Here is a 142337-nt window from a genome sequence, read left to right on the forward strand (position 1 = left end):
GAAGAACCAGGGATAATTATGGAGATCAAGTTTAATGAAGATGTCTGAGAAGGTGATGCAGTACAGATGCCAGTGGAATAGAAGTCACGTCTGAAACCATGGCAAAGGAAGACAGATCAAGCAGCCAAAACAAAGTTCCTTAAAACGGAGAGCGAGATAGAGAGTCAAGTCAAGACCTGCTGTGTGTGTTGGTGTTGAGCAGGGGGTGCCTGGAACCAGAAGAGCAGCCTAGGGAAGGGGACAGATCGGGAGAATTTAGTTGGTGCGGCATTCAGGAAGGAGAGGATTTCAGGGAGAAGCAGGAATCAACCACGAGGACCACTACAGATATGAGGACAAGTAGCTGCTGGAGATTCCACCTCGGTGTGGTTTTTATTTGAGTGACAGGTATAGACGAAGGCTGACACTGAATTAATAAGAAAATAGCTATTAAACAAGTGAAAGATTGTAAAAGTAGGGTCATTTCCAAAGACGGAAATTTGGTGGTGGGAAAAAATTTCAGGACAATAAGTTGAACAGACAGCCAAAACAAGACGCTACATTGGTCAGTGAGAGGGGAACATACTGTAGCACAGTGGAAAGAACCGGAACTGAATAGACATGTGAGGAGAAGATGACTCGTGGGCTGAAGTACTTATGGAGGGAAAGACAGTAAGAGCCTGGCCTGCAACCCGACCGTTCCTCCCAAGCAGAAAATAGTGGAAGAAGTATAAGTTTGGTTCATCTTCTTACAAAAGGAAACAAACCATAAAACCACCCTCTCCCCCACCAGCATGCAGTCCTTCCTATCAGGTACTGTTAACAGACTCCAAAGGAACAAATTCGGGGTACGGTGCTTAAAAAAAAAAAAAAAGACACTGAATTCCCGTTCAGAAGAAAAATACCCGATAATACTCTAGATAAAAACATTTAATTAAGTTCCGATTAAAGTACGTTTTGCTGCGTAAGATTGAATCTTGTTGTGTTGTAAATGTAGTAATTAAATCAATGTAGCATAAAAAAGACAAGCCCTCGAAAACTTAGTTGAAATCCAACTACTGAAACCTTACTGGTGTAAGTTACAACAAACCCCCAGACAAAATCGGGTGCATTTGACTTACCCTCTAATTTTTGTAACAATACTTCTGGCCAGTGATTTAGGAAATTCTTACAGGCAAACAAAGTTCCAGGAGATATCCTTGTCTTTCTTCTTTCTTTCTCTGTCACTTAAGAACAATGAACCTTGATTTTAACACATTTGAGTATCACTTACAAAGTTTTTGTCCCTTTTCATTTGAAGTTGATATTGGTGATGATATGCGCACGTGATGTGTCTAAAGAAATAAGCTGGCTGTAACTGTTGTAAAGCTGCCCACAAACAGAGCAAATAGCATGTGCACGTGACACACGAAAGGGTGTATTTCCCACATTCCACACGAGATGGCAGCAGAGAGCGTGTCCCTACCCACCCTCCTTCAACTGAGAATCCAGGCCCCTGGGACTGAGCTCACTGTGAGATAAATCCTGCTTCAGGCCCTTCACAGGCCTCAACTCACCTAGTGCTCCCATTTTCCAGAAAAGGCAGAAACAATTATCTCCATTCACAGGCAGTTAAACGGGAGAGTGACTGTAACACAGCTCTGAGTCCAGAACCGGGACCGACATGGGCTCACATGGGCCAACAGCGCTTGCACACACTGGATACAAACAGTCCTGGCAGCGTTGGGGTGCATCGTGGTCATTCCATTTGAAGAAACTCTGCACATGACCTAATGGTCCAGCTTGCCTTGCACTCACCCAATCAGGTTTTGGGGTGGGACCAGGGCAGGCAGTGGGGAGTGAGGTGGTGGCCTGGCCCTTCACAGGAGCACCAGCCGCACCAGATCCTATGACAATGACTCCCCCAATTCACTCACCAGGTACCTGTTAGCATTAACCTGTCTGGTGTGGGCTTTAAAAGATAGAGGTGCCAGCACTGAGACTGAGCCTGAATGCAGGAATCTAAATAAAATACAGACTTTCGTGAATAATAATGCATCAACATGTGTACATTGATTGTAACAAATATGGAAAGAGAAGAGAAAGTAAAACTAAAGCAAGATACACCTATGGCGTCGAAATGGGTGATTTCCATTAACAAAATGGACCCTAAAATAAGGAAAATACTAACCAATGAGCCATCCAGGACCTCTTCCTCCCGCTTATTCTCGTCACATTGCTCTGGAGTTCCCTCTCCTGGGACAGGGAAAGAAAGGGGACAAAGCAGTTCGGAAGTTCCCCTGAGATCAGTCCCCACCCAGTGTCCTCATCTCCCGCACACAGGAAATCAGGATTCTGATATGTCAGGTAGGACCCGAAGCAACTGAGAGGGGTTCTCTGGAAGCTGAGGTACTGGACTGGGGCCAGAGAAAAGATGCTGGGTCAGGAAAGCAACAGATTCCACATCGCTGAGCCCTAACCCTAACCCCAAACCTAAAACCTAACGTTTAAATCTGAAACACTAAACCCTTAGCCCGAAGCCTAAATCTAAGCCTTAACATAAACTGTAAAACCTTACAACCATAAACCATAACCAACAGTATAAATCATAACCTAACCCCTCAACATAATACTAAACCATCACCAGAAACCACAAACTATGAACCATATCCATAAACCATAACAATAACCATAAACTATAAACAAAAACACATAGCCATAAACCATAAACGTAATCCATCATCAATCCCATAAACCATATAACACACATGTAGCCATAAACAATACACATAAACCATAACCAAACTGTAACCCATAATCTTCACCTTAACCCGTAACTCGGCACCGAACTCCACCTCAGTGCCAACCTCAGCCCTGTAGGGCACTAATAGCCCCTAACCAGTCAAATCAGAAGTAGGTCACAAAAACAGAATACACAGGTCTATATCCTTTATAAAGATGTAATAATGTTCCATAAAGCAGGACTATGAAACCAACTGCACATTAAAATAATCATGCACCATAAGCAACTGTGTTTACACCAGAAATTCAAAGGTTGTTCAACGAACTGAAATCAACCATGGAATACCCAGCAACAGTATGAAGGAAAAACACACGATCACAAAAAGCTTTTCACAAAACCCAATCCTATTTCACGATTGAAACACTCAAGAAAGTAGGAATAAAAGGAAGTTTCTTCAATGTGATCAAGAACATTAGGCAATACTAAGCAAGCTTCATGGCTCATGTTTTAAGATGACAGGTCTATTCCTGAAATCAGGAACAAGGCCAGGGTGCTGGCTTTCACCACTGTCATTCAATAATGTACCAGAAGCTCGATCCAGGGCATTTAGGAAACAAATGAGAGGCATCCCTGTGAAAGGAAAAACTGAAACTGTGTATTCACAGATGACACATCACATCTTATATACATACTTCCAAAAGAATCAACAAAAAATTATTATTACTAGTAAAGTAATTCAAAGTTAAATGAAAAATTATCACTACACAGAAATCTGTTTTATTTGTATACACTAGCAAGGAATGATTTTTAAAAGAATTTAAGAAAACAGTTCCATTTTAAGAAACATCAACGTTGATAAAATACTTAGGAAGTTTTAATAAAAGTGCAAGCCTTCTACACTGAAAATGACAAAACAGAATGTCTTTCTTTGCTGAAAGAAATTAAAGAAACCTACCTAAATAAACGTGAGGCCATCCCATGGTGATGGAAATTGTTAGGATGACAACAGAACAAACATGATGTAAGGATTCAGTGTCATGATCAATGGAATTGTATTGAGGGCCCAGAAATAAACCCGTCCGTCTAAGTCAGTAGATTTTTTTTTAACATACACATTTAACTTATTTATCATTGTCATTTACAGCTTTATTTTATAAAACACAGAAAGACACTTTTTTTTCTGTTTTTTCTTTTCCGTTTTTTTTTTTGTTGTTGTTGTTGTTTTGGTAAGGAGAGCGCAGCTCACAGTGGCCATGTGGGTATTGAACCCGCAACCTCGGTGTTAGCAGTACCACGCTCTAACCAAGTGATCTAACAGGCCACCCCGAGAAAGACATTTTTAAAAGTGCTCTATCACCGGAATTTAAACACTAGAAATATTAGTTTTGTAAGTGTAATTTGTATAAATTACAATTCAATAAATGGAGATTTCTTTTCAGTATGGTTACTATACAAATGAAATAAATGACAAAAGGACTTAATAGCAATATTTTGTTATCTATGTATTATCAGATACTTTAGGACCTAAACAAAGATTCTGAGTATTCAGACGTCTTTTGTTGTGTTTCATATTTAAATACCTCCCTACCTATATTCTGAGTCAAGTCATTTGATCAAAAGGTGTGATTTGGGATGGCATTTGTTTGATAACAAAAGTTTTCCTATCTACAGTTACCACCTTCAAGGAATTGACATTACAAGGCCGAAGTAATCTGCTGGGTCCCTTTTTCGAACACTGCAAAAAATTGTGGCAACACCCTGGAAAGGCAAACAGGTACCCCCAAAATGGGACAATCATGTACGGTCCTGTAAAGCATGTTAAGTTTTCCCCCATCTAAAAGTTAAGCAATAAAATATATGAACTACAGTTGACTTGGTTTCAGGAGAAGCACATCTGAGGATTTACGTTAGTGTTCTCATCTTCAGTCATTACCACGGATTCTGTAGGCCACCATGCTATTTACTCTGTGGTAGTGGTAGTGAGGCAGGAAGGCAGACTTGCTCACAATTGGTAATCAACTATAGTCCTGACTCTTCCCATTTTTCAGGCACAACCTAATATTTGTATAAATCAGTAGATCAAATGAACAAGAAACTTCCAACAGTGGCAGGAATGTCATTGTAGCTGTGATCTGTCTGAACACAGAACAAATTTCATTTTGGAGAGCTTTCTGAGCCTTTTCTCTGAGTGTACTGTCATTTTTGGCAGTCTTGTCACAATCAATATCAAATTATCATCTTTTAAGGACCTCACCCCTTTCAATATTTGAGAGGACTGTCACCAGTTTCTGAACTGAACTCTTCTATAATAGAAATTCCAGTTGTTCCACCACATTATGTAGGTATTTCATGAGTTCAGGATGAGTAGCTACAGGCAAGGGTGAGCCCACATTTCTGCATTGGAGTAAAGGTTTCAGGTGGATGTATTCCACGCATGTTATATCCTAACATGTTGTTGATGTCAAATAAGAACTCAGCCACAGTTTTACGGCTCCCTTGTACGGTGCTGGGTTACTGTGAGGAGAGCTGCAGGGCCATGTCCAGACCCACAGATGGGGCATGCCCACTCACAGAGGGTGACCGCAGGGCTCACAGCAGCTCCCCGCCATGTATGCACATTGATTTTTGATAAAGGGCAGACAACGTGACATTTGGGTAAAGAAGGGTTTTCCAACAAATGGTGCTGCGCAACTGGCCATCCAAATGAAGAGAAATGAAATTGGACCCCAACCTCACACCACACACAAAACACTTCCTCAAAATTAAAAACAAGCATGCATCAAAATAAGCAATCCCAAAAGTGAAAAGACACGCCATACAATGGAACCAAATAGGTACACATTATATATCTGATAATAGTCTGTTATCCAGGAGACAAAGAACTTTTACAACTCATGAACAAAAAAAGGACAAACGACTAAAATTGTAAAATAGACTTGAATAGAAACTTCTCCAGATGAGACTTGCAAATAGTCAACAGGCACAGTAAGATGTTAAACATCCTCAGTCCTGATGCAAATGCAAACCACAGTGTGATCCCCCCTCACATGTACCGGAATGGCTATAATCCAGAAACTAAAACTAACAAACGGCAGCAACAATGTAGAGAAATTAGAACCCATAAACATTGAACGTGAAAAATTACAATGGTGTGTGGCCTTTGCATACAACACTTGGAAATTTCCACCCCACAAAAAAATGCCCATGTGGCTCAACAGATCTACTTTAGAAATATACCCCCAAAATTGAAAACAAGTGTGAAAGGCTGTTACATGAATCCACAGAAGCACCGTTCATAATAGCAGAGACATAAACAATTCAAATGTCCATCTGAATCAGCAGTGAAAACTAAGTGACCAATCGTGCAGATACACCAGGATTCTTTAGCTTGATGCAATTATGAACATATTTCATAATTTCTAGAAATACGTTTCCTCTTAGCACAAAAATTTTAATGTGGCAGAAGATATGTTTACTAATACACCCATATATATTTAGTTCATCTACAATAAATAGCAAAAAGTTGATAAATCAATGTTTAGTAATTAGTGTTTCTTATTATCCTATTTGGAAATGCTCTAGACGTTCAATACCTATGCATCATTTAATTTATATAATAAAACTTTAAAAATTCCAATTACCAAAGACTTTTCAATATATACATACAAAATCTTTTCAATATATATATACAATGTAATTATCACTTAAAAGTTTACTTAAATATCTTTTATTTTAATTGTACCTATTTTTATATAGTAGTTAAAACTTTGAGATTTCAAAGTCAGTAATTACCAAAGCTATTTTCTTGACATATTTTTTTAACAGATAACTAATTTTTTATAAACCCAGTTAGAAAAAATTGTGCTTTATGCTCATAATTTTCAAATGCATGACTGTGTAATCAAACCAAACTAAAACCAGCTTTAATATCAAATATTTCACCAGATCATAAAGTATTTGGGTTAGTTTGTATTTTATTTATTACTTTATATAAGCATTTAACTTGTTCAAGCCAATCAAATATCACAAACTGGTAATACCATCCGAAGCTACAAAACATCTTACCACACACCAACACAAACTGGTTTCACCCAGAGATCACAAATTAACAGAATTAGTAATAACTATAGAGAACACACAAGACGTTTTACCAAAAAACAGCTGGTTGTCACAAGAACTCTATAACACAATGTAAATTTATAAGTTTTCCCCATTCCAAGGACCCATGGTCTGTATGTGGACAGTGAGGTCTAAATAGTGAGACACCAACCAGCCTCTTTACAACTCAGGCAAGGAAGCCAGAGGCCCCTCCACACAGAGTGCAGAGGAAGCAGCCCTCCCACAGCCAAAGGGTCACCCCCAAAGACAGTCAGAGAAAGCACAGACCTTCGTCACACAGGCAGTAGGGATGGTGGGGTGGACAGGGTGCCTCAGGTCTCCCACAAAATGGGAGGCACCTCCAGCCCCAAACCCACTAAATCGTGGTCCCCGGGAGGTGCTACTGGACCGGGATCTGTCCAGCACTAACGGGTAAGGAAGGCAGGGGGGACAGATGTCCTTTATGGGCAGAGCCCCCCTCAGCACACACTCCCCTGGGAGCTGGCACAGCCAGGCAGAGGCGCACTGGGAACCCCAGCTTATCTCATTGGCCACCAGGCCCAATGGAGTAAGTGCACCTGGACGATGGTGGGGACCAGAGAGGATTAGCTTCCTCGGTCACAAAGTGAAGCTCCCGGAACACAGAACAAGAAGGAAAGAAAAACCTAAAGAGATTTTTACAGAGGGACCCACAGCAAAGTTTGTCTCTGCAGATGCTGGTCTGGAGAGAACCGCTTAACTCCCAGCGTGTGAGGCTGGCTCCAAGGACAGGCTTATGGGAGCCTGTGCCTGTCTCCTGTCCCCACATGGTAGTTCCTTCTTAGGGCAAAAGACACTCAAAATACACACACAGGAAAAAAGGAACATCTCTGGGAGGAAAGAATAAAGAAAACTCTAGATTCTCTAGGTGCAAGAAGTTAGCTTCAAATATTTTTCTGTCAATGTAAATTCAGAAAGGCGACAAGGCCTCACACCCTAACTTCTACCCAACTGCAGAGACCAGGAATTGTAATACACGTGCACGTAGAATTCACATAAGCGTGACATTTCCAAAGACAGTGAGAAGAAATCAGGTAAATATGACATTTTAGACAAGGGTGGCAGTGGGCTCTTAGGCTTTAGATGAAGAATGGGAGATTTACAGGTAATTTAGGAAAAGCAGAACACACGTGGCAGGTAGTTGTGAGGCTCCTGCATGGAGTCTTCCTGTCTACAGCTAAGGGGATTGTGCTCAGGGTTTTATTTGTGCTTCACAGCCTTTAAGGAGGCAGGACAAGGGGAGCCTGGCTGGACTAGGGAGGCTCGCTTGGTTAAAACTGCCCCTTTTGAAATTTTTATGTTGTTTAGCTCAGCGGGCCTGGGGCAGTTGTGGGCTGTGTTTACGTTTCAGATCTACTCTGCAGAGGGCCCCGGGGTGAGGGTGAGACTTTCTCACTTCTATCTGACTGAAAAATCAGCTTCCATTTTTCTCAAGTTTCTGATAGGTTATTAAATCCTAAATTTAAAGCTGGTTTCAACATACCAATTCTCATAATCTTATATATCCAAAGTTTTTTAATGTTTGCACTTCTCTTGATTTTCCCTCCTGCCTTTTTCAAACCTAATATTGATATTAGCTTCTGTAAGACCCAGGAAGCTGAATAACTAAATCAAAAGCTTAAGAATAGTTAAATGTCCTTGTATCCCTTTGCATTAAACATGTGGTCTTTCTCTAGGGTCCAATAAAACAGCTGTTTCTCATGAACGTTCTTCAACACATTTTCAGAGTTTGAAGTTTTTCAAATTCTAAGGATCCATAGTCTGGCCACTGATGGTAGGATTTTAATAGCTACTCAAACCAAAAAGCTTTTTTACAGCTTAACCAAGGAAGCCAAAGGTTTTCTTTCTGTCTCTGTGGTATTTCCTTGTCAGGAAAAATGACACAAGAGACGTAGACACACAAAAAAATGATCACCTCGGGGCTGGCCCGGTGGCTCAGGCGGTTAGAGCTCCATGCTCCTAACTCCTAAGGCTGCCGGTTCGATTCCCACATGGGCCAGTGGGCTCTCAACCACAAAGTTGCCAGTTCAATTCCTCAAGTCCCGCAAGGGATGGTGGGCAGCGCCCCCTTCAACTAAAATTGAACACGGCACCTTGAGCTGAGCTGCCGCTGAGCTCCTGGATGGCTCAGTTGGTTGGAGCCTGTCCTCTCAACCACAAGGTTGCCGGTTCGACTCCCGCAAGGGATGGTGGGCTGCGCCCTCTGCAACTAAGACTTAAAGAACAACAACTTGAAGCTGAACAGAACCGTCCACAACTAAGATTGAAAGGACAACAACTTGACTTGGAGAAAAGTCCTGAAAGTGCACACTGTTCCCCAATAAAAAGTCCTGTTCCCCTTCCCCAATAAAATATTAAAAAAAAAAAAAAAAAATGATCACCTCTGGGAGGAAAGATTCAATAAGAAAACCTGTGAGTCGCTACTCCCGAGAAGCTAGCTTCACAAACATTTTTTCCTGACAGTCCACATGTAGAAGAGAGGAAAAGGACACACAGCACTTTTAAATTCTCCACAACCCTGCAGAAATAGACCAGGAAGGCTGGCAGGCTGAACAAAAACACTGCTTACCTCTACGTGCAGAGGTCCTTGAGTTCTCAGATACAGCAGTTTCCAGGAGCTAGCAGTGCTCCAGCCAGTAATTCTCGCTGACTCCCCAATCCTGTGGGGGCTTAAAACATTCATTATTTTGCTCTCACCTTTTAAGTGTGTTGTTGGAGAGTGGGTAGGCATTCCAGGATGTAGGAACAAAGCCTCCTGAACAAAGCCAAGCAGGCCAAGCATTTATTAAAAGAAAATATAGTCCCAAAATGCAGTACATAAGTGCAGGAAGAAAGGGACTGCACCTGAGCAAAGAAATTTTAGGATTATATTTGAATGTGGGCACCAAATATTCAAGGGTGGAGTCACAGGTCACATCTGGGCATTTCCAGGGCATTCCCAGGGTGTGTCTTTGTTGACGACTCCCTCCCATTGGAGGAGGGATTCCCTTGTGGGAACTGTCACCAGGACACAAGGGGTGGAGATTTTTCCCTGACTGCAATGCTAATAGGATTATAACCCATTACAATTAGCTGTATCTGTAGCGTTTCTTAGGAATTTTTCCCTGCCTATAATGCTAATAGTTTTGTAATCCATTACACTTAACTATGGCTGCACCTCTTCTTAGGAATGATCTCTCTTTTCTTTGTTGCATCTCACATTCCTTTCCTCCCCACTCTCCCAGTGGCCCTGTTCTCTCCGCCTAAGGTAACAACTTCTTACAACTGAAGTAATCATCAAATTAACAGAATCAGATTAATAGATAAAATTGAAGTTTAACATATGCACATGGGGAATTCACTTACACGTGAAAATTCCAAAGACAGTGAGGTAAGTAAGATTGGGTGCTTTGCAGGTAACTTAGGAAGAGTGGCACACTCATGGGTGGGGGGGAGGGTAAATTGTTAGGCAATCCAGAACATAAAGGGACATGGGGGAAGGGTCGTCAGCAAGCTCCACTGGGCGTCTTCCCGCCTCATGCTAAGGAGTTTATGCCAAGGCTGCCTTCCTAAAGTAGGTCTTTCTGTATGAATCTCTTTGGGAAGAAAGGGGAGGGTCAAAGGCTGTTTCTGAGTCTTTTGTTTCCTGACTAACAGCTCACAGTCAGTTTGCCCAAGGCAAAATTTTTGGTCCTATTCATTCCCGCCTTTGAAACTAATAAAATTTTCACATCCAGCAGTTACATTGGTAGATTGCTCCATATTTCATTGATCTAATCATTCAGTCCTGAGAATATATACTCCCAAATCTCACCTTTTATTAAATATCCAATTACTTGTTTATATGGGGGAGGAAGAATCATTCCTCTACCCTCCAGTTTCTTCTGGCTGCTCTAATAATCAAACAGACATGAGACAGATTAGAAGAGAATATAAGCAGATTTCATATATACATATGGGAACCCCACACACAGGAGAGAGTCAGAGACCCAAGATGGAGGAGAAGCAGAGAGATAGAAAGGGAACGTGGGTAGATAAGACACCCTGAGCTAGAGATGAAGGAAGGTCCCTAGTCAGACAAAGACTGGTGTTGACAGAGACTGGAGGTCAGACAAGGACAGAAATAGATGGAGAATGTGGGGTGTGAGGTGTGGGGTGCTGAGCTGCTGCCAGCTCATGGTTGCTGACTGTGTGCGTGGCCTATGGGTTTGGGATCTCTTGGGGTGTCCTTGGCTGACTCTGCACTGTGTTCCCAGGTCTTCCGTATAAGCCTTTAGGCCCCCCAGGACTGAAGTTCCCACACCAGGCCAGTCCTGTGGTCCTGAGTGGCCCCAGCCTTGGACAAGACACCTTATGTATGCCAGGGAAAAGCTGAGGGACTCTACCCCAAACCACCCGACAGGTCCAGCTACCACAACTGTGCTGGGGGGAGGCTCTTCCAGCAAAGCTGCCGGAGGAGCCTGGTGTTCAGTCCCCCTGCAAATGCTGCACCTGGAGTGGAAGCCCCAAGGCCCCTTCAGCCCCAGCGCCCAGGCCAGAGCCTGGGATCCCACCACAGCCTGCCTCCCCAGCTCTCCCTGGGGGCTATAGTCTTGTCCCTGCAGGCCTCCCTGTGGCCTTTCCATACCCAGGCTTTCGGGTCTCAGACCTGGGTTCCTTTGGAGTGGTCCTCCTGGGCTGCCTCTCTTACATGAAAATAAATCTTTGGTTTGCACCCCACTGCCCCCAGTTGTGGTGACTTACAGAGGCTCTCTAAGCACACTGGGAGTTAAAAAAACGGCTCTGGGGAAGGTCAGGAGCAGAGAGGAGGGTGGCATAAGGCAACATAGGTAAGAGCCAGGTAAGGGAAGGCAGTTAATTTAGGTATGCAAAGCCCAGTGCCAGGTTTCACCTCTAGGACTCTACATTCCTGCAAGCAGCTGCCAGGGCACAGATGACTGCACCTGGGGCACAGCCCTGGGTTTGACACCTTGGCTCAGAAGACTGAAATGTAGAGCCTTTCCTGACCTCCAGTCAGGTGTTATTCCATAGACGCACACAAGATGGCAGCAGACAATAACTTTTCCAGGTGACAAACAGGTATTCTTCTTAAAACTCACAGGAGATGGCAGCAGAAAAGAGTGTTTCCTTGCTCATTGTGAGAATACAGGCCCCTGGGACTAGCTCACTGAGAAATAGTTCCAGGCCCTTCACAGGCCTCATCTCACACACTGCTCCCATTTTCCAGATGTGGCAGAGACCATCACTAACTCCATTTCACAGATAGTTGACATGAAGACAGATCCTAACACAGTTCTGAGCCCAGAACCGAGGCCCAAATGGGCCAACATGGGCCAGTAAGCTTGCACACATGGGGTTCTGGACAAACAGAGTGATCCAAACAGTCCTTGCAGCGTTGGGTAGAATCTTGGTCATTTTATTGAGGAAAATCTGCAGCACCCAGGTGCGAAATAAGTCCCACCCAGCACCCAGGTGCGAAATAAGTCCCACTGGCCGCAATGGCTGGAAATATGTCCCACCCACCACACTGGCACAAAAAGTCACACCCACCATCGCCCATGTGCCAAGAAATGTGTCTTTGTTGTCCAATAACTACTGTCTCACCTTCCTTTTTGCTGAAAGGTCACTATGTGTTTACTTATTGCTTATCTGTAAATTTATGACACCTCGCCATGACATAGTCACTGGATGAATGTTGATTTCTTCATCGATTTCTTCGACACTTGAGAAATAGTTATCGAACACCAAGTATGAGCCAGCCACGATTATTAGGCACAGAGAATAATCGGTAACTGAGATTCCTTGTGATGAAGTCACTGAGGCAGGGGAACACATAATAAACGACATAGATACTGATTTTTATAAAGGTGACAAGTACTGATGGAAAAAATAAAAATAACAAGGTTAAGGGGATTGGCAGTGCCAGTGGAATAGCTCCCACTTTAAATAGAGCAGTGTTTTAGTTTCTTAAACTGGCTGTAACAACTACAGTGTGTTTACACTTTAAGTGTGGGCTTGAAAAACAAATGTATTGTCTCACAGTTGTAGAAGCTACACGCCCAAAATCAAGGTACTGGTACCATTGGTTCCTTCTGAGGGCTGTGAGCGAAGGATGTGTTATGGGCCTGTCTCCTGACTCGTATGCCTGTCTTCCATCTGTGTCTTCGCATCATCTTTATGTGTGTCTGTGTCCACATTCCCCCTGTAAAGAAAAAATAAGGACAACAGCGATATTGGATTGGTGATCTGTCTGATGACCTCACTTTAACTTGATGACCTCTGTAAAGACCCTTTCTCCAAAAAATTCCACATTCTGGTCCTGGGGGACATATCTTCAAAGATGAGTTTTGGGAGGGCACAGTTCAATACACAACAGGCAGTCAGGGTAGAATTCATTTATGTGTAAGGTGATACACCCTAAATCTAATCCTTTTCCATGGGGCTGTGTGATGAGGTAACTTTCTCACTACAACTATATAAAATGTAATTCCTAATGGATGGAGCCAAAAGCACTTGGCTTTTCAAACCGATTGAAGCCCCAAATCTGTGGAATTTCTATTCCCTTGCCATCCATCTCTTAAATTCATCTCATTCTTGGAGAAACCTGCCAACCACAACCAATAGCTACTTATACACACCATTGCTTTGTTTTTACCTGATTCCTGTACAGCTACTGAGACACTAGCAACATAGTCTACAACTTAGCTAAGAACAAAGTTAACTGAATCAGTGTCGGCTTAATGAATGGGTGAATGTTAAGAAGATACTTTGACTCCCCACGTGCCTCTAGCTTTGGAGACTGTGATGCTGGGGGCTTTAACTCCTCAGGGCTTTCCCATTCCTCTGAGGAAACTGCCAAGATCCTCAGCCAGATGTGGAGGAAGCAAGCAGTTTCAGAAAATAGTGCAGCCTCTGGATTCTGGAGCCAAAGTGATCTGGGTTTGAACCCTGGCTCCTCTACTTGTCATTGTACAACCTGGGACAGGTCACTCTGAGCTCATGAAGTGGAAGGAAGTTAATACATATGAACAGATTTACTGTGAAATGGAAACGAGATGGTGCATGTAACAGGCAAGCCACATGACTTTCTTAACATAATTACTGTCTTCCCTTGAAATTCTCATTTCAATTTAGCAGCTATGTCATTTTAAGTTATTACATCAACACAATGATGGAGGGAAATAGAAGACAATATTCAAAGGAGGTCTGAGTGTTTTTGTCTCTGGAGAGAATAACAATGTTCGGGCATATTTACTTTTTAGATTAGAAGAGCTAATTTTACAAGACATCTGCCGTGTGTCAGGCATTATCGTATAGAGATCAGCAACACACTTGCTAGTTATTTTATAATTGAAGCTCCACCATTACTAGCTATGTGAAATTGGGCGAATTACTTAATAATTCCAAACTCTAGTTCCCTTAACTACAGGGGGCAGAATACTACTTTCCTCATAGGGTCATAGATAGAAATAATCTAGCGCATTACAGGGCTCAGCAGATTGGGTCCCTCATAGTCAGCTGTCTGTAGTTGATATCAAATAGGAACTTGATCACAATTTTGCTGCTCCTGTGCAGGGTGGTGCCTCACTCCCGGGAGAGCTGCAGGGCCAGGGCCAGACGGGGCGCGCCCTTTCACAGAGGGCGCCCGCAGGGCTCACAGCAGCTCCCCACCATCTAAGTCCATTGATTTCTGATACATGACAGACAACATGACATTGAGTAAAGAAGGGTCTTTCCAACAAATGGTGCTGGACAACTGGCCATCCACATGAAGAGAAATACAATTGGACCCTAACCTCTCACCACATACAAAAATTAATTAAAAATAGATGAAGGGCTTCAATATAGGAGGTAAAAGTATAAAGTATCGAACAAAACATGGAGATACATTTTTATGACCTTGGATTAGCAATGGTTTCTTAGAATTCACATGATGTACAAGCAGCAACAAACACAGACCAATTGGCTGTCCTCAAAATTTAAAACATAAGTGCATCAAAAGGCGCTACCCAGAAAGTGAAAAATTAGCCCATAAAATGGAAGAAAATAGGTACACATTATATATCTGCTAAAAGTCTGTTATCCACAGTAGATAAAGAACTTGTACAACTCATGAATAAAAAGACAAGCGACTAAAATTGTAAAATAGACTTGAATAGAACTTCTCCAGATGAGACGTACAAGTGGTCAACAAGCACAGTAAGATGTTCCCCATCCTCAGTCCTGATGCAAATGAAAGGAAAACCACAGTGTGATCCCCCCTCACACACACTACTGTCGCTATAAATCCAGAAAACTAAAAATAACAAGGCGCAGCAACAATGTAGAGAGATTAGAACCCTAAAGCATTGCTTGTGAAAAATTAAAATGGTGTGGCCTCTGCATACAATACTTTGAAATTTCCACAGCGCCAAAAAAAAAGCACCCAATGTGGTGCAATAAATCCACTTCTAGGAATATATCCCCCAGACACAGATTGAAAACAGGGGTGAAAAGCTAATACCTGAATCCACAGCAGCGCTGTCCACAGCAGCAAAGACACGGAAACAATCCAAATGTCCATCTTAATCTGTAGTGAAAACTAAGCAAGCAATTGTGCGGTTTCACCAGGGTTCTTTACATTGATATAATTATGACCATATTTAATAATTTCTAGAAATATATTTCCCCATAACACAAAAAAATTGAAATGTGGCAGAAGACATGTTTACTAATACACCCAAATATATTTAGTTCCCCTACAATAGCAAAAAGTTGATAAATTTATGTTCAGCAATTAGTGTTTCATTATTCTCATATTTGAAAATGGTCTAGACATGCAATGAGTATCCATCACTGAATTTTGATAACAAAACTTTAAAGCTTCAAATTATCAAAGATACCTAGAAAATCTTTTCAATGTATACAATATAATTATCACTGAAAAGTTTACCTAAATATTTTTTTAATTGTATCTATTTTACATATTAGTTAAAATTTGGAAATTTCAAAGTCAATTATTACCGAAGCTATTTTCTTGACACAGTTTATAACATGGACAACAAATTTATTTGTATAAACCCAGTTAAAAATGTATTTTAGGTTAATAATTTTCAAAGACATGACTGTGTAATCAAACCACGCTAAAACCAGCTTTAATATCAAATATTTCACCAGATCATCTGATCCTGAAAAGCGTTTGGGTTAGTTTGTATTTTATTTCTTAGTTTATATAAGCATTTAATTTGTTAAAGCCAATCAAATATCACAAATTGGTAACACCATCCGGAGCTAGAAAACGTCTGACCGCAATCAAACACCATTTCAGACAGAGATCACAAATTAACAGAATTAGTAATAACTAATAACTATAGAGAACATAATAAGATGTTTTACCAAGAAAACAACTGGTTGTCACAAGAGCTCTATAACACATTTTAGAAGCTTTTCCCCATTCCAAGGACCCATCGTCTATACATGGACAGTGAGGTCTAAATAGTGACACACCACCAACCAGCCTCTTTACAGCTCAGGCCAGGAAGCCAGAGGCCTCTCTACACAGAGTGCAGAAGAAGCAGCCCTCCCACAGCCAAAGGGTCACCCCCAAAGACAGTCAGAGAAAGCACAGACCTTCATCACACAGGCAGTAGGGATAGTGGGGTGGACAGGGTGTCTCAGGTCTCCCACAAAATGGGAGGCACCTCCAGCCCCAAACCCAGTAATTTGTGGCCCCAAGCAGGTGCTAATGGACTGGGATCTGTCCAGCACTAACAGGTAAGGAAGGTTAGGGGGACAGAAGCCCTTTATGGGCAGAGGCCCCTCAGCACACACTCCCCTGGGAGCCGGCACAGCCAGGCAGAGGTGCACTGGGAACCCCAGCTTATCTCACTGGCCACCAGGCGCAATGGAGTAAGTGCACCTGGACGATGGTGGGGACCGGAGAGGATTACCTTCCTGGGTCACAAAGCGAAGCTCCCGGGACACAGAACAAGAAGGAAAGAAAAACCTGAAGAGATTTTTAGAGAGGGACCCACACCAAAGTTTTTCTCCTCAGACGCCGGTCTGGACAAAACCGCTTAACTCCCCAGCCTGTGGGGCTGGCTCCAAGGACAGGCTTATGGGAGCCTGTGCCTGTGTTCTGTCCCCGTGGGAGTTCCTTCTTAGGGCAAAAGACACGCAAGACACAGACACAGGAAACAAGGAACATCTCTGGGATGAAAGAATAAAGAAAACCCTAGAGTCTCTAGGTGCAAGAAGTTGCTGCACAGATATTTTTTTCTGCTGATCTAAATTCAGAAAGCAGACAAAGGGCTCGCACCCCTTCTAACTTCTGCCCAACTGCTGACAGAGACCAAGAATTGTAATACATGAGCACCTAGAATTCACACAAAAAATTAATTTCCAAAGACAGCAAGGAGAAATCAGGTAAATATAACATTTTAGACAAGGGTGGCAGTGGGCTCTTAGGCATTAGATTTAAAAATGGGAGATTTACAGGTAATTCAGGAAAAGCTAAACACATGTGGCAGGTAAAGTTTTGTGAGGCTCTTGCATGGAGTCTTCCTGTCTACTGCTAAGGGGATTGTACTCAGGGTTTTATTTATACTTCAGTATGGATCCTTTGAATTGGAAAAACTTCTAAATTGGAAAATGTGTTAGAGAACTCTCATAACAAAGCTGTTTTTTTGGAACCTAAAGAAAGACCACATGTTTAATACAAACAGATATAAGGAAATTTAACTATTCTTAAGCTTTTAATTAGTTCTTCAGCTTCTTAATTGATGCTAATATCAACATTTGATTTAAAAAAGGCAGAAGAGAAAATCAAGAGATGTGCAAATGTTAAAAATCTTTATGGAGATTTAAGATTTTGAGAACTGGTATTGTTGAGGTTTTTCCTGCAGGCCCCCCCCTAAGAGCTCAATCTCCCCCTTATTGGAGCTGGCTCCGGCAAGCTCCCCCTAAGAGCTCTGCCCCCTCCTCTTCCCATACCTTATCAGAGATGACTCCTGCAGGCACCATAGTTAGAGGCCTCCCTGTCAAAACAAAGTTGAGGGATCACAGCTGCTAGGGACGGATCTCCCTAGCACCCCGGCCAGACATCCCCCCCCCCCCACCCAACCTGGAGGCCTAAGCATATAAAAGTAAAGCCCCTGACCCCTGTCAGTGCTCAGTTCTTTGGGAAATATCCCACTGGGCCTGCTAGTGTAATAAAGCTGAGTTCTCCTTGCCCTCTGGGTGCCGCTTGTGTCTCTCCATCCATGTCGTTTTTGCAACAGTATGTTGAAACCAGTTCAACGGCTTTAAAGGATTTAATAACCAATCAGAAACTTGAGAAAAATGGAAGCTGATTTTTCTGTCTGATAGAAGTGAGAAAGTCTCACCCTCACCCAGGGGCCCTCTGCAGAGTAGATCTGAAATGTAAACACAGCCCACAACTGCCCTAGGCCCACTGAGGTAAACGAAATAAAAATTTCAAAAGGGGCAGTTTTAACAATACAAGCCTCCCTCATCCAGCCTGGCTCCCCTTTTCCTGCTTCTTTAAAGACTGTGCCAAAAACACTGCTACCCCCTTGTATACTTATCAATAAAAACCTCCAGTCGGCTCAAATCTGGGCTCCAGTCCTCTGAGACTGAGAGACCCCTGGCCTTCAGGGAGAGATTTAACTGCATTAAGTCTGTTTGTTTCTTTCTTAAAAACTTAACCCAAACGGCCCCTTCTCGCACCCTCACTGCCCGTGTTGCGCTGGACCCGACACCCCGGCCAGTAATTCTCCTCGCAGTCTCCCCCAATACTGTGAGGACTTAAAAAATTATTTCTTTTGCTCTAGTAAGTGTGTTATCGGAGAATAGTTCAGAGGTATCACAGGAAAGCATTCCAGGATGTAGGAACATCTCGTTGTGAACAAAGGCAAGCAGGCCGAGGATTTATTTTTAAAAAGAAAATATATTCCCAAAATGCAGGAGTGCACAGGCTCAGGAGGAGAGCGACTGTGCTGAAACAAAGAAAAATTTAGGTGGAGTCACAGGTGAGCCCAGGGCATTTCCGGGGCACTCCCAGTGTGGGTCTCTGCTGACAACTCCCTCCCATCAGGAAGAGGGATTTCCTTGTGGGAACTGTCCTGAGGACACAGGGGTGGAGATTTTTCCCAGCCTGCAATGCTAATAGTGTTATAACCCATTACAATTAGCTGTAGCTGTAGCATTTCTTAGGAGTGATCTCATCTCTTTTCTTTGTTTCACCTCGCATCTTCCTTCCTTTCCTCCCGTCTCTCCCTGAGGCACTGTTCTCTCTGCCTATAAGAACAACTTCTTCGGTAACCACAAGATGGTCATGGGGGTTTGAAAATTAATTTGGGGAACGTACAGAGGGATAGTGGATGGGGGGAGGGGGGTTCACACAGTGTGAGGGATATAAATGATAAACGTCTAAGTTTTGCTTTGTCTTGTGCACCTGAAACTAATTAAAAAAAATAAATTAAAAAAAAAACAACTTCTTCTAGCTGAGCTAATCATCAAATTAAGAACCAGATTAATAAGGTAAAATTGAATTTTAACCTACACGCATGGGGAATTCACGTATGTCAGTCGTCTAAAAGTACAACAGCCGCAATTATATAGAGTTTATAATACTTGACAGGAATAAATGATCGGGTTCATGGTTAATGTATTGATTTCAACTTTATCCTTATTTTTATACTAGATGGGCCTTTATGCACCTTACTTTAGTAAACGTGTACTTGCTTGAAAGGACCTATAAATTGAATGAACACCCACTAATGCGAGATATAAGTCATCCCACTCAGCAAGGTAATTTTTTTTTTTTAAGATTTTATTGGGGAAGGGGAACAGGAAGGACTTTATTGGGGAACAGTGTGTACTTCCAGGCCTTTTTTTCCAAGTCAAGTTGTTGTCCTTTCAATCTCAGTTGTGGAGGGTGCTGTTCAGCTTCAAGTTGTTCTTTCACTCTTAGCTGTGGAGGGTGCAGCTCAGCTCCAGGTCCAGTTGCCTTTGCTAGTTGCAGGGGGCACAGCCCACCATCCCTCAGCAAGGTAATTTTTTCAGGGGATATTGTTAGAGAAATCTTTTTCATCGCACTGTAGTTCCATGAATATCAGATGTAATGACACGTACAACCTAAATAAGACAGGAGAACTGAGAATGTACATGTTGTAAAAATACACATATTTCCAAAGTTAGCCATGTGGACAGATAGGTGTCGTGGTGTGGAATTTACAAATGGTGAAAGCATTCACAGACTCCACAAAGGAAGTTTTTATGATAGTTAGGGCAGAGAGAGAATGCCCAGGGCAGTGTCCAACAATGACAGTTGCCTCTGGTAGGAAGGAGAGAAATACAGGTGAGGAGTGGGGGTGGGTTGGGGGTGAGGGGGAGTCGCCGGGGCAGAGTCCAGTGTCTGAGGGTGGACAGCTGCACCTAACTTCAGGTTAGCTTTTTCTTACATAGAAAAAAGAAAGGAGGAGTCGGTCAGGCAGTTTTGAGGGCTGACATCCTTCCTGGGGTCTGGTCTGTTTGAAGACGATGTTATGTCCGGACTCCAAACTAGGACTTAGCCATAGCGGCCTGGGACTCGAATGCATCACCAGTAAAAAACTACAAGAAGTTGTAAATAGCATTCCAGTATCTGGGTGCCTGAGGATTAAGAAATTGCTCTTTCCCAGGTTAGGATGTTAGTTAATGAGGTATGGGTTTACTTGAGAAAGGAAACAAACAGTTAATCATTGAGGGGAGAAACAAAGAGAAAATAGCTGAGTATCAGGATGGATCAGTAACTGGGTTTAATTACAGGTGGCTAGATAGTGACCTGTGCTGTGAATCACACTGCAAAGTAGCTAAGTCTACCTGTGGTATTGATTCCCTGAGTCTCACCCTTACAATAGAGGCATGCAGTGGAAGGAGTGGGTGATGAGATGTTTGCAGACCCGGGCCCCATATGCAGTAACACTGTCCTTTCATTATAGTAAATAAGTTCCAGTCACTGCTGCCAGTATCTCACACACAACTCAGTGCACAGGGGGCAAATAGGACCCAATGCATGTGCATTGTAAAATGCTCTGTGGTCTTTCTGTGACTCCCATGGAAACTGTCACTGATGAACCCCATGCAGGGAGCAGGGAGCATGGGTCGTTTATTCTTTTTGGACTTGGAAAATGTTAAACTTTTAATGTTAATATCTGTGAACAGAATGTCTGCTTTTACTATGTTTTCTTGGCAACTGATGTGTACTTAGTGTGGCCATTGAAATGGTGGTTTCACCTCTCAGTGATAACTGAGATACTCTTAAGAAAGGGGAAAGTTTTTCATAACATTTTAGTTACACACTTAACATAAAACGTGGCTCATCTACAGCTTTAAGTCAACAGGTAGAGAAAGGGCATCTGAATTTTAATGCTTTTAGTTTCAGAATTCTGCAGTTTCGACCGCTGTCCAACAGCATAAAACTGACACAACCGCTTGTGTATTTCACAGAGCAGACACCAGTTTGAGCTCTCAGCTCAGAGACTATCCAGACCAGAAGAAACGTCACTCTTTTTCTCTGGGCCTTTGGAGAACCTAGACCAAAATGACAACTCATTCAAGGTTCCTGCTGAGCAGTGGGGTTTTTCGGTTACCGTCTAGAGAACAGCACTGTAAGAACTTCCAGACACTGTAACACACTGGGTTACACCAGCAGCAGCCTCGTTCATCTAACATCTACTCTGTCTCTTGATGGCATCCTTTTCTCTTCCTAAGCATTTGATTTCATGGTGTTTTTCATAGTAATAGTTCATGTTTAGGGATGTTAGATGTTTAAGGGTTCTGGGGTTTACAGCTGTAGGGTTGGAGACGGGGGTTAGAAGTCAGGGTCAGGGTTGGAGACTAGGGTCCAGGGTCCTGGTAAGGGGTCCTGCTCAGGCCCTGGTGTCTGGCTATGTGGGACAATGGTCCATTTAGAGGTCTGGATCTGGGGTCCATGGTCCAGCTCGGGTGTCGTCTCTCATCTGAACACAGGTGAGTACACATGTGAGGACTTTCTCCAAACCGGTTTCCCACGCACGTTACCTCTGGGCCCAACTGAAGTGATCACTTCCTGTGGTACCACTTTTTCAGAGAACTAAGTGAGCACGGGGTATGCCTCTGGCATGAGAGCCAGGGCCAGCCTCGTGAGACAGAGGGCAGCCAGTCTTCATGAGAGCCAGGGTACCGAGTCTCACGCGGGAGCTGGGGCGAGAGCCGCCGTGATGTCTCTCGCATCCTGTGGTGGCATCTGTTGTGAGGGAACTTGGTGTATCCTGGAGGAGCTGCTGCTTCGGGGACAACAAGGGCCGTCCTTCTGTGCATGCTTCACCTCAGTGTCTCCCCGGGAGGCGTGGACAAAGGAGGGGAGGTAGGGAGAATCTTCCCGTGGGAGAACTCTGCTGACGGGTGGGGGAGGGGAGGCGTGTCGGCCACAAGAGGACCCGCAGAGGAAGGACATAGTGGGGGAAATCGCTGGTTTTTCTCTGTGGTGTCAGACAGTGCTCAGTGCTGTTGTTTTGCGCACAGCTGTCCAATGTTCCCAGCGTCATTTATGTGGGTTCAACTTTAAGCTCCATTCTGCTCTGTCGATCTATGTGTTTGGTTTTATGCCAATACCACCCTGCTTTGGTCGCTATAGACTTTTGGGGTCGAGTGATGTGGAAAACCGAAATTAAAAAGCCCGCTGTGTCTTCCACGTCCCAGGTCACGTACCCAAGGCACAGTGGCTACTAATATAGTCTCCCTCGTTGCCTCTAGTTAACAAGGGCGATTAGCTTCACCACCTTGGGTGAACTGGGTCTGTGTAGGTCTCAGCGTCTGTAATGAGCTTGGATGAGTTCTGTTTCTCTGGTGTGGTCCTGACATGGTTGTTTCAAGTAGTTTACTTTCCAGTAATTTCAAAAGTCTGGAAAACTTTCAGTAGCACTATGGATACTCTTTCTCTGCACTCAGATTCTGCAGCTGTCATCGCTTTCCGACATTTCACACACAGTTCTCCAGTGAGTTTCATCCAAAACAGGTGTGCTTTCCCCGGGAATCACCACATGACCCACAAGTGTGGAAATGACTATGGCTTCCACATTACAATCCAATCCATGGCCCCACTTCGACTTTCACCACCCGTCCCAACTGTGTGAAAATGTCTCTTTCCATTCTGATGTGACTCTATTGTTCTGGAACCGTTACTGAGGCTTTCCCTGATTTTCATAAATTTGTATTTAAACTTCAGAAATGAATCCTATCTTGGATGCCTTTCATGCCCAGCTTCTTTCACTTAAGAAGTTTTCAATGTCCATCCGTGTTCTCACAGGTACCAGTACTTCACTTGTTTTTTATTGTGATTATATGCAGCACAACATTTACCGTTTAAACCATTTGAAGTACACGTTTCTATGGCATTAACTGCGTTTACGTCGTTGTACAAATACCACGAACACCATCCACCTTCAGAATTTCATTTTCCTCATTTAAAACTGTATCCATAAACTCCACATTCCCATTTCCCCACAACCCCTGGCAACCACATTCTACTTTCTGTCTCTGAATTAGATTTTGGTACATAGCTTATATGAGTGGAATCAAATAATGTTTGTCCATCTGTAGCTGTCTTTTCTCACTTAGCATAATGACTTCCACATTCAGCCATGTGGTAACCCACGCCAGAATTTCCTTAGATATTAAGACTGAATACTAGTCCCCTCGTATATAGCACATTTTGTCCATTCGTTCATCTATAAACACTTGGGTGGCTTCCACCTTTCGGCTAGTGTGAATCCACTACGAATACGGGTGTACACATAATCTGTTTGCGTCCCTAATTTCAAATATTTGGGGCATATACCCTGAAGTGGAATTGCTGGGTCATACATTAATTCTATCTTTAAGTTTTGAGGAACTGCCATACCATTTTCCACAGTGGTTGTACCATTTAATGTATTCTTTTATCTGGCAAAATAATATTGCAATTTATGGATTTACCACATTTTGTTTCTCCATTCATTGATGCACATTTGAATTGTTTCTACCTTTGGGCTATTGTGAAGATGCTGCTATGGATATTTGTGTACAAGTTTCCATTTGAATACCTATTTTCAGTTCCTTGGAATATGTATCTAGGAGTAGTTGTTGAGCCATGTGGTAATTTTTTTTTTCTTTTTGAAGAAATGCTGAACTGTTATATAGATAGGCTGCATCATTTGACATTTCCACAAGCGATGTTTAAGCATTCCGGTTTCTCTACATTGTTGCCGAGGTTTGTTATTTTTATTTATTTATTTTTTATTATAGCCTTTCTAGTGTGTGTGAAGGATTATTGCGTTGTGATGCCTCAGAGATATTGCAGTTTCGCTCCAGACCACTGCAATACACTGAATTAAGCGAGTCACATGAATTTTTTGGTTTCCCAGTGCATTAAGTTATATTTATACTATACTGTAGTCTTCTAATTGTGCGATAGCAGTATGTCAAAAAAACGCACAACCTTAATTAAAGAATACTTTATTGCTGAAAAATGAGAATCACCACCTGAGTCTGTTGGAAAAATGGCACAGGATTGCCACAAACCTTCAGTTTGTAAAGACATGATGTCTGTGCAGCTCAGCAAAACGAGGTGTGCCTGTATTGTACTTTCCAGGTCTCTGTAGCAGGAGGAGGTAGGGTAGGGGGACGCCTGGGGCTGCTTCAGTACAGCGGACAGCTCCCACTTGGGTGTCACACACCTAAGCCGCTGTGCTCTGCAGGCGGGATCCCCTTAGAGATCATGTCTGGGTTCAGATGCCGAGCTCTTCATTCCAGCTCCATGCCAGGGGCCCATCTGTGTGTGCTGAAAACACCCGCAGGTCATGGATGTGAGGCCAGCCCGGGGTCGATCACCACGTGGCAAGAGATGTGACACGAGCCATGGGAGGGGGATTTACAAGAGGGTCTCGGCTATAAGCCATCAGGCTTTGAGTAGCTGGTCCGTAGCTATGGCTCATTTTCTGAAAATCTATTTCTGGGGGCAGCCTTCAATGTCAACTCAGATTTTCAAAGATGCCTAATTTGATTTGATGTCATCTCATGTCATCTGATCAGATCTAATTTGATCTTATGAATGCTGATGAGGCTGAATTAGCCAACATCATGCCCTGTTTCCACTATGAACAAATGTTGCCCGTGAGGAGACACCGTTAGGTCAGGTAGGACCGTGTTAGAAGGCCTGGATGCCAGTGTCACCCCTTCGCAAACTGAGGAGCTGGTGTGTAGATTTCAAGGACTGCCTGTGCCTCGCTCCTGGGAGGGTGACAAGGGCACCAGCTGAGTCGTGGCTGCCAAGCCCATGGACAAGAGACCCGGGAAGTCCCTGGTCCCACAGGGGCCGTGGGCTGCATGTCCGTTTTCTGTGTTCCAGCCATCCTGCGGCAGAACTTTTCAGAACAGTGCAGAAGAGAACAGGTAGCAATGAACCCATGCCTGGTGGATGCACCGGTGTGCAAAGCTGTGCCCACACTCTGGTGGTCTGGACGTGGTCTGGCTCCTTAGGCTCACTGGGTGTCTGGCTGAGTTGCATGGGTGTCACCTGGTCATGAGCACATACCTGAGTGCCTGGATGTGCCTAACTCTTGTTAGCCAAAATGTTTGACTTCAGGGATGCCACAACCCTACACACCAGGTGACATTTAATCTCCCGAGATCGGTGCCCATGAGGGGCAGGTCCTGTCTGGGCCTGGCAGATCTTGTGTCTGAGTCAGAGGGAGGAAAATGCCTATTTGCTGGAGCCAGACGCCTCCATAATTACACATTCCCTGAAAGGCAGGCAGGAAGGCTCTCTTCCACGTCTGGAACGTGTGTATTTTCAGAATGAGAACAGCCCAACAACTGACCCTCTGTTTAGAAAAGAGAAACAAAATCAGGAGAAGGAATTTGATATCTGCTAGGATGTCATCTTCCTCCTGAACACTCCTGAGTGTGTTTTTAGGAATGTTACTGTTATTTGGAATAGCTTTACAGACTGAGTATCCAGCAGCATGGCACTGACCACAGAAATAATGGAACACCCTGTAACCTTTGCAAGCCACATGTCAGCACCCAAACATGGTTATGTGATGATGTTTACTGAAATGAGAATGAAAATCCACTGAGCACTTTCTTGTCAGTATACGATACTTCAGTGGAAAGTTTTCACGGCACTAAAAATGTTCTGTTCTCCTGCGTTCACCCCTCGCTCTCTCACCTTACAACCCCAGATCTTGTACTGTCCACGCAGTTTTGCCTTTTCCAGAACGTCATATACTTGGATTCACACAGTATGTAGCCTTCTCAGATGGGCTTCTTTCACTTAGTAATATGCATTTAAGTTTCCCCTGTGTCTTTTCACTGAATTTCTCTTTATCACTTATAATATTCCATTGTCTTGCTGGACCAGTTTGCTTATCCATCACCCATTGAAAACATCTGAGTAGTTTCCAAGTTTTGGCAGTTACGAAAAAAGCTGCTGTAAACATCTGTGAGCAGGTTTTGTGTGGACATGTGTTTTCAGCTCCTTTGGGCAAATTATGATTGAGAGTGACTGCTGGGTCGTATGATAAGAGTGTTTCAGTTTTGGAAGAAACCACCAGACTGTCACCCAAAGTGGCTGTGCCATTTGTGTCCCCACCAGCAGTGACTGAGAGTCCCTTCTGCCACACGTCCTGCCAGCACTTGGTGACGTCAGTGTGCTGGGGTGTGGCCGGGCCTGGGAGGCATGTGGAGGTGTCCTCCTTTCAGTTTGCATCTCCCTGGTGACATGCCCTGGGGCACCTTCTCGTGTGCTTACTACCACCTGTGTGTGTGTTCTTTGGTCTCTTTAGGTCTTTGCTCATTTGCTTGCGGGTGTACTGTCTGTCTCGACTGGAGTGCAAGCTCCTGAGGGCTGGGGTTTGTCCTTGGGCCACTGTGTCCCCAGGGCCTAGAACAGTGTCTGGCTTAGAGTAGGTGCTCATAGACAACCAGGAGACAAATGAGTGAGCTCAGCATTGCACAGCAGCCGTGTGGCTCTGCTGGGGGTCACCCAGCTCTGCAGCTACGTGTCCACTCACCTGAAGGATGTCGAGATCCACCGACACCACATGTTCAATCCCAGAGGAAAGTTCTGGAAGTCAGAATTAGGCCCTGGCTAGGACTCAGAATGGGACATCTCTCAGTTGCTTTGTCTGTCCTTGGTGAGACCGTGCACAGCTCGGCACTGGGTAAATGCCTGCTAGATGCATAAACAATTGGGTGAACCCTGGATGATCTCTGCTGGGGGGGAGGAAGCCCCACTCCCCAGGGATGGATGCCTCTGCCTCATAGTGGCCTCGGGGCAAATGTCTGCTAGATGAACAAACAATTGGGCAAACCTGGATGATCTCTGCTGGGGGGGGAGCCCCACTCCCCAGGGATGGATGCCTCTGCCTCATAGCAGCCTCGGGGACACTTCGTGACCTCACTTTCTTTGCTTCCTGTCTCACTTCCCTGCTCTCTCCTTCCTGCTTCCTGGGATCACCTCTTCAATGATTACTGCACAAAAACCCTTGAGTCCATATCTTTTTTTAGGGCAATTGAAAATGAGCATCACCCCTTAACATAAATGTGGGGAAACTGAGTCCTGCCCAAGACCACGGAGAGCATCAGCCAGACCCTTGGCTTTTCCAGGACGGCCCGACTCTGGAGCTGAGCCTTGGGCCACAGCCCACAAGCCGCTGTGTGACATGTGAGGCGTGGGGACAGATAGGGTGAGCCAGGCCTGGCACACGGCTGCACGGAGAAGCCCAGTGAAGCTGAAGCATGGCTCTTCTGTGAGGATCAGTGCCGGGTGCCATTCCCATGGTTCCTGGTCTTCCCAGCCCAGACACCGGCCAGCCCAGGGAGCCTGCAACCAGCCAGGGCCGGCCAGGCCCTGAGATGCTACTGGGGGTCAAGCCAGGTACCTACCCCCAGACCGTGCTGCTGGGCGAAGCCAGACATTTGGAGAGTCACGTACACTCTGGGAAAGGCCACAGGGGCTTTCCAGACATTTTCTCCTTTTTAAAATATTGTTCCTCCCTCCCGTCTCTGGAGGGGTGTGAAGTGGTGAAGTAGGGTTTTCTCTCCATAAGAGCTGCTGGTGAGACCTGCCTACTGGATTTTGGCAAAGCAACAACATAGTTTGTGGCAGTGAGTTGTGTTTTGAGCGCCTCCAGAAAGTACCTGTTCTGTGAGAGTGACCCGGCCGGATCACGTAAGCCCTCAGCTGTCCACAAGGGGGCAGTCTTGGCTTCCCAGTCTCCTCGGGCAGCTGGAGACACTGTGCTTGCTTGTCACCCCAGCACAGTGAGGGGAGGGCCTGCTGTGCAGGGGCAGGGCCTGCGAGCTGGTCAGGACAGGGCAGGTGGACACTGTGTGTCTGTCCCGGTGAGGTGACAGAGCTGCAGCACAGCAAGCGGTGCCTTCCTTGCCCCTCTGTCCCCGCCGACCCCCATGGTCCCTGATGGAGAGCCTGAGGCCTGCTTGGACCCTGTCTTCTGGGGGCAGTGAGCAGGGGAGCCCAGGGTCATCCCCGCTGGGGTCTGAAACAGGCAGTGTCCCAGGGTTCCGATAGTGAGGGCCTTGGCCTTAGATGGCCCACATAAAAGTGTGCCGGTGACTTTTCGTGCCTGTGTGACCCACGTGCACGCGCGTGTTTCTGAGGTCACAAGTGCAGAGCCGGCCCAGCTCCCGCAGTGTGTGCTGCAGCCCCTGAGGGGCAGGTCTGGGCCCCAGGCTCCTCGAGGCTCCAAGCCAGGCGTGCTGATGCTCCCCATGTGAAAAGCAGCAGATGGAGCCCCTTTAAAATGCAGCCAGGGGGCTGCCTGGCACGTCTGACACCTGGTGCCTTTGGGTGTTAAAACAGGACAAGGTGAGTGACCTTTGGACGGGGCCTGGGCAGCCTCGTGTCCCATGGAATGTTCAGCCATAAAGAGGAAGGAAACCCTGCCACTCACTGCAAGCTGGACGGACCCAGCGGTGCTGCTGGGTTCCGTGGCGTAAGTCAGACAGACAAGGGCAGATGCTGCTTGACGTCGCTTACGTGTGTCATCTTAAAACACTCGAATCCATAGAGGCAGAGAGATGGTGGCTGGGGGCGGGCTGAGGCCTTGTTGCATGAAGGCTACAACGTCGCAGTCTTGTGGGCCCAGAAGCCTCGCAGCTGATATGCAGCATCCTGACTGCAGTGAACGGCTCTGCTGTGTCCTGGGAAGTGCCTCAGAGTGAATGTCAGGTGTTCTCATCACAGAAAATGTTGTCAGCGTGTGAGGAGGTGATGTGTCGCTTAGCGGGACTGCCTCCTCCTCTCATGTGTGTGCATCCACCCTCCTGTGCACCCTAAACACATACAGCTTTCACTGAAAAGTGTATAAAGCCCAGTCCCAGAGGAGCTGGCGGAACACACAGACTCTCGGCCAAGCCCTGGAGACCGCGACTTGACGGGCAGTTTAAAGCTACCTTCCCACTGAGTCTTCCTATGACAACTCTGCGTGAAGAATCCAGACCCTCGTTAAGTCTGGCTGTTCAGGACAGCTGGCCAAGGTGCCTAACTTTTCAATAAGAAAAGTGCCCTCAGCCATGCGAGGGGCTGGGCTCATTCTGCATTTCCGTCACACATGGCACCCCTCCAGCTCCCTGCTGCCTGGTCGGGCAGTCGGCCTGTCCCTCAGGTGACTAGGTAAATGCCCCGGGACGGCTCCTTTGTGGCTCGTCATGTGTATCAGGGCAGAACTTCCAAGTGCCAACTCCCCGATTGCAGAGTGTCAAGCCTGTCCCAAAGTTGGGCAGTGAAGCGGCAGTCTCCCCGGCAGGAAGGGGCAACAAGCAGGGTCTTGGGCGACAGCTATAGAAAGCCTCTTGCTTCCTGACCCCTTGGGGTCAGGGCTGGGCTGCAGCCACACTGGCCACTGCGTAAATACACTCATGGAAAGGTCTGTCTCAAGAGTGGGAGCCAGTCTCTTTTGGGGACATCGGGAGAGGGGCTGCTGCAGGCTCTTTGACATTGGGCTCTTTTCCTCATTTCTAGGTTTCTAGGATCTCTTTATTTATAGGGGGTGTCAGGCCTAAGCCTGATATATGAGTAGCAAATATTTGCTCCGAGCTTATCATTTCTTCCTTTTTAAAATATGGTACCTTTTCCCCTGGTGTAGTGTTAAAATATCAGTTCTCTCCAATTTGATTTATAGATTCAATACAGTCCCCATAAAATGCTTCAACAGGTATCTCTTTGCGGAAATGGTGACCTAATTTCGAAATTTACATAGAAATACTTATAGAAGTACTTAATACCCCTGAATTGCACAATTTAAAATGATTAAAAGGTTACATTTTATTGAATCTAAATTTTAACACATAAAATATTTATCAAAAATTAAAAAAATATAAAAGAGAAAAATGAAAAACAAAACATGTTACCAGCAGTGGAGAGAAGGCCAGCTCTGGTGCTGGGTGGAGCTTAGGAGAGGGTGCTGAGGGAGGCGCCAGGTGCAGCCCCAGCTCCACAGGTGCCTCACCCGGCTCTAGCGCCCCTTCCAGCCCAGCAGAAGCCAGCTCTAGTGCCACAGTTGCTGCTAGAAGTGGTGTGCACGTGGCTGTGGCTCTGGCTATGCCCCCGGAGGTGGCATCAGATCTAATGACACAAATGCCTCCAGCTCTAGAGCGGCTTTGCTTCTGTAGCCATGCAGCTGGATCTGGTTTTTGAGATGGCGAAGGAGCCAGTGCTGGGGACAAGGCCATTGTGGACATCACCCACAGGCCTGCTTCCCCAGGGGCCAAACACGGAACACATCCCAGAGCTTTCCACAGAAGAACATCTTCCCAGGCTGAGTCCACCTGACGGGTGGTATGAGGACAGTGGCTCCCAACCCTGCTCTAGTTTCTGGCAGTTCCCCCCTGAGTAGCCCCAGCACTGACCCATTCCCATACGTTCACTCTAGGGTTCTGTCTCTGTGGATTACTGGTCAGCCAGCTGGGTCAAAAGAAGTGGGCACGGTGCTCCAGGTGTGGGCCGGGCATGCTGAACTGCGTGTAAGACACAAACTGCTTCAGGGTTACAAAGCCGCATCCTCCAGATGCTGGTCCCCGGCCTCAACCCCCAGAAATCTGCCACCACAGAGACAGGAGCACTCTCTCTTAACCCAAAGCCCACGCACTCTTAGTTGTTCCTGGAGTCTGTCACCCTGACAACGAGGGCAGAGGACTCCATATCCAGACGAGGTCAGGAGGGCATCACCTTGAATGTCCTGTGCCCTCCCTGCTGTGTTGTCTCATGGGACTGGCCAAGTCCCCGGCTGGAATGGAAGCCTGGGGCAGTAGGGACTTCAGTCTGCTCCATTCAGTGAGCTACACCAAGTGCCTAGAAAAGAGCCTGCACACAATAGGCACTTAATATTATCTTCTTGACTGAATGAACTTCGGATACCTCAGTCAGCCCTCCGGGTTTCCTGCTCTGGCTACACCCAGGATAGGGGACTGTCCCCGCCTCCCCCTCCAATAGAACATGAAGCCTTTACAGATGGAAAACAGCTCTTCCCAAAGCCACAGAATTAGTGAGGCTTGAGGCAGGACGCTCCTTCATGGGAGAGAGAAAATCATAAGTAGGAACAACCACAGCCCTTGGCAGCCCTTTCCACGGGACCAGGCACGGGGTCAGCACTCTCCATGGCTTATCTCATTTAATCCTGACAAGATTCCTACAAGGGTGTTTGGTCCCCATAGCTCCCCAGTTTTCACACAAGCAAACAGGCTCAGAGGTGAGATGACATTCCCAACACACACAGCTAGGAGGTGGCAGAGTAACCACTGTGCTGTACAGGGGAGAGGCACCCACCTTTTCCGCAGCAGGCGTGTGACTTGTTGGGTGCTGGAAAAGTTTCAGTGGATAGATGGGAAGGTGGGGACATGGAGTCTGCTCTGGGGGGCAGATACTACATATTCTAGCAGCTTCTCTGGCGTGCCTGCGTTCACGGTCCCCATCCAGGTCCAGGGACGATTACTTTTACACTGGGGTGGGACAGAAGAGGAACGGGTCAAACAATACGAATAGTATCAGACTGCAAAAATACTTATGGCCATAATGTGAATTAAAAGCAGTATTTAAAGAATTTTCTGATATCCCAGCAAAAGTAATTGTTTTCACAGTAGCTGAATGAGTCAATGAGAGTGTCTCGGAACCCCCTCCCGCCTCTGAGCAGCTCACACTGTGGAATTGGAGTCTAATAATAAACGGTGCAAGTTGAGTTGGAGGCAGGGGCACGCCCAGAATGACCCCTGGGTGTCCCCTTCCCTCTCCAGCGCTCCATTGAGCACAGTGGGCACGGCCCGCCCCCTGTTGGTCATCCTCAGCACTGCAGCCGCAGGCGGAAAACCAGGAGGAAAAAAAAATACACCTTTGGGGTCTTCAAAATGTAAGAGACTGTTAGCATAAGGGCTGCCGCTTCACGGTTAAGATAGGGTTAACAGCCCTGGCAGCCCTGGGCTCAAGAACTGTTACTTTAAAGTCAGAGTAAGATTAACAGCCTAACAGCCTTGAAGCATAGCACAATCTGCACTCCCTAAGACTTTTGAAAGTACAGAATGTCTTAGTTATGTGAGAATTGACGTCTAAACCTTAGTTATGTGAGAATTGACGTCCATACTGTACTCCCTAAGACTTTAGTGATTACTAAGCACCTTAGAACTGCTATAAAAACCCTTAGCTTTGTAGGCTAGGGGTCCTTGTTGAAACCCGCCGCGTCGGGCAGAGACGGGGACCCCAGCTAGCTGGAAATAAACCTCGCTGTGTGACTTGCATTGTCGTGTGTGTCTCTGTCTTTCTGAGGGGTGAAAGATTCCCGGATTTAACAAAAGCAGTGGAGCTGACTCCAGGAGAGATGAGAGGAACCTCGGATGTTCGATGTCCCCGGTTTATGCCCACTGTCCTGGGGTGCCCAGTTTCCCCCGGAGGCTCCAACATGGGTGTTCCGGCCCCTGATCCCCGAGAAGCCGTCTAGTAGCCTGCCCCTGGCTCCCAGGCCACCACGTCCCAGGGACCTCGGGGTAGAAAGCATTTACTGGGCTCAGCGCAGTGCGTCATCGATGGAGAACAGTGACAGCACACAGTCTCCTACGAGCCTGTGAGATCCTCGGGGTCCCCGCCCCAAGCATATTCCTGTTGCAGTGAAGGAATCAGGTCTTCCTTCTGTATCCTGGAGGACTCTCCCCATGGGGGCTTGTCCTGGTCGCAGGCGCCCAGAGCGGTGGACACAGCACTCCAAACCCCGTCCTCTCCAGGCTGACCGACTGGGACCCTCGGGACCCCAGCCCATCAGCCTGGAATAGCTCCCCTCGGGATGCGGTGAGCCGCGGGAGTTTTTCTGGGAAACGGGCGGGGCCTGGTTCCGCCTGGGCCTCAACGCGTGGCGCGTGCTCCCACTTTCCCAAAGTCCCACCTTCAGCGATGTGGGTGTGCCCGCTGGCCGCTGCGGCCGGGTCAGCTAACCGGCCTCCTCTGAGCCTCTAGCCAACCGGGGCCTCCCGACGCTGGCGCCACCAGCCAATCGAGGTGTCCACAGCCGGGGCCGCCCTCTGTGACGCCGCCAGCCAATCAGCGTCCACTGTGGCTTCCCTTGAGAGTAGCGCAGCAGCCGCGGACGTCCCCCTGAAGTGGAGAAGATGCCGATTACATTTGGGGGCTGGGCACCTGGAAGTGAGGCAGCATCGCAGGGGGCCGTCAGAGGCGGGAGGGTTGGGGGGTGGCGGGGGGAGGGGCGGGGAGGGGGGAAGGGCGGCGCCTCTCCTTCCCGGGAGTAGCCTGGATGTGGAGAGGCTACCGAGGGGACACGTGCAGCTGCATTGGCCTGCCCAGCCAGTCTCCTGTACCTCCCTGCGAGGCTTCCTGTGTTTGAGAAATGGATGGAATTTTAGAGCACAGATTTTCTGAAAATGGGGATTGTCCCTATGGTATTTCATATTGAGGCCAAATCATAATTATTCAGAAATAATGTTTGGGAAAGCCCAGAAGAAAATGTTGTGGAGCTTGGGTAAGGGCAAAAATAGTGGCAGTCACCTAACTAGATCAAACAGCAGCCAACTGTTACTGGAACACGTTATGTGTATCAAAAAGATAAGGAAACGGTGTTGTCGCCAACTTGGTTTTAAACTGAAGCTTCACGTTACCTGTGTAAAAACCTGATGGTGAAATTACATAGTCTATAAATCCCATTGTGTTTACTAACAATTGTCACCCCAATAAATTTAATAAAATAAAATTTAAAAAAAAAATTAAAAAAAAAAAAAAAGAAAAGAAAACCTGACGGTGGAAGCACTTTGAACTTTGGAACTTTCCCCTTGGACTTCTAATTAATTCTTATCAGTGCTTTGCAACAAGGCACTAACTAAAAAGCCTTTCTTCTTTTTAAACTTAGTCTTTGGTAAAAAGATGTTGCTTCCAGAAATCACATAGGAAGTTATTAGATGACTCGGAATTAGAAGGACAATCCCTTCTCATCCAAATATGTAGATTATTCTAAGACATATGAACTCTTAGAGGCCACGGGTGTTGTTCTCAGCATCTAGCCAAGGACAAGCATATTTGGCAGCCATTCAGTGGCTTTAACTGTCTTGACTTTATTGCCTGACTTCAATTCTGTCTTTTATGTCCTGTGTCTTCTGCACACAGCTGGGTGTAGGAGTCCAGACATTCCTGTACACAGCACAAGGAAAAGCTGTGAAAACCGTGCTTATGGGCCAACACATTCCCTTTTTATTGTTGTTGGACTTCAGGGTCATAGAGTTGGATTAATCACAATCGCCCTGACCCCATCCATGCAAAGGCTTGTTTTGATTTCGTTCTTTTTGATAGTGTAACACCACAGCCTGTTGCCCCAGAAATGCTGTGTAACAGCCAACCACAAAAGCTGGGTGGCTTACAAGCACGTGGCTTATTACTGCTGCGCGCAGGGTGGGCAGCTCTGGGGGTCATGGTCCTCACTCACTCATACATCCAGGGATTGGCGGGTCTCCCTTGGGACCATCAGGGCTACTCTGCTTGGCTCCACTTAACTCTCATCCTCAAGCAGGCAAGTCTGGGAGTATTCTCAGGATGATGGCAGAGGCGGAGACCTGCCAGGCGTCCTGAGCCCTTTGGTTGGAACTGGCATCTCTGTTGCATTTTGTTGCCCAAAGTAAAACACAGACAGCTCAGATGCAAGAGGAGGGGGCATTGGTCTGTCAGGGCCTGTGGAATCAGATGAAATCTATAGATCAATCTGGGCAGAATTGACATCTTTATCATATGAAATCTGGCTTTCAAATATGGCATATTTCTCTGTTAATATATTTCCTCTCTAAGTACCTCTTTATGCGGTTGTATGGTTCTCCCTGTAGAGAACACATACTTCGTTTGTTGGAATTATTCCTGGGTACTTGAGTGTCTGTGACACTCTTAGAAATGTTGCTTTGCTGAAATTGTGTTCTCAATTTGTTTGCTGTCAGTGCAGAGAAAAACGGTTATCGTTGGTAGGTTCATCACATTTCCAGACACTTTGCTGTACTGTATTATTATTTCCGTTAATTTGCCTGCAGACTGTTGGGTTTTCTACATAAACGATCTACCATTTGCAAATAATGATAGTTTCCTTTGCTTTTTTTCTAATCCTTGAGTCTCAGATTGCTATTTCTGAGTTGCCTGTTCTGGCCAGGACCTCCAGTCCAGTGGCCATTCAGTCTTGTCCCTGATTTTAAACGCAGTGCTTCCAGTATTTCCACGACTAGGGTGATGTTTGCCTAGGTTTTTTTGATTGGTGTGTTTTCATCCTTGATTTTTTTTGTTGTTATTTTAAATATGGATATTCTTTATCAGGTTAAATAATTTTCTTTTCTCCTAATTTACTAAGAGTTTAAACCATGAATAGGTGTTGAGTCTTCGATTGGGATGATTTTCTTGTTGTTTCTCTTTTAATCTGTGGGTTATTATGGATTTTCTATTGTCAAGCCATCCTTGGATGTCTAAGATAACCCCACTATGGGTGTGCTATATTATTTTTCCCTGTATCATTATATCCAATTTGCTATTATTTTACTGAGGATTTTTGCAACTATTTTCATAAGTGAGATAAATATGTAACTTTTGATATTTTTTGTGTGGTTTTGATTTCAGGGCTATGCTGGTTAGGTAGAATGAGTTGGGAGTGATTCCTTCTTTTTCCCTTGTCTGAAAGATTTTGTGTTAAATTGGGATGATTTCTTCTTTGAAACTTTTGTAGAATTCTGTGTGTGTATGTGTATTTTTTTAACTAATTGCTTTATTTTTTGAATAATCATAGGACAATTCAGACTTTATTTTTTGTTTTTATAGGAATTTTTTCATTTCATTTCATTTTTCCAAATTGTCAGCTTATAGTCATTGATAATATTTTCTTTTTTTAAATTTATTTTTTAAATTTATTGGGGTGACAATTGTTGGTAAAATTACATAGATTTCAGGTGTACAATTCTGTATTACATCATCTATAAATCCCATTGTGTGTTCACCACCCAGAGTCAGTTCTCCATCCATCACCATATATTTGATCCCCCTTACCCTCATCACCCACCCCCCACCCCCCTTACCCTCTGGTCTGTGTCTATGAGTTTCTGTTTCTCATTTGTTTGTCTTATTCTTTTGTTGTTTTTGGTTTATATACCACATATCAGTGAAATCACATGGTTCTCTGCTTTTTCTATCTGACTTATTTCGCTCAGCATTACACTCTCAAGATCCATCCATGTTGTCACAAATGTTCCTATATCATCTTTTCTTACCGCCAAATAGTATTCCATTGTGTATAATATACCACAACTTCTTTATCCATTCATCTATCGAAGGACATTTTGGTTGTTTCCATGTCTTGGCCACCGTAAACAAAGCTGCAATGAACATTGGAGCACACGTGTCTTTATGTATAAATGTTTTCAGATTTTTTGGGTAGATACCTAGGAGAGGGATTGCTGGGTCATATGGTAATTCTATTTGTGATTTTTTGAGGAACCTCCACACTGCCTTCCATAATGGCTGCACCAGTCTGCATTCCCACCAACAGTGTATGAGGGTTCCTTTTTCTCCACAGCCTCTCCAACACTTGTTACTATTTGACTTGTTGATGATAGCCATTCTGACTGGGGTGAGGTGATATCTCATTGTGGTTTTTGAGCATTTTTTCATGTCTATTTGCCCTTTGTGTGTCCTCTTTGGAGAAATGTCTCTTCAGGTCCTCTGCCCATTTTTCAATTGGGTTGTTTGGTTTTTGTTGTTGAGTTGTATGAGTTCCTTGTATATTTTGGATATTAGCCCCTTATCAAGGGGTGCTGTTTACAAAAATCTTCTCCCATTCAGTTGGCTGCCTCTTTATTTTGTCGATGGTTTCTTTTGCTGTGTAGAAGCTTTTAAGTTTGATGTACTCCCATTCATTTATTTTAGCTTTTACTTCCCTTGCCTTTGGAGTCAAACTCATAAAATGTTCTTTGAACCCAAGGTCCATAAGTTACTAAACCTGTGTTTTCTTCTATGCAGTTTATTGTTTCAGGTCTTATGTTTAAGTCTTTGATCCATTTTGAATTAATTTTGGTACCTGGTGACAGATAGCAGTCTAGTTTCATTCTTTTGCATGTGGCTTTCCAATTCCGCTAGCACCATTTATTGAAGAGGCTGTCTTTTCTCCATTGTATGCTTTTTGCTTCTTTGTCAAAAATTGTCTATCCATATTTATGTGGGTTTATTTCTGGATTCTGAATTCTATTCCATTGGTCTACGTGTCTGTTTTTCTGCCAATACCATGCTGTTTTGATTATTGTAGCCCTGTAGTACAAGCCAAAGTCAGGGAGTGTGACACCTCCAGCATTCTTCTTTTTTCTTAGGATTGATTTGGCTATTCGGGGTCTTTTTTTGGTTCCAAACAAATCTGACGATTTTTTTTGTTCTAGTTCTTTAAAAAATGCCGTTGGCATTTTGATGGGAATTGCATTAAATCTGTATATTGCTTTGGGTAGTACAGCCATTTTAACTATGTTGATTCTTCCAATCCATGATCATGGAATGTCTTTCCATTTCTTTCTGTCTTCTTCAATTTCTTTTAAAAATGTCTTATATTTTTCAGCATATAGGTCTTTCTCATCCTTGGTTAAGTTTATTCCTAGGTATTTTATTCTTTTTGCTGCAATTGCAAAAGGAATTGTTTTTTGTATTTCTTTTTCTGAGATTTCATTGTTAGTATATAGGAATGCAATGGACTTTTGTACGTTGATTTTGTAGCCAGCAACTTTACTGTATTCGTTTATGGTTTCTAAAAGCTATTTGGTGGAGTCTTTAGGGTTTTCTATATATAGCATCATGTCATCTGCAAAGAGTGACAATTTGACTTCTTCATTCCCAATTTGGATGCCTTTTATTTCTTTCTCTTGCCTGATTCTTCTGGCAAGGATTTCAACATTATGTTGAAAAGCAGAGGTGATAGGGGACAGCCCTGTTGTGTTCATGAATGTAGAGCAAAGGGCTTCAGTTTTTCACCGTTAATTATGAGATTAGCTAAGGGCTTGTCATATATGGCCTTTATTATGTTAAGGTATTTTCCTTCTGTACCTATTTTATTAAATGTTTTAATCATAAATGGATGTTGTATCTTGTCAAATGCTTTTTCTGCATCAATTGATACAATCATATGATTTTTGTCCTTTATTTTGTTTATGTGATGTATCATATTGATGGATTTGCGGATGTTGAACCATCCTTGTGCCCAGGGGATGAACCCCATTTGGTCGTGATGAATAATCTTTTTAATGCATTGTTGTATTCGATTTGCTAGGATTTTATTTAGGACTTTTGCATCTGTATTCATCAGAGATATTGGTCTGTAGTTTTCTTTTTTTGCGTTGCCCTTGCCAGGTTTTGGTATCAGGGTAATGTTGGCCTCATAAAATGAGTTAGGGAGTACTGTCTCTTCTTCATTTTTTTGGAAGAGTTTGAGCAGGACTGGTATTAGATCCTCTTTAAAGGTTTGGTAGAATTCACTAGTGAAGCCATCTGGTCCAGGACTTTTGCTTTAGGGAAGGTTTTGGATGACTGATTCAATTTCGTTACTGGTGATCGGTCTGTTAGATTTTCCAGTTCTTCATAGGTCAGCCTAGGAAGGCTATATGTTTCTAAGAACTTGTCCATTTCTTCTAGGTTATTGAATTTGGTGGCATATAGTCCTTCACAGTATTCTTGGATGATCCTTTGTATTACTGTGGTGTCTGTGATAACTTCCCCTTTTTCATTTCTGATTTTGTTAATTAGTGTCTTCTCTCTTTTTATCTTAGTGAGTCTAACCAAGGGTTTGTCAATTTTGTTAATCTTTTCAAAGAACCAGCTCTGTCATTAATTTTTTCTATTGTCTTTTTGTTCTCTATTTCATTGAGTTCTGCTCTGATTTTTGTCATTTTCTTTCTTCTGCTGACCTTGGGTTTCACTTGTTCTTCTTTTTCTAGTTCTTTAAGGTGTAACTTGAGGTTACTTATTTGGGAGTTTTCTTCTTTCTTGAGATAGGCCTGTAATGATATAAATTTCCCTCTTAAAACTGCTTTTGCTGCATCCCAAGAATTTTGGTAGGATGTATTTTCATTGTCATTTGTTTCTATGTATCTTTTGATCTCTCCTCTAATTTCTTCTTTGACCCAGTTGTTCTTTAAAAGTATGTTGTTTAATCTCCATGTATTTGTGTTTTTTCCCTCTTTCTTTTTGCAGTTGATATCCAATTTCAAAGCCTTGTGATCAGAGAATATGCTCGGTATGATTTCACTTTTCTTAAATTTGCTGAGGCTGATTTTATGTCCCAATATATGGTCTATCCTTGAGAATGTTCCATGTACACTAGAAAAGAATGTATAGTCTGATGTTGTAGGATGAAGTGCTCTATAAATGTCAATTATGTCCATTTCATCTAATGTGTCATTTAGGGCTACTATTTCGTTATTTATTTTCTGTTTGGATGATCTATCCATAGCTGTCAATGATGTATTTAAGTCCTGTAGTATAATTGTGTTTTGGTCAATTTCTCCCTTTAGTTCTGTTAGTAGTTCCTTGGTATATTTCGGTGCTCCCTGATTGGGGGCATAAATATTGATGACTGTTATGTCTTCTTGTTGTATAGTCCCCCTTACCATTACGAAATGTCCATCTTTGTCTCTTATTATCTTTTTCACCCGGAAGTCTGTTTCATCTGATATCATTATGGCTACACCTGAATTTCTCTGGGTACCATTTGCTTGGAGTGTCCATTTCCACCCTTTCACTTCGAGTCTATGCTTGGCCTTGTAGCTGAGATGTGTCTCTTGGAGACATCATATGGTTGGGTTTGGTTTTTTGATCCAATCTGCTACTCTGTGCCTTTTTATTGGTGAGTTCAGTGCATTTACATTTAGGGTATTTATTGATATGTGAGGATTTTCTGTCATTCTATCTTTAGTTTTCTGGTAAGGCTGTGTCTCCATTGTTTCTTTGCCTTTTTGTTGTTTTCTATTATTTCTGTGTGGTGGTATGCTATGATGTTTCCCTCTGTTTCTTTTATTACAGTATATGTTTCAGTTCTGGATTTTTTTGGAGTGGTTACCCTTAGCACTTTGTAAGCCGGCATTTTCCCGCCAAATCGCGTCGTAACGCGGGGCTTTTTTGACATTTTCTCGCCAAAATTAGACTTTCCGTAAAATATTCATATCTTTCGATCTATTTGATATTTTTCTATGAAACTTTCAGTGTTTTAGTTTAAAAAGAGGTCTCTATTTATTTACTTTGCAAAGTTTTTGCCGGTTCCAACTAGAGGCGATATGACAAGTTTACTCGTTTCCCGCAAAAAATGTGTTAAGTTTATGTAAAAGAAAGTTTGATATTTAGAGTATTCCATTTTCTTCAGCATGCTTACTTTCTCCATTCCCATATTCCGGTTCAGGCCTTTACTCTCCCCCTTTTTATGTTTCAGTTGCCACAAATTGTCCCTGTTGATGGTGGTCGAATAGTCTCTTTTAGTATTTCTTGTAGTGCAGTTCATGTATTAGAAAATTCCCTCAGCTTCTGTATGTCTGGAAAGGTCTTTATTCCTCCTTCATATCTAAAGGATATCTTTGCTGGATGTCGCGTCCAGTGCAACACGGGCAGTGAGGGTGCGAGAAGGGGCAGTTTGGGTTAAGTTTTTTAGAAAGAAACAAACAGAGACTTAATGCAGTTAAATCTCTCTGAAGGCCAAGGGTCTCTCAGTCTCAGAGGACTGGAGCCCAGAATATGGCCGACTGGGGTTTTTTATTGAATAGATATGCAAAAACAAGAGAAAGCAACATTGTTTCATACACGGTCTCTGAAACTCACACATCATAACAGAAAAATATTTATCTCAATCACCCTTTGTCAGTCAACAGCTGAAGCACAAGGTCCCACAATGTCCTAATTAAGGTATATACCTTCTCAGGGTCAGAGGGTCAAGTCTCTTATTTTGTAACAGTTCTGTTGAGCTAAATGGAGAGAACTCATCTTTATTGTTTTTGTAACTTCTCTCACAAACAGGTGCCAGGGAAAAGGCGGAGCTTGCAACAGCTTTTCCCAGGCAGGGGGAAGGGGAGGCAAGGCCCCTTCCCATATTTTTCTAAGGCAGCTCATTGGGGGTCCCCACTCAGTTCCGCCTGGCTTAGGTTGTATCTCCCGTGAGATATCTTACCCATCTTTGGATGCAAACCATCTTTTGGGTACCAGACAGAGAGAAATAAGGTGTAAACATAAGGATGGAACAAAGACCCAGAAAGGCACAGTCTCACAGACTCTTCTTTCCTTAAGGAAAGACACGGGGGGACAGTTGGCTAGGCTGTTGTGTGACTACAGCTGGATATATTATTCTTGGCTCATAATTTCTCTCTTTCAATAGTTTGAATATTTGGTTCCACTTCCTCCTGGCTTGTAGAGTTTCTGCTGAAAAATCTGATGAGAATCTAATGGGCTTTCCTTTGTAGGTTACCGTCTTCTTTTCCCTGGCTGCCTTGAGGATTCTTTCTTTGTCGTTGATTTTAGACAGCTTCAATACAATGTGCCTTGGAGAAGGCCTGTTGGGATTGAGGTAATTAGGTGTTGTATTTGTTTCTTTGATTCGAGGATCCAGTTCTGTCCACAAGTTTGGGAAGTTCTCATCAACAATTTGTTTGAATATATTCTCTGTTCCCTTCTCTCTTTCGTCTCCTTCTGGTATGCCCATTTTTCTTATATTGCTCTTTCTGATGGAGTCTGAACGTTCTTGTAGAGTTCTTTCATTTCTTTTAAGTCTCAAGTCTCTTTCTTCTTCCATCTTTGTAATTTCCAGGTTTCTATCTTCAATGTCACTGATTCTTTCCTCCATCTGGTCAACTCTACTACCTAAGCTGGCTGTTTCATTCTTCATTTCTTCTATTGAGTTCTTAATCTCCAGAAATTCTATTTGGTTGTTTTTTGAAATTTCAATCTCTTTTGTAAAATGCTCATGTTGTTCTTTGATTGTGTTTCTGAGTTCATTAAACTGCCTTTGTGTTTTTTCTTGCATCTTAAGTTTTTTCAGAACCACAATCTTGAATTCTCTGTCATTTAAGTCACACATTTCCATATCTTTAAGTTCCTTTTCTGGAGACTTTTCACTTTCTGTCTGAGCTATCTTGATGCCTTGGTTATTCATGGCAATTACTGATTTATTATTTCTCTTCATAGACATCTACAGGTGTGGCTTCTGCAACAGGTTGATAGGAAGAGGTCTTTCTTTTGTTTTCCAGTACTTGTTGGTAGAATGTTTCATTTTCTCTCCGACTGCAGCCTTTTTTTCCTCTCCCACACGGTAGTGCTGTTTTCTCTGCACTATTCCAGCTTCTCACACAATGGGGGGATTCCCTGGAAGACGGGCTTCTCCTCTGTTAATAGTTCGCCTGGGTCACAGGGCGCAGTGTCAGTGTGGGTATGTGGAGAGGTTTTGAAGTTCCAAAGCTCTTCCTGCACCAGATTCAGAGCCCATATGTTTCAGCTGTTCTGTTTACTCCTGCAGGGATCTGCCCAGATAGGTAGGGCCAGGGTGAGTTGTGAGAGGTGGCCCAGAGCAATGGTGGCGACCACCACCACAGCCGGTCCTGTTTCCACAGCTCCCTCCCCTTTGCCGGAACCAGTTGGGCTGCGAATTTGTGTCTGCGGTCCACCTCCCACCCTGAGGAGGGGTGGGAGGACATGATGGCTCTCTGGCCAGCGTGGAGAGGGACCTGCAGGCTCTGGCTGAGCGGTTGCCAGAGGAAGCAAAGGATACAGCCGGCCACATGAGCTGGATGTTCCTCACGGCTTTGAGTCTCAACACGGAAGATGCACTTAATGAAATAGCTCAGGTGCTGGATCAGGTGTCCCAGTTTGAGGCACTGGAAGCACAGGTCCGCCTGTTAGAAGCGGGGCCCCACAGTGTTGACTCTGAGACAGAGGCCAAGGAAGCGAGTGGAGGCAGTGTAGCTCCCAACCCCCAAACCCAGCCAATCTTGAAGCAAAAGGTAAAATGTGAGCAATCTTTGGGCATCAGGGGTGTTGCTGCAGGTAACCCAGCTGTGACTGAGTTCACAACCTACACCCCTTATACTCGCACTGAGTTGTAGGAGCTGGGGAGGCGGTACCGACAGTGCCCTGTAGAGCCAGTCTCGGCCTGGCTATTACATTTATGGGATGAGGGAGAAGACAGCATTCTCTGCTCCCCAGGCGAGGTGGAAAAGCTAGCCTCCGTGACAGTGCATCCGTCCCTGTGACAAAGGTTACAGAATTGCCATAGGTTGGCCCACGACTAGGGCAACCACTCTCTAATGGAGTGGCTCACTGCTGCGGTACACACAGTATCTGACAGGCTGGCAAGCTGCCAGACACTGTGAGTAAATGGCAGTCATATATGGAACTTAAATCATCTGTGAAATGGGTATGAGACATGCTATTTTCAACTCTAATATGCTGGGGCCAGATGACGAGCTTTTTACAGCCAGCATGAGAGATCTGGTTTTGGATACTGCACCAGCAAGTGCTTTTGGATCCTTGGTTGCCATTCTTACGCCCTATGTGGGGCAGCTGGTCCATGAAGTTACAACTGCCATGGCCACCCTAGGGGATGTTGAAAGCCGGAGGCGAAGGAAGTTAAGACAGGAGGTCCGCACAGTTGAGACCTGGAAGCCCAAACCAAAAGTAAGGGGGCGAGGTCACGGGCCTCAGAGAGTAACACGCGCACAGATGTGGCGTGATCTCGTGGCAGCAGGGGTCGATAGGAAGAAAATAGACTGACAACCCAATGCACTCCTGCTTGAACTTTGGAAACAGTTGCGTCCGGAACAACAATTCCGGAGAAGCATAAAGGAGGAGTCTGGGAAAGCGCGACCCGTGTCCCTCCAGGACTTCATGCAGCCGCTTGAGGCCGACTCCTTTCAGCTTGATTAGGGGTGGGGCCAAGGTACCCGGTCAGAGGGGACGAGCAGGGACCGGAGGCCCCACGTGGAACTGTCCATACATTGGTCCCCTTCTAATGTGCAGAGGGTTTTGGCTCTAGTTGACACTGGCACAGACTGCAGTCTTGTTTATGGGAACTCAGAACTGTTCCCCGGACCAGCAATCTGCATTGATGGCTATGGGGGAAAGATGGTGGTGGTAAAAGCTTTGTCCTTACCATTGGGTATAGGAAGGCTTCTCTATTGTACCTACAAGGTTTATGTCTCCCCCATTCCAGAATATATTCTAGGAGTGGACGTGCTACATGGCCTCAGCTTACAGACGTCGGTAGGAGAGTTCCGTCTCTGGATCCGGGTGGTGAAAGCGGTGACACGCGGGCATGCTCACCACCCTCCTCAAGTGTTGCCGCAGCCCTGGCGCATGGTTTCGGTGCGACAGTACCACCTGTCGGGAGGACAGGAGGAGATTGGTTGTACAATTTTGGAATTGGAGAAGGCACATATTGTGAGGCTGACACAGAGTCCCTTTATCTCTCCAGTATGGCCTGTCAAGAAGCCAGATGGGACCTAGCAAATGACTGTGGACTATAGGGAGTTAAATAAGGTGACGCCACCCTTGCACGCTGCAGTGCCTTAGATTCACGATTTGATGGATCGTCTGACTGTCCGCCTGGGGACATATCACTATGTAGTAGACTTGGCCAATGCTTTTTTCTCCATTGATATTGCACCCAAGTGTCAAGAGCAGTTTGCTTTTACTTGGGACAGGTGGCAGTGGACTTTTCAAGTCCTTCCGCAAGGATACTTGCACAGCCCCACTATCTGCCACGGGCTTGTGGCCCAGGATTTGGCACTGTGGGATCACCCATCCTCTGTGCCTTATTTCATTATGTTGATGACATTCTGTTAACCTCAGATTCTCTTTCTGATTTAGAGCAAGCAGCTCCCTCTCTTCTCCGCCACCTGAAGTCACGTGGCTGGGTGGTAAATGAGGAAAAGGTCCAAGGCCCTGGCTTATCCGTCAAGTTTTTGGGTGTCGTGTGGTCGGGTAAGACAAAGGTCATACCTGAGGCGATTATTGACAAAATACAAGCCTTTCCCTGGCCGACCAAGGTCTCCCAACTGCAGATATATTTGGGTCTGCTAGGATATTGGTGGGCGTTTGTACCCCATTTAGCACAAATGGCAAAGCCCTTGTATAACATGATAAAAATGGGGGCCTCATGGGATTGGACAGAGGCTATAGAGCAAGGCTTTGTTGCCACAAAACAGGCAGTGCAGCAGGCACAGGCTCTACAAGTAGTAGACCCTGGCCGCCCATTTGAACTTGATGTTCACGTAACCCAAGAGGGGTATGGATGGGGCCTCTGGTAACGGCAGGAGTGTCTCTGGTTGCCAGTGGGATTTTGGTCCCAATTATGGAAAGGAGCGGAGGTCTGCTACTCTCTAATAGAGAAACAGCTGGCTGCTGTGTATGCAGCCCTAGTGGCCACAGAAGCCATCACAGGAACGGCACACGTGTTGGTTCGAACAACCTATCCTGTCCAGGGGTGGGTCCATACATGGACCCAGGGACCCAAACTGGGGGTGGCACAGACCACTACCCTCGCCAAGTGGGGTGCCAACTTGGAGTAACATCGCACCCTTAGTTCAATCCCTTTGAGCACAGAGCTACAACACGTCCTGGGGCCTGTGGAGCTTGTAGCCCAGGCTGAGCCAAGCGCTCTGCCTAGAGGGGAGGACTTGGAGCCCTCACCCTACAGAGAAGGACAGTCGCCAGTACCTGAGGATGCCTGTTTTACCGATGGTTCTAGCCGAGGGGCTGTAGCTGTTCGGACGGCTATTGGTGTGTAGCCCAAAACAGACACCATTTGGTTTGATACTGGGATGGGCCAGAGTGGCCAGTCGGCTGAGCTACGGGCTGTGTGGATGGTAATCAGCCACGAGCCTGGGCCCCTAGTTATTTGTACTGACAGCTGGGTGGTGTTCCGGGGCCTAATGTTGTGGCTTCCTACGTGGAAACACCAAAACTGATTGGTAGGACACCGTCCACTGTGGGGTCAAGCCATGTGGCAGGACCTCTGGGACCTAGGGCAGAGAAAAGAGGTGACCCTAATACATATCACAGGTGACCCCCCCTTAGTGTCCCCAGGTAATGATGAAGCAGATGCCCTAGCACGGATACGATGGTTAGAACGGGCTCCTGCCACTGATGTGGCCCATTGGCTGCATAGGAAATTGCAGCACACTGGAAGCCGAGCCATGTGGCAGGTGAGCAGGCACTGGGGTCTGCCTTTGAAATGGCAGGAGGTAGCAGATGCCTGCTATGATTGTGCCGTCTGTGCCCAGGACAGCCCCCAAAGGTGGAGGCTCCCCTGGGAGACACAGCAGATTATGGGATTTTGTGGGGAACCTATGTGCTCTCACTATGGCCTATTATGGGGTCCCCTGTTCTGTTATATGTTGAAACTATGCAAGGGACCCCAAGCACTGCCATAAAGGTCTGGTACCACAAACCGGGAAAGGTGCCTGTGGCAGCAACCCTCCTTTCCCAGGACAAAAAGCTGGCATGTATCCTCCCAGATGGAAGGGATTTGCCATTGTTGGTTCCCAAGACTACTGCTTCTTTCCATCCGTAGGTGCCTGTAGGCTAATATGACACAGGGACGCTTGTGGAAGATGCTTGTCACAAACGGTGAGGCGAGACCCTGTAGGGGTGGAGTGTGGGGACAGAGTCCCAGAGAACAGTTTCCAGGCTCTGGGCCTCATGTGGAAAGGTGCTGGCTCAGGTAGTAGATGGCTGTCAGCTATGGCTAATTGGCCGTCAGCTGTAACCAGTTAGTCAATTAGCCACTGATATAACTGCCGTGGCTGCGCTTGTTGGGGAGTCAAGAGTCGAGTCAAGAGTCAGTTGGTTGGGTGGCAAGCAGAGAAGTGGACAGCAGGTTGCAGGTCGTGTGACTCCAGCCTCCAGTGAGACTATAGTGCCGCCAGTGAGAACTATAGTGGTATGACTCCTCTACCTATGGCTCTGTGGGTGTTCCTTTTTGGCCTCACCATGTCCTGCGTTCTTATGTGGGGAGCGGGGCCAGAGACCCCACAGGCCGCCCTGCATGACAAATGATGGACCAAGCAGGGTCTCCCGCATGACACCCCACAACCTTTAATATTAAATATTGGGAAGCTGTGAAATTCACAGTTGCCAATACATGTTGTCCAAAATTCTCTTTTTCTTGTTAAAATGTTCATTTTTATATTGAAATAAAATAGTGTCATTTGTTTTTTTGGAATTGACAGCCTCACTTGGTTGATTCTTGAGAACAAGATCACTGTCTTCAATGTATTTAAAATGTATCCTAGATAACTGAAATGCTAAATGTGTATGGGGGGGAGCTGTAAAATTTCAGAATAAAACGTATAGTTAACCTCCTTTGACCGTCGATCTTTAAACAACATCACCTCCTAAGTACTCATACAGTGTTCATTTTATAAGCTGCTGTTACAAATTACCACACACTTAATGCCTTAAAACAACACAAATGTTTTATCTTACATTTCTGTAGGTCAAAATTGGCAGTGGCTGGTGCTGATTCCATAAACCACATTTTCTCAGTATAGATCCGGACTCAGGCCAAAAATCAACCAGAGAATAGAACTCACCATCTTCAGAGCGAATGCAAATATGTACCTGAAAAATATACATGTTCTCAGCACTGAAAAGACAGCAACAGTTAAGCAGCCTCTCCTACTGTCCTGTCATAGAGCAAGTTCAATTAGAATTGATGTGGGCTATAGCCCAAATCATCATTATGGTGATCACCTGTGCCATCACACTTAAGCAAATTCCCTCAGAACACACATCACCTCAACCTGGAAGCACAAGCAGTATGGTAGTAGTTGCTGCTGACATAAATCAAGCTGCCTTAGAGCAGTTGCGACCTAAACCCTGAAGAGCCAATATCGCAGCCACAACATGCACCTTTCCCATGGTGGAGACTCCTTCACTCAGGAGACCATTGGTTGTATAACCTCTGCCCTCTTATCAGTGCACAGGTGGGCTAGACAGAGTAAGGCCAGAATATTTTGTACTGTCCTGTCACCTTGAAAATGAAGGGATTCAGCTCCTCCTCCCACTTCTTCAACCCCTGAATGGGCAGTGGGGGTTGGGGGAGATTGGCTACCTCCATTTCACCTCCAGGTTCCTCAGCCAGATGGGCTCCATCCTCACTCTTGATTTGGATATGCCCAGCTTGAGTGCTTGCGTGACAGCACTTGTGTAAGAAAAAAAGGCCATTCCAACTTAAGGTCACAGCAAAAAGTAAGGACATCGGCTGCAGAACCAGGCTGGCTCCCCTGGACCTTATAGAGCAAATGGCAGCAGGTGCGATGCACAGGACATGGGTCAGTGTGATCCCAGGACAGAAAGAACCACAACTCCCAAAACCCTCTGTGGGAGGCCAGCCTTATAAAGTGGGTTTGGAGCAGAGGGCTGCAGTCAGTAGGAGGGGGCATGCTGAAGCCAGGACACTCAGCCTCTCCTGGCCCAGTGCTGCTCTGGCACTATAGGTTTTAAATAATATAGGGAATTAAAATAATTGACAGCAAAAACACAAAGATATGAGAAATACTAAGGCCCCTGCTTCTCGGAAATGGTAAAAGTTTTAAAGTACACTTTAATAATTTAACAATTTATAATAACATTAACATAAATGACAGTTTTATAAACATTAGTTTTCCCAGAAAATTAACAAGGTGTAGAAATTTTACACTTTTTCATAGGTAACAGAGAAACCTATTAAATGTCTAGTTTAATAGGAAATAGCTAGATTCTCATATTTGCCTCTGCATTCAATCTGCAGGTGTTGTCTTTGTGGAAGTATATAAAGGAAATCAGACTACACAAATGTATGTAATTGGAAAAGAACAGGGTATTTAAATATACTTATCAGATTATGGTAAATATTCCTTTCAGAGAGTACAAGCTGAACAAGCAATAACTGAGTTGCACGGTACAGCCTAAAATAATACAACTATTGACCTTAAACAAAAAGTCTGCTAAATATTCTCCCAACAAAAAAAATTTTAAGGATAAAATAGAGATTTTCAATGCAGATCCAGCAACCATGCTACAGGGGATCCATGGTGCAATGCCCCAGCAAGAAGTGTAGAAAGTTATTTTTTTTTTTTATGGAAAAATGTTTGGAGGGCTTTTATAACCTAAAAGTTCTTCCTGTAGGGATTTGCCATCGATGTAGCAGTGAGAGCTCCCTTTGTGGGCCCTCCCCATTCCAATCTTGTTTGAGCTTGTTATTTAATTTATTAATTTATTAATTTTACACAGCTAATAGTTTTTACTCTATTACATTTAAATCCACTGGACTATCTTGCACTTTAAATCATTTTATCATGCATAATGTTTTGTCATGCATTGGTCATTTGGAAATTATGGGTTTACTGACTTAGGCAGAACTTCAATGTTGCTACTTTTCATTATGAAGAATCATAATCATTAGTATCACTGTTAATCTTAAATATTGGGAGGCTGAAGTTCACAGTTGCAAATACGTTTTCTAAAATTCTATATTCCTTTTGAAAATGTTCCTTTTTAAAATTAAAATGTATTGGGGTGATAATGGTTAATAAAATTACATAGGTTTCAAATGTACAATTCTGTAATACATCATCTATATATCACGTTGTGTGTTCACCACCCAGAGTCAGTTCTCCTTCCATCACCATATATTTGACCCCTTTTACACTCTTCTACTATCTCTCCTTCCCCCTTCCCCTTTGATAACCACTGAACTATTGTCTGTGTCTATGAGATTTTGTTTCTTTATTTTTTTTATGAGGTCTGACAAAAATGTTCACAAACTCATCCTAGAAAAAGTGTTACATACCTCACTGCTGAATATCATCACTATGGTCACCTTCGATATATTCCCCTTGGGAAGCTATGCACCGATGCCAGCGCCTCACCCACCCTTCAAAGCAATTTTGGAACGCCTTCTGGAATGGCCATTAGAGCCGTCTGTCATTGTATTAGCTTTGATGTCCTGAATGACATCAAAATGTCTTCCTTTCAATATTTCCTTTATCTTCGGGTAAAGAAAGAAGTCACTGGGGGCCAGATCAGCTGAGTAGAGAGGGTGTTCCAATACAGTTGTTTACTGGCTAAAAACTCACTCACAGACAGTGCCAGGTGAGCTGGTACATTGTCATGATGCAAGAGCCATGAATTGTTGGCGAAAGTTCAGGTCGTCTAACTTTTTCACGTAGCCTTTTCAGCACTTCCAAATAGTAAACTTGGTTAACTGTTTGTCCAGTTGGTACAAATTCATAATGAATAATCCTTCTAATATCAAAAAAGGTTAGCAACATCATTTTGACTCTTGATTTGGACTGACAGAACTTTTTTGGTCATGGAGAATTAACTGACTTTGATTGTGCACTTTGACACTCTGTTTCAGGGTCGTATTGTTTCATCACCAGTGATAACATGGCCCAAAACATTGTCTTGCTTCTGTGAAAGGTCTTGGCAAACTTCGATTCTCCTTTGCTTTTGTTCATCAGTGAGTTCTTTCGGGACCATTTTTGCACACACCTTTCTCATGCCAAGATTTTCAATAAAGATTTTCCTAACTGTTTCACTATCAATGTTTACTTGGTCTGCTATGCTTCTCACAGTCAGCCGATGATTTTGACACACAATTCGACAATTTTTTGCCATGTTTTCATTAGTTCTGCTCATTACTGGCCACCCGGATAGCTCTTCATCAGTGACACATTCTCTCCCCCGAGAAAAACATTTAACCCATTTGTACACTGCCGTTTTCTTCATGGCATTATCATCATAAACTTGGACTAACATGTTCCTGATTTCACTTCCACTCTTGCTAAGTTTAACAAGAAATTTAATGTTTATTCATTGCTCTAATTCAAGTTCAGACATTCTTGCAACGGCACTGTCATGCAGGGACTCATGCGGGGCCTCTGGTCCCGCTCCCCACATAAGAACGCAGGATATGGTGAGGCCAAATAGGAACGCCCAGGGATCCATAGATAGGGGAGTCATACCACTATATTCTCGCTGGCGGCCAGTCGAGACACACGAAATAGGATCCACACGATCTTCAGTCCGCCATTCACTTCTCTGCCTGCCAACCAGCCAACCAATTAGTGCAGTCCTGGCAGTTACATCAGTAGCTAATTGGCTAACCAGTTACAGCTGACAGCCAACCAATCACAGTAGATGCTCATTTACCACCCGAGCCAGCACCTCCCCACTGTGAGGCGGAGAGCCTGGAAACTGCTCTCTGGGACTCTGTCCCCACAGGCACACAAAAACAACAACAATATAATACACGACACTCAGCAAGACACCGCCACATGTGGACATGAACACAGCTGTGAGACACTGATATACCAAGGTTATGAAACCTTACCGAGCTGTTTGTACAGTGCTGCTGTGGGGACAGAGCCAGGAGTGCAGTTTCCAGGTTCTCGGTCTCATGTGGAAAGGTGCCGGCTCAGGTAGTAAATGGCCATCAACTGTGATTGGATGGCTATCAGCTGTGGCTAGTTGGCCGTCAGCTGTAACCAGTGAGCCATTGGCCACTAATATAACTGCCGCGGCTATGCTAGCAGCAAATGGGAGGCTAGCAAGAAGATGGTGGCTGGGCTAGCAAGGGAAGATTGTAGATTGCGGATTGCAGAAAGGCGGATGCTGCCAGTGAGAATATAGTGGTATGACTCCCTTATCTATGGCTCTGTGGATGTTTCTTTTTGTCCTCACCATATTCTGTGTTCTTATGTGGGGAGTGGGACCAGAGACCTCGCATGACACCTTGCATGACAGCTGCCAATATAAGCGCATGGTGTCAAGTTCACGAACTTAATTGTCAGACCTCGCACGATGACAGTTCTGGGGCCATTCCAGAAAGGGTTCCAAAATTGCTTTGAAGGATGGACTAGGTGCTGGCATTGTTGCATAGCTTCCCAAGGGGAGTACTTCAAAGATGACTGTAGTGATATTCAGCAATGAAGTATATAGCACTTTTCCTAGGATGAGTTCGTGAACTTAATTGTCAGACCTCGTGTATATATACTACATCTTTTTTATCTAATCATCTATTGTAAGACATATTGGTTGTTTCCATTTCTTGGCCAACATAAATAAAGCTGCAATGAATATCAGAGCACATATATCTTTACAGATAAATGTTTTTAGGTTATTTTGGTATATACCCAGGAGAGAGATTGCTGGGTCATATGGTAATTCTATTTGTAATTTTTTGAGGAACCGCCACACTGCCTTTCATAGTGGCTGCACCAGTCTGCATTCCCACCAACAGTGTATGAAGGTTCTATTTTCTCCATAGCCTTTCCAACACTTATTATTAGTCTTGTTAATGACAGCCATTCTAACCGATATAAGGTGATACCTCATTGTGGTTTTTAGTTGTATTTCTCTGATTATTAGTGATGTTGAGCATCTCTTCCTATGTCCATTGGCCATCTGTATGTCCTCTTTGGAGAAATGTCTATTCAGGTAATCAAAACAGCATGGTACTGGCAGAAAAACAGACACACAGACCAATGGAATAGATATGAAAACCCAGAAAACTAACCCACATAAATATGAAGAGATAATTTTACCAAAGGAGCCATAACATACAATGGAGAAAAGAAAGCCCGTTCAGTAAATGGTGCTGGGAGAAAGCCACATGCAAAAGTGTGAAAGTAGACTGCTATCTGTCACCATGTACCACAATTAACTCAAAATGGATCAAAGACCTAAACATAAGACCTGAAACAATAAACTACATAGAAGAAAACATAGGTACTAAACTTATGGATCTTGGGTTTAAAGAGGATTTTATGAATTTGACCTCAAAGGCAAGGGAAGTAAGAGCTAAAATAAATGAATGGAACTATATCAAACTAAAAAGCTTCTGCACAGCAAAAGAAACCATAGACAAAATAAAGAGGCAACCTACTGAATGAGAGAAGATTTTTGCAAATAGTGCTTCTGATAAGAGACTAATATCCAAAATATATAAGGAACTCATGCAACTCAACAACAACAACAACAAAAGAAACAACCCAATTAAAAAAGAAAATGCTCCTTTTTTATTGCAAAACAATTACTGTCATTTGTTTTCTTGGAATTGACAGTTTCACTTGGTTGATTTTTGTTGAAAAGATTGCTATCTCACAATACATTTAAAATGAATATTAGATAGATGAAATGATTAATGTGGAAAGAAAAGATCTAAAACGTTCAGACTGAAATGTAGAGTTAGCATCCTTCGTCCATCAATCTGTTAAACACCTATCACATCCTAGGTTCTCATACAGTTTTTGTTTTCTATGCTGCTGTAACAAATGACATACGATGACTTAAAGCATCACAAATTTTTATCTTACGTTTTTGTAGGTCAAAACATAAATGACAGTTTTATAAAACAGTTTTCCCAGAAAATTAGCAAGGAGTAAGTAGCATTTTACACTTTTTGTGGGTTGCAGGGGAAATTTTAAAATTCTGGCTTTATAGAAAACATTTGCCTCTGCATTCAATAGCTGGATTCTAATATTTCCCTCTGCATTCAATCTGCTGGTGTTGTCTTTGTAGAAGTATATAAAGGAAGTCAGGCTACACATAGATATGTAGTTGGAAAAGGGCAGGGTACTTTAATATACTTATCTGATAATCATAGATATTCCTCTCTAAAGAGGACAAGCTGAACAGGGATAACTGAGTTGTAGTGCATAATCTAAAAATCTCACAGGTATTGATCTTAAACAAAAAGTTCACTATATATTCCTCCAACAAGAAGGGTTTTCGGGAAAAGAGAGATTTTGTTAATGCAGAACCCGCATTCACACACAGTGGGAGCCATGCTGCAAGTCCCCAGCAGAAGGCAGAGGAAGATCTTTTATACAGGACTTTGGAGGACTGTGATAACCAAGGAGTTCTTTTGCTAGGGCTTTGCCATCCGTGTAGCAGTGAGAGCTCCCTTTACATGCCCTCCCCATTCCAATCTTGTTTCAGGCTATTATTTAATTTATTAATTCATTGATTTATTTATTGGCTTATTTATTTAGTTATTTTTACACAGATATGCTTTTTTACTCTATTACATTAAAATCTATTGGTCTATTTTGCACTGTCAATCATTTTATCATGCATAATTTTGTAACACCATGCATTGCTTAATTGGAAATTATAGGTTCACTGAATTATGTAGATCTTCCAGAAGTTGATGCATTTCATTATGAAGAATCATATTTATTAATATTGTTACCAAGAATGAAGTTTTCCTAGATTCTTGTCTTCTTAAAGGAAAGAATTCTGTCAAGAGACAGAGTTAGTGCAGCATAGGGCAGCAAATAGTTCATTAGTAAAAGTGAGTCTACTCAAAGACATGGAGCGGGCTGACCCAAGACAGGGACAGAGCCTCTCCTTAGGTTGTGTGAATATTTTATCACTATGGGTAGAATTGTCTTCACCTCTTCCTCTATATTATCTACCTCTCTCTCTGCTAACACGTAGTATCCTCCCTTTTTGTTCTCAAGGGTGTTTTTCAGGGTGTAAGCATGAACCTCTCTATTTTTTCTGATTTATTTAAGAAGTCCATTCAAAAAAGGAAAAAACTATAATGTATGTTCCTGGGAAGCAGGATGTACACTCTGTTTGTTAAGTGGGATGTTTCCCCTACCTTTCCAGAATTTCCCTCTTCTAATTACGTATTTTCTTGATTTATGGGCATGTGCAAGCTTGCCATCTTATCATAATTTCTTAGGAAAGCTCACTAACGGGGGGGCTAAATAGTAATTGTGTCTTGTTCTCAATATCCTTCTAAGCAAGGTGTTCATGCCCAACTTTGTTTTCAATATCCTGCAGAGGAAAAGGTCTGTGATCCCAGTTGAAGCAGCTGCAAGGAGCCTCCTAACCAGAGCTAGTTCCCTCTTTCTCCTGCTCATTTCTATTTTTCTACCTACCCTATCATTCCCTACTCAAGAGTTTGAGACCCTGAAATCTTTTAGGATAGGGACAGTGTGTCTCTTCTGTATCTATTTTCTGCTGAGGGGGGTGATGTTGTTGTTAGGGTCTCATTCTCTTGCTCTCTGTCAGGATGAAGGAGGTGTCGTCCCTGTGTTTTTGGCAAATTAGGGGCTCGTATTTCTAGAGGAACAGGTTGGAATTTTTGAAGAATCATCAGTTTTAAGTGGAACTTCTGTAACCTGGAGAGGACAAACTTGACAAGTAGATTAAAAAGACATGGGCCAAATAGTAGTAGAAGCAATATAGAAACTAAAGCCCCTAGTAAGGGTTGAAACCAAATTATGGAAGGTAGAATGTGTTTTACGCATCCCGGGTGGATTCAGCCATTGGACTTTCCTTTTCAAAATTATGAAGCCATTCTGTCTGACTATATATATTTTAAATATCTTTCCCTACTTGACTGGTGGTATTTATATAGGTGCAGCAATTCTTGTTAATAACTGCATACACCCACTTGTTCAGCTATCAGATAGCCAAGAGCTAACCAGTATCAAAGTCGTCATTCATGAGTAAATCAAATGAGCATTGGAGTTGTTGAAGGGCATCTCCTATGGTTTACGATAGGGTACATCCAGTCTCGTCATGATAGGCAAACCCTCCCTAAGGGGCTGCTAGAGCAATGGCACCCCAGTACTAGCCCTATGGCCCGTTTGGCTCAGGAGTGAGTGATGTCGTGAATAGTGATTGAGATAGCCTTTGGACCCAGACTGTAAAGTACACTGACATTTAAACTGAGAGTTTCAATACAAGGGTAGGCTAAAGCTATGAGAGGTAGGTGATAGAACCCACAGGGAGACCCTTCACTGGGCAGTGTGTAGTTGGGAGGACCACAGAGGAGTAAGTATCCCGAGGGAGCACAAGCTCAGTGTGGAGAACAGGAGTCAAACCATGAGCTAGACTTGGACCCCAAGGGGTTCTGTGAGGCACTGAGGAGATGAGAGGCCTCCCCGAGCTCCCGGTCCTCAGGCCCCACATTGTCTTCCCTGTCTTAGAAGATAAGTAGTAAAGTCACCAAAATTCCTTTTCAAACCCTTGTCAACATGCACATCGGTTCCGGTGGCCCTGGCTTAGTTCCCTGACTGAGGGGTGGTTGGCTGGGCACCAGAAGACAGTATTTGGAGTGTAGTGGGGCTTCCTGGGGATGTCAAATGTTTTGACGTAGATATAAGAGTTGTTGGCAGAATAGTAACTGCCTTTTCTAAAAAAAAAAAAAAAAAGCTTTATTTTTTATGTGGACTTTCCATGGAAGTGCAGTTGAAGTATTTTAACTCTGGTTTTATTGCTGTGGTTGAATAGGGGGTGAGGTGTATGGAGCTAACATTTCTGGTAGTTAGATCCACTCTGACATAGAGGAGTGAGATTGAGGGGAAATCACTGGGGGGCCCCTGCTTAAAGGTGAGGCTGAGGTTAAGGCTGCTCGGCTGAGACTGAAGCATATGATGGCGGCTTAGGGGATGTCTATGACATGTCCAGCAGTCAGAGAGGCCATTGCCCTTTGCAATATTGTTGGGAAAGTTTACAAATGTGTTAGTCTCCCGTTCCCCCAGAAGGGGCTGGGAATGTAATAGAACTAAGAGAACTAATATCATGTTGAAGATTTAGACTGTATAAGGAACGATTTTTAGTGGAGTACTGGGAGGGACACAGGTGAAGAGAAGAATAAGGGCTAAGAAGAAAATTAAACAGTAAAGGACAATTAAATTAATATATTTAATAATCAGGAGTTAGATATTGGTACTTAGCGATAACTTCTTTTAAAACAATTTGAGGTCTTCTAGTGTCTCCCAGGAGCACTGGGATCCAGTTGGCCCATCTCCTACATCTCCTCTCCAGGGTTTTATCTGGGAGTGATGGATCCAGCTACAGACTCCTGGTACCTTGACAGCTATAGGGGTAGAAAGTAATACTGTGAAGGGGCCCTTCCAACTGGGGATTACTTGGGATGTGGGGCACCATCTTTCCAAGATCTGATAAGATCTGGCTGCCAGGCAGTTACTGTGTTGGTGAGGGTGGATTCTTCCCTGTAGGCGAGGGCAGAGACCCTTTTGTTCATAGGCTCTGAGGGCTTCCTGGAACGGCTCTAGAAAGGTGACATATTGAAGGAGGTTTGTAGCCTCTAAATCTAAAAGTATGTCAGATGAGAGGAAGGCCCTCCCATATAGAGCCTCATAAGGGCTGAGCTATAGAGAAGCCTGCAGGCATATTTGAACAACAGAGCTATTGGCATGAGGTCAAGCCATGGTTGAAAGGTTTCTTAACAGAGCTTCCTTAGGATGTTCTTAAGGATGTGGTTTGCTCTTTCTACTTTGCCAGGCCTCTGAAGTGTCCATGAAAAATGTAAAAAGTATCTTATCCCAAGGGCCTTAACTAACTGTTGGATAATATGTGAGGTAAGAGAAGGCCCATTGTCACTTTGTAAGGACTGGGGTAGGCCAAACCTAGGAATGACTTAGTTTAGCAGTTGTTTGGAAACCTCTTGGGTCCTCTCTGTCTGGGTGGGGAATGCCTCTACCCACTTGGTGAAGGTATCAATAAGTACCAAGAGGTATTTAAATCCTTTGTATGTGAGCAATTGGGTAAAATCTAGTTGCCAATCCTCTCCTGATAGCTTTCCTGAGGCTGAATGGGTTGTATAAGCGGATGAGTCGTATTCCCCTAGGGGCTGTTGTAAGTACAAAGCAGACAGACATGACATACCTGGTTAATTCTTATATGTGCCTTTTGTAGTAAACAGTTTCTATTATCCCACCCAAAGTGACAAAAATGATGCGTTCTTTAATGACTTTCCATTGGAGAGACTGGGCAATGGGTAGCCATTGGTTTAGCTCATACCATCCCTGAGAGTTAAGAGTGCATCCTCTTTGAGTGGCACAGTTTTTATCCTCTGAGGTATATAACGAGGAAAGAGTGTGCTTGATAAACAAGGGATGAAAGCCCCCATAATTTCTATTTAGAGATAATGGTGGCCTTGACCACCTGACCTGCCTGATGATTTCACTGAGTTATTTCATCTCATCCCTTTTGATGTCCCCGGCAGTGGATTACTGCAACCTCCTTAGGCAAGTGTACGACCCCTAGGAAAGATAATATCTGAGGTTTGTGTTTTATAGGAGTGCCTCTTATTTCCAACATGGAGAACTAAGAAATCACATTTAGAATCTGTATAGATAAAAATCCTTTTGTCTATTCCTAATTGTAAAGTCCTAGTTAGGGTGATTAGTTCAGCTAAATGAGCCAAGGCCCTCGGCGGCAATCTTTGTGTTGTGTCACTGGAATTAACCCCTGATCATTCACAAAAGGTGAAGGAATTCACAACCTCAAAAAGTTAAAGAGAAAGATGCCAGTACAGAAGTTACTGGGGCAGACAACTGCACCTAACTTCAGGTTAGCTTTTTCTTACATAGGAAAGCGTAGGTAAATTTCCTTATAGCAGATGTATAGACTGGGGTGATTTGATTGACATATGTTGGTTATATAACTAGATTCTTTCTGCACATGCTCTTACCCAGAATGCATACAGAAAAATCCATGGAGGGGGGAGGACAAGCCCTAATGTTCATTTTATTTTATTTTATTTTTTTATTTTTTATTTTTTAATTTATTTTTTTAATTTATTGGGGTGACAATTGTTAGTAAAACTACATAGATTTCAGGTGTACAATTCTGTATCACATCATCTATAAATCCCATTGTGTGTTCACCACCCTGAGTCGTTCTCCTTCCATCACCATATATTTGATCCCCCTTACCCTCACCTCCCACCCTCCACCCACCTTACCCTCTGCATTTTATTTTAATTATATTATAATGAGGCTAGAGTTCAAGTAAGGGACAGGTTTTAAGAGTTTGCAAATGTGTGAGGAACCAGTTGATATCAGTTGGGTCTTATCTCCTCTTTTTAGGAGTGTTTTGGCACCTTTCATTTATTGCTAGGGCATGAGCCTGGGCAGTTCCTGGGGAGGGGATGCAGGCCTGGGCAGTCCCCTTTCAGGCTCACTTTTATTAACCCTTTTTTTGGCCTCATCATTTTGGTTTCTGGTTTCCAATGAGGTGACTATGGCATATTCTGAATGCCTGATTTCTTTCCTTACAGAGCTGCTACCATCAGTAAACCAAGTTTCATCAGGGTTTTTTAGTGTCTGGTCTTTTAAGTCTTTCTTTCTAGCATAAGTCAGGTTGATGGTTTCCTCGCAGGAGTGTATTGGGGTGCCCTCCTCTGGGCAAGGTAGTAAGGTGGCAGGGTGAAGGGCAGTGCACATTTGGGCAGCAATGTCAGGATTTTCTAACAGCAGGACCTGATATTTTAATATCCTGCTATCTGTCATCCGAGGGGGACCCTTGAAGGCCTGTAAGGTAGCCCCCTAAGTGGGAGGTAAAAACCTCTAAGGACTGTCCTAGGGATTTTAGAAGCCTCATGTGCTAGAAGGGCAGTTGCTGCTACTGCCCGGAGGCAACCTGGCCAGCCCTGTGCTACCAGGTCTGATCTCTTAAATATCCGACTGGGCGCGAGTGCAGCCCAACTGTTGGGTTAATACCCCTAGTGCTACACCTTGATTTTCTGTGATGTATAGCTGGTACAGTTTTGTGAGCTGAGGCAGCCCTCAGGCCAGGGCCTGAGGAAGGTCTTTCTTCAATTGCTGAAGGCTTGTTGTTCTGGCCTCCAAACAAGGGGACCTTGTTCCTCAATCTCTTTGAGGGTTTCATATAGAGGCTGCACCCTGAGCCCAGATTCTATTAGCTAGAGTCTACAGTAACAAGATTCCAAGGAAGGTTCTGGGCTGCCTCTTGGTCATAAGAGAGGAGAGCTGAGTAGTTGCCCTGGCCCTGTCAGGGGATAACCTTTGTTCTCCTAGGGTAAGGATTAGTCCTGGGTATTGGACTGACTAGCTGGGCATTTGGTTCAGAGACCTTACAGCCTAGTTCAGCTATAAAGTTTAAGGTCTGCATTGCATGCAGTTGTGCTAATTCTTGATTAGGGGAGCAAATGAGTAAATCATCTACATACTGAATAAGTGCTCCTTACTCAAGGGACAGGCAGGCTAGGTCCCTAGCTAAAGCCTGAGCAAAAAGGTGTGGGCTCTCCCAAAAGCCTTGTGGGAGGACAATCCAAGTGAGCTGCTGACAATGCTAGCCCTGTCCCATTCAAAGACAAATAGGAACTGACAGGGAGGATTGAGGGGTATACAAAAGAAGGTGTCCTTTACATCTAGGATTTTAACTATTTTGTCTCTGGAGATATCTACTTGAGGTTTGTATATGGGCTTGGACCTACAGGGTGGAGGGAATTGCTGTTTCATTAATGATCCTTAGATCTTAGACTAATCTATATTTGCCCAAACTTTTTTTTATATAACAAGGATTGGTGTGTTGCAGGGAGAGGAGACTGGCTTTCACAAACTGTACTTGAGAAATCTGTTAATAAGGGGTCGTAGGCCATCTTTTGCTTCGGGTTTCAGTGAATATTGTCTCTGGTGGAGGTAAAAGGAGAGATCTTTAAGTAGAATTTTAGCTGGAGTAGCATTTTTTGACAGATCCTAGGATTTCTGTTGCTCAAACCTCTGGGTTTACTAGGTCTAACCATTTGGGTTTTTTAGGGATAGAGGTTTCCTTTTCAGAGAGTAATATAAGTTTATGAGGGAGAGGGCTTCCAAACATTAGATGTGCTCCCACTCTCTGGAGAACATCCTTGCCCAGAAGAGAGAAAATAGAGCCTTTCTGCATGAACAGCATAGAGGAGGGGTAAACTTCCAGGTCATGGGCTATCTCTCTACCCTCAATATTTGGCAGGATTTGAGAGAGAGAGAGAGAGCACCAGAGCAAGAGTTCAGCATGGAATAGGCCCCTCCTGAATCAAGTAGAAAATCTACGGTCCTACCAGCCACATTCAAGGTCACCCTAGGCTCCATCTCCTCAATGGCAATTCCATGAACCGGGGGAGCTTTGGGCCTTTTCTGTTCAAGACCATGATGGGTTGGGGATCCGACCAGGTGGCCCTTCTGTCCTCTGGGAAACCTTTTCCCAGTGGCCAAACTTCTTGCAGCTGGGGCATGGTATTCATGGCTTTCTCTCCTCTGGGAATTTGTGTTACCTGTGGCTTGTCTTTCCACGGTTGTTGTCCTCTCCTGGGGTTTCCTTCCTTGGGTGAGCCAGAGTTGGCTCTCAGACTTGTAAATCAGCCAATAATTGAGCCCATCTCTTAGTATTCCTTTGCCTTTCTGTCTCCTGTTCTCTCTCTCTGACCTTTTCCTTCTCCTCTTGGTCCCGACTATAAAAGACCGAGGAGGCCATCTTAAGGAGCTCCCCCAGCTGAGTGCTGGGCCCTAGTGCTAGTTTCTGTAACTTCCTCCCTATGTTTGGGGCAGACTGAGTAATGAACCGTTCTTTGAGCATTGACTCCCCCTCAGGAGAATCAGGATCTGTATTGTATATTTATTGAGAGCTTCCCTGAATCACTCAAGTAAAACTGTGGGATTCTCAGAGGGGCTCTGGTCAATAGTACTTAGCTTGTGGTAATTAGTTGGCTTAAACTTACTTTGTCTCATGTCCTCAGTTAAACAAAGAACTAGATGATTTCATTGGCAAGCACCTTCTGGGGAGTTATAGACCCAGTAGGGGTCAGCGTTAGGTATAGCCATGGCCCCTATTGGATAATTAGGGTCAGTCAGATAGAGACCATCCGCATAGCAGGTGGCAGCCTCTATAATCATCTTCCTTTCTACTTCAGAGAGAATATGCACTATGATGGCATGAACGTTTTTCCAGGTGAGGTCAAAAGTAAGAGAGAGCCTCTGAAACCCCTTTATACATTTTTCAGGGTTTCAGAGTAGCTCCCTAAGTCTGTCTTTATTTGGAGGAGGTCCTGGATGGAGAAGGGAACCTGCACCCTCCTAGAGCTGCCTGTTAGGCCTCCCCTTACCTCCTGGAGGAGGCAGATCTTTGGGGCACAAGGGGACCCTGGCATGGAAGCAAAGGTCCTTGTGGGTCTGAGGAGAGGTAGTTAGGAGATGCCATATCCTGTGGTCCTTTAGGGGGAGGGGTTCCGAGGACATGTGTTGGGCTGTCTCCAAGATCAGGACCTCTGGGTGGATGAGTTAATATGGTAGAACTGAAGGGTCTGTCTTACCAGAGTGACAGAGGTCTGAGTCACCTCTGAGGGACATAAAGGCATGAACATATGGCACTTTTGTCATTTTTCTAGTTTGCGATAGAAGAGGTCCATTGTAAGATGGTATTATAGTTTAGACTGCTATTTTCAGGCCAGCTTTCTCTATCCCTGTCCCCTAATTTATGTTGCGGCCAAGCCGTATTGTAGAGGAAGATGATCCTCTTCTTCTTATTGTCTCAGGTCAAACTTGTTCCAATGTAGTAGAATACAGCTGAGGGGGGATTCCTGACAGACAGAGTTCTGGTTATGCATCTATGAGAAAACACAGAGCAGGATACGGGGGAGAAGGGCATCCCCTCTCCATTCCCTGTGTCTACAATTCCTTCCAAGGAAGAGTGTCCCCTGTTTCAGACTGTGGAACAGGCCAGTTCCCGTCCCTGAGCTACAGAATTATACGCATCCTTTACTGCGTGCTTCACCTCATGTCCTCCCAAGCTACGGACTTAATGCAGACCTCATGTCATGCTTGCTGGGGAGCGACCCCTCTCTGTTCCCCAGAAATGAAAAAGGGGAAGTTATAACAGATGCCACAGAAACACAAAGGATCTTCCAAGAATACTATGAAGGACTATATGCCACAAATTCAATAACCTGGAAGAAATGGACAAGTTCTTAGAAACATATAGCCTTCCTAGGCTGAACCATGAAGAACTGGTAAGAACTTGTCCATTTCTTCTAGGTTATTGAATTTGGTGGCATATAGTCCTTCATAGTATTCTTGGATGATCCTTTGTATTTCTGTGGCATCTGTGATAACTTTCCCTCTTTCATTTCTGATTTTGTTTATTAGTGTCTTTTCTCTGTTTATCGTAGTGAGTCTAGCCAAGGGTATGTCAATTTTGTTAATCTTTTCAAAGAACCAGCTCTTTGTCACATTAATTTTTTCTATTGTCTTTTTGTTCTCTATTTCATTTAGTTCTGCTCTGATTTTTATTATTTCCTTTTTTCTGCTGACCTTGGGTTTCATTTGTTCTTCTTTTTCTAGTTCTCTAAGGTGTAACGTGAGGTTATTTATTTGGCATTTCTCTTGTTTCTCGAGAGGCCTGTAATGATATAAATTTCCCTCTTAAAACAGCTTTTGCTGCATCCCAAATATTTTGGTAGGATGTATTGTCATTCTCATTTGTTTCTATGTATCTTTTGATCTCTCCTCTTATTTCTTCTTTGACCCATCAATCTTTAAAAGTGTGTTGTTCAATCTCCATGTATTTTTGGTTTTTCCTGCTTTCCTTTTGCAGTTGATATCCAATTTCAAAGCCTTGTGATCAGAGAATATGCTTGGTATGACTTCAATCTTCTTAAATTTGCTGAGGCTACTTTTATGTCCCAATATATGGTCTATCCTTGAGAATGTTCCATGTACATTAGAAAAAAACTGTATAGTCTGATGTTATAGGATGAAGTGCTCTATAAATATCAATTATGTCTATTTCATCTAATGTGTCATTTAGGGCTGCTATTTTGTTATTTATTTTCTATTTGGATGATCTATCCATAGCTGTCAATGATGTACTTAGGTCGCCTAGTATAATTATGTTTTGGTCTATTTTTTCCTTTAGTTCTGTTACTAGTTGCTTGGTATATTTCGGTACTCCCTGATTGGGGGCATAAATATTGATGACTGTTATGTCTCCTTGTTGTATCATCTCTTTTACCATTATGAAATGTCCATCTTTGTCTTTTGTTAACTTTTTTACCCTGAAGTTGGTTTCATCTGATATCAGTATGACTACACCTGATTTTCTCTGGATACCATTTGCTTGGAGTGCCAATTTCGATCCTTTCACTTTGAGTCTGTGTTTGTCCTTGTAGCTGAGATGTGTCTCTTGGAGACAGCATGTGGTTGGGTTTAGTTTTTTGATCCAATCTGCTATTTTGTGCCTTTTTATTGGTGAATTCAGTCCATTTATATTCAGGGTGATTATTGATATGTGAGGATTTCCTATCATTCTATCTTTAGTTTTCTGGTAAGGCTGTGTCTCCATTGTTTCTTTGACTTTTTATTGTTGCCTATCATTTCTGTGTGGTGGTATTCTATTATTTTCCCCTCTGATTCTTCTTTTATTACCATATGTATTTCAGTTCTGCATTTTTTTGAGTGGTTACCATTAAGTTTATGTAAAAGAAAGTCTGATATTTAGAGTATTCCATTTTCTTCAGCATGCTTACTTTCTCCATTCCCATATTCCGGTTCAGGCCTTTACTCTCCCCCTTTTTATGTTTTGGTTACCATAAATTGTCACTGTTGATGGTGGTCGAATAGCCTCCTTTAGTATTTCTTGTAGTGCAGGTCGGGTATTAGAAAATTCCCTCAGCTTCTGTATGTCTGGAAAGGTTTTTATTCCTCCTTCATATCTGAAGGCTATCTTTGCTGGGTATATTATGCTTGGCTCATAATTTCTCTCTTTCAATAGTTTGAATATTTGGTTCCACTCCTTCCTGGCTTGTAGAGTTTCTGCTGAGAAATCTGATGATATTTTAATGGGCTTTCCTTTGTAGGTTACTGTCTTCTTTTCCCTGGCTGTCTTGAGGACTTTTTCTTTGTTGTTGATTTTTGACAGCTTCAATACAATGTGCCTTGGAGAAGGCCTGCTGGGGTTGAGGTAATTAGGTGTTCTATTTGCTTCTTGGATTCGAGGATCCAGTTCTTTCCACAATTTTGGGAAGTTCTCATCGACTATTTATTTGAATATATTCTCTGTTCCCTTCTCTCTTTCTTCTCCTTCTGGTATGCCCATTATTCTTATATTGCTCTTTCTGATGGAGTCAGAAAGTTCTTGTAGAGTTCTTTCATTTCTTTTAAGTCTCAAGTCTCTTTCTTCTTCCATCCATGTCATTTCCAGGTTTCTATCTTCGATGTCACTGATTCTTTGCTCCATCTGGTCAACTCTACTACTTAAGCTGGCTATTTCATTCTTAATTTCTTCTATTGAGTTCTTAATCTCCAGAAATTCTATTAGGTTCTTTTTAAAAATTTAAATCTGTTTCGTAAAATGCTCATGCTGTTTGTTGATTGTGTTTCTGGGTTCATTAAACTGCCTTTCTGTATTTTCTTGCATCTTGTTGAGTTTTTTAAGAACTGCAATCTTGAATTCTCTGTCATTTAAGTCACATATTCCTATATCTTTAAGTTCCTTTTCTGGAGATTTTCCACTTTCTTTCTGAGCTGTCTTGTTGCCTTGGTTATTCATGGCAATTTATTATTTCTCTTCCTAGACATCTACAGGAGTGGCTTCTGCAACAGGTTGATAGGAAGAGGTCTTTCTTTTGTTTTCCAGAACTTGTTGGTAGAATGTTATATTTTGTCTCCGACTGCAGCCTTTTTCTCTCTGACACTATAGTGCTATGTTTTCTCTGCACTATTCCAGCTTTGCACACAATGGATGGATTCCTTGGGAGATTGGCTTCTCCTCTGTTGACAGTTTACCCGGGTCACAGGGCACAGTGTCTGTGTGGGTATGCAGAGAGCTTTTGAAGTTCCAAAGCTCTTCCTGCACCAGATTCAGAGCCCATGTGTTTCAGCAGCTCTGTTCACTCCTGCAGGGGTCCACCCAGATAGGTGAGGACAGGGGCAGGCTGGGTTGTGAGAGGTGGCCCAGAGCAATGGCGACCACCTCCATAGCCAGTCCTGCTTTCACAGCTCCCTCCTCTTTGCCGGAACTAGTTGGGCTGCAAATCAGTGACTGCGGACCACAGTTCTCAGACCAGCAAATGTTCTGTTCTATTGATCAGACACTGCTACTGTTCCGTTTCTTGCACTGGGCAGGTGGGGGTGCGGTGAGCTCTGGGAGGGTAGGGAGGGGCGGCTAGGCTGAATGCCTATGGCTTCCATTCTCTGCGGCAGAGAGGACTTAAACCACCATTTTCAGCCTTCTTCCCTCAGTCTTTGCTCCGAGGTCTCTGCCATGAGCGTTGGGTTCAGCCGTGTTATATGCTGTCCCCTCAGCTCTGTGGGCCAGAAACAGAGCCCTAGCAGACTGAGTTCTTCCCTCTCCCACAGCGGCAGTAGTTCCGGGATGTAGCGAGCTCGGAGCACTGAGCTAGGTCTGCGTCCTGCGCCCACGCGGCTCCGTCCCCGCACTTCTCCATTCCCTCCTCCCCGGCTCGTGCGATTTACCCACCTTTAGGTGAATTCAGTAGTGGGCCTCTTTGTCTTGCCTGTCTGCTGTGCACGGAGTCCTTTCTGGAGTTTAGTTGTTCGATTAGTTGTAAATTCCAGGGGAGATTTACAGAGACTCACCTCACGCCGCCATTTTGATGACTTCTTTTTCCCGTTTTTTTTTGTAAGCTCTTTAAGGTTCTCTCTATCTATATAGTATCATTTCATCTGCAAATAATGACAGTTTTATTTCTTCCTTACCAATTTGGATGCTTTCATTTTTTTCTTCTTATCTGATTGCTGTGGCTGGGGAGGCCAATACTCTGTTGAATAGAAGTGGGGAAAGTCGCCATCCTTATCTTGTTCCTGATCTTAAGGAGAATGCTTTTAGCCATTTCCTATTGAGTATGATGTTAGCTGTGGGTTTGTCATATATGGCCTTGATTATGTTGAGGAGTGTTCCCTCTATTCCCACTTTGTTGTGAGTTTTTATCATAAATGGATGTTGAATGTAGTCAAATGCTTTTTCTGCATCTATTGACATGATCACATTTTTTTTATCCTTCGTTTTGTTTATGTGATGTATCATGTTAAATGATTTGCAGAAATTGAACCCACCTTGCACACCAGGAATAAATCCCACTGATCATGATGTATGATCATTTTAATATCTTGCTGAATTCAGTTAGCTTATACTTTGTTGAGTATTTTTGCCTCTATGATCATCAGGGATACTGGCCTATAATTTTCTTTTTTGTGTGTGTGATGTCTTTGGCTGGTTTTGGTATCAGAGCAATTCTGGCTTCGTAAAATTAGCTTGCAAATGTTCCCTCCTCTTCCATTTTTTGGGAATAGTTTGTGAAGCATAGGTATTAATTCTTCCTTGAATGTTTGTTAAAATTCACCTGTGATGCCATCTGATTGAGAACTTTGGTTTGTTGGGAGTTTTTCAATTACTGATTTAATTTAATTAGTAGTTATCAGTCTGTTCAGATTTTCTGTTTTTTATTGAATCAGTCTTGGCATATTGTATGTTTCTAGGAATTTATACATTTCTTCCAAGTTGTCCAATTTTTTGGCATGTAATTTTTTGTAGTATTTTCTTATAATGCTTTATATGTCTGTGATATCATCACTTTTCTCTGTTCATTTCTCATATTTATCAGAGCTCTCTTTTTTCTTAATCAGTCTGGTTAAAGGTTTTACCAGTTTTGTTTGTCCTTCCAAAGAACCATCTCTTGGTTTCATTGTCCTTTTGTATTATTTATTAGCCTCCACTTCATTTATTTCCATTCTGGTCTTCCACTCCTTCTACTCACTATCACTATGGGCTTTGTTTGGTGCTCTTCTTCTAGGACCCTCAGGTTTAAGATTAGATTGTTTATTTGAGAATATTCTTGTTTCTTGAGGCCTGTGTTACTATGAATTTCCCATTTTAGAACGGCTTTCATTGTGTGCCAATAAGGATCATTGTGGTTTCATTTTCATTTGGCTCAAGGTAATTTTTTTTATTCCATCCTGGATCTCATTGTTGACTCATTTACCCTGTTTCCACAAAAATAAAACCTAGCTGGACAATTAGCTCTAATGTGTCTTTTGGAGCAAAAATTAATATAAGACCCAGTCTTATTTTACTATAAGACCAGGAATATAATATAATATAATATAATATAATATAATATAATATAATATAATATAATATAATATAATATATAATACCAGGTCTCCTATTAATTTTTGCTCCAAAAGATGCATTAGAGCTGATTTTCCAGCTAGGTCTTATTTTTGGGTAAACAGGGTAGTAGCATGTTACTCAGTTTTCTTCTTATTATTTTTAATGGTTTTATTGGGGAATATTGGGGAACAGCATCAGGGTCATCAGCTCCAAATTGTTGTTCATCAATCTAGTTGTGGAGGGCTCAGCTCACTGACCCATGTGGGAATCGAACCAGCAACCCTGTTGTTCAGAGCTCAGTTCTAACCATCTGAGCCATCCGGCCACTCCCAGTTTTTTGTTTGTTTGTTTGTTTGTTTGTTTTTGTAATTGATATCTAGTTCCATAACAGAGAAGATGCTTGGTACGATTTCAGTCTTCTTATATTTATTGAGACTTGTTTGATGGCCTAACACGTGATCTATCCCGGGAAATGTTCCATGTGTCCTTGAAAAGAATGCATATTCTTCTGCTTTTGGGTGAAATGCTCTAAAAATATCAACTAAAGACATTTAAGTCTATTGTTTCTTTGTTGATTTTCTGTCCGGATGATCTATTGATGTCAATTGCATATCAAAGTCTCCTACTATTACTGTCAATGTCTCCCTTTATGTCTCAATATTTGCTTTCAATATTTAGTTGCTCCTATGTTGGCTATATAAATGTTTACAAGAGTTTCATCCTCTTGCTGGATTGATCCTTTTATTATTATGACATGTCTTTCTTTGACTTTTGTTATAGTGTTTGTTTTAAAGTCTATTTTGTCGGATAATAGTACTGCTTCTCCAGCCTTTTTTTTTCCATTTCCATTTGCATGAAGTATCTTTTTCCATCCCTTAACTGTCAGTCTCTGTGTGTCTTTCCATCTAGAGTGACTCTCTTGCAGGCAGCATATATAAGGTTCTTGGTTTTTTCTATCCATTCTGCCATGCTGTTTTTTTCTTTTCTTGTTAATACAACTGTCAATAATCTGCTTGATTATGAAATGCTCAGTGAGAGGGAATGGACCCAGGCCCCCTATTTGCATGACAAGGGCACAGGGACCACAGGCCCTCCTGGAACAGGGAGCAGGCCATGACATGGCAGTGGGGTCGCCAAGCCCTTCTGTTGGAAAGAGGGTACACGGGCCCCCCGCCTGCCTGAACACGTCGCAGGAAATCCAAGACCCTCCTAACAGAGGTAGGGGCCCCATGTTTGACGCCCAGCAGGGCCGAGGGACTCCAGCTTCTGCAGGCAAAGGAAAAGGAAATTATGCCTGCCCGCTAAGCGGGGCGACGGAATCCCAGCCTCACCAGACAGAAGGAGAAGACCTGATTTGAATAGCATATTATGGTGCAAAGACCCTCCATTGGAGGGAAGGTAACCAGGATGCCTCCCAGCTTGAGTGGGGCAATGTGACTCCAGCCCTTCCTGGCTGCGTAATGGAAACCTGCTTGAGTGGGGTGAAAGGAACTGAGGCCCTGCTGAGGAAGGGTGGAGACCTACATCCCTCAGACACCCACCGCTAGACCGGAGTGCAAGAAAACCCACCTTTCCTGGTGAAGGAAGGGGACCCATGCATCCAGTGAGCCCAAGTGGGGCACAAGGGACTCCAGGCCCCTCCTGGCAGAAAAAGGTGACTTGGCACTTCCCCTTGCTGCCTGCCTAAGATGGGTGCCAGACTCCTGACCCTGTTCGCAGAGGGAGTGAAACTGAGCCTCCCTGTTTGCTTGAGGAAGGCAACAGGTACCCCAGGTTTTCCTGGCACAGGAAGCAGCCATGCCAGGAGGCTTATGGTACAAAGTGCCTCCTGTTAGAGGGAGGGTATCTAGGCCTTCCGCCTGCCTGTACAGCTCAAAAGGGGCCGAAAACCTACTGGAGGAAGAAGGGGACACCCCGCCTGCCAGACCAAGGAGGGAAACAAGACACCAGGAAGTGTAGGCTGAAAGAGTGGACCTGCCCCCCACCTACAGCAGGAGAGAAAGAAGACAAGAAAGCACCCTTCTGCCCCCAAAGCTGGCAGAAAACATACAACCCTTTTTGGCAAAGGAAAAGACCTCCATTCTGGCCGCCCCACACAGGAGGAGGACTCCAAATATCCAGATACATCAGCTATCCTGACCAACTGAGAAGAGAGACAATGAGAGAAGAACAGAGAGCTAACAAAACAAAGACAGAGACAGACAGTCAGGCAGAGTGACAAAAAACAGAATGGCAGAGGGAAGAACATAGTCAGGGAGACTGAGGAGAGGGAGAGAGAGACTCAAACTGGAACAGGAGGAGAGAGACAGACAGGGACCGACAGACAGAATGAGAGGAGGAGTAAGAGGGAGAAAGATGGAAATACACACGTATATGTACATGTATGTATCTAGACATACAGAGAGACATGGACAGAGACAGAGAAAGAGGGGGCTGGCACGCGGGGAGAGAGCTCCTGAGCGAGAGCCAGAGCCCAACAGGCACGTCACAGAGCCAGAGAGACGCGGGGTGGGGGAGGGGGGGACGCACAGGCGGGCACAGGGACTGGGACAGACGCACTGAGGCTGTTTTGAAGTGGCAGCTTCTCAACCGAAGTGTGGTCGTGCCCGGGGCTGGGATCCGCTAAGGAGGCAGTGCCCGGGCGTTGGCAGTCACCATTGCGTGCCGGGGCAGGCTGCGAGGATCTCTGGAGTGCCTGTGGGCTCCGAGCCCCGCCCAGGGTCCCGCCCGCGGGAGGAGAGTGGCAGCCCCCAGGCACCCTCGCTGTGAGGGTTGTGTGCCTGCGTGCCTGCTCTTCCCCTTGTGGTGGTCTCTCCTGGAGTACGAGGGCGTGCGGTGTGTTGGGGTGTTGCTCCCTCCGTCCGCTGGTTTATCCCAGCTCTTTTTGCGCTGTGTGTTGGGGCCACCGTGGCCGGCGGGAACGGATGGCGCCTGGCTCTTGTGGGGAGGGGGGGCGAGGTGTGTGCCAGCGGAGACCGAGATCTCCAGTGGGGCGGGGCGGGTGGGCGTCCCGTTTGCCCGAGGACACGCCGATCCTGTGTCTCAGGGCCCAGGTGCAGGCAGAGGGATGGTCGTCCCCTGGGCTCGGTCCTGACGTGCCAAGGACCAGGACGTCCTTGGCTGGAGAAAGCCACCCAAGGCTGGTGGAGGCCTGCGCCGGCAAGCAGCCCTGGGTTTGGGTGTAGGGGGCGGCGGCCGCGGGGTGGGGGTCGGTGGCGGAGGCGGTGGCGTTGAGGCCGGAGATGGCTGCGGCGACATCGGCCACAGCGCGGCGAACAGCTGCCGCGGCGCGGGGAATGGCTGTGGGCTGCCGGCCTGCGGGAGGGAAGAGGACTAAGATGAGGATGTGGGGGAGAGCCGGGGCATCCGGGCCTGGCTTGCGGCCTGGGCTGCGAGGTTGTAGGGCCGGGTGGCGACCCGCCGTTGGCCGGGGGGGCCTGCGGTGGGGTGGGCAGCTGCAGAGAGGCAAGGAGCGGAAGGTGTTTGGAGGGAGCCACGCAGGTGCGACCGCTCAAAAGGAATGGTGGGCAAAAGCCTACAGCACCCAGTATTCCCAGGCGGTCTCCCATCCAAGTACTAACCAGGCCAGACCCTGCTTAGCTTCCGAGATCAGACGAGGTCGGGTGCGTTTAGGGTGGTATGGCGGGAGATGCTGTGACTTGACTCCTGGCGCCCCAAGAGGCTGCCCCGCGCCTGCCTCATGAGCGCACGCCATGCTGCTGTGCCACTCGGGTGGCGAGCATCTCCCCGCTGGCCGGCTCCGTCAGCTCCAGCGCAGCCTGCCTGCTCCCCGCCTCCTCCGGACGCCGCTGGCGTGGGCGGCGGGCTACTCCTGGCCCGCAGCAAGGACCCTTTGCGCCACTCATATCTCCACGGGCCTCTGTCACTTCCCTGGCGGTGACAGAATTCTGGGCGCTCTGGCATTCTGGGACTCCTAAGGCCCCGAACGGCTTACACCCCGCCACCCTACCCCCCCACCCCGCTCATCCCTACCCCCGCAGACCCACCTGGCTGCTCTGCGGTCCCCTGCTCATGGCAACCGAGGGGGCTCGCGGGGTCCTCTCAGTTTCCTCCGGCCCTAGGCATGCCCAGCCCTGGCCCTCGCTCTGGCCGGCACCACCGACTGGCCCAAAGCCACGGGGAGCCACCCGTGCCACCAGGGAGCAGCGGCTCCAGTCTGCCATCACCCTTCCTTACACAGCCTTCTGTTTGGCCCTCGCCCCTCGTCAGCGACCAGTGTCCCACCCGATCTCCAGTCCCTTCACTGGCTACATGTCACCTCTCCTGACCCAGGGAGGTGAGAGAGAGGATGAGAAAAGGCCAGAGACCGAGCAATAGAGAGGCGGAGAGAGACAGACGGGGACTGTGGGGACAGAGTCCCAGAGAGCAGTTTCCAGGCTCTGGGCCTCACGTGGAGGGGTGCTGGAACAGCCAGACTTCCTGGGCTCAGCCAGGGTTTCTCAGGGCAACACCCGTCCCTTCTGGACCCAGCCAGACTGTAGTCACACAACAGCCTAGCCAACTGTCCCCCGATGTCTTTCCTTAAGGAAAGAAGAGTCTGTAAGACTGTGCCTTTCTGGGTGTTTATTCCATCCTTATGTTTACACCTTATGTCTCTCTGTCTAGTCCCCAAAAGATGGCTTGCAGCCAAAGATGGGTAAGATATCTCACGGGAGATACAACCTAAGCCAGGCGGAACCGAGTGGGGACCCCCAATGAGCTGCCTTAGGAAAATATGGGAAGGGGCCTTGCCTCCCCTTCCCCCTGCCTGGGAAAAGCTGTTGCCGGCTCCGCCTTTTCCCTGGCACCTGTTTGTGAGAGAAGTTACAAAACCAATAAAGACCAGTTCTCTCCACTTAGCTCAACGGAACTGTTACAAAATAAGAGACTTGACCCTGAGAAGGTACATACCTTAATTAGGACATTGTGGGACCTTGTGCTTCAGCAGTTGACTGACAAAGGGTGACTGAGATAAATATTTTTCTGTTATGATGTGCCAGTTTCAGAGACCGTGTATGAAACAATGTTGCTTTCTCTTGTTTTTGCATACCTATTCAATAAATAGGTATGGGCTCCAGTCCTCTGAGCCCATATTCTGGGCTCCAGTCCTCTGAGACTGAGATACCCCTGGCCTTCGGAGAGATTTAACTGCATTAAGTCTCTGTTTGTTTCTTTCTAAAAAACATAACCCAAACCGCCCCTTCTCGCACCCTCACTGCCCGTGTTGTGCTGGACGCGACACCAGACTTGCTTGGCTTCTCTGGGTACCACCACTCTCCCCCGGAAACAGCCAGGGGTCTCAGGGCACAGCCTCCCCAGCTACTGCAATTCAGTGGGAGTGTAAGGGGTGTAGGTTGTGAATTCAGTCACAGGTGGGTTCCCAGGAGCAACGCCCTGGGGGCCCAAAGGTTGCTCATGCTTTACCTTCTGCTTCAAGATGGGCCGGGCGGGGCAGTGAGGGGGCTAGCGAGTTACATTGTCTCCACTCTCATCGTCTGCCTCTGCCTCAGCGTCTCCGCTGTGGGGCTCATCCTCTAACAGGCATACATGAGCTTCCAACACCTCACCTTCCCCCCCACCCCCCCACCCACCGGCGCTGCCAGTCCTGCCCATGAGCTATTTCATTAAGCCCGTCCACCATGTTACGATGCAAAGCAGTGAGGAACATCCAGCCCACACGGCCGGCTGTCCCCTTCGCCTCATCCGGCAACCCTCAGCTAGAACATGAAGGGCGCTCTCCACGCTGGCCGGAGAGCGGTCCATGTGCTCCCACCCCTCCTAGGGGGCCCAAATTCTGAGAACAGTGGCTTTGGGCTAACACACACTGAGGCTGCCACATGTCGTCCTGCCCACAGTCAGAAACCATTCCTGCCCGGTGGAATCCTGCTCGCCATGCCAGACATCCGATTGGGTGGAGTCCACGGTGTAAGATGTCTGCAACCCTCGCATCAAACTACCCAGCAGCAGACTACCGAAAACCAGGCGACGCCCGTCATGGCCAAGAGGGTGGCGGGCCATCTAGCACCTTGAGAGGACCACGAAATAAACGAGGTCACCCAAAACAGATCCCTCATTGGTATAAATTGCTCCATTACCTTCCGGAGACTATCGGCCAACACACTAACCTGATCGATGCGCCATGTGTCATGTGGGGACTCATGTATCATGTTAGTCCCTCTGCGCGCACAAGAACACAGGATATGGTGAGGCCAAGAAGGAACACCAATGGAGCCATGGATAGGGGGCTCATAGCACCATTTCTAACGGGCGGCTGGCTCCGAGACACAGCAAGCCGGAGCCGCACGATCCGCAAACTGCCAGCCGCTTTTCTGCCAACCAACCGACCCACCAATCGACCAACCCAGCAAGCCGGCCAACTGCAATCCGGGCCCCTCTGCAATTTGCAATCCACCTTCCGCGCTTCCTAGCTTGGCCACAGCAGCTGTACCGGTGGCCCATGGCCAACTGGCAACAGCTGACGGCCAAGCGGTCACAGCTGATGACCGTGCATCACGCGAGGCAGCACCCCTCCACGCGAGGCCCAGAGCCTGGAAACGGCTCTCTGGGACTCTGTCCCCACAGTCCCCGTCTGTCTCTCTCCGCCTCTCTATTGCTCGGTCTCTGGCCTTCTCTCATTCTCTCTCACCTCCCTGGGTCAGGAGAGGTGACATGTAGCCAGTGAAGGGACCAGAGATCGGGAGGGACGCTGGTCGCTGAGGAGGGGCGAGGGCCCAGACGGAAGGCTGTGTGACGAAGGGTGACGGCAGACTGGAGCCGCTGCACCCTGGTGGCACGGGTGGCTCCCCATGGCTTTGGGCCAGTCGATGGTGCCGGCCAGTGCCAGGGCCAGGGCCACGCATGCCTAGCGCCGGAGGGGCCTGAGAGGACCCTGCGACCCCCTCGCTTGCCATGAGCGGGGGACCGCATGCAGAGCAGCCAGGCGGGTCTGGGGTGGTGGGGCTGGGGGTGGGGGTGAGCGGGGTTCGGGGGGTGGGGGGTGGGGGGGGGGCGGGTGTAAGCCGTTCGGGGCCCGGGGAGTCCCAGGATGCCAGGGTGCCCAGACTTCTGTCACCGTCAGGGAAGTGACAGAGGCCCGTGGAGCCACGGGTGGCGCGAAGGGGCCTCGCTGCGGGCCAAGAGTAGCCCGCCGCCCACGCCGGCGGTGTCCGGAGGAGGCGGGGAGCAGGCGGGAGGCGTGGCGCTGGCAGAGCCGGCCCGCGGGGAGATGCTCGCCACCCGAGCGGCCCAGCAGCAGGGCGCGCGCTCACGAGGCAGGCCGGGAGCAGGCTCTTGGGGCGCTGGCAGCCGGGTCCCAGCGTCTACGGCCATACCACCTTGAACGCGCCTGATCTCGGAAGCTAAGCAGGGTCGGGCCTGGTTAGTACTTGGATGGGAGACCGCCTGGGAACACCTGGAGGCTTTTGCTCGCCTCTCCTTTTGTGCCACCGCCGCCCCGGCGTGGCTCCCTCTGAACCCCTGCCGCCCCTTGCCCCTCTGCAGCCGCCCAGCCAGCCGAAGGTCCCCCTGGCCGGCGGCGGGACGTGCCGGTCCTTTGCACCTCGGCCCGAGCCCAGGGGACGACCATCCCTGTGCCTGCACCTGGGCCCCGAGACACAGGATCAGCGTGTCCTCCGGCAAACGGGATGCCCACCCGCCCCGCCCCACCGGAGGCCTCTGTCTCTGCTGACAGGCACCTCGCCCCACACCCCCGCGCGTCCCCTCCCCTCCCACAAGAGCCAGGAGCCCTCCGTTCCCGCCGGCCGCGGTGGCCCCGACACACAGGGGAAAAAGAGCCGGGACAAACCAGGGGACGGAGGGAGCAGCACCCCAACACCCCGCACGCCCTCGGACTCCAGGAGAGACCACCACATCGGAGCCTGCCGAGGAGACGAACGGTTCCTGAAGTGGGGAGTGAGGATTGAGAAAAAAATAGACAAGAGACAAAGATGGGATCGGGAGGGCGAGCAGTTCTGACTAGACTGCTGCGCCTGCTTGATTTTTCAGCATTCTTTTATACAGACAGAAACAAGAAGGCTACATAAAGCGGTTGAGGCAGCAAGTACAGATTAGTTATGTTTTTCCAAAGTTTGGCCCTGACTGTCTTTAGACCTTTTGATATTGTCCAGTTCCCAGAATAGCAGGTGTCTGTTTGTCCTTTATGCTTATCGGAGTTCCCCTCAGCCATCCTCCCAACCTCTGCTTGTAGTTACATTTTCTTAACGCTTGATGCTCCAGCTCCCCACAATTCCCCCTTTTTTTATTTTTTGAGATCGTGCCTGGCTTAGGTGGTCAGTACAGACCTTCTCACTTACCCGTCATTGGATAGCCTTCATCAAAGCGATCGACTCCTGTCTTAGGTTGTAAGACATCCACTGATCATGACCCGTCATTGGCTACCGATCTCCTTTGGGGTTAGACAGGGGCAGTGGCTTTTGGTTTAGTAGCCATGTGGAGCCTTATTTTGTGAATTTCTCCATAAATATCTGTGACTGTCCCCATCACAGCTTTTGTGATGCAGGGGAGGAAACATAGTATCAGGAGGATCACAATAAGCGGAATTACAAGGGGTGCCATAATTTGAAGCATTGAAGAGTATGATGGAAATACATTGTGAAAGCTAGAGACAAGTTTGTTGAGAGTATCAGCTATATTGGTGTTTAAAGGAGAGGTCTCTTGCAGTGTCAAGACCTCTTTATGAAACTGGATAAGATCAAGAGTAACCTTTTTTCTTACACGGTCTGTGAGTCTCATACGTCATAGCAGAAAAAATGTTTATTCCAATCACCCTTTGTCTGTTAACAGCCGAAGCATAAAGTCCCATGCTGTCTTACCTTCTCAGGGTCAAGTCACTCATATTGTAACAGCTCTGTTGAGATAAGTGGAGAGAACTGATCTTCATTGCCCTCATGACTTCTCTCACAATCAGGTGAGAGAGGAAAGCCAGAGACAGCAGTGGCTTTTGCCAGGCAGGGGGAAGGGGAGGAAAGGCTCCTTTTTGGGTCTTCTAAGGCAGCTCATTGGGGGTCCCCACTCGGTTCCGCCTGGCTTAGGTTGTATCTCCCGTGAGATATCTTACCCGTCTTTGACTGCAAACCATCTTTTGGGGACCAGACAGAGAGACATAAGGTGTAAACACAAGAATGGAACAGAGTCCCAAAAAGGCACAGTCTTACAGACTCTTCTTTCCTTAAGGAAAGACATGGGGGGGACAGTCGGCTAGGCTGTTGTGTGACTACATCTCCCCCTTTCTTGTTTTTGAAGCATGAAAAACACAGAACGTGTCATTGTTTCATTTACAGCCCGTCGGAGGGCTATTTGTCCACATCTGAGGACTATGTAAAATAAACAGAACAATAAACAGAATAGCAATATCCCCAGCAAACCCTCTACCCAAAGTCTTTATCCATTTAACAGGGTCTAAAGTGGAAAGTCCTTCTGCAGCTGCGGAAAGTGAGAGCTTTTTCACACCCTAGGAGCGTGGATGGGTATCTATAGATGTCTTTTCTTCTGTGGGCTGTCGTTCACGGTATGGTTTAACACCGACCAGGAATTCACAAAGGTTTTTCTTCCGGACCTGGAGAAATACAAGCAAAGCCTCTTCCCCGTGTTATCTCGCGGGGAGAAGTAGGATCAGCTTCCCCACGTCATATTTTAAACAAAGGTTGTAATTCACCGGTTGTCAACCGCAACTGAGGTCTAATCCAGTTAATGTCTCCCAGTAGCTTTTGGAAATCATTTAATGTTTTTAAGCAATCTCGCCGGATTTGTATTTTTTGAGGCACAATGGCCTGAGGCATTAAACAAGATCCCAGATAAGAGTAAGGAGGCACTTGCTGAATTTTTTCTGGGGCTATAACTAGCCCATAATCGTGGAGCTTTTTTTGTAAATGAGCAAAAGCAGCAAGCAACTTTGGTTCACAAGAGTGGGCAAGAAGTATGTCATCCATGTAGTGGATGATGTAAATATCTGGAAATGTCCTTCGGGTAGGTTTTATTGCAGCTGATACAAATTTTTGACATAATGTAGGGCTACTAGCCATTCCCTGAGGTAGCACTAGCCAATGATATCTCTTAAAAGGTTCTTGTAAATTAACGGAAGGAACACTGAAAGCAAATCTAGGGCAGCCATCAGGATTTCAAGGTATAGTATAAAAACAATCTTTTAAGTCCGAAACAATTTTATATGTGTTTATTGGTAGGGCTGCAGGACAGGGCAAGCCTGTCTGTAAGGCTCCCATTAATTTCATGGTTTTATTAACTTTTTGTAAATCTTGTAATAATCTCTATCTACCAGATTTTTTTTTTAATAACAAAAATGGGAGAATTCCCAGGAGAATTGGAGGGGGCAATGTGTCCCTTTTTAAGTTGCTCCTGTACTAGCAGCTTGGCGGCTTGAATCTTTTTCTGTTGATAGGGGCCTCGGGCAGCGGATCTAGCCCTGCAACTACACTTGGAGGAGAGCTTAATTGTAACCTAGGCTTCCATTCGGATTGAGACTCTAATAAAGGCCCAGTCTGTTGAGCCTGGACTAATTGCATTTGAACAGAGAGGGAAGTGAGTGCAGCTTGTAATCTTTGCACCTCTGCTTCCAAGGGGGATCCAGTTTGGGTTGATCATTTTCAGAGTATCTGATTCCCTCGTGTCTAGGATCGATCACATCCCTAACCAAATTCCATAAGGAAAAAGTATCTACTGGTACTTCAGAGGGTCCATGAGCATCATAATATCCCTGTAAATGCTCTCTCACCTTTTCCCAAGTTTCTAAGTTTAAAGTCCCTTCTTCGGGGAACCAGGGACATATTTGTACTACAAATTCTAAATATCGAAGCAACTGTGCTTCACTGGTTTTAACTCCTCTAGCTTTTCGCATGCTCCTTAACATGTGAGTAAACAGCCTTTTACTGTTACCCTGTCCCATTTTATTTTACTCCCGACTGTGGTATCTCACTGCTTTCACTAACCTTATTCGACGCGTCTCATTTGCAAGCGGTGTCCTTCACTGATTCCCCAGTATTCAGGTCCCTGTTTGGGCGCCACTTGTCGGAGCCTGCCGACGAGATAAACGGTTCCTGAAGTGGGGAGTGAGGGTTGAGAAAAAAATTGTACAAGAGACAAAGATGGGATCCGGAGGGCGAGCAGTTCTGACTAGACTGCTGCGCCTGCTTGATTTTTCAGCATTCTTTTATACAGACAGAAACAAGAAGGTTACATAAAGCGGCTGAGGCACCAAGTACAGATTAGTTATGTTTTTCCAAAGTTTGGCCCTGACTGTCTTTAGACCTTTTGATATTGTCCCATTCCCAGAACAGCAGGTGTCTGTTTGTTCTTTATGCTTATCGGAGTTCCCCTCAGCCATCCTCCCAACCTCTGCTTGTAGTTACATTTTCTTAACCTTTGATGCTCCAGCTCCCCACACCACCACAAGGGGAAGAGCAGGCATGCAGGCACACACCCCTCACAACCAGGGTGCCTGGGGCTGCCAATCTCCTCCCGCGGGCGGGAACCTGGGCTGGGCTCGGAGCCCACTGGCACTCCGGAGAACCTGGCGGCCCGCCCCGGGGGCTTCTAGGGTGACTGCCAAAGTCGGGCACTGCCTCCTTAGCGGAGCCCAGCCCCGGGCACAACCACACACCGGTGGAGAAGCTGCCACCATAACACAGCCTCAGTACATCCGTCCCAGTCCATGTCCCAGCCTGTGCGTCCCTCACCCCTCCCCTCAAACTCCACCCCCTGTCCCCTGTCCCTCTGGCTCTGTGACATGCCTGTTGGGCTGTGTCTCTCGCTCAGGAGCTCTCTCCCCGCGTGCCAGCCCCTCTTTCTCTGTCTCTGTCCATGTCTCCCTGTCTGTCCAGATACGTACCTGTACATATACCTGTATATTTCCATCTCGCTCCCTCCTACTCCTCCTCCCGTTCAGTCTGTGGGTCCCTGTCCTGTGGGGACCCTAGTCCCTCTGCCCGCAAATGACGCAGGATATGGCGAGGCCAAGAAGGAACACCCACAGAGCCACGGATGGGGGGCTCATAGCACCATGTCTCACGGGAGGCTGGGTCGGAGACACGGCAAGCCGGAGCCGCCCGATCCCCGACCTGCCGGCCGCTTCTCTGCCAACCCCCCCCGACACAACGCCCGTCGACCCACCAAGCCGGCCAACTGCAATCCGCGCCCCTCTGCAATTTGCAGTCCACCATTTGCGCTCCCTAGCTTGGCCCCCGCAGCTCCTGCGGTGGACAGTGGCCAACTGGCGACAGCTGATGGCCAAGCGGTCCCAGCAGCTGACCATGCAGCCCCCAGGCAGCACCCCTCCACGCGGCGAGGCCCAGAGCCTGGAAACTGCTCTCTGGGATTCTGTCCCCACAGTCCCTGTCTGTCTCTCTCCTCCTCCCTCTTGCTCCGTCTCTGGCCTTCTCTCATCCTCTCTCTCACCGCCCTGGGTCAGGAGAGGTGACGTGTAGCCAGTGAAGGGACCGGAGATCGGGCGGGGCTCCGGTCGCTGACGAGGGGCCAGGGCCAAGACTGAAGGCTTGTGAGGAAGGGTGGCTGCAGACTGGAGCTGCCGCTCCCTGGTGGCTCGGGTGGCTCTCCCTGGCTTTTGGTCAGTGGGTGGGGCCAGCAAGGACCAAGGCAAGGGTCGTGCCAGCCTAGGACGGGAGGGGCGGAGAGGACCCTGCCACCCCCTCCGTGGCCCTGAGAGGGGGGGACAGCACAGCAGCCAGCGGGGGTGTGCGGTTGCGGTGCTGCGGGTGGGGATGAGAGGAGTTGGGGTAGGGGGGAGGGCTGAAATCCATTCGGGGCCGGGGGAGTCCCGGGACGCCAGGGCGCCCAAGCATCTGTCCCAGTCAGGGAAGTGACTGAGGACCCTGGAGCCACGGGGGGCGCCAAGGGGCCTCGCTGCGGGCCAGGAGTAGCCCTTCGCCCTCCCCAGCGGCGTCCGGAGGAGGCGGGGAGCGGGCAGCAGGCGCGCAGGGAGACATGCTCGCCAGCCCAGCGGCCCAGCAGCTGCGCGCGCGCTCAGGAGGCAGGCCGGGAGCAGGCCCTTGGAGGGCCCGGAGCCGGGTCCCAGCGCGTGAGGCCAGACCACCCTGAACGCGCCAGACCCGTCTGATCTCCGAAGCTAAGCAGGGTCGGGCCTGGTTAGCACTTGGATGGGAGACCGCCTGGGAACACCTGGAGGCTTCTGCTCGCCTCTCCTTTGGCATCGCCGCCCCGGCGGCGGCGTGGCTCCCTCCGACCCCCTGCCGCCCCTCGCCCCTCTGCAGCCGCCCAGCCAGCCGAAGGTCCCCCAGGCCAGCGGCCGGTCAGCCGCCCGGCACTGCAAGCAAGCTCGCAGCCCCGGCCGCAGCACACCAGGCCCGGCGGCCAGGGCTCCCCCGGCCCCCCCCCCCCACACACACACCCTCTTCTCAGTCCGGTTCGCTGAGGCAGGCCGACAGCCTGCAGCAGTGTGCCGAGCCTGTGTCTCCGCCGGCAGGCACCTCTCCCCACACCCCCCGCGCGCCCCCTCCCGTCTCCCACCAGAGCCAGGAGCCCACCCTTCCCGCCGTTCCCGATGGCCTCAACACGCAGGGCCCAGAGAGCCAGCCGGGACAAACCAGGGGACTGAGGGAGCAGCACCCCAACACACCTCACGCCCGCGGACTCCAGGAGAGACCACCACGAGGGGAAGTGCAGGCACGCAGGCACACAACCCTCACAACCAGGGTGCCTGGGGGCTGCCACCCTCCTCCCGCGGGGGGTGGGGTCCCTGGGAGGGGCTCGGAGCCCACTGACCCTCCGGCCCGGCCCGGGGGCTTCAAGGGTGCCTGCCAATGCCCGGGCTCTGCCTCCTTGGTGGAGCCCAGCCCCGGGCACGACCACACTTCGGTTGAGAAGCTGCCACTTCAAAACAGCCTCAGTGCGTCTGTCCCAGTCCCTGTGCCCGCTTGTGCGTCCCTCCCCCCCTCCCCCTCCCCGTGTCTCTGGGGCTCGGTGACCTGCCTGTTGGGCTCTGGCTGTCGCTCAGGAGCTCTCTCCCCGCGTGCCAGCCCGCTCTTTCTCTGTCTCTGTCCGTGTCTCTCTGTATGTCCAGATACGTACCTGTACATATACCTGTATATTTCCATCTCGCTCCCTCTTACTCCTCCTCCCGTTCAGTCTGTGGGTCCCTGTCCTGTGGTGACCCTAGTCCCTCTGCCCGCACATGAACGCAGGATATGGCGAGGCCAAGAAGGAACACCCACAGAGCCACGGATGGGGGGCTCATAGCACCATGTCTCACGGGAGGCTGGGTCGGAGACACGGCAAGCCGGAGCCGCCCGATCCCCGACCTGCCGGCCGCTTCTCTGCCAACCCCCCGACACAACGCCCGTCGACCCACCAAGCCGGCCAACTGCAATCCGCGCCCCTCTGCAATTTGCAGTCCACCATTTGCGCTCCCTAGCTTGGCCCCCGCAGCTCCTGCGGTGGACAGTGGCCAACTGGCGACAGCTGATGGCCAAGCGGTCCCAGCAGCTGACCATGCAGCCCCCAGGCAGCACCCCTCCACGCGGCGAGGCCCAGAGCCTGGAAACTGCTCTCTGGGATTCTGTCCCCACAGTCCCTGTCTGTCTCTCTCCTCCTCCCTCTTGCTCCGTCTCTGGCCTTCTCTCATCCTCTCTCTCACCGCCCTGGGTCAGGAGAGGTGACGTGTAGCCAGTGAAGGGACCGGAGATCGGGCGGGGCTCCGGTCGCTGACGAGGGGCCAGGGCCAAGACTGAAGGCTTGTGAGGAAGGGTGGCTGCAGACTGGAGCTGCCGCTCCCTGGTGGCTCGGGTGGCTCTCCCTGGCTTTTGGTCAGTGGGTGGGGCCAGCAAGGACCAAGGCAAGGGTCGTGCCAGCCTAGGACGGGAGGGGCGGAGAGGACCCTGCCACCCCCTCCGTGGCCCTGAGAGTGGGGGACAGCACAGCAGCCAGCGGGGGTGTGCGGTTGCGGTGCTGCGGGTGGGGATGAGAGGAGTTGGGGTAGGGGGGAGGGCTGAAATCCATTCGGGGCCGGGGGAGTCCCGGGACGCCAGGGCGCCCAAGCATCTGTCCCAGTCAGGGAAGTGACTGAGGCCCCTGGAGCCACGGGGGGCGCCAAGGGGCCTCGCTGCGGGCCAGGAGTAGCCCTTCGCCCTCCCCAGCGGCGTCCGGAGGAGGCGGGGAGCGGGCAGCAGGCGCGCAGGGAGACATGCTCGCCAGCCCAGCGGCCCAGCAGCTGCGCGCGCGCTCAGGAGGCAGGCCGGGAGCAGGCCCTTGGAGGGCCCGGAGCCGGGTCCCAGCGCGTGAGGCCAGACCACCCTGAACGCGCCAGACCCGTCTGATCTCCGAAGCTAAGCAGGGTCGGGCCTGGTTAGCACTTGGATGGGAGACCGCCTGGGAACACCTGGAGGCTTCTGCTCGCCTCTCCTTTGGCATCGCCGCCCCGGCGGCGGCGTGGCTCCCTCCGAACCCCTGCCGCCCCTCGCCCCTCTGCAGCCGCCCAGCCAGCCGAAGGTCCCCCAGGCCAGCGGCCGGTCAGCCGCCCGGCACTGCAAGCAAGCTCGCAGCCCCGGCCGCAGCACACCAGGCCCGGCGGCCAGGGCTCCCCCGGCCCCCCCCCCCCACACACACACCCTCTTCTCAGTCCGGTTCGCTGAGGCAGGCCGACAGCCTGCAGCAGTGTGCCGAGCCTGTGTCTCCGCCGGCAGGCACCTCTCCCCACACCCCCCGCGCGCCCCCTCCCGTCTCCCACCAGAGCCAGGAGCCCACCCTTCCCGCCGTTCCCGATGGCCTCAACACGCAGGGCCCAGAGAGCCAGCCGGGACAAACCAGGGGACTGAGGGAGCAGCACCCCAACACACCTCACGCCCGCGGACTCCAGGAGAGACCACCACGAGGGGAAGTGCAGGCACGCAGGCACACAACCCTCACAACCAGGGTGCCTGGGGGCTGCCACCCTCCTCCCGCGGGGGGTGGGGTCCCTGGGAGGGGCTCGGAGCCCACTGACCCTCCGGCCCGGCCCGGGGGCTTCAAGGGTGCCTGCCAATGCCCGGGCTCTGCCTCCTTGGTGGAGCCCAGCCCCGGGCACGACCACACTTCGGTTGAGAAGCTGCCACTTCAAAACAGCCTCAGTGCGTCTGTCCCAGTCCCTGTGCCCGCTTGTGCGTCCCTCCCCCCCTCCCCCTCCCCGTGTCTCTGGGGCTCGGTGACCTGCCTGTTGGGCTCTGGCTGTCGCTCAGGAGCTCTCTCCCCGCGTGCCAGCCCGCTCTTTCTCTGTCTCTGTCCATGTCTCTCTGTATGTCCAGATACGTACCTGTACATATACCTGTATATTTCCATCTCGCTCCCTCTTACTCCTCCTCCCGTTCAGTCTGTGGGTCCCTGTCCTGTGGTGACCCTAGTCCCTCTGCCCGCACATGAACGCAGGATATGGCGAGGCCAAGAAGGAACACCCACAGAGCCACGGATGGGGTCTCATATCGCACCATGTCTCACGGGAGGCTGGGTCGGAGACACGGCAAGCCGGAGCCGCCCGATCCCCGACCTGCCGGCCGCTTCTCTGCCAACCCCCCGACACAACGCCCGTCGACCCACCAAGCCGGCCAACTGCAATCCGCGCCCCTCTGCAATTTGCAGTCCACCATTTGCGCTCCCTAGCTTGGCCCCCGCAGCTCCTGCGGTGGCCAATGGCCAACTGGCGACAGCTGATGGCCAAGCGGTCCCAGCGGCTGACCATGCAGCCCCCAGGCAGCACCCCTCCACGCGGCGAGGCCCAGAGCCTGGAAACTGCTCTCTGGGATTCTGTCCCCACAGTCCCTGTCTGTCTCTCTCCTCCTCCCTCTTGCTCCGTCTCTGGCCTTCTCTCATCCTCTCTCTCACCTCCCTGGGTCAGGAGAGGTGACGTGTAGCCAGTGAAGGGACCGGAGATCGGGCGGGACTCTGGTCGCTGACGAGGGGCCAGGGCCAAGACTGAAGGCTTGTGACGAAGGGTGGCTGCAGACTGGAGCTGCCGCTCCCTGGTGGCTCGGGTGGCTCTCCCTGGCTTTTGGTCAGTGGGTGGGGCCAGCAAGGACCAAGGCAAGGGTCGTGCCAGCCTAGGACGGGAGGGGCGGAGAGGACCCTGCCACCCCCTCCGTGGCCCTGAGAGGGGGGGACAGCACAGCAGCCAGCGGGGGTGTGCGGTTGCGGTGCTGCGGGTGGGGATGAGAGGAGTTGGGGTAGGGGGGAGGGCTGAAATCCATTCGGGGCCGGGGGATTTCCGGGACGCCAGGGCGCCCAAGCATCTGTCCCAGTCAGGGAAGTGACTGAGGCCCCTGGAGCCACGGGGGGCGCCAAGGGGCCTCGCTGCGGGCCAGGAGTAGCCCTTCGCCCTCCCCAGCGGCGTCCGGAGGAGGCGGGGAGCGGGCAGCAGGCGCGCAGGGAGACATGCTCGCCACCCCAGCGGCCCAGCAGCGGGGCGCGCGCTCAGGAGGCAGGCCGGGAGCAGGCTCTTGGAGCGCCCGGAGCCGGGTCCCAGCGCGTGAGGCCAGACCACCCTGAACGCGCCAGACCCGTCTGATCTGGGAAGCTAAGCAGGGTCGGGCCTGGTTAGTACTTGGATGGGAGACCGCCTGGGAACACCTGGAGGCTTCTGCTCGCCTCTCCTTTTGCATCGCCGCCCCGGCGTGGCTCCCTCCGACCCCCTGCCGCCCCTCGCCCCTCTGCAGCCGCCCAGCCAGCCGAAGGTCCCCCAGGCCAGCGGCCGGTCAGCCGCCCGGCACTGCAAGCAAGCTCGCAGCCCCGGCCGCAGCACACCAGGCCCGGCGGCCAGGGCTCCCCCGCCCCCCCCCCCCACACACACACCCTCTTCTCAGTCCGGTTCGCTGAGGCAGGCCGTCAGCCTGCAGCAGTGAGCCGAGCCTGTGTCTCCGCCGGCAGGCACCTCTCCCCACACCCCCCGCGCGCCCCCTCCCGTCTCCCACCAGAGCCAGGAGCCCACCCTTCCCGCCGTTCCCGATGGCCTCAACACGCAGGGCCCAGAGAGCCAGCCGGGACAAACCAGGGGACTGAGGGAGCAGCACCCCAACACACCTCACGCCCGCGGACTCCAGGAGAGACCACCACGAGGGGAAGTGCAGGCACGCAGGCACACAACCCTCACAACCAGGGTGCCTGGGGGCTGCCACCCTCCTCCCGCGGGGGGTGGGGTCCCTGGGAGGGGCTCGGAGCCCACTGACCCTCCGGCCCGGCCCGGGGGCTTCAAGGGTGCCTGCCAATGCCCGGGCTCTGCCTCCTTGGTGGAGCCCAGCCCCGGGCACGACCACACTTCGGTTGAGAAGCTGCCACTTCAAAACAGCCTCAGTGCGTCTGTCCCAGTCCCTGTGCCCGCTTGTGCGTCCCTCCCCCCCTCCCCCTCCCCGTGTCTCTGGGGCTCGGTGACCTGCCTGTTGGGCTCTGGCTGTCGCTCAGGAGCTCTCTCCCCGCGTGCCAGCCCGCTCTTTCTCTGTCTCTGTCCGTGTCTCTCTGTATGTCCAGATACGTACCTGTACATATACCTGTATATTTCCATCTCGCTCCCTCTTACTCCTCCTCCCGTTCAGTCTGTGGGTCCCTGTCCTGTGGTGACCCTAGTCCCTCTGCCCGCACATGAACGCAGGATATGGCGAGGCCAAGAAGGAACACCCACAGAGCCACGGATGGGGGGCTCATAGCACCATGTCTCACGGGAGGCTGGGTCGGAGACACGGCAAGCCGGAGCCGCCCGATCCCCGACCTGCCGGCCGCTTCTCTGCCAACCCCCCCCGACACAACGCCCGTCGACCCACCAAGCCGGCCAACTGCAATCCGCGCCCCTCTGCAATTTGCAGTCCACCATTTGCGCTCCCTAGCTTGGCCCCCGCAGCTCCTGCGGTGGCCAATGGCCAACTGGCGACAGCTGATGGCCAAGCGGTCCCAGCAGCTGACCATGCAGCCCCCAGGCAGCACCCCTCCACGCGGCGAGGCCCAGAGCCTGGAAACTGCTCTCTGGGATTCTGTCCCCACAGTCCCTGTCTGTCTCTCTCCTCCTCCCTCTTGCTCCGTCTCTGGCCTTCTCTCATCCTCTCTCTCACCGCCCTGGGTCAGGAGAGGTGACGTGTAGCCAGTGAAGGGACCGGAGATCGGGCGGGGCTCCGGTCGCTGACGAGGGGCCAGGGCCAAGACTGAAGGCTTGTGAGGAAGGGTGGCTGCAGACTGGAGCTGCCGCTCCCTGGTGGCTCGGGTGGCTCTCCCTGGCTTTTGGTCAGTGGGTGGGGCCAGCAAGGACCAAGGCAAGGGTCGTGCCAGCCTAGGACGGGAGGGGCGGAGAGGACCCTGCCACCCCCTCCGTGGTCCTGAGAGGGGGGGACAGCACAGCAGCCAGCGGGGGTGTGCGGTTGCGGTGCTGCGGGTGGGGATGAGAGGAGTTGGGGTAGGGGGGAGGGCTGAAATCCATTCGGGGCCGGGGGAGTCCCGGGACGCCAGGGCGCCCAAGCATCTGTCCCAGTCAGGGAAGTGACTGAGGCCCCTGGAGCCACGGGGGGCGCCAAGGGGCCTCGCTGCGGGCCAGGAGTAGCCCTTCGCCCTCCCCAGCGGCGTCCGGAGGAGGCGGGGAGCGGGCAGCAGGCGCGCAGGGAGACATGCTCGCCAGCCCAGCGGCCCAGCAGCTGCGCGCGCGCTCAGGAGGCAGGCCGGGAGCAGGCCCTTGGAGGGCCCGGAGCCGGGTCCCAGCGCGTGAGGCCAGACCACCCTGAACGCGCCAGACCCGTCTGATCTCCGAAGCTAAGCAGGGTCGGGCCTGGTTAGCACTTGGATGGGAGACCGCCTGGGAACACCTGGAGGCTTCTGCTCGCCTCTCCTTTGGCATCGCCGCCCCGGCGGCGGCGTGGCTCCCTCCGAACCCCTGCCGCCCCTCGCCCCTCTGCAGCCGCCCAGCCAGCCGAAGGTCCCCCAGGCCAGCGGCCGGTCAGCCGCCCGGCACTGCAAGCAAGCTCGCAGCCCCGGCCGCAGCACACCAGGCCCGGCGGCCAGGGCTCCCCCGGCCCCCCCCCCCACACACACACACCCTCTTCTCAGTCCGGTTCGCTGAGGCAGGCCGACAGCCTGCAGCAGTGTGCCGAGCCTGTGTCTCCGCCGGCAGGCACCTCTCCCCACACCCCCCGCGCGCCCCCTCCCGTCTCCCACCAGAGCCAGGAGCCCACCCTTCCCGCCGTTCCCGATGGCCTCAACACGCAGGGCCCAGAGAGCCAGCCGGGACAAACCAGGGGACTGAGGGAGCAGCACCCCAACACACCTCACGCCCGCGGACTCCAGGAGAGACCACCACGAGGGGAAGTGCAGGCACGCAGGCACACAACCCTCACAACCAGGGTGCCTGGGGGCTGCCACCCTCCTCCCGCGGGGGGTGGGGTCCCTGGGAGGGGCTCGGAGCCCACTGACCCTCCGGCCCGGCCCGGGGGCTTCAAGGGTGCCTGCCAATGCCCGGGCTCTGCCTCCTTGGTGGAGCCCAGCCCCGGGCACGACCACACTTCGGTTGAGAAGCTGCCACTTCAAAACAGCCTCAGTGCGTCTGTCCCAGTCCCTGTGCCCGCTTGTGCGTCCCTCCCCCCCTCCTCCTCCCCGTGTCTCTGGGGCTCGGTGACCTGCCTGTTGGGCTCTGGCTGTCGCTCAGGAGCTCTCTCCCCGCGTGCCAGCCCGCTCTTTCTCTGTCTCTGTCCATGTCTCTCTGTATGTCCAGATACGTACCTGTACATATACCTGTATATTTCCATCTCGCTCCCTCTTACTCCTCCTCCCGTTCAGTCTGTGGGTCCCTGTCCTGTGGTGACCCTAGTCCCTCTGCCCGCACATGAACGCAGGATATGGCGAGGCCAAGAAGGAACACCCACAGAGCCACGGATGGGGTCTCATATCGCACCATGTCTCACGGGAGGCTGGGTCGGAGACACGGCAAGCCGGAGCCGCCCGATCCCCGACCTGCCGGCCGCTTCTCTGCCAACCCCCCGACACAACGCCCGTCGACCCACCAAGCCGGCCAACTGCAATCCGCGCCCCTCTGCAATTTGCAGTCCACCATTTGCGCTCCCTAGCTTGGCCCCCGCAGCTCCTGCGGTGGCCAATGGCCAACTGGCGACAGCTGATGGCCAAGCGGTCCCAGCGGCTGACCATGCAGCCCCCAGGCAGCACCCCTCCACGCGGCGAGGCCCAGAGCCTGGAAACTGCTCTCTGGGATTCTGTCCCCACAGTCCCTGTCTGTCTCTCTCCTCCTCCCTCTTGCTCCGTCTCTGGCCTTCTCTCATCCTCTCTCTCACCTCCCTGGGTCAGGAGAGGTGACGTGTAGCCAGTGAAGGGACCGGAGATCGGGCGGGACTCTGGTCGCTGACGAGGGGCCAGGGCCAAGACTGAAGGCTTGTGACGAAGGGTGGCTGCAGACTGGAGCTGCCGCTCCCTGGTGGCTCGGGTGGCTCTCCCTGGCTTTTGGTCAGTGGGTGGGGCCAGCAAGGACCAAGGCAAGGGTCGTGCCAGCCTAGGACGGGAGGGGCGGAGAGGACCCTGCCACCCCCTCCGTGGCCCTGAGAGGGGGGGACAGCACAGCAGCCAGCGGGGGTGTGCGGTTGCGGTGCTGCGGGTGGGGATGAGAGGAGTTGGGGTAGGGGGGAGGGCTGAAATCCATTCGGGGCCGGGGGATTTCCGGGACGCCAGGGCGCCCAAGCATCTGTCCCAGTCAGGGAAGTGACTGAGGCCCCTGGAGCCACGGGGGGCGCCAAGGGGCCTCGCTGCGGGCCAGGAGTAGCCCTTCGCCCTCCCCAGCGGCGTCCGGAGGAGGCGGGGAGCGGGCAGCAGGCGCGCAGGGAGACATGCTCGCCACCCCAGCGGCCCAGCAGCGGGGCGCGCGCTCAGGAGGCAGGCCGGGAGCAGGCTCTTGGAGCGCCCGGAGCCGGGTCCCAGCGCGTGAGGCCAGACCACCCTGAACGCGCCAGACCCGTCTGATCTGGGAAGCTAAGCAGGGTCGGGCCTGGTTAGTACTTGGATGGGAGACCGCCTGGGAACACCTGGAGGCTTCTGCTCGCCTCTCCTTTTGCATCGCCGCCCCGGCGTGGCTCCCTCCGACCCCCTGCCGCCCCTCGCCCCTCTGCAGCCGCCCAGCCAGCCGAAGGTCCCCCAGGCCAGCGGCCGGTCAGCCGCCCGGCACTGCAAGCAAGCTCGCAGCCCCGGCCGCAGCACCCCAGGCCCGGCGGCCAGGGCTCCCCCGCCCCCCCCCCCACACACACACCCTCTTCTCAGTCCGGTTCGCTGAGGCAGGCCGTCAGCCTGCAGCAGTGAGCCGAGCCTGTGTCTCCGCCGGCAGGCACCTCTCCCCACACCCCCCGCGCGCCCCCTCCCGTCTCCCACCAGAGCCAGGAGCCCACCCTTCCCGCCGTTCCCGATGGCCTCAACACGCAGGGCCCAGAGAGCCAGCCGGGACAAACCAGGGGACTGAGGGAGCAGCACCCCAACACACCTCACGCCCGCGGACTCCAGGAGAGACCACCACGAGGGGAAGTGCAGGCACGCAGGCACACAACCCTCACAACCAGGGTGCCTGGGGGCTGCCACCCTCCTCCCGCGGGGGGTGGGGTCCCTGGGAGGGGCTCGGAGCCCACTGACCCTCCGGCCCGGCCCGGGGGCTTCAAGGGTGCCTGCCAATGCCCGGGCTCTGCCTCCTTGGTGGAGCCCAGCCCCGGGCACGACCACACTTCGGTTGAGAAGCTGCCACTTCAAAACAGCCTCAGTGCGTCTGTCCCAGTCCCTGTGCCCGCTTGTGCGTCCCTCCCCCCCTCCCCCTCCCCGTGTCTCTGGGGCTCGGTGACCTGCCTGTTGGGCTCTGGCTGTCGCTCAGGAGCTCTCTCCCCGCGTGCCAGCCCGCTCTTTCTCTGTCTCTGTCCGTGTCTCTCTGTATGTCCAGATACGTACCTGTACATATACCTGTATATTTCCATCTCGCTCCCTCTTACTCCTCCTCCCGTTCAGTCTGTGGGTCCCTGTCCTGTGGTGACCCTAGTCCCTCTGCCCGCACATGAACGCAGGATATGGCGAGGCCAAGAAGGAACACCCACAGAGCCACGGATGGGGGGCTCATAGCACCATGTCTCACGGGAGGCTGGGTCGGAGACACGGCAAGCCGGAGCCGCCCGATCCCCGACCTGCCGGCCGCTTCTCTGCCAACCCCCCCCCCCCGACACAACGCCCGTCGACCCACCAAGCCGGCCAACTGCAATCCGCGCCCCTCTGCAATTTGCAGTCCACCATTTGCGCTCCCTAGCTTGGCCCCCGCAGCTCCTGCGGTGGCCAATGGCCAACTGGCGACAGCTGATGGCCAAGCGGTCCCAGCGGCTGACCATGCAGCCCCCAGGCAGCACCCCTCCACGCGGCGAGGCCCAGAGCCTGGAAACTGCTCTCTGGGATTCTGTCCCCACAGTCCCTGTCTGTCTCTCTCCTCCTCCCTCTTGCTCCGTCTCTGGCCTTCTCTCATCCTCTCTCTCACCTCCCTGGGTCAGGAGAGGTGACGTGTAGCCAGTGAAGGGACCGGAGATCGGGCGGGACTCTGGTCGCTGACGAGGGGCCAGGGCCAAGACTGAAGGCTTGTGACGAAGGGTGGCTGCAGACTGGAGCTGCCGCTCCCTGGTGGCTCAGGTGGCTCTCCCTGGCTTTTGGTCAGTGGGTGGGGCCAGCAAGGACCAAGGCAAGGGTCGTGCCAGCCTAGGACGGGAGGGGCGGAGAGGACCCTGCCACCCCCTCCGTGGCCCTGAGAGGGGGGGACAGCACAGCAGCCAGCGGGGGTGTGCGGTTGCGGTGCTGCGGGTGGGGATGAGAGGAGTTGGGGTAGGGGGGAGGGCTGAAATCCATTCGGGGCCGGGGGATTTCCGGGACGCCAGGGCGCCCAAGCATCTGTCCCAGTCAGGGAAGTGACTGAGGCCCCTGGAGCCACGGGGGGCGCCAAGGGGCCTCGCTGCGGGCCAGGAGTAGCCCTTCGCCCTCCCCAGCGGCGTCCGGAGGAGGCGGGGAGCGGGCAGCAGGCGCGCAGGGAGACATGCTCGCCACCCCAGCGGCCCAGCAGCGGGGCGCGCGCTCAGGAGGCAGGCCGGGAGCAGGCTCTTGGAGCGCCCGGAGCCGGGTCCCAGCGCGTGAGGCCAGACCACCCTGAACGCGCCAGACCCGTCTGATCTGGGAAGCTAAGCAGGGTCGGGCCTGGTTAGTACTTGGATGGGAGACCGCCTGGGAACACCTGGAGGCTTCTGCTCGCCTCTCCTTTTGCATCGCCGCCCCGGCGTGGCTCCCTCCGACCCCCTGCCGCCCCTCGCCCCTCTGCAGCCGCCCAGCCAGCCGAAGGTCCCCCAGGCCAGCGGCCGGTCAGCCGCCCGGCACTGCAAGCAAGCTCGCAGCCCCGGCCGCAGCACCCCAGGCCCGGCGGCCAGGGCTCCCCTGCCCCCCCCCACACACACACACCCTCTTCTCAGTCCGGTTCGCTGAGGCAGGCCGTCAGCCTGCAGCAGTGAGCCGAGCCTGTGTCTCCGCCGGCAGGCACCTCTCCCCACACCCCCCGCGCGCCCCCTCCCGTCTCCCACCAGAGCCAGGAGCCCACCCTTCCCGCCGTTCCCGATGGCCTCAACACGCAGGGCCCAGAGAGCCAGCCGGGACAAACCAGGGGACTGAGGGAGCAGCACCCAACACACACTCACGCCCGCGGACTCCAGGAGAGACCACCACGAGGGGAAGTGCAGGCACGCAGGCACACAACCCTCACAACCAGGGTGCCTGGGGGCTGCCACCCTCCTCCCGCGGGGGGTGGGGTCCCTGGGAGGGGCTCGGAGCCCACTGACCCTCCGGCCCGGCCCGGGGGCTTCAAGGGTGCCTGCCAATGCCCGGGCTCTGCCTCCTTGGTGGAGCCCAGCCCCGGGCACGACCACACTTCGGTTGAGAAGCTGCCACTTCAAACAGCCTCAGTGCGTCTGTCCCAGTCCCTGTGCCCGCTTGTGCGTCCCTCCCCCCCTCCCCCTCCCCGTGTCTCTGGGGCTCGGTGACCTGCCTGTTGGGCTCTGGCTGTCGCTCAGGAGCTCTCTCCCCGCGTGCCAGCCCGCTCTTTCTCTGTCTCTGTCCGTGTCTCTCTGTATGTCCAGATACGTACCTGTACATATACCTGTATATTTCCATCTCGCTCCCTCTTACTCCTCCTCCCGTTCAGTCTGTGGGTCCCTGTCCTGTGGTGACCCTAGTCCCTCTGCCCGCACATGAACGCAGGATATGGCGAGGCCAAGAAGGAACACCCACAGAGCCACGGATGGGGGGCTCATAGCACCATGTCTCACGGGAGGGCTGGGTCGGAGACACGGCAAGCCGGAGCCGCCCGATCCCCGACCTGCCGGCCGCTTCTCTGCCAACCCCCCGACACAACGCCCGTCGACCCACCAAGCCGGCCAACTGCAATCCGCGCCCCTCTGCAATTTGCAGTCCACCATTTGCGCTCCCTAGCTTGGCCCCCGCAGCTCCTGCGGTGGCCAATGGCCAACTGGCGACAGCTGATGGCCAAGCGGTCCCAGCGGCTGACCATGCAGCCCCCAGGCAGCACCCCTCCACGCGGCGAGGCCCAGAGCCTGGAAACTGCTCTCTGGGATTCTGTCCCCACAGTCCCTGTCTGTCTCTCTCCTCCTCCTCTTGCTCCGTCTCTGGCCTTCTCTCATCCTCTCTCTCACCTCCCTGGGTCAGGAGAGGTGACGTGTAGCCAGTGAAGGGACCGGAGATCGGGCGGGACTCCGGTCGCTGACGAGGGGCCAGGGCCAAGACTGAAGGCTTGTGACGAAGGGTGGCTGCAGACTGGAGCTGCTGCTCCCTGGTGGCTCGGGTGGCTCTCCCTGGCTTTTGGTCAGTGGGTGGGGCCAGCAAGGACCAAGGCAAGGGTCGTGCCAGCCTAGGACGGGAGGGGCGGAGAGGACCCTGCCACCCCCTCCGTGGCCCTGAGAGGGGGGGACAGCACAGCAGCCAGCGGGGGTGTGCGGTTGCGGTGCTGCGGGTGGGGATGAGAGGAGTTGGGGTAGGGGGGAGGGCTGAAATCCATTCGGGGCCGGGGGATTTCCGGGACGCCAGGGCGCCCAAGCATCTGTCCCAGTCAGGGAAGTGACTGAGGCCCCTGGAGCCACGGGGGGCGCCAAGGGGCCTCGCTGCGGGCCAGGAGTAGCCCTTCGCCCTCCCCAGCGGCGTCCGGAGGAGGCGGGGAGCGGGCAGCAGGCGCGCAGGGAGACATGCTCGCCACCCCAGCGGCCCAGCAGCGGGGCGCGCGCTCAGGAGGCAGGCCGGGAGCAGGCTCTTGGAGCGCCCGGAGCCGGGTCCCAGCGCGTGAGGCCAGACCACCCTGAACGCGCCAGACCCGTCTGATCTGGGAAGCTAAGCAGGGTCGGGCCTGGTTAGTACTTGGATGGGAGACCGCCTGGGAACACCTGGAGGCTTCTGCTCGCCTCTCCTTTTGCATCGCCGCCCCGGCGTGGCTCCCTCCGACCCCCTGCCGCCCCTCGCCCCTCTGCAGCCGCCCAGCCAGCCGAAGGTCCCCCAGGCCAGCGGCCGGTCAGCCGCCCGGCACTGCAAGCAAGCTCGCAGCCCCGGCCGCAGCACCCCAGGCCCGGCGGCCAGGGCTCCCCCGCCCCCCCCCCCACACACACACCCTCTTCTCAGTCCGGTTCGCTGAGGCAGGCCGTCAGCCTGCAGCAGTGAGCCGAGCCTGTGTCTCCGCCGGCAGGCACCTCTCCCCACACCCCCCGCGCGCCCCCTCCCGTCTCCCACCAGAGCCAGGAGCCCACCCTTCCCGCCGTTCCCGATGGCCTCAACACGCAGGGCCCAGAGAGCCAGCCGGGACAAACCAGGGGACTGAGGGAGCAGCACCCCAACACACCTCACGCCCGCGGACTCCAGGAGAGACCACCACGAGGGGAAGTGCAGGCACGCAGGCACACAACCCTCACAACCAGGGTGCCTGGGGGCTGCCACCCTCCTCCCGCGGGGGGTGGGGTCCCTGGAGGGGCTCGGAGCCCACTGACCCTCCGGCCCGGCCCGGGGGCTTCAAGGGTGCCTGCCAATGCCCGGGCTCTGCCTCCTTGGTGGAGCCCAGCCCCGGGCACGACCACACTTCGGTTGAGAAGCTGCCACTTCAAAACAGCCTCAGTGCGTCTGTCCCAGTCCCTGTGCCCGCTTGTGCGTCCCTCCCCCCCTCCCCCTCCCCGTGTCTCTGGGGCTCGGTGACCTGCCTGTTGGGCTCTGGCTGTCGCTCAGGAGCTCTCTCCCCGCGTGCCAGCCCGCTCTTTCTCTGTCTCTGTCCGTGTCTCTCTGTATGTCCAGATACGTACCTGTACATATACCTGTATATTTCCATCTCGCTCCCTCTTACTCCTCCTCCCGTTCAGTCTGTGGGTCCCTGTCCTGTGGTGACCCTAGTCCCTCTGCCCGCACATGAACGCAGGATATGGCGAGGCCAAGAAGGAACACCCACAGAGCCACGGATGGGGGGCTCATAGCACCATGTCTCACGGGAGGCTGGGTCGGAGACACGGCAAGCCGGAGCCGCCCGATCCCCGACCTGCCGGCCGCTTCTCTGCCAACCCCCCCCCGACACAACGCCCGTCGACCCACCAAGCCGGCCAACTGCAATCCGCGCCCCTCTGCAATTTGCAGTCCACCATTTGCGCTCCCTAGCTTGGCCCCCGCAGCTCCTGCGGTGGCCAATGGCCAACTGGCGACAGCTGATGGCCAAGCGGTCCCAGCGGCTGACCATGCAGCCCCCAGGCAGCACCCCTCCACGCGGCGAGGCCCAGAGCCTGGAAACTGCTCTCTGGGATTCTGTCCCCACAGTCCCTGTCTGTCTCTCTCCTCCTCCCTCTTGCTCCGTCTCTGGCCTTCTCTCATCCTCTCTCTCACCTCCCTGGGTCAGGAGAGGTGACGTGTAGCCAGTGAAGGGACCGGAGATCGGGCGGGACTCTGGTCGCTGACGAGGGGCCAGGGCCAAGACTGAAGGCTTGTGACGAAGGGTGGCTGCAGACTGGAGCTGCCGCTCCCTGGTGGCTCAGGTGGCTCTCCCTGGCTTTTGGTCAGTGGGTGGGGCCAGCAAGGACCAAGGCAAGGGTCGTGCCAGCCTAGGACGGGAGGGGCGGAGAGGACCCTGCCACCCCCTCCGTGGCCCTGAGAGGGGGGGACAGCACAGCAGCCAGCGGGGGTGTGCGGTTGCGGTGCTGCGGGTGGGGATGAGAGGAGTTGGGGTAGGGGGGAGGGCTGAAATCCATTCGGGGCCGGGGGATTTCCGGGACGCCAGGGCGCCCAAGCATCTGTCCCAGTCAGGGAAGTGACTGAGGCCCCTGGAGCCACGGGGGGCGCCAAGGGGCCTCGCTGCGGGCCAGGAGTAGCCCTTCGCCCTCCCCAGCGGCGTCCGGAGGAGGCGGGGAGCGGGCAGCAGGCGCGCAGGGAGACATGCTCGCCACCCCAGCGGCCCAGCAGCGGGGCGCGCGCTCAGGAGGCAGGCCGGGAGCAGGCTCTTGGAGCGCCCGGAGCCGGGTCCCAGCGCGTGAGGCCAGACCACCCTGAACGCGCCAGACCCGTCTGATCTGGGAAGCTAAGCAGGGTCGGGCCTGGTTAGTACTTGGATGGGAGACCGCCTGGGAACACCTGGAGGCTTCTGCTCGCCTCTCCTTTTGCATCGCCGCCCAGGCGTGGCTCCCTCCGACCCCCTGCCGCCCCTCGCCCCTCTGCAGCCGCCCAGCCAGCCGAAGGTCCCCCAGGCCAGCGGCCGGTCAGCCGCCCGGCACTGCAAGCAAGCTCGCAGCCCCGGCCGCAGCACCCCAGGCCCGGCGGCCAGGGCTCCCCCGCCCCCCCCCACACACACACACCCTCTTCTCAGTCCGGTTCGCTGAGGCAGGCCGTCAGCCTGCAGCAGTGAGCCGAGCCTGTGTCTCCGCCGGCAGGCACCTCTCCCCACACCCCCCGCGCGCCCCCTCCCGTCTCCCACCAGAGCCAGGAGCCCACCCTTCCCGCCGTTCCCGATGGCCTCAACACGCAGGGCCCAGAGAGCCAGCCGGGACAAACCAGGGGACTGAGGGAGCAGCACCCCAACACACCTCACGCCCGCGGACTCCAGGAGAGACCACCACGAGGGGAAGTGCAGGCACGCAGGCACACAACCCTCACAACCAGGGTGCCTGGGGGCTGCCACCCTCCTCCCGCGGGGGGTGGGGTCCCTGGGAGGGGCTCGGAGCCCACTGACCCTCCGGCCCGGCCCGGGGGCTTCAAGGGTGCCTGCCAATGCCCGGGCTCTGCCTCCTTGGTGGAGCCCAGCCCCGGGCACGACCACACTTCGGTTGAGAAGCTGCCACTTCAAAACAGCCTCAGTGCGTCTGTCCCAGTCCCTGTGCCCGCTTGTGCGTCCCTCCCCCCCTCCCCCTCCCCGTGTCTCTGGGGCTCGGTGACCTGCCTGTTGGGCTCTGGCTGTCGCTCAGGAGCTCTCTCCCCGCGTGCCAGCCCGCTCTTTCTCTGTCTCTGTCCGTGTCTCTCTGTATGTCCAGATACGTACCTGTACATATACCTGTATATTTCCATCTCGCTCCCTCTTACTCCTCCTCCCGTTCAGTCTGTGGGTCCCTGTCCTGTGGTGACCCTAGTCCCTCTGCCCGCACATGAACGCAGGATATGGCGAGGCCAAGAAGGAACACCCACAGAGCCACGGATGGGGGGCTCATAGCACCATGTCTCACGGGAGGCTGGGTCGGAGACACGGCAAGCCGGAGCCGCCCGATCCCCGACCTGCCGGCCGCTTCTCTGCCAACCCCCCCCCGACACAACGCCCGTCGACCCACCAAGCCGGCCAACTGCAATCCGCGCCCCTCTGCAATTTGCAGTCCACCATTTGCGCTCCCTAGCTTGGCCCCCGCAGCTCCTGCGGTGGCCAATGGCCAACTGGCGACAGCTGATGGCCAAGCGGTCCCAGCGGCTGACCATGCAGCCCCCAGGCAGCACCCCTCCACGCGGCGAGGCCCAGAGCCTGGAAACTGCTCTCTGGGATTCTGTCCCCACAGTCCCTGTCTGTCTCTCTCCTCCTCCCTCTTGCTCCGTCTCTGGCCTTCTCTCATCCTCTCTCTCACCTCCCTGGGTCAGGAGAGGTGACGTGTAGCCAGTGAAGGGACCGGAGATCGGGCGGGACTCCGGTCGCTGACGAGGGGCCAGGGCCAAGACTGAAGGCTTGTGACGAAGGGTGGCTGCAGACTGGAGCTGCTGCTCCCTGGTGGCTCGGGTGGCTCTCCCTGGCTTTTGGTCAGTGGGTGGGGCCAGCAAGGACCAAGGCAAGGGTCGTGCCAGCCTAGGACGGGAGGGGCGGAGAGGACCCTGCCACCCCCTCCGTGGCCCTGAGAGGGGGGGACAGCACAGCAGCCAGCGGGGGTGTGCGGTTGCGGTGCTGCGGGTGGGGATGAGAGGAGTTGGGGTAGGGGGGAGGGCTGAAATCCATTCGGGGCCGGGGGATTTCCGGGACGCCAGGGCGCCCAAGCATCTGTCCCAGTCAGGGAAGTGACTGAGGCCCCTGGAGCCACGGGGGGCGCCAAGGGGCCTCGCTGCGGGCCAGGAGTAGCCCTTCGCCCTCCCCAGCGGCGTCCGGAGGAGGCGGGGAGCGGGCAGCAGGCGCGCAGGGAGACATGCTCGCCACCCCAGCGGCCCAGCAGCGGGGCGCGCGCTCAGGAGGCAGGCCGGGAGCAGGCTCTTGGAGCGCCCGGAGCCGGGTCCCAGCGCGTGAGGCCAGACCACCCTGAACGCGCCAGACCCGTCTGATCTGGGAAGCTAAGCAGGGTCGGGCCTGGTTAGTACTTGGATGGGAGACCGCCTGGGAACACCTGGAGGCTTCTGCTCGCCTCTCCTTTTGCATCGCCGCCCCGGCGTGGCTCCCTCCGACCCCCTGCCGCCCCTCGCCCCTCTGCAGCCGCCCAGCCAGCCGAAGGTCCCCCAGGCCAGCGGCCGGTCAGCCGCCCGGCACTGCAAGCAAGCTCGCAGCCCCGGCCGCAGCACCCCAGGCCCGGCGGCCAGGGCTCCCCCGCCCCCCCCCCCACACACACACCCTCTTCTCAGTCCGGTTCGCTGAGGCAGGCCGTCAGCCTGCAGCAGTGAGCCGAGCCTGTGTCTCCGCCGGCAGGCACCTCTCCCCACACCCCCCGCGCGCCCCCTCCCGTCTCCCACCAGAGCCAGGAGCCCACCCTTCCCGCCGTTCCCGATGGCCTCAACACGCAGGGCCCAGAGAGCCAGCCGGGACAAACCAGGGGACTGAGGGAGCAGCACCCCAACACACCTCACGCCCGCGGACTCCAGGAGAGACCACCACGAGGGGAAGTGCAGGCACGCAGGCACACAACCCTCACAACCAGGGTGCCTGGGGGCTGCCACCCTCCTCCCGCGGGGGGTGGGGTCCCTGGGAGGGGCTCGGAGCCCACTGACCCTCCGGCCCGGCCCGGGGGCTTCAAGGGTGCCTGCCAATGCCCGGGCTCTGCCTCCTTGGTGGAGCCCAGCCCCGGGCACGACCACACTTCGGTTGAGAAGCTGCCACTTCAAAACAGCCTCAGTGCGTCTGTCCCAGTCCCTGTGCCCGCTTGTGCGTCCCTCCCCCCCTCCCCCTCCCCGTGTCTCTGGGGCTCGGTGACCTGCCTGTTGGGCTCTGGCTGTCGCTCAGGAGCTCTCTCCCCGCGTGCCAGCCCGCTCTTTCTCTGTCTCTGTCCGTGTCTCTCTGTATGTCCAGATACGTACCTGTACATATACCTGTATATTTCCATCTCGCTCCCTCTTACTCCTCCTCCCGTTCAGTCTGTGGGTCCCTGTCCTGTGGTGACCCTAGTCCCTCTGCCCGCACATGAACGCAGGATATGGCGAGGCCAAGAAGGAACACCCACAGAGCCACGGATGGGGGGCTCATAGCACCATGTCTCACGGGAGGCTGGGTCGGAGACACGGCAAGCCGGAGCCGCCCGATCCCCGACCTGCCGGCCGCTTCTCTGCCAACCCCCCCCCCGACACAACGCCCGTCGACCCACCAAGCCGGCCAACTGCAATCCGCGCCCCTCTGCAATTTGCAGTCCACCATTTGCGCTCCCTAGCTTGGCCCCCGCAGCTCCTGCGGTGGCCAATGGCCAACTGGCGACAGCTGATGGCCAAGCGGTCCCAGCGGCTGACCATGCAGCCCCCAGGCAGCACCCCTCCACGCGGCGAGGCCCAGAGCCTGGAAACTGCTCTCTGGGATTCTGTCCCCACAGTCCCTGTCTGTCTCTCTCCTCCTCCCTCTTGCTCCGTCTCTGGCCTTCTCTCATCCTCTCTCTCACCTCCCTGGGTCAGGAGAGGTGACGTGTAGCCAGTGAAGGGACCGGAGATCGGGCGGGACTCTGGTCGCTGACGAGGGGCCAGGGCCAAGACTGAAGGCTTGTGACGAAGGGTGGCTGCAGACTGGAGCTGCCGCTCCCTGGTGGCTCAGGTGGCTCTCCCTGGCTTTTGGTCAGTGGGTGGGGCCAGCAAGGACCAAGGCAAGGGTCGTGCCAGCCTAGGACGGGAGGGGCGGAGAGGACCCTGCCACCCCCTCCGTGGCCCTGAGAGGGGGGGACAGCACAGCAGCCAGCGGGGGTGTGCGGTTGCGGTGCTGCGGGTGGGGATGAGAGGAGTTGGGGTAGGGGGGAGGGCTGAAATCCATTCGGGGCCGGGGGATTTCCGGGACGCCAGGGCGCCCAAGCATCTGTCCCAGTCAGGGAAGTGACTGAGGCCCCTGGAGCCACGGGGGGCGCCAAGGGGCCTCGCTGCGGGCCAGGAGTAGCCCTTCGCCCTCCCCAGCGGCGTCCGGAGGAGGCGGGGAGCGGGCAGCAGGCGCGCAGGGAGACATGCTCGCCACCCCAGCGGCCCAGCAGCGGGGCGCGCGCTCAGGAGGCAGGCCGGGAGCAGGCTCTTGGAGCGCCCGGAGCCGGGTCCCAGCGCGTGAGGCCAGACCACCCTGAACGCGCCAGACCCGTCTGATCTGGGAAGCTAAGCAGGGTCGGGCCTGGTTAGTACTTGGATGGGAGACCGCCTGGGAACACCTGGAGGCTTCTGCTCGCCTCTCCTTTTGCATCGCCGCCCCGGCGTGGCTCCCTCCGACCCCCTGCCGCCCCTCGCCCCTCTGCAGCCGCCCAGCCAGCCGAAGGTCCCCCAGGCCAGCGGCCGGTCAGCCGCCCGGCACTGCAAGCAAGCTCGCAGCCCCGGCCGCAGCACCCCAGGCCCGGCGGCCAGGGCTCCCCCGCCCCCCCCCACACACACACACCCTCTTCTCAGTCCGGTTCGCTGAGGCAGGCCGTCAGCCTGCAGCAGTGAGCCGAGCCTGTGTCTCCGCCGGCAGGCACCTCTCCCCACACCCCCCGCGCGCCCCCTCCCGTCTCCCACCAGAGCCAGGAGCCCACCCTTCCCGCCGTTCCCGATGGCCTCAACACGCAGGGCCCAGAGAGCCAGCCGGGACAAACCAGGGGACTGAGGGAGCAGCACCCCAACACACCTCACGCCCGCGGACTCCAGGAGAGACCACCACGAGGGGAAGTGCAGGCACGCAGGCACACAACCCTCACAACCAGGGTGCCTGGGGGCTGCCACCCTCCTCCCGCGGGGGGTGGGGTCCCTGGGAGGGGCTCGGAGCCCACTGACCCTCCGGCCCGGCCCGGGGGCTTCAAGGGTGCCTGCCAATGCCCGGGCTCTGCCTCCTTGGTGGAGCCCAGCCCCGGGCACGACCACACTTCGGTTGAGAAGCTGCCACTTCAAAACAGCCTCAGTGCGTCTGTCCCAGTCCCTGTGCCCGCTTGTGCGTCCCTCCCCCCCTCCCCCTCCCCGTGTCTCTGGGGCTCGGTGACCTGCCTGTTGGGCTCTGGCTGTCGCTCAGGAGCTCTCTCCCCGCGTGCCAGCCCGCTCTTTCTCTGTCTCTGTCCGTGTCTCTCTGTATGTCCAGATACGTACCTGTACATATACCTGTATATTTCCATCTCGCTCCCTCTTACTCCTCCTCCCGTTCAGTCTGTGGGTCCCTGTCCTGTGGTGACCCTAGTCCCTCTGCCCGCACATGAACGCAGGATATGGCGAGGCCAAGAAGGAACACCCACAGAGCCACGGATGGGGGGCTCATAGCACCATGTCTCACGGGAGGCTGGGTCGGAGACACGGCAAGCCGGAGCCGCCCGATCCCCGACCTGCCGGCCGCTTCTCTGCCAACCCCCCCCCGACACAACGCCCGTCGACCCACCAAGCCGGCCAACTGCAATCCGCGCCCCTCTGCAATTTGCAGTCCACCATTTGCGCTCCCTAGCTTGGCCCCCGCAGCTCCTGCGGTGGCCAATGGCCAACTGGCGACAGCTGATGGCCAAGCGGTCCCAGCGGCTGACCATGCAGCCCCCAGGCAGCACCCCTCCACGCGGCGAGGCCCAGAGCCTGGAAACTGCTCTCTGGGATTCTGTCCCCACAGTCCCTGTCTGTCTCTCTCCTCCTCCCTCTTGCTCCGTCTCTGGCCTTCTCTCATCCTCTCTCTCACCTCCCTGGGTCAGGAGAGGTGACGTGTAGCCAGTGAAGGGACCGGAGATCGGGCGGGACTCTGGTCGCTGACGAGGGGCCAGGGCCAAGACTGAAGGCTTGTGACGAAGGGTGGCTGCAGACTGGAGCTGCCGCTCCCTGGTGGCTCAGGTGGCTCTCCCTGGCTTTTGGTCAGTGGGTGGGGCCAGCAAGGACCAAGGCAAGGGTCGTGCCAGCCTAGGACGGGAGGGGCGGAGAGGACCCTGCCACCCCCTCCGTGGCCCTGAGAGGGGGGGACAGCACAGCAGCCAGCGGGGGTGTGCGGTTGCGGTGCTGCGGGTGGGGATGAGAGGAGTTGGGGTAGGGGGGAGGGCTGAAATCCATTCGGGGCCGGGGGATTTCCGGGACGCCAGGGCGCCCAAGCATCTGTCCCAGTCAGGGAAGTGACTGAGGCCCCTGGAGCCACGGGGGGCGCCAAGGGGCCTCGCTGCGGGCCAGGAGTAGCCCTTCGCCCTCCCCAGCGGCGTCCGGAGGAGGCGGGGAGCGGGCAGCAGGCGCGCAGGGAGACATGCTCGCCACCCCAGCGGCCCAGCAGCGGGGCGCGCGCTCAGGAGGCAGGCCGGGAGCAGGCTCTTGGAGCGCCCGGAGCCGGGTCCCAGCGCGTGAGGCCAGACCACCCTGAACGCGCCAGACCCGTCTGATCTGGGAAGCTAAGCAGGGTCGGGCCTGGTTAGTACTTGGATGGGAGACCGCCTGGGAACACCTGGAGGCTTCTGCTCGCCTCTCCTTTTGCATCGCCGCCCCGGCGTGGCTCCCTCCGACCCCCTGCCGCCCCTCGCCCCTCTGCAGCCGCCCAGCCAGCCGAAGGTCCCCCAGGCCAGCGGCCGGTCAGCCGCCCGGCACTGCAAGCAAGCTCGCAGCCCCGGCCGCAGCACACCAGGCCCGGCGGCCAGGGCTCCCCCGCCCCCCCCCCCACACACACACCCTCTTCTCAGTCCGGTTCGCTGAGGCAGGCCGTCAGCCTGCAGCAGTGAGCGGAGCCTGTGTCTCCGCCGGCAGGCACCTCTCCCCACACCCCCCGCGCGCCCCCTCCCGTCTCCCACCAGAGCCAGGAGCCCACCCTTCCCGCCGTTCCCGATGGCCTCAACACGCAGGGCCCAGAGAGCCAGCCGGGACAAACCAGGGGACTGAGGGAGCAGCACCCCAACACACCTCACGCCCGCGGACTCCAGGAGAGACCACCACGAGGGGAAGTGCAGGCACGCAGGCACACAACCCTCACAACCAGGGTGCCTGGGGGCTGCCACCCTCCTCCCGCGGGGGGTGGGGTCCCTGGGAGGGGCTCGGAGCCCACTGACCCTCCGGCCCGGCCCGGGGGCTTCAAGGGTGCCTGCCAATGCCCGGGCTCTGCCTCCTTGGTGGAGCCCAGCCCCGGGCACGACCACACTTCGGTTGAGAAGCTGCCACTTCAAAACAGCCTCAGTGCGTCTGTCCCAGTCCCTGTGCCCGCTTGTGCGTCCCTCCCCCCCTCCCCCTCCCCGTGTCTCTGGGGCTCGGTGACCTGCCTGTTGGGCTCTGGCTGTCGCTCAGGAGCTCTCTCCCCGCGTGCCAGCCCGCTCTTTCTCTGTCTCTGTCCATGTCTCTCTGTATGTCCAGATACGTACCTGTACATATACCTGTATATTTCCATCTCGCTCCCTCTTACTCCTCCTCCCGTTCAGTCTGTGGGTCCCTGTCCTGTGGTGACCCTAGTCCCTCTGCCCGCACATGAACGCAGGATATGGCGAGGCCAAGAAGGAACACCCACAGAGCCACGGATGGGGTCTCATATCGCACCATGTCTCACGGGAGGCTGGGTCGGAGACACGGCAAGCCGGAGCCGCCCGATCCCCGACCTGCCGGCCGCTTCTCTGCCAACCCCCCGACACAACGCCCGTCGACCCACCAAGCCGGCCAACTGCAATCCGCGCCCCTCTGCAATTTGCAGTCCACCATTTGCGCTCCCTAGCTTGGCCCCCGCAGCTCCTGCGGTGGCCAATGGCCAACTGGCGACAGCTGATGGCCAAGCGGTCCCAGCGGCTGACCATGCAGCCCCCAGGCAGCACCCCTCCACGCGGCGAGGCCCAGAGCCTGGAAACTGCTCTCTGGGATTCTGTCCCCACAGTCCCTGTCTGTCTCTCTCCTCCTCCCTCTTGCTCCGTCTCTGGCCTTCTCTCATCCTCTCTCTCACCTCCCTGGGTCAGGAGAGGTGACGTGTAGCCAGTGAAGGGACCGGAGATCGGGCGGGACTCCGGTCGCTGACGAGGGGCCAGGGCCAAGACTGAAGGCTTGTGACGAAGGGTGGCTGCAGACTGGAGCTGCTGCTCCCTGGTGGCTCGGGTGGCTCTCCCTGGCTTTTGGTCAGTGGGTGGGGCCAGCAAGGACCAAGGCAAGGGTCGTGCCAGCCTAGGACGGGAGGGGCGGAGAGGACCCTGCCACCCCCTCCGTGGCCCTGAGAGGGGGGGACAGCACAGCAGCCAGCGGGGGTGTGCGGTTGCGGTGCTGCGGGTGGGGATGAGAGGAGTTGGGGTAGGGGGGAGGGCTGAAATCCATTCGGGGCCGGGGGATTTCCGGGACGCCAGGGCGCCCAAGCATCTGTCCCAGTCAGGGAAGTGACTGAGGCCCCTGGAGCCACGGGGGGCGCCAAGGGGCCTCGCTGCGGGCCAGGAGTAGCCCTTCGCCCTCCCCAGCGGCGTCCGGAGGAGGCGGGGAGCGGGCAGCAGGCGCGCAGGGAGACATGCTCGCCACCCCAGCGGCCCAGCAGCGGGGCGCGCGCTCAGGAGGCAGGCCGGGAGCAGGCTCTTGGAGCGCCCGGAGCCGGGTCCCAGCGCGTGAGGCCAGACCACCCTGAACGCGCCAGACCCGTCTGATCTGGGAAGCTAAGCAGGGTCGGGCCTGGTTAGTACTTGGATGGGAGACCGCCTGGGAACACCTGGAGGCTTCTGCTCGCCTCTCCTTTTGCATCGCCGCCCCGGCGTGGCTCCCTCCGACCCCCTGCCGCCCCTCGCCCCTCTGCAGCCGCCCAGCCAGCCGAAGGTCCCCCAGGCCAGCGGCCGGTCAGCCGCCCGGCACTGCAAGCAAGCTCGCAGCCCCGGCCGCAGCACACCAGGCCCGGCGGCCAGGGCTCCCCCGCCCCCCCCCCCACACACACACCCTCTTCTCAGTCCGGTTCGCTGAGGCAGGCCGTCAGCCTGCAGCAGTGAGCGGAGCCTGTGTCTCCGCCGGCAGGCACCTCTCCCCACACCCCCCGCGCGCCCCCTCCCGTCTCCCACCAGAGCCAGGAGCCCACCCTTCCCGCCGTTCCCGATGGCCTCAACACGCAGGGCCCAGAGAGCCAGCCGGGACAAACCAGGGGACTGAGGGAGCAGCACCCCAACACACCTCACGCCCGCGGACTCCAGGAGAGACCACCACGAGGGGAAGTGCAGGCACGCAGGCACACAACCCTCACAACCAGGGTGCCTGGGGGCTGCCACCCTCCTCCCGCGGGGGGTGGGGTCCCTGGGAGGGGCTCGGAGCCCACTGACCCTCCGGCCCGGCCCGGGGGCTTCAAGGGTGCCTGCCAATGCCCGGGCTCTGCCTCCTTGGTGGAGCCCAGCCCCGGGCACGACCACACTTCGGTTGAGAAGCTGCCACTTCAAAACAGCCTCAGTGCGTCTGTCCCAGTCCCTGTGCCCGCTTGTGCGTCCCTCCCCCCCTCCCCCTCCCCGTGTCTCTGGGGCTCGGTGACCTGCCTGTTGGGCTCTGGCTGTCGCTCAGGAGCTCTCTCCCCGCGTGCCAGCCCGCTCTTTCTCTGTCTCTGTCCATGTCTCTCTGTATGTCCAGATACGTACCTGTACATATACCTGTATATTTCCATCTCGCTCCCTCTTACTCCTCCTCCCGTTCAGTCTGTGGGTCCCTGTCCTGTGGTGACCCTAGTCCCTCTGCCCGCACATGAACGCAGGATATGGCGAGGCCAAGAAGGAACACCCACAGAGCCACGGATGGGGTCTCATATCGCACCATGTCTCACGGGAGGCTGGGTCGGAGACACGGCAAGCCGGAGCCGCCCGATCCCCGACCTGCCGGCCGCTTCTCTGCCAACCCCCCGACACAACGCCCGTCGACCCACCAAGCCGGCCAACTGCAATCCGCGCCCCTCTGCAATTTGCAGTCCACCATTTGCGCTCCCTAGCTTGGCCCCCGCAGCTCCTGCGGTGGCCAATGGCCAACTGGCGACAGCTGATGGCCAAGCGGTCCCAGCGGCTGACCATGCAGCCCCCAGGCAGCACCCCTCCACGCGGCGAGGCCCAGAGCCTGGAAACTGCTCTCTGGGATTCTGTCCCCACAGTCCCTGTCTGTCTCTCTCCTCCTCCCTCTTGCTCCGTCTCTGGCCTTCTCTCATCCTCTCTCTCACCTCCCTGGGTCAGGAGAGGTGACGTGTAGCCAGTGAAGGGACCGGAGATCGGGCGGGACTCCGGTCGCTGACGAGGGGCCAGGGCCAAGACTGAAGGCTTGTGACGAAGGGTGGCTGCAGACTGGAGCTGCTGCTCCCTGGTGGCTCGGGTGGCTCTCCCTGGCTTTTGGTCAGTGGGTGGGGCCAGCAAGGACCAAGGCAAGGGTCGTGCCAGCCTAGGACGGGAGGGGCGGAGAGGACCCTGCCACCCCCTCCGTGGCCCTGAGAGGGGGGGACAGCACAGCAGCCAGCGGGGGTGTGCGGTTGCGGTGCTGCGGGTGGGGATGAGAGGAGTTGGGGTAGGGGGGAGGGCTGAAATCCATTCGGGGCCGGGGGATTTCCGGGACGCCAGGGCGCCCAAGCATCTGTCCCAGTCAGGGAAGTGACTGAGGCCCCTGGAGCCACGGGGGGCGCCAAGGGGCCTCGCTGCGGGCCAGGAGTAGCCCTTTGCCCTCCCCAGCGGCGTCCGGAGGAGGCGGGGAGCGGGCAGCAGGCGCGCAGGGAGACATGCTCGCCACCCCAGCGGCCCAGCAGCGGGGCGCGCGCTCAGGAGGCAGGCCGGGAGCAGGCTCTTGGAGCGCCCGGAGCCGGGTCCCAGCGCGTGAGGCCAGACCACCCTGAACGCGCCAGACCCGTCTGATCTGGGAAGCTAAGCAGGGTCGGGCCTGGTTAGCACTTGGATGGGAGACCGCCTGGGAACACCTGGAGGCTTCTGCTCGCCTCTCCTTTGGCATCGCCGCCCCGGCGTGGCTCCCTCCGACCCCCTGCCGCCCCTCGCCCCTCTGCAGCCGCCCAGCCAGCCGAAGGTCCCCCAGGCCAGCGGCCGGTCAGCCGCCCGGCACTGCAAGCAAGCTCGCAGCCCCGGCCGCAGCACACCAGGCCCGGCGGCCAGGGCTCCCCCGCCCCCCCCCCACACACACACCCTCTTCTCAGTCCGGTTCGCTGAGGCAGGCCGTCAGCCTGCAGCAGTGAGCCGAGCCTGTGTCTCCGCCGGCAGGCACCTCTCCCCACACCCCCCGCGCGCCCCCTCCCGTCTCCCACCAGAGCCAGGAGCCCACCCTTCCCGCCGTTCCCGATGGCCTCAACACGCAGGGCCCAGAGAGCCAGCCGGGACAAACCAGGGGACTGAGGGAGCAGCACCCCAACACACCTCACGCCCGCGGACTCCAGGAGAGACCACCACGAGGGGAAGTGCAGGCACGCAGGCACACAACCCTCACAACCAGGGTGCCTGGGGGCTGCCACCCTCCTCCCGCGGGGGGTGGGGTCCCTGGGAGGGGCTCGGAGCCCACTGACCCTCCGGCCCGGCCCGGGGGCTTCAAGGGTGCCTGCCAATGCCCGGGCTCTGCCTCCTTGGTGGAGCCCAGCCCCGGGCACGACCACACTTCGGTTGAGAAGCTGCCACTTCAAAACAGCCTCAGTGCGTCTGTCCCAGTCCCTGTGCCCGCTTGTGCGTCCCTCCCCCCCTCCCCCTCCCCGTGTCTCTGGGGCTCGGTGACCTGCCTGTTGGGCTCTGGCTGTCGCTCAGGAGCTCTCTCCCCGCGTGCCAGCCCGCTCTTTCTCTGTCTCTGTCCATGTCTCTCTGTATGTCCAGATACGTACCTGTACATATACCTGTATATTTCCATCTCGCTCCCTCTTACTCCTCCTCCCGTTCAGTCTGTGGGTCCCTGTCCTGTGGTGACCCTAGTCCCTCTGCCCGCACATGAACGCAGGATATGGCGAGGCCAAGAAGGAACACCCACAGAGCCACGGATGGGGTCTCATATCGCACCATGTCTCACGGGAGGCTGGGTCGGAGACACGGCAAGCCGGAGCCGCCCGATCCCCGACCTGCCGGCCGCTTCTCTGCCAACCCCCCGACACAACGCCCGTCGACCCACCAAGCCGGCCAACTGCAATCCGCGCCCCTCTGCAATTTGCAGTCCACCATTTGCGCTCCCTAGCTTGGCCCCCGCAGCTCCTGCGGTGGACAGTGGCCAACTGGCGACAGCTGATGGCCAAGCGGTCCCAGCGGCTGACCATGCAGCCCCCAGGCAGCACCCCTCCACGCGGCGAGGCCCAGAGCCTGGAAACTGCTCTCTGGGATTCTGTCCCCACAGTCCCTGTCTGTCTCTCTCCTCCTCCCTCTTGCTCCGTCTCTGGCCTTCTCTCATCCTCTCTCTCACCTCCCTGGGTCAGGAGAGGTGACGTGTAGCCAGTGAAGGGACCGGAGATCGGGCGGGACTCCGGTCGCTGACGAGGGGCCAGGGCCAAGACTGAAGGCTTGTGACGAAGGGTGGCTGCAGACTGGAGCTGCCGCTCCCTGGTGGCTCGGGTGGCTCTCCCTGGCTTTTGGTCAGTGGGTGGGGCCAGCAAGGACCAAGGCAAGGGTCGTGCCAGCCTAGGACGGGAGGGGCGGAGAGGACCCTGCCACCCCCTCCGTGGCCCTGAGAGGGGGGGACAGCACAGCAGCCAGCGGGGGTGTGCGGTTGCGGTGCTGCGGGTGGGGATGAGAGGAGTTGGGGTAGGGGGGAGGGCTGAAATCCATTCGGGGCCGGGGGAGTCCCGGGACGCCAGGGCGCCCAAGCATCTGTCCCAGTCAGGGAAGTGACTGAGGCCCCTGGAGCCACGGGGGGCGCCAAGGGGCCTCGCTGCGGGCCAGGAGTAGCCCTTCGCCCTCCCCAGCGGCGTCCGGAGGAGGCGGGGAGCGGGCAGCAGGCGCGCAGGGAGACATGCTCGCCACCCCAGCGGCCCAGCAGCGGGGCGCGCGCTCAGGAGGCAGGCCGGGAGCAGGCTCTTGGAGCGCCCGGAGCCGGGTCCCAGCGCGTGAGGCCAGACCACCCTGAACGCGCCAGACCCGTCTGATCTGGGAAGCTAAGCAGGGTCGGGCCTGGTTAGCACTTGGATGGGAGACCGCCTGGGAACACCTGGAGGCTTCTGCTCGCCTCTCCTTTGGCATCGCCGCCCCGGCGTGGCTCCCTCCGACCCCCTGCCGCCCCTCGCCCCTCTGCAGCCGCCCAGCCAGCCGAAGGTCCCCCAGGCCAGCGGCCGGTCAGCCGCCCGGCACTGCAAGCAAGCTCGCAGCCCCGGCCGCAGCACACCAGGCCCGGCGGCCAGGGCTCCCCCGCCCCCCCCCCACACACACACCCTCTTCTCAGTCCGGTTCGCTGAGGCAGGCCGTCAGCCTGCAGCAGTGAGCCGAGCCTGTGTCTCCGCCGGCAGGCACCTCTCCCCACACCCCCCGCGCGCCCCCTCCCGTCTCCCACCAGAGCCAGGAGCCCACCCTTCCCGCCGTTCCCGATGGCCTCAACACGCAGGGCCCAGAGAGCCAGCCGGGACAAACCAGGGGACTGAGGGAGCAGCACCCCAACACACCTCACGCCCGCGGACTCCAGGAGAGACCACCACGAGGGGAAGTGCAGGCACGCAGGCACACAACCCTCACAACCAGGGTGCCTGGGGGCTGCCACCCTCCTCCCGCGGGGGGTGGGGTCCCTGGGAGGGGCTCGGAGCCCACTGACCCTCCGGCCCGGCCCGGGGGCTTCAAGGGTGCCTGCCAATGCCCGGGCTCTGCCTCCTTGGTGGAGCCCAGCCCCGGGCACGACCACACTTCGGTTGAGAAGCTGCCACTTCAAAACAGCCTCAGTGCGTCTGTCCCAGTCCCTGTGCCCGCTTGTGCGTCCCTCCCCCCCTCCCCCTCCCCGTGTCTCTGGGGCTCGGTGACCTGCCTGTTGGGCTCTGGCTGTCGCTCAGGAGCTCTCTCCCCGCGTGCCAGCCCGCTCTTTCTCTGTCTCTGTCCATGTCTCTCTGTATGTCCAGATACGTACCTGTACATATACCTGTATATTTCCATCTCGCTCCCTCTTACTCCTCCTCCCGTTCAGTCTGTGGGTCCCTGTCCTGTGGTGACCCTAGTCCCTCTGCCCGCACATGAACGCAGGATATGGCGAGGCCAAGAAGGAACACCCACAGAGCCACGGATGGGGTCTCATATCGCACCATGTCTCACGGGAGGCTGGGTCGGAGACACGGCAAGCCGGAGCCGCCCGATCCCCGACCTGCCGGCCGCTTCTCTGCCAACCCCCCGACACAACGCCCGTCGACCCACCAAGCCGGCCAACTGCAATCCGCGCCCCTCTGCAATTTGCAGTCCACCATTTGCGCTCCCTAGCTTGGCCCCCGCAGCTCCTGCGGTGGACAGTGGCCAACTGGCGACAGCTGATGGCCAAGCGGTCCCAGCGGCTGACCATGCAGCCCCCAGGCAGCACCCCTCCACGCGGCGAGGCCCAGAGCCTGGAAACTGCTCTCTGGGATTCTGTCCCCACAGTCCCTGTCTGTCTCTCTCCTCCTCCCTCTTGCTCCGTCTCTGGCCTTCTCTCATCCTCTCTCTCACCTCCCTGGGTCAGGAGAGGTGACGTGTAGCCAGTGAAGGGACCGGAGATCGGGCGGGACTCCGGTCGCTGACGAGGGGCCAGGGCCAAGACTGAAGGCTTGTGACGAAGGGTGGCTGCAGACTGGAGCTGCCGCTCCCTGGTGGCTCGGGTGGCTCTCCCTGGCTTTTGGTCAGTGGGTGGGGCCAGCAAGGACCAAGGCAAGGGTCGTGCCAGCCTAGGACGGGAGGGGCGGAGAGGACCCTGCCACCCCCTCCGTGGCCCTGAGAGGGGGGGACAGCACAGCAGCCAGCGGGGGTGTGCGGTTGCGGTGCTGCGGGTGGGGATGAGAGGAGTTGGGGTAGGGGGGAGGGCTGAAATCCATTCGGGGCCGGGGGAGTCCCGGGACGCCAGGGCGCCCAAGCATCTGTCCCAGTCAGGGAAGTGACTGAGGACCCTGGAGCCACGGGGGGCGCCAAGGGGCCTCGCTGCGGGCCAGGAGTAGCCCTTCGCCCTCCCCAGCGGCGTCCGGAGGAGGCGGGGAGCGGGCAGCAGGCGCGCAGGGAGACATGCTCGCCAGCCCAGCGGCCCAGCAGCTGCGCGCGCGCTCAGGAGGCAGGCCGGGAGCAGGCCCTTGGAGGGCCCGGAGCCGGGTCCCAGCGCGTGAGGCCAGACCACCCTGAACGCGCCAGACCCGTCTGATCTCCGAAGCTAAGCAGGGTCGGGCCTGGTTAGCACTTGGATGGGAGACCGCCTGGGAACACCTGGAGGCTTCTGCTCGCCTCTCCTTTGGCATCGCCGCCCCGGCGGCGGCATGGCTCCCTCCGACCCCCTGCCGCCCCTCGCCCCTCTGCAGCCGCCCAGCCAGCCGAAGGTCCCCCAGGCCAGCGGCCGGTCAGCCGCCCGGCACTGCAAGCAAGCTCGCAGCCCCGGCCGCAGCACACCAGGCCCGGCGGCCAGGGCTCCCCCGGCCCCCCCCCCCCCACACACACACACCCTCTTCTCAGTCCGGTTCGCTGAGGCAGGCCGACAGCCTGCAGCAGTGTGCCGAGCCTGTGTCTCCGCCGGCAGGCACCTCTCCCCACACCCCCCGCGCGCCCCCTCCCGTCTCCCACCAGAGCCAGGAGCCCACCCTTCCCGCCGTTCCCGATGGCCTCAACACGCAGGGCCCAGAGAGCCAGCCGGGACAAACCAGGGGACTGAGGGAGCAGCACCCCAACACACCTCACGCCCGCGGACTCCAGGAGAGACCACCACGAGGGGAAGTGCAGGCACGCAGGCACACAACCCTCACAACCAGGGTGCCTGGGGGCTGCCACCCTCCTCCCGCGGGGGGTGGGGTCCCTGGGAGGGGCTCGGAGCCCACTGACCCTCCGGCCCGGCCCGGGGGCTTCAAGGGTGCCTGCCAATGCCCGGGCTCTGCCTCCTTGGTGGAGCCCAGCCCCGGGCACGACCACACTTCGGTTGAGAAGCTGCCACTTCAAAACAGCCTCAGTGCGTCTGTCCCAGTCCCTGTGCCCGCTTGTGCGTCCCTCCCCCCCTCCCCCTCCCCATGTCTCTGGGGCTCGGTGACCTGCCTGTTGGGCTCTGGCTGTCGCTCAGGAGCTCTCTCCCCGCGTGCCAGCCCGCTCTTTTCTCTGTCTCTGTCCATGTCTCTCTGTATGTCCAGATACGTACCTGTACATATACCTGTATATTTCCATCTCGCTCCCTCTTACTCCTCCTCCCGTTCAGTCTGTGGGTCCCTGTCCTGTGGTGACCCTAGTCCCTCTGCCCGCACATGAACGCAGGATATGGCGAGGCCAAGAAGGAACACCCACAGAGCCACGGATGGGGTCTCATATCGCACCATGTCTCACGGGAGGCTGGGTCGGAGACACGGCAAGCCGGAGCCGCCCGATCCCCGACCTGCCGGCCGCTTCTCTGCCAACCCCCCGACACAACGCCCGTCGACCCACCAAGCCGGCCAACTGCAATCCGCACCCCTCTGCAATTTGCAGTCCACCATTTGCGCTCCCTAGCTTGGCCCCCGCAGCTCCTGCGGTGGCCAATGGCCAACTGGCGACAGCTGATGGCCAAGCGGTCCCAGCGGCTGACCATGCAGCCCCCAGGCAGCACCCCTCCACGCGGCGAAGCCCAGAGCCTGGAAACTGCTCTCTGGGATTCTGTCCCCACAGTCCCTGTCTGTCTCTCTCCTCCTCCCTCTTGCTCCGTCTCTGGCCTTCTCTCATCCTCTCTCTCACCTCCCTGGGTCAGGAGAGGTGACGTGTAGCCAGTGAAGGGACCGGAGATCGGGCGGGACTCCGGTCGCTGACGAGGGGCCAGGGCCAAGACTGAAGGCTTGTGACGAAGGGTGGCTGCAGACTGGAGCTGCTGCTCCCTGGTGGCTCGGGTGGCTCTCCCTGGCTTTTGGTCAGTGGGTGGGGCCAGCAAGGACCAAGGCAAGGGTCGTGCCAGCCTAGGACGGGAGGGGCGGAGAGGACCCTGCCACCCCCTCCGTGGCCCTGAGAGGGGGGGACAGCACAGCAGCCAGCGGGGGTGTGCGGTTGCGGTGCTGCGGGTGGGGATGAGAGTTGGGGTAGGGGGGAGGGCTGAAATCCATTCGGGGCCGGGGGAGTCCCGGGACGCCAGGGCGCCCAAGCATCTGTCCCAGTCAGGGAAGTGACTGAGGACCCTGGAGCCACGGGGGGCGCCAAGGGGCCTCGCTGCGGGCCAGGAGTAGCCCTTCGCCCTCCCCAGCGGCGTCCGGAGGAGGCGGGGAGCGGGCAGCAGGCGCGCAGGGAGACATGCTCGCCAGCCCAGCGGCCCAGCAGCTGCGCGCGCGCTCAGGAGGCAGGCCGGGAGCAGGCCCATGGAGGGCCCGGAGCCGGGTCCCAGCGCGTGAGGCCAGACCACCCTGAACGCGCCAGACCCGTCTGATCTGGGAAGCTAAGCAGGGTCGGGCCTGGTTAGCACTTGGATGGGAGACCGCCTGGGAACACCTGGAGGCTTCTGCTCGCCTCTCCTTTGGCATCGCCGCCCCGGCGGCGGCGTGGCTCCCTCCGACCCCCTGCCGCCCCTCGCCCCTCTGCAGCCGCCCAGCCAGCCGAAGGTCCCCCAGGCCAGCGGCCGGTCAGCCGCCCGGCACTGCAAGCAAGCTCGCAGCCCCGGCCGCAGCACACCAGGCCCGGCGGCCAGGGCTCCCCCGGCCCCCCCCCCACACACACACACCCTCTTCTCAGTCCGGTTCGCTGAGGCAGGCCGACAGCCTGCAGCAGTGTGCCGAGCCTGTGTCTCCGCCGGCAGGCACCTCTCCCCACACCCCCCGCGCGCCCCCTCCCGTCTCCCACCAGAGCCAGGAGCCCACCCTTCCCGCCGTTCCCGATGGCCTCAACACGCAGGGCCCAGAGAGCCAGCCGGGACAAACCAGGGGACTGAGGGAGCAGCACCCCAACACACCTCACGCCCGCGGACTCCAGGAGAGACCACCACGAGGGGAAGTGCAGGCACGCAGGCACACAACCCTCACAACCAGGGTGCCTGGGGGCTGCCACCCTCCTCCCGCGGGGGGTGGGGTCCCTGGGAGGGGCTCGGAGCCCACTGACCCTCCGGCCCGGCCCGGGGGCTTCAAGGGTGCCTGCCAATGCCCGGGCTCTGCCTCCTTGGTGGAGCCCAGCCCCGGGCACGACCACACTTCGGTTGAGAAGCTGCCACTTCAAAACAGCCTCAGTGCGTCTGTCCCAGTCCCTGTGCCCGCTTGTGCGTCCCTCCCCCCCTCCCCCTCCCCGTGTCTCTGGGGCTCGGTGACCTGCCTGTTGGGCTCTGGCTGTCGCTCAGGAGCTCTCTCCCCGCGTGCCAGCCCGCTCTTTCTCTGTCTCTGTCCATGTCTCTCTGTATGTCCAGATACGTACCTGTACATATACCTGTATATTTCCATCTCGCTCCCTCTTACTCCTCCTCCCGTTCAGTCTGTGGGTCCCTGTCCTGTGGTGACCCTAGTCCCTCTGCCCGCACATGAACGCAGGATATGGCGAGGCCAAGAAGGAACACCCACAGAGCCACGGATGGGGTCTCATATCGCACCATGTCTCACGGGAGGCTGGGTCGGAGACACGGCAAGCCGGAGCCGCCCGATCCCCGACCTGCCGGCCGCTTCTCTGCCAACCCCCCGACACAACGCCCGTCGACCCACCAAGCCGGCCAACTGCAATCCGCGCCCCTCTGCAATTTGCAGTCCACCATTTGCGCTCCCTAGCTTGGCCCCCGCAGCTCCTGCGGTGGCCAATGGCCAACTGGCGACAGCTGATGGCCAAGCGGTCCCAGCGGCTGACCATGCAGCCCCCAGGCAGCACCCCTCCACGCGGCGAGGCCCAGAGCCTGGAAACTGCTCTCTGGGATTCTGTCCCCACAGTCCCTGTCTGTCTCTCTCCTCCTCCCTCTTGCTCCGTCTCTGGCCTTCTCTCATCCTCTCTCTCACCTCCCTGGGTCAGGAGAGGTGACGTGTAGCCAGTGAAGGGACCGGAGATCGGGCGGGACTCCGGTCGCTGACGAGGGGCCAGGGCCAAGACTGAAGGCTTGTGACGAAGGGTGGCTGCAGACTGGAGCTGCTGCTCCCTGGTGGCTCGGGTGGCTCTCCCTGGCTTTTGGTCAGTGGGTGGGGCCAGCAAGGACCAAGGCAAGGGTCGTGCCAGCCTAGGACGGGAGGGGCGGAGAGGACCCTGCCACCCCCTCCGTGGCCCTGAGAGGGGGGGACAGCACAGCAGCCAGCGGGGGTGTGCGGTTGCGGTGCTGCGGGTGGGGATGAGAGGAGTTGGGGTAGGGGGGAGGGCTGAAATCCATTCGGGGCCGGGGGAGTCCCGGGACGCCAGGGCGCCCAAGCATCTGTCCCAGTCAGGGAAGTGACTGAGGACCCTGGAGCCACGGGGGGCGCCAAGGGGCCTCGCTGCGGGCCAGGAGTAGCCCTTCGCCCTCCCCAGCGGCGTCCGGAGGAGGCGGGGAGCGGGCAGCAGGCGCGCAGGGAGACATGCTCGCCAGCCCAGCGGCCCAGCAGCTGCGCGCGCGCTCAGGAGGCAGGCCGGGAGCAGGCCCTTGGAGGGCCCGGAGCCGGGTCCCAGCGCGTGAGGCCAGACCACCCTGAACGCGCCAGACCCGTCTGATCTCCGAAGCTAAGCAGGGTCGGGCCTGGTTAGCACTTGGATGGGAGACCGCCTGGGAACACCTGGAGGCTTCTGCTCGCCTCTCCTTTGGCATCGCCGCCCCGGCGGCGGCGTGGCTCCCTCCGACCCCCTGCCGCCCCTCGCCCCTCTGCAGCCGCCCAGCCAGCCGAAGGTCCCCCAGGCCAGCGGCCGGTCAGCCGCCCGGCACTGCAAGCAAGCTCGCAGCCCCGGCCGCAGCACACCAGGCCCGGCGGCCAGGGCTCCCCCGCCCCCCCCCCCCACACACACACCCTCTTCTCAGTCCGGTTCGCTGAGGCAGGCCGTCAGCCTGCAGCAGTGAGCCGAGCCTGTGTCTCCGCCGGCAGGCACCTCTCCCCACACCCCCCGCGCGCCCCCTCCCGTCTCCCACCAGAGCCAGGAGCCCACCCTTCCCGCCGTTCCCGATGGCCTCAACACGCAGGGCCCAGAGAGCCAGCCGGGACAAACCAGGGGACTGAGGGAGCAGCACCCCAACACACCTCACGCCCGCGGACTCCAGGAGAGACCACCACGAGGGGAAGTGCAGGCACGCAGGCACACAACCCTCACAACCAGGGTGCCTGGGGGCTGCCACCCTCCTCCCGCGGGGGGTGGGGTCCCTGGGAGGGGCTCGGAGCCCACTGACCCTCCGGCCCGGCCCGGGGGCTTCAAGGGTGCCTGCCAATGCCCGGGCTCTGCCTCCTTGGTGGAGCCCAGCCCCGGGCACGACCACACTTCGGTTGAGAAGCTGCCACTTCAAAACAGCCTCAGTGCGTCTGTCCCAGTCCCTGTGCCCGCTTGTGCGTCCCTCCCCCCCTCCCCCTCCCCGTGTCTCTGGGGCTCGGTGACCTGCCTGTTGGGCTCTGGCTGTCGCTCAGGAGCTCTCTCCCCGCGTGCCAGCCCGCTCTTTCTCTGTCTCTGTCCATGTCTCTCTGTATGTCCAGATACGTACCTGTACATATACCTGTATATTTCCATCTCGCTCCCTCTTACTCCTCCTCCCGTTCAGTCTGTGGGTCCCTGTCCTGTGGTGACCCTAGTCCCTCTGCCCGCACATGAACGCAGGATATGGCGAGGCCAAGAAGGAACACCCACAGAGCCACGGATGGGGTCTCATATCGCACCATGTCTCACGGGAGGCTGGGTCGGAGACACGGCAAGCCGGAGCCGCCCGATCCCCGACCTGCCGGCCGCTTCTCTGCCAACCCCCCGACACAACGCCCGTCGACCCACCAAGCCGGCCAACTGCAATCCGCGCCCCTCTGCAATTTGCAGTCCACCATTTGCGCTCCCTAGCTTGGCCCCCGCAGCTCCTGCGGTGGCCAATGGCCAACTGGCGACAGCTGATGGCCAAGCGGTCCCAGCGGCTGACCATGCAGCCCCCAGGCAGCACCCCTCCACGCGGCGAGGCCCAGAGCCTGGAAACTGCTCTCTGGGATTCTGTCCCCACAGTCCCTGTCTGTCTCTCTCCTCCTCCCTCTTGCTCCGTCTCTGGCCTTCTCTCATCCTCTCTCTCACCTCCCTGGGTCAGGAGAGGTGACGTGTAGCCAGTGAAGGGACCGGAGATCGGGCGGGACTCCGGTCGCTGACGAGGGGCCAGGGCCAAGACTGAAGGCTTGTGACGAAGGGTGGCTGCAGACTGGAGCTGCTGCTCCCTGGTGGCTCGGGTGGCTCTCCCTGGCTTTTGGTCAGTGGGTGGGGCCAGCAAGGACCAAGGCAAGGGTCGTGCCAGCCTAGGACGGGAGGGGCGGAGAGGACCCTGCCACCCCCTCCGTGGCCCTGAGAGGGGGGGACAGCACAGCAGCCAGCGGGGGTGTGCGGTTGCGGTGCTGCGGGTGGGGATGAGAGGAGTTGGGGTAGGGGGGAGGGCTGAAATCCATTCGGGGCCGGGGGATTTCCGGGACGCCAGGGCGCCCAAGCATCTGTCCCAGTCAGGGAAGTGACTGAGGCCCCTGGAGCCACGGGGGGCGCCAAGGGGCCTCGCTGCGGGCCAGGAGTAGCCCTTCGCCCTCCCCAGCGGCGTCCGGAGGAGGCGGGGAGCGGGCAGCAGGCGCGCAGGGAGACATGCTCGCCACCCCAGCGGCCCAGCAGCGGGGCGCGCGCTCAGGAGGCAGGCCGGGAGCAGGCTCTTGGAGCGCCCGGAGCCGGGTCCCAGCGCGTGAGGCCAGACCACCCTGAACGCGCCAGACCCGTGTGATCTGGGAAGCTAAGCAGGGTCGGGCCTGGTTAGTACTTGGATGGGAGACCGCCTGGGAACACCTGGAGGCTTCTGCTCGCCTGTCCTTTTGCATCGCCGCCCCGGCGTGGCTCCCTCCGACCCCCTGCCGCCCCTCGCCCCTCTGCAGCCGCCCAGCCAGCCGAAGGTCCCCCAGGCCAGCGGCCGGTCAGCCGCCCGGCACTGCAAGCAAGCTCGCAGCCCCGGCCGCAGCACACCAGGCCCGGCGGCCAGGGCTCCCCCCCCCCCACACCCTCTTCTCAGTCCGGTTCGCTGAGGCAGGCCGTCAGCCTGCAGCAGTGAGCCGAGCCTGTGTCTCCGCCGGCAGGCACCTCTCCCCACACCCCCCGCGCGCCCCCTCCCGTCTCCCACCAGAGCCAGGAGCCCACCCTTCCCGCCTTCCCGATGGCCTCAACACGCAGGGCCCAGAGAGCCAGCCGGGACAAACCAGGGGACTGAGGGAGCAGCACCCCAACACACCTCACGCCCGCGGACTCCAGGAGAGACCACCACGAGGGGAAGTGCAGGCACGCAGGCACACAACCCTCACAACCAGGGTGCCTGGGGGCTGCCACCCTCCTCCCGCGGGGGGTGGGGTCCCTGGGAGGGGCTCGGAGCCCACTGACCCTCCGGCCCGGCCCGGGGGCTTCAAGGGTGCCTGCCAATGCCCGGGCTCTGCCTCCTTGGTGGAGCCCAGCCCCGGGCACGACCACACTTCGGTTGAGAAGCTGCCACTTCAAAACAGCCTCAGTGCGTCTGTCCCAGTCCCTGTGCCCGCTTGTGCGTCCCTCCCCCCCTCCCCCTCCCCGTGTCTCTGGGGCTCGGTGACCTGCCTGTTGGGCTCTGGCTGTCGCTCAGGAGCTCTCTCCCCGCGTGCCAGCCCGCTCTTTCTCTGTCTCTGTCCATGTCTCTCTGTATGTCCAGATACGTACCTGTACATATACCTGTATATTTCCATCTCGCTCCCTCTTACTCCTCCTCCCGTTCAGTCTGTGGGTCCCTGTCCTGTGGTGACCCTAGTCCCTCTGCCCGCACATGAACGCAGGATATGGCGAGGCCAAGAAGGAACACCCACAGAGCCACGGATGGGGTCTCATATCGCACCATGTCTCACGGGAGGCTGGGTCGGAGACACGGCAAGCCGGAGCCGCCCGATCCCCGACCTGCCGGCCGCTTCTCTGCCAACCCCCCGACACAACGCCCGTCGACCCACCAAGCCGGCCAACTGCAATCCGCGCCCCTCTGCAATTTGCAGTCCACCATTTGCGCTCCCTAGCTTGGCCCCCGCAGCTCCTGCGGTGGCCAATGGCCAACTGGCGACAGCTGATGGCCAAGCGGTCCCAGCGGCTGACCATGCAGCCCCCAGGCAGCACCCCTCCACGCGGCGAGGCCCAGAGCCTGGAAACTGCTCTCTGGGATTCTGTCCCCACAGTCCCCGTCTGTCTCTGTCCGCCTCTCTCTTGCTCCGTCTCTGGCCTTCTCTCATCCTCTCTCTCACCTCCCTGTGTCAGGAGATGTGACGTGTAGCCAGTGAAGGGACCGGAGATCGGGTGGGTCTCCGGTCGCTAACGAGGGTTGAGGGCCCAGACTGATGGCTTGTGAGGAAGGGTGGCTGCAGACTGGAGCTGCTGCGTCCTGGTGGCGCGCGGGTGGCTCTCCCTGGCTTTGGGCCAGTGGGTGGGGCCGTCCAGTGCCAAGGCCTGGATTGCACGTCCCTAGTGCCGGAGGTCACTGAGAGGACCCTGCGACCCCCTCGGTTGCCCTGAGTGGGGGCTATATATTTGTAGTCTATATATTTTTAATATTCACCTACATTTAACATTTCACCATCATCAAATATCTGAACATTGAATTTTCTTTCAGGTAATTTGAAAACTATGTTTCTTCTGGATACTTACTTCTCTTTCTGCTTTCATGTTTTCATGATGACACAGTCTTTCGTTTAAGTGAGTCCATTCATTGAGTAACACCTTATTTCTCTCCTCCAGCATACAATCTAGTTTCAAGTTTGAGCTTGAAATATTTTTATGATATCCTGAAACTGGTCTTGGATACTAATTACTCTCTTTTCATTGTGACTTTTGTTGCGAGCATCATCCCGTTGCTGTGGAAGCAATGTATTTTCACTTTGTAGGTGAGAACTCCTCTCCTCTAGGGATTCTAGCTTTCCAATCTATATGGTCACTTTTTCTCGTTCACTTAGATACATGTGTTCAATTTCCTTTTTTTGACACTGTGTTTGTCATAGGTCTCTGTGAACATGTACTAAAACCAAAGTCGTTTCTCTAAGAGCAACTCTTGTGTGATGACACTTAGTTTCTAGACTACTGAATTTACTTTCAGCTTTAGAAAGTTGTTGAGAAAGAATCTCTTTGTTATCTTTTTGGTTAGACACATCAAAATTCACTTTGTCCCGTAAAACAAACCATTCCTCTCTTGCTCTCCGGAAAGCAAGCTGTACACCTCTTTTAGATTTCTGACTTTGCTCAAGACCGTGGATAGCGGTAGCCAGTCTAGAATGGCAGGATTCAACTTCTGTTTGCAGTCTTTCTCTGTTTCGTTTTCCACTCCGCTTTTCAGAGGTTAGTCTTTTATTCTCAGCTGTCAGAACATTCAGCTGTCCATTACATTGAAATGTTGTTTTCATTAGTGTTTCCTCATTCCGTTTTATTGTCTTTTGAAGATGGTCATTCTTTTCTTTTACAATTGCAATGTCCTCAAAATACTTTTTTTCCATTTCCTGATACGCATTTTTAACCCTATCTGTTTCCAGTCTTAGTATGGCAATTTCATGCAACAGATCTTTTTGTTTTTCATGACTCTCAGAAACCGAGGTAAAAGATAAAAAGACTTGTAACTAGCCCTCATTGAAATGACGTATCGTGATATCCTCTGAAATTAAAGAAGAACCTATATGTTTATATAATGAAAGGTTGCAATAAATGGATATCCCACTGATTGGAATAAATGGATATCCCAAACCTCCAACTGTATACAAGCATAAATTCTCCAAAGTTCAAAAATTTAGTAAAAGAGGCTGAATCCATGAGAGTGGAAAACAGAATTTTCAAATCATAAGAGAATTTTAAGAGTCTCAGATTTGGAAAAGATACAAAATGAGAAGGCATAAATGATTAAGAAATCTCACTTTAAAAAAGGGTTTCCAGTCGGAAAATATAGCAAATCCAGAGTAAGAGTATTAACTGTGCATATATTCGGACAGATTAAATTTCCAAAAATTCTTTTTTCTGATATATTCCATAGATATTCTAATTTTCCAGTATTTTCATAGTCAGTTATGAAAATTACATCTACTAATAACTGATAAATCTAGGCATTGCACTAAGCTCTTCTCGTTCATTATCACAATCTAAAACAGAGAAATTGAAAAGATCAGTGAGTTTAGGATTTCCCCCAGGACTTCTGACTCTACAATAGTGCTCTCACACCAAACCACAGCGATTCCTCTAGTGTAAATATATAAATTGAAGAGGCCTTAGAAATTCATGAGATTACTTGCTGCTGCAGTAATTTTATTTCCTCTTTATAAAGTTTAAAGTAGCCATAATTATAAAATGGGAAAATACACTGACCTATTTGACTAGGAATAAAATACTCATCAGTAAATTATCACTTGATATATATATATATATATATATATATATATATATATATATATATATATATATATATATATATATATATACATACATACCATGGCATACAATCTTCTTCAAAAGTTCATTGTACTGAAATAGGATACTACTTGGAGCAAATTGCTCCTTTTCTCAAAAGGAGGAGAATGAATGTAAAATATGGTCTGACCTGGCTGTACATTAGCCTCAATGGAAATGAAAACTAACCTCTCTATTGATACAGCAAGGGGATGAAATCACTGCCGAAAACTGGAACATCTGTTGATAGTAGCAATAGTTTTGAGATTATAGAAAGCTCATAGATTCCTGCAAAAAGTGTTAAAGCCTTCACTATGGATGAGGCCACTGTGTATGTCACCACTTGTCTGTTGGACATAGATGGATTTGAATCAAGAATATCATTTACTGCAATGGACCAAAAACGTCACTCCACATAAAACACAAACACACACACACACACACACACACTTTCACACATGCACACAGAGATACACACAGACTCACAAACACATACACACATACATATGCTTTCAAAATCCTCAATATTTCCCATGTGTACAGTGTTGGTTTTTAAATATATACACACACAAATACACATGTGTTTGAAAATGACAAAACAAAATACCTCAGAGTTCATTTTCTTTCCACGGAAATCTTTAGTAAAAGGCGAAAGATTTATACGATTTGGAGAGAAACCAGAGTATAAAGAGTTCATTTTCTTAAATTCTATTTCTTTCTCCTTTTGTTTGCAAAGGTCATTAGTCAGAATTGCATCTTGTAATATTCTGTCATTGTGCCCTGGAGAACATCTCCTCTGAGTGTCACGTTGCTCTAGTGCCACCCAGAGCATCGAGTATGAACAAAGAAAAATTAGAATATAATTAAAATTTAAGTGTTAAACTTCTTAATCATTGTTTACTTACTCCCAAATTACTGGACTACAACTAGGAAGTGGCAGATAAAGTGCCTCAGTCTAAATTAAGAGAAAAACATGAACCCACCAATCTAATTTTGTCCCAGTTTGAACTAAACAATTCGTTAGATGTTAAATCCACCCAAAAATGAATTAGTAGATGATTGCTAAATGTTATAGAGGCTTCCTCCCTTAAAATATGTCACCCCACCATATCTTAATCAGTGAGTACCTACCGTGAACCTAACAACATTTTTAAAGATTAATAGCTGGAGAAGAGGCAAACTTTAACCTATTAGGAGCCAGAAACATTTACATGAAGCAGAAAGAGAAGCCAATTTCTAAATTTCTATTCAAATTATATACTATGAAAGGGTTATGCATTCATAGAGTTACCTGTTGCATTCAGTTCCAATTGATTCTAATACCCACTGAGGTGAGCAGATAAAAACAATGAGTAACATTCACCAATTTCCTACACCCAAATGAAAAACTAGAAAGTGCTTGTACCCTAACAACAGAAGGTCTCATCGTGCAGGATGTGGTTCTCTTAATAGGCAGGTGAGTTGCTTTCATGACCCCATCCTCTACCTCAATGTAGACTGAGAAGTCAATTACACAGAGGTCCCAAGGCAGAGTCCATCTCTAACCTTGGCCTTAGTGAGCAGCCATACAAAACTCCAAATTTTGAACCACTGAGAATGATGAGTCCTTTCACACGAGTCCGACTCAGTGGTCAGCATTTGTACTGTGTTCATAATTTCAACTGTTTAATCGTCTGATTCAATAACTGATGGTACCTTCTTTATCATGTAAGGAAGTTAAAACAACGAGGAAGGAAACAATATTCAGGAATTTTTATTTTTTTTTTGCCTCAGTTCCAAGAATAAAATTGACTTCCAAGTAACTATAGATTCTAACCATATTTAAAGTTTTGTAAGCAGTTCAAATGTGATGAAAATAATATTCAATTATGACCTAGTGACTCTTAAAAAGCTAGCTTGAAAGTTAATTTCAATGGGCCATGTTACGTTATTGATGCATTAAAAACGACATTATTCTAGAAATTTAAAAGTAAATTTTCACATACATGACAGTGGTTCTTTTCACTCCCATCAAGCCTCACTTGCTCTTTCTCTGATTTCATGCTTAAATGTAGTTCTGTGGATAAATCTATATATTAGATCAAATGAACTACTCAGGACATTTAGATAAAAACTATGATCTCTATAGAAACAAAATAGCATGTTATCAATTGAGACTTTAAATTAAGCTTAATCTTTCACTGAACATTGACTTAAAAAATACTTGTGATTATCTAAAACTTCAACAAACCATTTGGGAAATAACAAATGTCACAAAGCTGAAGGCATATAAACATGTCAAAATCCATTCACAAATTCATTCACCCAACTTCAATGAAAACACAGTCAGAAACAGAACAAAACAAATAAATACCGGACAGACATGTCTAGTCATGATGTACTCTGTTGTCTACCTCCTAAGAGTACCTTTGAACAGCACCCTAAGATTCAACTGCAACATCGTTCACAGTTTCCAGAAGTTGTGTTACTGTTTACGCCTTTGTCAGTATACACCTTTCCTCATATCTGAAATGTTTTCCTCTACTATCCTGACAAATTTCCCTTAATCTTTGAGGAGTCAGCAATGGGCTTTAAGGAAGAACCGAGATAAGAGGAGACAGACTATGTGGACACAGCTGCGAAGGAAGTGCAATGCAGCAAATTCTCAACAAAATCCATTACGGCTGGAAAAGTCCACTCTGAGGTACATAAAGCCATAGAAAATCCAAGAAATATTTTAATATTTGGTTTCAGAAGGTGCTTTTTTAGTTACACTGAATAGAGTTATAACTGATACTTGGGAATTAACTCAGGGCTATAAAACTAAAGCTAAGAAACCACGTGTCCTCTCAGTAATCAATCTTTAGATCTCTTCCTATGTTTCCAATCTGCTCCCAACGTTCTACATATAATCCCCCTGCCCACTCCCCAGTGTAGGCTAAGTGTTACTCTAAAGGAAATCATGCTGTCAACTCATTGTCTTTCTTACTTACGTATATGTTACTGTAGTTACAGGAAGAATGCAAATGTCTTGCTGAAAGGTATTCCGTTTGGATATCTGTTGAATAAATGGAGTGAATATAAAGTAGATTTTGCCACAAAATGACTTTTGGAAAGTCAGAAAACTATGGTGGAGCCACACAGAGGTGGTCTAGGGTTAAACTCTTTCTGTTTCTTTCTTTCTTTATCTTTTTTTTATGTCCTTTGCTGTCTCTGTTTCCCGGTAGCTGTGATTCACACAAGTCACAGAGCCTATAATATCCTAATAGGAACACACCTCCAATATGAGTCTTTTCTTTATCTACTAAGATCATGTGTCCAAACTCTGTGGATGCTGACAGATTTTGCATCATTGAGTGTGATGCAAATGGACATTGATCATCAACTTTCCAATCCCTGGATCTTTCACGAGTGTCATAACTGAATCTCAAAGCAGTAGGATCCCATTCTGAAGAATCTGAAAAGAAGTTTTCATTGAGTAAAATGGAAATGATAACACAAATTTGACAATCGTGTAAAACTTCCTTCTTCAGTCCCATGTCCTCCCTTTCCCCAAACACGCTACTCCTTCATCGCACACGTTACTTTAGGTGTCCTATACCTGCCATTCACATAGATAAGTTCAATTAAGTGTTGCCACTCAGCGATTTCTGTTACATAATGTGTTTCAGGTCAACGCTTTGCTTCTTAATAGTTAAGATTGTTCAGGGTATGAATTTCTTTGTTATTATCAAAAGTTACATCCAACCACCTATTTTAAGTTTAAATATGCATGTAAAACATGGGTTTAAAAAGCTTTTAATGAATGGTACCACTTCAAATAAGAGACCACTTATTCCAAGGAAATGGTCTTTTCTAAATGCACAAATATCTTCAGAATTCATCCTTTAAGCCTCAAGTAAACAGAACTTCATATGACAGAGGACAGCCTTGGGTGATCTTACTGCTTCCAAGGAAATATAGGATCAGATTAGGTCCAAACTAGCTACCTCCAAAGGGTACAGAGTGTCACAAGACAGAAAGGGAATATATCACAAACTTATTTTCCTTTTATAAAAAACAAAACTCTCAGATTAAGTTTTGAAGACAAGGGCAAGACAAAAGAAACGACTGTAGAGGTGAAGATTTAAAGCCTGTTTCTTCATGAGGAGTAGCTTCATCATGTCACATCCATGAACCCCGTATGGGGCTTCCAAAGGTAGTTCTCAATGTCACGTGAGAGTCCCTGAAGTCCCAAGATGTATGAGTTCAGGGGCCTGAAGAGGTCAAAACTACCTTCTCAGGAATACTAAATGTCATTTGCCATTTTCACTCTCATTCTCTTGATCAGTGTCCCATAGAGTGTTCCACAGCCATGGTGACATCGTAGCTCTAGTGGTTACTGGGTCATCTCTCTAAGGGCGACTGGAATGTGCATGATGGGTGTGCTTGCACTTTAAATTTTTCTGTTATAATTTCTAATATTGTAAATATCGTGTTTCCCCGAAAATAACACCTAACTGGACAATCAGTTCTAATGCATCTTTTGGAGCAAAAATCAATGTGAGACCTGGTCTTATTTTACTATATTATAAGCCAGGTCTTATCGAACATAAAATAAGACCAGGTCTTACATTGATTTTTGCTCCAAAAGATGCAGTATAGCTGATTGTCTGGGTAGGCCTTATTTTGGGGGAAACAGGGTATCAACAGATACTCCCAACTTACACAAAATTCTTTGGAATTCGCAATAATTCTTTCTGTTTTTTGTTTTTTTTAAATTCTTAATAGTATAAAAGGACCCTAAGGCCCAAAAGTTTCAGAATTACAGTTTTCGAAGATTGTGTCTACCAAATAGTCATTGTGATTACTTACTCCCACCGCTTGAAATAATCAAAGACACCATAAGCGTGCCTGCCCGCACACACCCACATAGTCTGCTAATCAGAACATCAGGTTGGCTTAACGTCATTCGTGTAACAACAATAACATGACGTCAAGTTAAAACATAGTCGACATGTTAGCAACTTAGGTAAAGGGCAACGTTCAAATGAGCATTTCAGAACACTGGAAAATTCTCCGTGTGTGATAATTAACTTATGGGAAAGCCGATTAAATAAGGAATTCCAAACTGGGAAATGTAGGGTGTCAAAACAGAAGTAGAAATATCTCAATTAAAGCACACATTTTTTGAATGTCTTTTTCTTATTCTTGTAAACATCTTTTTTTCTCAAATATGGATACAAACAATGACATCTGTACCATTTACATCAAATCCATCAATTACATTTGTAAAATGCAAAAAACACACACAAAGGAATGAGTAAGAAGACTGTGAGCACGTCAGAGATCATATTTTTTATCTGAAGAATGGATTGATGGGAAACCTGAGGATAGAATCAACAGCATATCTTGACTGCAATCCATCAGAAACATTTATACCATCACGCTACAAGGATTTATCATGTTCTTCAATTTTTCCTGTAATTCAGCAAGTACACAGTTGTGAGGAGAGTTCTGTTGAATGCATAATGCATTTGTCCACAGATGAAGTGTTATGAATCGATCAACTGGGATATGCAATGACAGAATATCAATTCATAAAAATATTCATTACTTTCCACACCAATGTGGGCTACGAGTGTGCCTACACTTCTCGTATCCTCTACTTTACAAACATCACAAAGTTTCTCGATCTGCTCATGCAAGAAGCTGTATCAGAATCCTCTAAGAAATGATGTAGAATGAACCTTCAACATGAAATATGATATTAAACAGAAAAAATTAATTTAACAGCCACAGAAATATTAGATATAAAAAATAATTTATATTTCAAATTCCGTGTCACATTTACTGAAAACAACAATTTTAGAACTTAGGGAATGAATTCTCTAATTTCTTTTGTTTCCAAACTTAGTTTCCTTTGGTATCTCATGCTAGACTTTAAAGGACTTTTATGAAATGGCCATCTTATCAAAGACAAATGGCGCAGCGAGCAGGGTCTCCCGCACAACACCCTGCATGACAGTAATGTCAGGGTGACCATCATAGTTGAGCCAAAGATGCTTATTTTGTAACACGCTCAGCTACAATATTGACTCCGCCTCTCACCTTCCCAGGCAGTGAAACTCTCCATGTCATCTTAAGATCTCACATTTACTTAACTATAATTTGCCACATTCTCCTGCTTCCTCTTCTCAGGAGCTGCGTTTTTCTCTATTCAGCCTTGATTCACACTCCACAACCTGGAAATTTTTCTCCTATAAGATATTCATTATGTTGTGGCAGAAAATCATCTCTTACGGTTTTATTACCTCAAATACAATGGAGAGAAGCTTCTTCACCCTGGAGGATTAAATCACCTTTCCTCTAGAGTTACATAGCTTGGGAATTTCTGGTCAAAAGAGCGGAGCAGGTAAACACTGTGCTCACCTCTCAGGACCACATCAATTACAGCTAAACCAAGAAAAACATTGTTCAGAATCATCTGAATTCCAGCTGTACCGAAAGCCCTGCCCCTACAAGCATACACAAGAAGCCAACTTGAGACTAGTTAAAGAGGTAGAAACCAGAAACATGGAATGGGCTGTTCCAACACCTGCATGTGACCATTAAAAATCCGGAGGTATATCTCAACTGCAGTTTCCCTCCCCAGAGGTGGGAGGTGTCCCAGCCTCTCCCCATCCCAGGGCTCCAATGCTGGGGAGAGAAGTCCCCAGACTTCTGGCTGTGAAGACCAGGGGAGATTGTGACTGAGTGTGACAGAGGGCGGCTGCACTGCCAGGCACGCCTCTTAAAGGGAACACATATGGACTTACCCACCAACGGAATCACTGGCTCTGAGCTCCAGCACTGGAATAGCAGCTCAGAAGGTACCAGGAATGTATGGGGAGGAACCGAGTTTTCTGGCTTCAGATTGAAGGCTGAAGGGGCTGCTTTCTTCTGGACCGATGAGCAGGTGAAAGCCATTATGAGTTTGTTGAGCCCTCCCCCTCCCTGCATGCAGACACACACAGACGTCTCACCTGAGTCTCATCAAACTGGCTAATGCCGTTCATTTGCCCTGGTGCTTGTGAAACCCTGCCGTACCCAAATTTTAGGCACACCCAAGCCGCTTTTCCATTAAAATGGTCTACTGTCACTCATGCTGGGACATTCCTAAAATCTCTCAGAGGTTCAAAAAACCCAAACAAGCAACATCTGGCTTCAGCATGACCCTTATCAGTGGCTGAGCAGCCCTAAGCCCGGCATTGGTGGCAGCTGGCTTCAGTTAAGAGCTTGGCCTCTGAAGGCAACTCCAAGTACAGTGCAGGTGGCAGCCATCTGCGGATTAACGGGAGGCTCATGCCCGGTGCCGTCGGGCAGGGCACAGACTGCAGCTGAACTTGGTCTTCAGTGAGGCCTCCTTCAGAAGGCCCTGGGGCTGGCAGGCCCAGTTAACAGCTTTAAACAGAGCCAGAGCATTACACAGCCATCTCCAAGGATGACAAATCTAAAGGGCTGATCTGACAGGCAGCTGAACCCCCACTAAACTGAATTGTGCTCTGTAGGGTCAGCCCCCCCACACCACAGCTCCTGTACTGTAGTCACAGCCAGTCCTCACAGCCAGTCAATCTTTCTCATTTACATGTAAGCAGTGATCAAGTCTCAACTACAAGAGGTAGGTACACGCATGGCACACAGGGGACACACCTGAAACACCCAGCTCTGGTGACCAAGGAGTCTGCACCACTGGGTCCCACAGGACACCTACTACGTAAGCCTACTCTGCTAAGACTGGGAGGCATAGCAGCCTTACATAGAAACAAACATAGGGGGGCAACCAAAATGGGGAGACAAAGAAATATTTGGTAAATGAAAGAACAGACAAAGGTCCAGAAAAAGACTTAAATGAAACGAACACAAGAAATCTACCAGATGTAGAATTCAAATCACTGGTTATAAGGATGCTCAATGTTCTCAGGGAGAACTTCAACAAAGAGGTAGAAAACATAAAAACGCAGAGAGAAAACATAAAAAAGAACTTATCATAAATAATGACTATAATAACTGAAATGAAAAATACATCAGAGGGAATCAACAGTAGATTAGATGAAGTAGTGGATCGAGACAGTGATTTAGAAGATGAGGGAGCAGAGGCGCTGTTCTATCCATTATCCATGTTAGTAAGACTCTATTAATATTTTCAGTTTGAACAAGTATTTTTTTTTTGAGTAAAATGATCCCTATCGTTTCAACTCTTGCATCGTGATTTTCCCATGAATTCCTAGGTGACAGTGATCTCTCAATCAAGAGAGCAGGAAGCTATCACCTAGTTATCTTTATAAGACTATTTCATTTCTGATTTACTCATCATGAAAGTCACCGTTTAATATCCTTCTTCAGTAACTAAATGAGTGTCTCAAATAATGGTGTGTGTACCTGTTAAAATTGTCTACTTATTCCATCTCTGTATATGGTATGGAAGAGGACAGGTGTTTCCTTTACGGTATTTGGTCACTTTCTTTCCCTGTGAAGTTTACTGAATTTAAAAAGTATTGACAATAAGCACTTTTGCCGTCAGTTCTTTAAGAAGGCCAAAGGGGGGAAGATAGATACATATGTGTGTGTGTGTGTGTGTGTGTGTGTGTGTTGATATGGATATATATGTATCTTTACATATATATACATATGTATATATGGAGATATATATGTTTATACATATATATCTACATATAGACATATATGTCTACATATATACATATATATGTGTGTGTGTATATATATATATATATATATATATATATATATATTTACAAGTGACAAGTGTTATCTACCTTCTGCACATCATGGCACACATAGAAAATATTTGTATTCATACAGCGAACACGGGGTAACTAGAAAAGGCTACAACTGATCCCCTGACAGCTCAGTAGTATGCAATGGATCACCTGATGGGTGGGAAGCTCTGATTAGGTCATTTAGTTCAAAGTAGTGGGCAACACATTGTTTTTTGTGTATGCATTTACTGGAGGTTTATTTAAAATTTTCAAGAAAAACAAACTAAAAGAAAATTCCTTTCTCCTCTAAATTCAGTGTTCTCTTATTTAACAGCATCATCTGAATATCTATTAATAACATATCGTAGATGAATAGCTTGATATAATGTTTTTACCATTGTTTTCTCTTATAGCTTGCTGTATTCCATCACAGTCAGGAGACAGAAAAGAGAATATTTGGGACTATATCAAACTGAAAAGTTTTTTCACGGGAATCTTATCCATAAATAAAACAAAAACGCATCCTACTGAGTGGGACAAGGTATTTTCCAATGATATATCTCATAAGGGGTTAATACCATAATTTACTTAAAAACTCAACTCAATACCAAAAAAACTCTATTAAAAAATGGGCAGAGGACATCAGGAAATATTTCTCTAGAGTGGACATATACCATGTGTCAGTGAAACCATATGTTTCTCTACTTTTTCTGTCTGGCTTATTTCGCTTCGCATTATAATCTCAAATTCCGTCCATGTTGTCACAAATGGTTCTATTTCATCTTTTCTTACCACCAAATAGTATTCCATTGTGGATACATACCACAACTTCTTTCTCCGTTCATCTATCGAAGGACATTTTGGTTGTTTCCTTGTCTTGGCCACTATAAATACAGCTGCAATGAACATTGGAGCACACACGTCTTTATGGATAAATGTTTTCAGAATTTGGGGGTAGATACCCAGGAGAGGGATTGCCAAAAACAAACGAACAAGACAAACAAATGAGAAACAAAAACTCATAGACACAGACAACAGTTTAGTGGTTACCAGAGGGCAAGGGGGGAAGGGGATGGTAGATGAGGTTAAAGGGATCAAATATATGGTGATGGAAGGAGAACTGACTCTGGGTGGTTAACACACAATGTGATTTATAGATGATGTAATACAGAATTGTTCACCTGAAGTCTATGTAACTTGACTAACAATTGTCATCCCAAAAAACTTTAATTAAAAAAAAGAACAAAAAGAAAAGATCAAAACATTTTCCAGTAAAAAAAAAGTGGACATAAAGATGGCAAACAGACAGACATAAGAAAACATGCTCAACATCACTAATCATTAGATACATGCAAATAAAAACCACAATGAGATATCACCTCACACCTATCAGAATAGCTATCATCAATAAATCAACAAACAACAAGTGTTGGCAAGGATTTGGAGAAAAGAGAACACTGTGCATTGTTGATGGGGTTGCAGATTGGTGCAGCCACTATGGAAAACAGTATGGAAGGACCTCAAAAAATTGAAAATGGCACTGCTTTATGACCGAGCAATTACATTCCTGAGTATCTGTCCTAAAAACTACAAAACTCTAATTTGAAAAAAAATATGCACCCCTATGTTTAGTGCAGCACTATTTACATCAGCCAAGATATGGAAAAAACTGAAATGCCAATCAATATATGGTTGGATAAAGAAACTGTTGTACATTTGTACTATGGATTATTATTTGGCTATAAAATAGAACTAAATATTACCATTTGCAACAACATGAATGGACCTTGTAATATTGTGCTAAGTTAAATAACTCAGACTTAGAAAAACACATACCATATGATCTCAATTACATGTGGAACCTAAAGAACAGAATAAATGAGCAAACAAAACAGAAATAGACTCAGAGATATAGGGGAAAAAAATGTTGGTTGCTCAATGGTGGGGAGGAGAGAATGGCAAGAAGATGAAGGAATCAGAAAGAACAAATTAGGAGACTCAATATAGTCATGAGGATATGAAACAGAGTATGAGGAATATAATCAACAATGTTGTCAAGATTACGTAAGGTGCCAGATGGGCACTGGCCTTCTCAGTGGGATCACTGGGAGCCTGTGCCGATGCCTGAGCAATACGGTGGACACTGAAGCTGAGGTAGAATAATTAGTGGACATCTCACCTATAATTTAATACATATACATATACATACATATATGTTGTGACAGAGGGGAGAAGTACAGCATAAGGAAGACATGGTATTGTAACAGCTATATAAGCTGTCAGAGTGGTAGTAGCTTGGGGAAGGGAGGATATCGCTTTGTGAGGGGTGTAAATGTCTGTTACATTTCTTTGTATACCTGAAACTAATAAAAAGAATGATTTTTGTAAAAAAGAGGACCACAATAAATAAGATCTTCATTTTTCTCCACACATGATACAGGATGAAGTATCAAATCCCTGGCAGTATTAAAATCTTGCCTAATAGTAACGTATACTGCAAATCAATCTTGCATCAAAGTCATAAATCCTGACAATGTAGCTAATATAGGAATGGCCCAAAACGGTTAAAAAATGCTCATCCCAAGTACTTGTGGTAAAAACTAGGTGAATTAATTTATTCTGCACTTATTGCAACCAAAGTTCCTAACATCTTTACATTTGCTTTAGGAAATTGTAGAAATTAACTAACCTTCAATCTTTGCTAATGAGAACAATTTTATTTAATGGATTGCTGTTCTAGTTGGTTGGCACAGAAGGAAAAGTAAAGGGAGTTAAGGACGTAGAGTCGGTATATAAAAATGTCTCTTAAAAAAAAAACAAAAAACTGTGCTATTATGGAGAGCAGAGGAAAGGGAAAGTACCTGGTGGGGACTGTGAGGCCTGAGTATTGTTTCTGCGGCTGAATAGAAAGGAACAGTCATGGACGATCAACAGAACACAGAGCTTCACCCAACACATCTTTGGTATTAATTTGACAGTGAGAAGCTGAGAAAAGGGAATATTGAAAAACAAACAAACAAACAAACAAACAAATTGAGGTCCATCATGAGAAATGAGGTTATAAGAGAGAATGCAGCATCTCTAAATAACTTCAAGTCCCCAGGGACACCATATTTCAGAGTGCCACAAGAACTTAAAATGAAATTCCGTATTGCTGACATCAATCCTGAAAACAGTATAGATGCCTCAAAAGGGAATATGTCCATTGTCCAAACATGGGCATAGATGGATTCTGTCCACCAGTGAGCTCAGCATCAACAACATGCAAAACGCTAGACTGCATTGCTGGAGGCGGGGTGTGTAAATGTTCAGGAAAAGAACCCAACGTCACCAGGCCCCAGGTTGTGGTCACTTAGTACAAATTGTGTACATTCTGCTTTAATTCCTTTTTTTGAGATAGCTCTAGATCAGCAAGTCAAAGAACTGGGATTCAAGCAGAGAAGAGGTCACAAACTATGCCCCAAAGGCCAAATCTAGCGAGATAGGTTGTTGTTGTGTTTTTTTTTAAATAAAGTAGTATTGGAATAGAGCCATCCTCATTTATTTATCATTATTGAAGACAATGCTGTTCCTCTCTCTCTCTTCCTCATCTCTTGGGAAGGCCAGCTGTACTGCTGTTGGAAGAGGTCCATGTGGTAGAAACTAAGGAAATAAGCCTTCTGTCAACATCCAATTAGAAACAGAGACCTCCAATCATAAGATGTGTGCATGAGCCTTCTTCAAAATTGATTCTCCAGAACTGGTCAGGACTTACCATGACTGAAACTCTGCCCAACGTTTTACCTGCAACTTCGAAAAGACCCTGAGCCATATCCCTCCCGCTAAGTCTCTCTAATATACCTGACCTTCAGATATTATTTATTAGACGTTTTCTGTATTTTCAGCTACTATGTCAAAGTTTTTATTTTTTATGAATCATGTTCACCATCCTTACAAATGAATAAAAGGTGACTTATTTCCATGTCCAATCTTTTCCCCAAATCACTGATTATTTCTCAAGTTGATGAGAATAAAACAAGTTAAGACATAAATCGAAGTTCCTTCAGACCCCTTTTTCCTTTATCTTCCACACTCAGATAAATTATGTTATTATAGTATGAGTTTTGTCTAACTTCATTCCTTCTGAAAAATCATTTCATAGCTCTCTGTTGTGTGTATATGAAAATTCAGCCTCCATGCCAGGTCCATCTGTGATTTGACTCCATCCCTTTCCCCATTTATCATTCTCCCTAACCACAGCATTCCCAGGTTACATTTTTGCTTGATTGTAAACTCCCTGAGTAAATGTACATAATGTCATTCATCACTATAGTTTTCAGGACTCAGTACAGAGCCTGAATAATGGTTGGTGCTCAATAAATTCTGTCTGCTTGCCAAAAATACTCCATCTTGATCCTGCCAAATTTTGTCCCTATCTACCTTAAACAACTATTATCTGATCACCACTTTCAAGTCACCTCTTTCCCGATCTAATCTTATTGTAACAATATTAGGTGCTCCTTACATAATTTTTATAACACTTATAGCATGTTATAATATTTACCTTTAAGTCTTTCCTACTGCATCTAGGATGGAGGTCAGATTCAATTTGTTGACTTTAATAATTACTGAATCAAAGTGAGATCCTTTGCCCCATACTCTAAGAATTTGGATCTAAAGAGCAAAGTCACATTGTATCCTGCGTCTCCTTATGCCAGTCCTTACCCCCTCACTTAGGAGCAACGCTCCACTTTATCTGTCTTCACTCTTTGCTTCTGAGTTGAGCCAGGCTACAGAATAGTGTTTCTCCCTATGGCATAACTTCTTAGTTTTGACTGGTGACCTTCTGTGCACCTCTGTAAGACCATATCTCTGTCCTAACCACGAACATAGGAAACAAACCCACTTACATTTTCACTCATACCATCATCACAGGTTAGAGAACTCTATAGAGAATCAAAGTTGCCTCAGCCCATGCCCCTGACTCCCAAGAACTGATCTCTGCTTGGGTTCATCTCAGTCCCTGTGCTGCACTGACCTGCTTTAATGACAGATGTGTAGCTACATTAAAGGTGAGCTGGTTAGTTCCTTGGACAATAGGCTGTCCAGGCTTACTCGTTGCAGGAGTCAGCAACGTAGAAGAGCTTATGTTTAACCATACCGAGGAGGAACAGAACCACTTTCTCATGTCCTTTATCCTCTTGACCCATCTGTTCTGAGCTGTGTCAAGCACAGAACATCATGCCTCACCATTAAGTTATTTCAAAATTTGACTAACAAGTCTTCAGCAAGGTATTTTTTAAAATTTATTGGGGTGACAATTGTTAGTAAAATTACATAGATTTCAGATGTACAATTCTGTATTACATCATCTATAAATCCCATTGTGTGTTCACCACCCAGAGTCATTTCTCCTTCCATCACCATATATTTGATCCCCCTTACCCTCATCTCCCACCACCCACCCCCCTTACCCTCTGGTAACCACTAAACTATTGTCTGTGTCTATGAGTTTTTGTTTCTCATTTGTTTGTCTTGTTCTTTTGTTGTTTTTGGTTTATATGCCTCATATCAGTGAAATCATACGGTTCTCTGCTTTTTCTGTCTGACTTATTTCGCTTAGCATCATACTCTCAAGATCCATCCATGTTGTCACAAATGTTCCTATATCATCTTTTCTTACTGCCAAATAGTATTCCATTAGGTATGTATACCACAACTTCTTTATCCATTCATCTATTGAAGGACATCTTGGTTGTTTCCATGTCTTGGCCACCATAAACAAAGCTGCAATGAACATTGGAGCACACGTGTCTTTATGTATAAATGTGTGTCAGGTTTTATGCTTAAGTCTTTGATCCATTTTGAATTAATTTTGGTACATGGTGACAGATAGCAGTCAAGTTTCACTCTTTTGCATGTGGCTATCCAATTCACCCAGCACCATTTATTGAAGAGGCTGTCTTTTCTCCAATGTATGTGTAAATGTAATTCTTAATTTTTGGACTTCCTAATTAGTAGAAAATTGTGGAAAGAAAAACAAAATGCTGTGAAGGAAATGCATAGACTCTCCTATCAAAAACTGGAGCTCGGGAGACGTCATCAAAATTTGGTGGCATATAGTCCTTCATAGTATTCTTGGATGATCCTTTGTATTTCTGTGGTGTCCGTGATAACTTCCCCTTTTACGTTTCTGATTTTGTTAATCAGTGTCTTCTCTCTTTTTATCTTAGTAAGTCTAGCTAAGGGTTTGTCAATTTTGTTAATCTTTTCAAAGAACCAGCTCTTTGTCACATTAATTTTTCCTATTGTCTTTTTGTTCTCTATTTCATTTAGTTCTGCTCTAATTTTTGTTATTTCCTTTCTTCTGCTGACCTTGGGTTTTACTTGTTCTTCTTTTTCTAGTTCTTTAAGGTGTAACATGAGGTTATTTATTTGGGAGTTTTCTTGTTTCTTGAGATCGGCCTGTAATGAGATAAATTTCCCTCTTAAAACTGCTTTCGCTGTGTCCCAAAAATTTGGTAGGATGTATTTTCATTGTCATTTGTTTCTATGTATCTTTTGATCTCTCCTCTAATTTCTTCTTGACCCAGTCCTTCTTTAAAAGTGTGTTGTTTAATCTCCATGTATTTGTGTTTTTTCCTGCTTTCTTTTTACTGTTGATATCCAATTTCAAAGCCTTGTGATCAGAGAATATGCATGGTATGATTTCATCTTCTTAAATTTGTTGAGACTGATTTTATGTACCAATATATGGTCTATCCTTGAGAATGTTCCGTGTACACTAGAAAAGAATGTATAGTCTGATGTTTTAGGATGAAGTGCTCTATAAATGTCAATTATGTCCATTTCATCTAATGTGTCATTTAGGGCTACTATTTCGTTATTTATTTTCTGTTTGGATGATCTATCCATAGCTGTCAATGATGTATTTAAGTCCCCTAATATAATTGTGTTTTGGTCAATTTCTCCCTTTAGTTCTGTTAGTAGTTGCTTGGTGTATTTCAGTGCTCCCTGATTGGGGGCATAAATATTGATGACTGTTATGTCTTCTTGTTATACAGTCCCCTTCACCATTATGAAATGTCCATCTTTGTCTCTTGTTATCTTTTTCACCTTGAAGTCTGTTTCATCTGATATCATTATGGCTACACCTGATTTTCTCTGTGTACCATTTGCTTGGAGTGTCAATTTCCACCCTTTCACCTTGAGTCTATGCTTGTCCTTGTAGCTGAGATGTGTCTCTTGGAGATAGCATATGGTTAGGTTTAGTTTTTTTTATCCAATATGCTACTCTGTGCCTTTTTATTGGTGAGTTCAGTCCATTTACATTTAGGGTGATTATTGATATGTGAGGATTTCCTATCATTCTGTCTTTAGTTTTCTGGTAAGGCTGTGTCTCCATTGTTTCTTTGCCTTTTTGTTGTTGTCTATTATTTCTGTGTGGTGGTATTCTATGATGTTTCCCTCTGTTTCTTCTTTTATTTCAGTATATATTTCAGTTCTGGATTTTTTTTGAGTGGTTACCCTTAAGTTTATGTAAAAGAAAGTTTGACATTTAGAGTATTCCATTTTCTTCAGCACGCTTACTTTACTCTCCCCCTTTTTGAGTTGGTTGCCACAAATTGTCCCTGTTGATGGTGGTCGAATAGCCTCCTTATTATTTCTTGTAGTGCAGGTCGTGTATTAGAAAATCCCCTCAGCTTCTGTAAGTCTGGAAAGGTCTTTAGTCCTCCTTCATATCTAAAGGATATCTTTGCTGGATATATTATTCTTGGCTCATGATTTCTCTCTTTCAATAGTTTGAATATTTGGTTCCACTTCCTCCTGGCTTGTAGAGTTTCTGCTGAAAAATCTGATGATAATCTAATGGGCTTTCCTTTGTAAGTTACCATCTTCTTTTCCCTGGCTGCCTTGAGGATTATTTCTTTGTCGTTGATTTTAGACAGCTTCAATACAGTGTGCCTTGGAGAAGGCCTATTGGGATTGAGGTAACTAGGTGTTCTATTTGCTTCTTGGATTCGAGAGTCCAGTTCTGTCCACAAGTTTGGGAAGTTCTCTTCGACAATATGTTTGAATATATTTTCTGTTCCCTTCTCTCTTTCTTCTCCTTCTGGTATGCCCATTATTCTTATATTGCTCTTTCTGATGGAGTCTGAAAGTTCTTGTAGAGTTCTTTCATTTCTTTTAAGTCTCAAGTCTCTTTCTTCTTCTATCTGTGTCATTTCCATGTTTCTATCTTCTATGTCACTGATTCTTTCCTCCATCTGGTCAACTCTACTACCTAAGCTGGTTATTTCATTCTTAATTTCTTCTATTGAGTTCTTAATCTCCAGAAATTCTATTTGGTTCTTTTTTAAAATTTCAATCTCTTTCGTAAAATGCTCATGCTGTTCTTTAATTGAGTTTCTGAGTTCATTTAACTGCCTATCTGTGTTTTCTTGTATCTCGTTGAGTTTTTTCAGAACTGCAATCTTGAATTATCTGTCATTTAAGTCACATATTTCTGTATCTTTAAGTGCCTTCTCTGGAGATTTTTCACTTTCTTTCTGAGCTATCTTGTTGCCTTGGTTATTCATGGCGATTACTGGTTTACTATTTCTCTTCCTAGACATCTACAGGAGTGATTTCTGCAACAAGTTGATAGGAAGAGGTCTTTCTTTTGTTTTCCAGTTCTTGTTGGTAGAATGTTTTACCAACTGCAGGCTTTTTTTTTTTCCCTCTCTCACAAGGTAGTGCTATGTTTTCTCTGCACTACTATAGCTTCTCTCACAATGGGGGAATTCAATTCCCTGGGAGACGGGCTTCTCCTCTGTTAATAGTTCGTCTAGGTCACAGGGCGCAGTGTCCCGGTGGGTATGCGGAGAGCTTTTGATGTTCCAAAGCTCTTCCAGCTCCTGATTCAGAGCCCGTATGTTTTAGCAGTTCTGTTTACTCCTGCAGGGATCCGCCCAGATAGGTGGGGTCAGGGGTGGGGTACGTTGTGAGAGGTGGCCCAGAGCAATGGCAGCGACCACCACCACAGCCGGTCCTGCTTCCACAGCTCCCTCCCCTTTGCTGGAACTAGTTGGGCTGTGAATTTGTTTCTGCGGTCCACAGTTCTCAAAACAGCAAATTTTCTGTTGTTTTGATCTGACACTGCTACTGTTTCGCTTCTAGCACAGGGCAGGTGGGGGCGGGGCGAGATCTGGGAGGGGTGGGAGGTGGCGGCTAGTCAGTGCCTAAGGCTCCGTTCTCTGCTCCGCAGTGAGGGCTTAAACCACCGTTTTCAGCCTTTTTCCCTCAGTCTTTTCTCCGAGGTCTCTGCCGTGAGCGTTGGGTTCAGCCGTGTTATATGCTGTCCCCTCAGCCCTGTGGAGCCCTGGCGGAGCCCTAGCAGTCTGAGTTCTTCCCTCACTGGCAGCTGTGGTAGTTTCGGGAAGCAGCGAGCTCGGAGCACTGAGCTAGGTCTGGGTCCTGCGCCTACGCGGCTCTGTCTCCGCGCACTTCTCCCTTTCCTCCTCCCTCCAGTTGCGCGAATCTCCCACCTGTGGTTGATTTCAGTCGGTAGTGGGCCTCTTCATCTTGCCTGTCTGCTGTACAGGGAGTCCTTTGTGGGGTTTTTGTTGTTCGATTCTTTGTAAATTCCAGGGGAGCTTTACAGAGGCTCACCTCACGCCGCCATTTTTCTGGAACAGTCCCCTGTTTGTTTTTTATGCTTATCGGAGTTCCCCACAGCGATCCTCCCAACCTCTGCTTGAAGTTACATTTTCCTAACCCTTAATGCTCCAGCTCCCTACATATCCCCCTTTTTTATTTTTTTGAGATCGTGTCTGGCTTAGGTAGTCAGTACAGACACCTTTACTTACCCGACATGGGATATCGATCATCACAACGATCGATTCCTGTCTTAGGTTGTAAAAACGCTTACTGGTCATTACCCGTCATTGGCTACCGATCTCCTTTGGGGTTAGACAGGGGTAGTGGCTTTTGGTTTATTAGCCATGTGGAGCCTTATTTTGTGAATTTCTCCATAAATATCTGTGACTGTCCCGATCACAGCTTTTGTGATGCAGGGGAGGAAACATAGTATCAGGAGGATCACAACAAGCGGAATTACAAGGGGTGCCATAAATTGAAGCATTGAAGAGTACGATGGAAATACATTGTGAAAGCTAGAGACAAGCTTGTTGAGTGTCTCAGCTATATCAGTATTTAAAGGAGAGGCCTCTTGCAGTGTCAAGACCTCTTTATGAAATTGGATAAGGTCAAGAGTAACAATTTCATGATGCCAAATGCCTAATAAGTGTTTTTTCACCTTATCCCAAGGTGTCTCAGATTGATTATATTGTTTTGCCGTCACACAGATCCAAGTGTACTCTGCATGACAAGATAAGCTTGTCTTAATTTTCAGGGCTTGTACCTCCTCACCCATCCAAAATATCATCTCGTATAAGGCATCGATTTTTGTGCTTAATTTTTGATCTATGAGTTCTTGCGTACCTAAAGCAGTGGATACATTTTTAGACAATGAGTTTACATGAGCAGCTGTTTTAACTGTCTGGGATAGAGAAACTGCCGCCGTTACAGAGGAGGCTATGAGCACAATTAAAGCAGTTATCCCAGCTATAATAAGCCCTGCGGCTCGAATTGGTCTTGAAAGAGCCGCTTCTAACTTTACTATTACTTGATATCCTTTGTCAGAATGCCATTCTTCAGACATGTTAACAGGTAACATCACAAAGGAAGGTTGATGTAATACCGTGACTCTCTGTTTTTTTGGGGAGCCATGTGACACAACTACTAAGTTTACAGTTTATACAAGAAACATTGAACTGAGAATTATCTATAACATGAATGGTGACATTGCCTATCAAAAGTACATGTGGGGGTCTGACACAAGCAGTAACATTTTCTTGTCTAATAGTAACTTTACTGGAGGGGGTTTTAGCTGCCAATTCCATGGCATCTAATGCTCCAGCTATTTTCCAAATATG

At 50.9% G+C, this 142337-nt stretch overlaps 1 non-coding gene and 17 pseudogenes across 1 annotated transcript; 15 read left to right on the forward strand and 3 right to left on the reverse strand.

Annotated features, from left to right (window-relative positions):
* Window positions 1-4720: 4720 nt before the first annotated feature.
* LOC109439773 (mitotic spindle assembly checkpoint protein MAD2A pseudogene) lies at window positions 4721-73914 on the reverse strand (annotated as a pseudogene).
* On the reverse strand, window positions 71806-71924 carry LOC141568736 (5S ribosomal RNA; annotated as a pseudogene).
* A 1676-nt stretch (window positions 73915-75590) lies between the features above and the next one.
* On the forward strand, window positions 75591-75700 carry LOC141568755 (5S ribosomal RNA; annotated as a pseudogene).
* A 5637-nt stretch (window positions 75701-81337) lies between these two features.
* Window positions 81338-81455, forward strand: LOC141568756 (5S ribosomal RNA; annotated as a pseudogene).
* A 2097-nt stretch (window positions 81456-83552) lies between these two features.
* Window positions 83553-83670, forward strand: LOC148756061 (5S ribosomal RNA; annotated as a pseudogene).
* A 2098-nt stretch (window positions 83671-85768) lies between these two features.
* LOC148756062 (5S ribosomal RNA) lies at window positions 85769-85886 on the forward strand (annotated as a pseudogene).
* Window positions 85887-87978: 2092 nt separating this feature from the next.
* LOC148756063 (5S ribosomal RNA) lies at window positions 87979-88096 on the forward strand (annotated as a pseudogene).
* A 2099-nt stretch (window positions 88097-90195) lies between these two features.
* Window positions 90196-90313, forward strand: LOC148756064 (5S ribosomal RNA; annotated as a pseudogene).
* A 2095-nt stretch (window positions 90314-92408) lies between these two features.
* Window positions 92409-92526, forward strand: LOC148756065 (5S ribosomal RNA; annotated as a pseudogene).
* A 2088-nt stretch (window positions 92527-94614) lies between these two features.
* On the forward strand, window positions 94615-94732 carry LOC148756066 (5S ribosomal RNA; annotated as a pseudogene).
* A 2091-nt stretch (window positions 94733-96823) lies between these two features.
* LOC148756067 (5S ribosomal RNA) lies at window positions 96824-96941 on the forward strand (annotated as a pseudogene).
* A 2092-nt stretch (window positions 96942-99033) lies between these two features.
* LOC148756068 (5S ribosomal RNA) lies at window positions 99034-99151 on the forward strand (annotated as a pseudogene).
* Window positions 99152-101244: 2093 nt separating this feature from the next.
* LOC148756069 (5S ribosomal RNA) lies at window positions 101245-101362 on the forward strand (annotated as a pseudogene).
* A 2092-nt stretch (window positions 101363-103454) lies between these two features.
* LOC148756070 (5S ribosomal RNA) lies at window positions 103455-103572 on the forward strand (annotated as a pseudogene).
* A 2090-nt stretch (window positions 103573-105662) lies between these two features.
* Window positions 105663-105780, forward strand: LOC148756071 (5S ribosomal RNA; annotated as a pseudogene).
* Window positions 105781-112284: 6504 nt separating this feature from the next.
* LOC148756072 (5S ribosomal RNA) lies at window positions 112285-112402 on the forward strand (annotated as a pseudogene).
* A 4315-nt stretch (window positions 112403-116717) lies between these two features.
* Window positions 116718-116835, forward strand: LOC141569871 (5S ribosomal RNA; annotated as a pseudogene).
* Window positions 116836-123229: 6394 nt separating this feature from the next.
* Window positions 123230-123351, reverse strand: LOC148756073 (U5 spliceosomal RNA). Its single transcript, XR_016018341.1, has one exon. It is a non-coding gene; the product is annotated as a U5 spliceosomal RNA (small nuclear RNA).
* Between the last annotated feature and the right edge of the window lie 18986 nt (window positions 123352-142337).

This window comes from Rhinolophus sinicus, chromosome 13 (assembly GCF_057876585.1).
Source record: "Rhinolophus sinicus isolate RSI-liver-muscle chromosome 13, RSI-T2T, whole genome shotgun sequence".
Taxonomy (NCBI): domain Eukaryota; kingdom Metazoa; phylum Chordata; class Mammalia; order Chiroptera; family Rhinolophidae; genus Rhinolophus; species Rhinolophus sinicus.